At 40.8% G+C, this 144,179-nt stretch overlaps 2 protein-coding genes across 2 annotated transcripts; both read right to left on the bottom strand.

Annotated features, from left to right (window-relative positions):
- Positions 1 to 57,721: 57,721 nt before the first annotated feature.
- LOC137503210 (uncharacterized) lies at positions 57,722 to 136,505 on the bottom strand. The gene is made up of 5 exons (XM_068230730.1): positions 136,468 to 136,505; positions 129,120 to 129,250; positions 126,959 to 127,054; positions 109,103 to 109,185; positions 57,722 to 57,953 (listed from the first exon to the last, which is right to left on the bottom strand). Exons 2-5 carry the CDS (start codon positions 129,183 to 129,185, stop codon positions 57,896 to 57,898), a joined length of 303 nt encoding a protein of 100 aa, XP_068086831.1. The 5' UTR covers positions 129,186 to 129,250; positions 136,468 to 136,505; the 3' UTR covers positions 57,722 to 57,895.
- LOC137503194 (zinc finger protein 248-like) lies at positions 94,871 to 95,341 on the bottom strand (the record flags this gene model as incomplete). The annotated part of the gene is made up of 1 exon (XM_068230704.1): positions 94,871 to 95,341. A coding segment is annotated over exon 1 (471 nt), but the record flags the coding sequence as incomplete, so codon positions are not given.
- Positions 136,506 to 144,179: the final 7,674 nt, after the last annotated feature.

Raw genomic sequence — 144,179 nt, 5'->3', positions numbered from 1 at the left:
AGTAGCGAGACAAGCAGTAGCAACTAAAGTGAAGTATAACGGGAGCCAAATGAAAACTAAGATCAAATGAAAATGGGTGAATAAACGTATATAGGCCTACCAGTGAAATATGTAATTAAAGGACCAAAAGCATGGAATGATTAGAGGGTCAAATGAGCATCGTCAATAAATTGATTAAGAACTGCAATGATATCAGATGAGAGATCAACTAATAGACAAGTAAGACTTGTAGGAAAGGGAATTTTCATTCGTGTCAGGCTAGCGAGTAACTTACGCCGGGGTGCAGAATAGAGAGGACATTGAAAAATGAGATGGTTACTATCCCCTTCTAATTCACCACATACACAGTTAGGATGATTAACTAAATGAAAACGAAACTTGTATTGCGGCGTAAGGGAATGATTGAAACGTAATCGAATTATGTTAGTGATATGTCGACGTGTGTATGAACCCTTGGCAAACCAGGGTTTTGTGGTAATATGTGGTTGTAGTTGATAATAATACGTGCCTCTAGAACGTGCAGTTTGATTCCAGTCATCTTGCCAGGAGCAGCAGGCCATGTCCTTAAGACTGGGATAGAAATCAAGAGGGGTATAGCTACTGTAAGAGGGGGCGTGGGGAGTCGACTAGCTTCTTTAGCGGCAGTGTCCGCTAGATCATTACCAAGAATATTGGAATGTCCCGGTATCCATACGAGTGTAATATATATGCCATTTTGTTCAAGGTGATAAAGTAGGGATTTAACAGTATAAATATATAAATTTAAGGATGGAGTAACAGAGGATAATGCCTGTAATACACTTTTAGCGTCGGTATAAATAGTAGCTTTTGGCAAGGAATATTGATGTATGTAAATTAATGCTTTTTGAATGGCAAATAACTCTGCAGAAAAGATGGAGAAAGTAGTCGGATGATGAAAACTTTCAATGGTGTTGGAATCTCTAATAACAAAAGCAGCACCGACTCCTTGGGGGTGTTTTGCCCCATCTGTGTAAAAGTCTACACCGATAACAGAGGGAGATATGCGCATTCTTTTTGACATGGGGTAGGCGCAATCAGCGATAGCTGACGATCCTGTTAATAAAGATGTATGAGAGAAAATTATTGTGGATGTGTAGTGTAAGCTTGCAAATGGAGTAGAATACATGGGTATGGAAGGAGTTCTAAGGATCGAAGTGCAGAATCTGTTTATAATGGTATATGCAGTATATATAGCTGGCACGCGTCCCGATCTAGGCGGACATTGTTGATAGTAGTCATGTAAGAGCTGTAGCTTTGGAATTAAAGGGGAAGATGAAAAAGCAAGCCTTTTAATCAGATATTTTTGTGAGAGCAGTAAACGCCTTATCACAAGTGGGACTTCACTCGTTTCCACTAATAATGCATTGGTTGGGGTAGTCTTAAGTGCTCCAATACAAAGGCGTAAAGCTTGAAATTGGAGGGTATTGAGTGGAATAAGCGAGGTAACTGAAGCGATGTCTATTATGTGAGCTGAATAATCAAAAATGGAGCATATAAATGCTTGTATAAGGAAAGAGCAGTATTGAGGTCGGCGCCCCAGTTACGACGAACTACAGTTTTAAGAATTTTGATAAATCCATCAACTTTTTGACGTATCAAAGTAATATGACGTTGCCAGGTGAGTTTGTGATCAAAGATTATGCCAAGGTATTTATGATGAGTAGTGAGAGGGATACTATATCCCTCAAAAGTAAAGGGAGAGTGATCATATGAACGCTTATGTGTAAATATCATTGCCGCACATTTTTCGATGGATAGTTCGATGGATGGATCTTCAAACCATATATACACGTGACTCATGACCTGGTTCATCAGCTGTCAGGCAACATCAATGTTGTCTTGCGATGTGTAAAGAACTATATCATCTGCATAAATAAGTGCTCGGGCATATTGTGAAATGAGATGTTCCAATTCACTGATATAAAAGGCAAATAAAATTCCTCTTCATATATCACCCTGAGGCAAACCATTACAAGCAGAGCGGCTGGGTACGTGATGATACGATTATTTAAAATTTAATGAGCGATATGTATATAATTTTTGCGGGATAACAATAAAGGCGGGAGGTATGCCTTTTACCGCTAATTTTTCCCAAAGACAGTGGAGTCATATGCACCTTTGATATCTAAAAATATAGAAAGAGTACTTTGCTTTCGATGTTTGGCTAGGAGCAGGTCAATAGTCAAAATATTCATATGATCTTGGGTGATTTTGCCTTTAAGGAAAGCATATTGATATTTAGGTATTAACTGATAATACTCAATAGTCCATAACAGTCTTTGTAATAATACTTTTAAGAATGTCTTACGAATACAAGATCCAAGTACAATACCACGATAACTGTTTGGATCTGTTGGGGATTTTTGTGGTTTGAGGATCGGTAGCAGAAAAAATTCAGTCCAATGCGGTGGAATATGCTTATACAGTAAAATATCATTATAAGAATTTAGAAGTGCATTTTGTGCTCGTAAGGGTAAGAGCCGGAGCATAGTGTATGAAATATAGTCCGGGCCTGGGGTGGTTTTAGAGGCGGAATGAAGGACAGCTGATATTTCACTTAATTGAATGGGTTGAATTAGAGTGGAGTACTGTGAGCGAACATTATACGAGGGAAGTTCAAAATTAGGTATCACATAGTCGGGGGTCAGAGAATGCAGAAACTTATTGATGATATCACGTGGGATGATTCGATGTACTTGATGTTGAGAGGCACGCGACAACATACGAATAGCGTTCCATAAATGCAGAGCTGACATATGAGAATTGAGAGAGGAGATGAACGACTTCCACGCAGCACGTCTTTTCTGATTAAGGATAAGTTTAGTTTTGCAATATGATTCTTTAAACGTAAATAATTATCTCGCGTTAGAGAACGACGATATGTGCGGAATAAAGCCTTGCGGGTTAATATTAATTGGTGACATTCCTTATCCCACCAATGGATATAATGGAACGGGCGAGGAGTAGAAGAGGCGAATGGTTTGGGAGGATGATAGATATCAAGATACTGATGAAGAAGTGACATAAGGGAAGAGTACGTGTTGATGCGCTCGGAGCTATGACGAAGATGATATTGCCTATAAGATATATGTGTCTGTTCATCAAATGATCGTATTGAACGTACATTGCTGGATGACATTGAAGTGGGCTGGTCTTGTATGGGTCTACCAACTCCATACGTAATCCATATGGGATAATGGTCGCTGGTGTAGGTATCTGAGAGTCTTGACCACGTAATTATAGGGGTCAAGATTGATCGACAGAATGTTAAATCAACCGCACTAGGTGGAGATCCAGGTACAGTGAGGCGAGTGGGGGATCCATCATTAAGAAGAGTTAGGTCATGTTGCTGAGACGCTATGGGGAGATATGAGCCTCGTGGGGTATCACTAATGCCACCCCATGCTGTATGGTGTAGATTGAAGTCCCCAAAGATGATAATATGAGACAAATGATGAAATTGATGGAAAAAGCGAGACCAACTCGAACTCGAAATATAAATATCAGGGGGGCAATACAGGTTAATAAGTTGTAGTTGCCGATAAGAAATGGCGACAAGAAAAGTATGTGGAATGTAATACTGTATAGGTAATGATTGATATGAGATCGTATAATGAATAAGAAATGCAGCCCCTCAATACCCCGGGCCATCATGCCGCACAAGATCACATCCGGGAAGTAGAAAATTTGTTTGTTCGGAAAACCATGTTTCCTGTAAAGCAATAACATGTGCATGAGTTTCATTAATTATTAACTGAATATCACTCTTCTTATGTAGGACACTCCTAGAATTCCATCGGACGACATTGATCATACAACGAAAAAATATCACTTAACCTGTCACGTAATTGGTAAATAACATGCTGTAAAGAAGGGTGACCGCCTACCGCCTGCAGTAGGATAAGAATTTTATGTATGTCCTGTTGTATGTCGTCTTTTTGGCGATAAACGGGACTTTGTGGCTGGTCAGAAGATGGAAGGGGGAAATTACACTTGCCAAAGGAGCCGGGAATTGCGGCTGTGAAAGGGGTGGGGGGAGCATTATATTCATAGGCACAGTAAGTGGATTAGGGGTATCCCGAAGGATAGCCATGTGTGCAGCTCGATCATACCCCTGAGCGGGTTGCGGTCTGGGTGATTGAGTAATAATCTGAGTAAACTTTCGTTTTCTCGGATTTGAAATAGGAGGAGGGGAGTGTTCAGCAACAAGAGGGGGAAATTGTTGGGGGTGTTGCGCTGGGCAGTAGCTAGGTGGTGAAATCTTGGACTTGGTCTCAAGAAGAGATACATGCTCGGTGCTCATTATTTTCTTAATAAGCTGTTGTTGTTTGTGCTCGGGGCATGACTCATGTCCTGTGGGATGGTCCCCATTATAATGAGCACATTTGGTATACTGCTCCGTACACTTATCCGTAGCATGCGACAAGGTGCATTTGCCGCATCGGAACGTTTGCGAACGACACTGACGTATTGTATGGCCGTATCGCTGGCATTTTTTACAAATTATGGGATTAAAGATAAATGGTTCCACCTCCAGAAAGACACTATATAGAGAGACATATCGTGGCAACTGCTGGGATCGGAAAACTACTTTTACTGATCCAGTAGGAAGGTATTCGATAGCCTCATTAACAACCGCTTTACGTTTTAATCTCTGGACAGATTTAACAATGTAGTCAGATTTGAGATGTTGGAGTATAGATTCCTCAGTCAAATTTTTATCAACCCCTCTTATGATACCAACACGGAATATGCTTGTGCTTGGAATATATGCCCGTGCACAAATAGATTCTAATAACGGGTGACTCAAAAATTTATTTGCTTGGGTAGCATGCTCAAATTGCACCTGAAGACGATTTCTGCCCTTACGTATGATGGATTATACTGGTAAATTTCGATCACAAAATAAACGACCTAAGGTCATAGGATGCAGCTCACCAACATTTTTGTCCGTTACAGATTCTACTAGAACAATGTAAGAACCACAATGTTCTCGAGTGTATTCGTCCGAACTAATCAAAGATGTCGACTTTTGAGTATTCTGAGTGGTTTGTTTGTTAGGTATTGGATCTTGAGAACTTTGATTATATAAGGTTAATACCTTATGTTTAATCTCCTTCAAACATGTCCTCCTTAAATTGTTAGCAGAGGTATACATATCTTTGTCTGTGTACCTCTGTATCATGCTGCTCTCGTTGTGGGTATTTTCCTCCTTCCCCCCCCCCCCCTCGCTCCCTATTACTAGCGATAACGGCGGGGCCTTGACTAGTGTTGTGGAAGCCATTTTGCATTTTGTTTCCTGTCCTTGTACGAGACAGACGTGCCATGTGAGGGTTTATATTAATCCAGGGTTTTCCCTGGTTTTTTCCCCTTTTGGGGTGTAATTTTGGTAGGTTCTGACCATTTTTAACTATTCTTATTTTGTTTACGTAAATTCAACTTGTGTTATATTATTCTGTTCTGATTCTCCTTCGGAGCCGTCATTCTCGCTAGTCCATAACTGACCCCTTTCCAAAAACTCATTTTCTTCTGGTTCTCGGATTTATTTTTCAGTGGTCAGCTATGCCTATTTAACTTTCCCTTTATGCAAGGTATCAAAGTTGTTCTATTGTATGAATGTAATTCTGTATAGGGTTATACCCATTTCAAACTTGGCAAGCTAAATATGCCTAACAGATCTATTAGCTTAAACCTTTGTCACCAACCACCCTGGGTGGTAAATTGTTATTCCTTAACGGGGCTGAGAAAAATGAATTCCAATCCGTTCAACGGTGTTTTGTTACTCGTTGACCGTCTAATTGAGATTGATTGACATTGTTCGATGGAATGAGATGACTGATGTTTTTGCTGGTGACTGACACGGCTACGTTTACTGTTGGTTCTTGTGAACTTGACTTGGAATTTTGGGGAATTATTATTATTGATTTCTTTATTTCTCCCCGGTAACTGATTTCTTATGGTGAGATCCGTGCGATCTCTGTGGTGATTTGGTACGTGAAGTGTTGTATTTTGGAGTAACTTCTCCGTTTCCTGTTAGGCTCTGGTTGAGTCGGTGTGGGATTTTATTGTAATTACTCCTCTGCGCTTGTGATGCCCTTCTGATTATGGGCATATGATCTAACCTATGAAATATTGTTTGTTTGTCCAACCCTTGTCCCGTTTCCCTACGGGGTCGGGTATGAGGTGAGATGAATTTGTCGTGGCGGTTTTTTTTATGACCGGATGCCCTTCCTGACGTCAACCTCATCAGAGGAGTTAATGAGAGATGAAATGAATGACGTGATATATGATAGTAGGGAGAGGGTGAAACCCGGTGCCGGCACATAGCCTACTCCTGTCGAATAGCACCAAGGGGTCTGCTCAAGGCTTAACGTCCCCATCCGACGGACGAATCACCATCAACAGCGTCATATGCCCTCACTCCATATGAGCACTGCGGAGAGGTTTGGAATTTAATCCAGGCTTTTGGCACGCAATCTAGTGATTAGAAATTGTATACCACCACCTCCCCTACCCTGCCGGCCAACATTCTGATGGTGAAAATTTTTTCGACCAACGGGACTCGAACCGGCTAACCTCGGTGTTAGACCGTTTTTAGACTTCAGCGCCTTAACGATCATGGCCACCTATGAAATATTGTATCGAGCGGTTATTCCTGCTCACGCCGATATGCTCCTGAAGTATTGGTAAATGTATTACCGTGTTTCTCCTTTTCTGGTCTCCACTGGCCCTGTGGTGTCACACATTGAATTTATTTCTTAAAAATGTATTCTGCTTATTCTCGAGTTAACCAATTTGTATTGTGCTCGCGCTGTACCTCTGGTTCGTGAGGTTTCACATATTTCGCGTTTTTTGGGTTTTCCCTGTTTTCTGTGTCCTGTTAATTTATGCAGTTATTTACAGATTAACATCGTGGTAAGGATAGAATTCATTTCTCTCCTTGTGATTGTGAATTCATGTAAATTATTATTAGCTCCACCCTTTGAAACTTTAATTTCGCAAACCTCTTGGTTAATCTTCGTTTAGTTCAACCTGGTGTAGTATTTCATTTTGTGTTTAAATTAAATTTATATATTCCTAAAACCTCGGCTTATCCTTTCGTGTTTATGAAAGTGCACTAATTGTTAAATTACTATGATACTGTAATACTATTGGTCACGGTTGCAAAGATCCAAAAGCATCTTCTACATACCATCCTCGAGGTAAGTTGTTTTTTTTTAAAAAAACTGGCATTTAATTATTGCTTTAGCTGTTTCTATGTGGTGACTCTGTGAGATAAGTTACTTGGAATTTCTGGGTGCATTATCTTCGGTAATTGCTGTGCACCGGAGTACTTACTGCCATTGAACTGTCACTTGACTATCGCCTACTACGTCACTGTGTCTCGAGATTTACCATATACCTTGGTACCAAAGGATTATTAACTAGTGAGTCGCTCTGAGCTTCTAGTGTTATGTTTGGTGACCTAGCTCCTTATTGTGCTAAAAGTGTTTTCATGTCGTTGTACCAAACTCTTTCTAGTTTATGTACTGCCCTAACCCGTCCATCACTGCGTGTCTATAGTCAGCCTTAGTGTAGCAGTGCTACGGATACTGTCTGAGTTTCTAATTGGTCCTCACCGTGTGCTTGTAAGTAACCTAACTGTAAATGAGTATATCTCTTGGTATTTTAACTAATTATCGAGACATCTCTAAGTGTAACACCAACCTAACATTTAAATAATTGCATCGTCACCGTTCTTATTATCGCACGTTACAATTATTAGATTGACTATTTAGAGAAACATCGTCCATTTCCACCTCAATCTCCTTTTCAACTGGTAACTTGGAGATATCCAGAAGGGACCTCCCATCACTGGCGGCAGCCATCACACGCTAACTTCACAAGACACAAAGCACGAACAAACTCCTCGCGACCACCAAGTAAATACCGTGCACACTGTACAACCGAACTGATTCGCAGCACAGCGTAGACTGTATTACTTAAAACAACTACAGAGTATGAGACACTTCTTCCGCTACTTGAAATGTGAATGGGCTTGTTATATCACCCAGTTCCATACTTGTAATAAATCACACTGTAACACTCATATATACTAAAATACACAACTGTGGAGAGAGTTGTAGTTGAACACATCCGTAATGACTACAATTGTAGTATGAGGCACTTACTGAAAAGTGCACTGGCGGCACTGAGTGAAGTGAGTAGTGTTTAAGAACCTTGTGTCCCGCTATGTCTAGCTCGAAGAGGATATATAAGGGAGAAGGAACCTCTCGGGGTGAAAGAGAATACAAATGCAGGTCCGTAAGTCTAAACGAATGTGGACAGCCATGGAAGGAGGAATCAACTGCCTGATTTTTACGATCCAATTCTTCGTACACTAAGGGAAATAAAATCATACGGTTTTAATACATATATACATTCATTTTCATTAAAGTCTGTTATGCCATTCAGCGTACAGTCTGCAAGCCTCCGTGAATTTACCAAAACGGCCACCATAATAGAGACTATTATTTTTCTAGGTAACCTATCCTCCTGCATTCGTCGCACATGTGCCCACCACCGAAGACGGTTTACGCGTGCAGCTTCATCCATCGAGTTCATTCCTAACATAGCCTTTATCTGCTAGTTCCGAGTAGGGCTACTCTCCTGCCATTATTCCCTCCTGTTTTAAAAGCAACAATTATCGCTACTTTCATGTCTGTTACTTCAATTTTATCTATATAAATAAAATTGTTTCTGTTTGTCTGTTTGTCTGTCTGTTTGTCTGTTCCACCATCACGTCGAAACGGCTGGATAGATCTCAACCAAACTTCATATTTAGAGTATACTGACCCCGGGGAAGGTTTCGATATGCATATCATTTTAAAATCTTTGAAAAGACGGGGGTTTTATAGGAAAAACGGTTTTCCTCCATTTTCTCTTATACTATTATAGGCAAAATATCGAATTTGTGGTATAAGGACGAGACAAAGCTCAATTTAATCCTCTTGACGCAAAGAACAAAACTCGGTAAGCCCTACGGGCCCGAAAACCATGTTTTAAGGCCCTAAAACCAACCGTTACGGAGATATTGGCGCCACACTACCCCTGCTCTAGGAATCGGATAAAGAAATGAACTGCCGTAACCATGGCAACGTCAGCTCCAGGATTCTAGAGCAGTGAGATTATGCATGTACGTTTGGGCATAGCTGTCAACCAAAATAGGTACAAATAAGACTTAATATCTGGGAAAAAAATATACTGTTGTGTAAGGCACTCATAGGACTCCTTTGGGCGGGGATGGAAAGGGGGTGAAGAACGAGTGTAAAAATCTATATAAATAAAATTGTTTCTGTTTGTCTGTCTGTTTGTCTGTTCCACCATCACGTCGAAACGGCTGGATAGATCTCAACCAAACTTCATATTTAGGGTATACTCATCCCGGAGAAGGTTTTGATATGCATATCATTTTAAAATCCTTGAATAGACAGGGGGTTTATAGGAAAACCAGAATGGTTTTTCCACCATCACGTCGAAACGGCTGGATAGATCTCAACCAAACTTCATATTTAGAGGATACTCATCGCGGGGAAGTTTTCCATATGCATATCATTTTAAAATATTTGAATATATGGGGGGTTTATAGGAAAATCAGAATGGTTTTTCCACCATCACGTCGAAACGGCTGGATGGATCTCAACCAAACATTGTATTTAGAGTATACTAATCCCGGGGAAGGTTTAGATATGCATATCATTTTAAAATCCTTGAATAGACGGGGGGTTTATAGGAAAACCAGAGTGGTTTTCCCACCATCACGTCGAAACGGCTGGATAGATCTCAGCCAAACTTCATATTTAGAGTATACTCATCCCAGGAAAGGTTCCGATATGCATATAATTTTAAAATCTTTGAATAGACGGGGTGTTTATAGGAAAACCACAGTGGTTTTCCTCTATTTTCTCTTATACTATTGATTTTCTGTAAACTTCGTTTACCGTACGTGAAACGTCTCTTCATTATAAACAACTTTCGTTATGTTCATAATTTACCTTACTCTTCACATGACGGAGAAATTTACAATTTTCTGCTGGTATCATGCTCTGCATTTAGTGACCGACAGACCGACAACGAACCTACAGGTTACCATGGCAACGTCTCTGACTGCATGCCAGTAGGGAAGTAACGTATTGCCATTTTCCTCATCATGCTTTTAAATTCGTGGTTGTTCCTTGGGTAGATGGCAAGAGAGGCATCAATCGGCTCATCTGCGGGATATTGGCGGAATATCGTTGGAGGTTATAACCGCCCTCGAATAGATTAAGTAATAACACCATTAGTCATCTTCATATTTGTTTACCTAAGAATCACTGAACCTAAATTTCTCCTCTGTTAGCGCTTTATTATATCCATAACTCACGGCATTTATTTATTTGTCGTTATCCGGCTGTCCTCAGTTATAATCCATTTTCTATTAGTTTCAACATTCTTAACTGTATTATTTTCTTCCTTAATTACGCCGTATGTACGTGAATGCTAGAAACTACTGGATGCATTTCCACCAAGATTCGTATTTAGAATACACCTGTCCTTGATAGGTTTCAGGGCAAATATTGTTTCTAAATCCCTGAACTAACTGGGGGTTTATACGAAACCGAAACAGTGATTTTGCACTTCCAAAAAATATACACAACAAAAGTTTATGGAAGTCTACCTACCTTGGTAGAAATTAATGTCTAAACCTTTTTTTCTCATGTGCATCATTTCGATACGAGGATCAATAAGGGAGATATCATTAAAGGACCGTTTTTCTGTACAAGTCCCATCGGACTTAACTCACGAGCGGGTGCGTGTAAAGCGTATTCCTTACAACTTGAAAACTACTGAAGACATTCGAAACAAAATTTATATTTAGCATCCACCTGTCCAAAGGTAGGTTTTAAACGTAAATAACATTTCATGTTCCGGAATGGACTGGCGGTTTATAAGGAACCGAAATGGTGATTTTACTCTTCCACAATATATACAGAACAAGACCAACCTGACTGGAAATCGACCAAACCTGATGGAATTCCACCTCTAAACCTTTTTTTTCATGTGCATTTTTTCGTCAGGAGGATTAATAAGGGAGATATCATGAATGGTCACTTTTGCAGGTTAAGTCCAGCGGACATAGCCCAAAAGGTGTTCTACATGGAGCAGATTCCTTATCTATATAAATCAAATCGTAACGACTGTGTACCTCTACACTGACTATTTTGGCGAAATTTTCGTACAGCTTTCCGTTTAAGGGGTAATAATAACAATCTCCATAATTTTTGATTTCCTGAAAGTCCTAATTTTTACCCGCCTCGCCCAAAATCCACATTGTGGCATAATCTGCCAGAAGAATAAGAAGATAATTGAAATTTGACAAAATTATACGTTTTAGCCTGTAACGAATGAAAAATCCTATATCATTAAATTTTTCATTTTTTATCCCCGAAGAATATCGAAATATGCAGGCAATTTTAATGATGGTGCAGACCTTCGGAAATTCCTATCACGTAACGGATTGCACAATCTCCGTTCAATTTGGAATGATCTACAACCTTGGTCTTATGACTTTATGCTGTATCTGTATCCCTTTTACGTTTGATTTTTCTCTATTAATCGATGTTAAGTCAATTTGGAATTTTCACATGCATTATTCATACTTTCAATTACTTATATGAAATACAGAATCATCAAACTCTTCACGAAAATTGGCCCACTCAGTAGCCATATGTGAGCCAAATGCTACGTATGTAGCTGTCACATTATTATCCGAAAAGTAATGTAATGTGAGATGATCTTACAAAACCTTTACCCTGTTCCACGTTTCTAAATCTGACCCAAGAATAGATGACATATCATTGGACCAGCCATTTAGGCCACTAAATCCGGCGTGTCTTATGGTATAATCCTTTGTCGATATGACGTACGTTTAGTAGCAGTTAATCTGTAAATGAAGGTCTTCAATATTGTAAACACGCATATACTTTCGTATGTCGATCTATATATATTCACTGATGTCGATTTAGCGATCGAGAAAGGGTCGGTCTGCTATTGTAATTAGTACTCCCCACACCGACTTTGACTGGCAGTAGGAAAGGGTTCCTTCTCCAACTCCTGTGTAACTGTCATTAGTAAGGAAGGCCTACAATTGTAATGAATAGTTCCCTTCTCGATTTGACTTGCAGAAGGTAAGTGAGCATGCAGTTTTGTTTAAAACTCCCCTACCCGATTGTGTTTGGCAGTAGGCAAGGGTGCCCGCCATTATAAAGAAATGTACTCATCTAAAATGTGACTGGCATTAGGCATAGTGGCCTGCTATTTTGATGGAAACTCACCAACTTGGTGTGACTGGCAGTACGCTGGCTGGCAGTAGGAAAAGGGGCCTGTCATTATAATGATAACTGCACAACTCAATTTCGAGTGATAGTAGGGTAATTGCCTGCCATTATAATAAAAACTGTAATCTGTCTGGAGGTAGGAAAGGGGGGCTGCCATTTTAACGAAAACTCCCCAAATCGATTCTGTCCGCATAGTAGGCAATGGGGCCTGCAATTATAATGTAAACTTCCCAACCTGATTGTGAATGCCAGTAGGCAAGTGAGCCTGCCGTTATATCACAAATCCGTAACAAACACTTTACATTGGAAACGTACGGGGACCTCCCCATGCTCTTTCTCGGATAACGCTAAGAGACATGCAATTTTAAAACTATCTTATTTACTGCATGTACACTATTTACTTCGATATTCGAATACAATGTAGAATACCGTAGCGAAGCACGGGTACATTCGCTAGTGAATAATATATCCTGAGTCCACCCAGCTTTCGTTCTCGTAAAGCAAAGATGGTCTGGAAACACACCGATGTAAATACAGTTTCGTCCGGGAGATGACTTCCTTCTTACAGAACAATGTTGATCGCAACTGCCAACTCACTACATTGGCTTTACTAGACCATGATTTAATCTCACTTACTATATTACCATCCTGGGGGAACAACCAACAAAAATATTTAAAATTATCTACCTGTTCCATGTTTGTATCACCAATCTGACATTCACTTCTGTTGACTTTCTTACCTACTGACATCAGTTTAGTCTTGGAGAGGCTAATTGTTATTCCATACTCACTGCACCTAATTTCAAGTTCCAGGAAATTAGACTGCAGGCTTTCGGCACAATCTGCCATTAAGACGAAGTCGTCAGCAGAGGCCAGACGGCATACTAAATTTCCACCCGCCTGAATCATTCCTTGCCAATTTATACCTTTCAGCAGATGATCCACGTAAACTACGAAGAGCAAATGTGGAAGATTACAGCCTTGTCTAACCCTGTAAGTATCCTGAACCAAGAACCCGTTCTACCATCAAATCTTACTGGAGCCCAATTGTCATCACGAATGCCTTTGATTGATTTTAATAATCTACCCTTAACGTCATCCCCCCCGCAGTATTGTGAACATCATTTCGCTCGGTACCCTGTCATATGCTTTCTCTAGATATACTAAACCAATACACAGCTGTCTATTCATTTCCTAACATTTTACATTCACCTGATGCGTACTGAAAATTGGATCTTGACAGACCCTCCGTGCTCTGTAACCACACTGGATTTCATGCAACTTCCTCTCTGATCGCACCCTTTCTTCCGAGATGCCAGTGAATACTTTGCTTGGTATAGTAATCATACAGGGAACGGATTTATATGTACTAATATTTTTTTGAAATATGTACATATATATTTAGTTATTTTTATTCAAATATGGAATTATATATGGACTTAAATTGCACATATAACATTCATTTCTATTTTTATCAAAGTTCAAAGAAGCTAAACAAAGTAGATCTACATGCAACATAATGTTGCACTTCACATTTTAATATATTTGAAGAACACACAATATTTTATTCTCTGTTACCAAAAGAATGGATTACAAAATGTTCTTTTAAGTGCTGCAAAGTGAATCTCCATCTATTATCTGTAAGGACAGTTTTATATTGACTAAAACTGCGTTCAACATCGGAAGACGTAATGGGGGCATAATTCAACTACACAATACCTACTGGCGTTAAATCCAGTGTTAATTTTACAGTTAAATCTCCACACAGCAATGCAGCAACCTTTTGTCCGGGGTTATTTGAAAGCACAGTTTGCTTCATTTGCAGGATTTACTTGTTCCACAGTTTTATTCACAATTTCGCAACTTTCAGAAAGTGGGAGATGCGAGTTTTGGAGCCTTTTCAGTGTTTTTTGATGCATAAAAAATTATGCTGAATGTAACATAAGTCATTTTTCACATATATGTCGCAAACAACTGTTTTCGCGGCTTCAATTGAGGCTGCATCTTCAGAGTCCATGGTATGCAGAACGTTCTTAATACAGCCTATATATATTCAACATAATATTCAATCGCTTGCAGCCACGTACCCCACCTGGTTAGAATCGGCTTACTGGAATCTCTGGGTACATTTCTTTCAAAAGATGAACTCTTCTGTGGGCTTTGAGAAAAACTGTTTTCACCGAGGAAATCAATAAATTTACCTTGGGGTAACTGCCTTTTACCACTTCAGCCACACGATGAAAGGCATGTGCTACACATGGATATACATCACATAATGCTTCTCCGGCGTTCATCATATAAGGTGCAGAATCGCTAATAAAAAGTAACACTTTATTATACTTAACGCCCTGTGGCCAGAGGTTACTCATAGCCTCACTGAACAGTTTTGCTATAGTTTTGTTATCGCACTTTTCTAGAACATCACAGTGTAAGAGAATCCGTTTACAATAATCTTCGCTTAAAAAGCCAACGATTACGTTGCCAATTAGCCTGCCTTCTTTGTCTGTTGTCTCATCAATGGAAACCGAAATTGGACCGTCTTAAATCTCTTGCCTTATCTTCCGAACTGCTTCATCGTATATCTCTGAACAGTACGTTTTTCTGAACGTTGACTCATCCGGGATGGATCGTTTGGTATATTTCTCGAGGAATTCCATGAAGCGCTGATTATAAGAGAGGTATGTCAGCAGAGATGAGAGCACGGCAGAGATCGGTGTTGAACTCGAACGTTGCACTGGAAGTTGCTGGTTGTGTCAGAAACAACTGTCTCTGCTTGGAATCTCCTTGTTTGTTAGCCTGGTGTTTACTGGTTGAAACGTGCTGTTGCACTAGGAACATTTGAGTAGATGTCACTGCACAATGACACAAATTACACAATAATATCTTACTGTCAGTTGATAAACCATCTTCTTTAAATTCTGATACGTAACTTTTCAATTTTAAACCGGTTGACTGGGCTACTTTAGGCACATTGTAACAATGTTAATGTCTTCAATGAATATCAATATACAACTGCACACACTGAACGTACTAGAACACTATGATCCGTCTCACTGCTAATTCAAACTGTGAAGACTGGTAGTGAACTAGATGGAGTTATGAAGCAATCGACGGGAATGCCCGAATTAACTAATCCGGAAACCACTAGCACATCGTCGTTGAATGAGATTTCCCTAGTTACGAAAGCATGGCACAGACACAGTCGATGTTATGTAATGCAGCTTATCAGTGCTGTAAGTGTGATTCAGATAGTCACAGTACTGACCATCTGATCTCCAACAATTCCGGGCTCAACCTCTCTCTTTCTTCGCACCGCTTTTCAGCTTACTTTATCAGCCCAGACCTGGACAGGCGTGATAATGACCTGCACACCACTTAAAATATTAATTTTAATATTGATTTTTAATTTATTTCTTCATTATTGGGATGACTGCTAATTTAATATAATTTAATACTTTTTAACCGAAATATGGACTATATTGATTTTAATGACGAAGAATATGGAACATATGTACCAAACTCCGAAATATGGAAAAATATGGAAAATGAATACTCCATTTTTCAACTCCACGCGTCATGATTCGTACAGATAATGAAAAATATAATTAATTTTATCTACATAAAGAGATATGCATTTACATATAAATCCGTTCCCTGCTAATCAATGAGATACCTCGATAGTTGTTGGAATCCTTCCTGTTCCATTGCTTATAGATAGGTGCAATTACTGCTTTTGTCCAATCTGAAGGTACTTGACCAACACTCCATTCTAATCCTACTACTGTATAAAGCCATTTCATTCCTGCCTTAGCAGTATTCTTCACCATTTTGGGTCTAAGTTCATCTATTCCTGAGCCTTATGACAATGGAGTTTATTTACCATCCTTTCCACTTCATCAAGCGTAATTTCACCAAGATCACTTTCTTCCTGCCCATTAGCTAGGTTGTTCGCGACACCACCAGGAAGATTTCCTTTTACATTAAGATGATGTTCAAAATATCCCCTCCACCTCTCCAGTGATTCCCTGGGATCTATTATGAGTTCACCTGAATTACCGAAAACACTGCTCATTTCCTTTTTACTTTACTTCCTAAGATTCTTTATTACTGTCCGGAAAGGTTTCGCTGCTGCTTGGCATAGTCTTTCCAGGTTATTACCAAATTCCTCCCACGGTTTCTTTTTGGATTCAACAAATATTTGTTTCACTCTGTTTCATTCAACTACGTGCAATTCCCTGTCTGCATCAGCCCTTGTGTGGAGCCATTTCTGATAAGCCTTCTTTTTACGTTTACAAGCTGCCGTCACTTCATCAATCCACCAAGATGTTCGCTTTTCCCCACCTTTACACATACGCGTTCCTAGGCATTCCCTTACTGTTCCTGCTACAGCATCCCTGTATGCCACCTATTCTCTTTCTATATCCTGAACCTACTTACCGTCCACTGTTCGAAGCTTCTCACTAATCATATCCATGTACTTCTGTCTAATCTCCTCGTCCTGGAGATTTTCTACTCTTGTTCGTTTGCAGATAGATTTCATTTTCTGTATTCTAGGCTTAGAGATACTTAGTTCACTACAGAGCGGATAGTGGTCTGTACAACCGAAAAATCCCCGTGAAACTCATACTTTCCTACCAGACTTCCAGAATTTAAAATCGGTTAAGATATAATATATTTTGTGGATCTGTTGCCCTTAGCTCCCCAACTGAATAGCCTTATGCTTGAAGAATATATTCGTAACAGCTAAACAAAAACTAGCATAGAAGTCGAACAAACGCTTCCCGTTCCCATTAGCTTCCATGTATTCCCCACATTTACCAATTACCCTTTCGAATACTTCAGTTCTGTTTCCAACTCTCGCATTGATATCGCCCAATCGACTAACGTATGCGGCTGTTGAAACCAACTCGCCGTTTCGTCTCGGCGCATCACAGTGTAATGGAAGGAGCCAGTATTCCTAAGTTACACCCTTCCCCATTAGGCGGCACGGTTTCCAGAAGTCTCCACGACAAGGAGGCGCCCAGTGTGTCTTCTAAGTTCATAGGTGTCAGATCGGCGGCTGTCTGCCGCACGTTAGCTCTTGGTCACAATGTAAGTGTATGTTATTATTATTTTGTTTTGTGGATTGCTTTGTAAATAGGTGTTTTCAACGACATTAACTATAAAATTATTAATCTCTAATACAAATAAGTTCATACTATAAAACTTTTGTCATAATATAAAGTATACGCATCCTTACGTAGAAACTTGACCAGCTACTACTACTTCTGTAGCTAACCGCTCGCTGAGCATTTTCTGAAGAATAGCATTACATTCCTTGGGATTCTGCGTGAAGTCTTTGCAGTGTGATTTTCGAAAGTTCCAGAAATTACTTAGTGCCTTTACTTTCTTTTGTACGAGCGTCAATCAATCAATCAATCAATCAATCAATCAATCAATCAATCAATCAATCAATCAATCAACCAATCAATCAATCAATCAATCAATCATACAATCAATCAATCAATCAACCAATCATTAAACCAATCAGTCAATCAATCAATACTGATCTGCATTTACAACAGTCGGCCAGGTTGCAAATTCCCTATCTGTTGTTCTCCTAGCGTTTTCTTAAATGATTATTAAGAAGTTGGAAATTTATTGAACGTTTCCCTTGGTAAGTTGTTCCAATCCCTAACTCCACATCCTATGAACGAACATTTGCCTCAATTTTTCCTCTTGAATTCCAGCCTTTCCTACTTTTAAAGAAACCACTCAAACTTATTCGTCTACTGATGTCATTCCGCGCTATCTCTCCACTGACAGCTCGGAACATACCAGTTAGTCGAGCAGCTCGTCTCCTTTATTCTAATTCTTCCCAGCCCAAACTTTGCAACATTTTTGTAAAGCTATTCTTTTGTCACATATCACCCAGAACAAATCAAGCTGCTTTCTTTTCGATTTTCTCAGTTTCTTTCTCTCATCAATAACCTGTAAGAGAGATTATTCGTCATATTTTCAGTTTACAGGCTGGTTATATCTTCAAGCTTATCCAGGAAACATAGAGTAGAACTAATGTGCTAAGCTATGTGAACGGAAATTAGGTCAGCTTTCAAGCTCATTTCTGAATTGAGAATAATAATGTTAATATTTCTACTAACTAAATCTATGGTTTTTATAAAGGACAAGGAGCCAGAATTTCGTCCCACAAGAATTCTTTTACGTACCGGTATGTCTGCAGACATGAGACTGGCGTATTTGAACACCCTCAAATACTGCCGGACTCGAACCTGCCAACCCGAGCTAGTCATACGTTCCCTCCTTCATCAGCTTAAATTAAATGTAAGTTAAATATTTCCCGCCTTTATTATGATTTAGGCATTAGTATAACCGTATTGTCAACGGGAGGGGGGAGCGAGACGGAAAAGGAGAGAGATATAGATTGTATATTTTATTGCAATTTCCATAAGTTCAAGGACTTACCACGTAGGACTTACACATCCTTCCTTTGGCTTGGATGTTTTTTATTCTTCTACTCTCTTCAATAAGCAGTAGGGGACAGGAGGGTCATTTTAAACATATTTTGAACATATGCTTTGGTGTATCTCAAGCTTACCACATTAGGGAAGCCCAGGAATTCTCCAGGGGCACTAATGAGTCAAACAAAATTACCAGATTTTTTAAATATATTGGCCTAAGTCACACTGATAGAGGACATGTTGTAAGGCAAGAATGGCATAGGAAAGAGGGCGAATAAAAAAATGAAAGGAAGCGGTCTTTGCCTTAATAAAGGGACAGCCACAGAATGAGCCTAAAGTGGAAACGAGGGAACCAAGGAAAAAACAAATATAACTTCAGATCTACCGACTGAGGGGTTGGAATCCACCACCTCCTGAAAGCAAGTCACAGCAGTGTAATCGAACTGCACAGCCAATTCACTCAGTTTCTTGTGACGCGCAATACCACATGGGCTTACTCTCTCCCAAATTACACAGTTTCGATTTATACCAGTTATAACCGTATATGGATCTTCAGATCTTTAATTATACAAATAAGTAAGAACGTTATGTACTGCAATAAAAGGCATTTCCCTAGCCTGTAGTCTAACTGGTGCGGGTATAATTAACCTAGTGATGATGATGGTGGTGCTATTTGCTTGAAGGGGCCTAACATCTAGGTCATCAGTCCCTAATTGTATGAAATGAGACGAAAGAGAATGACAATTTAAAAATTCAAAATCGTCCACAGAGCAGAATAAAAACGTGATGAAGAATTAAGGGTGGATATGAATTTAAAACAATCGGTGGATCCGACCCAGAAACTGTCATAAACGATAGTATTACTGACCAAGGGACTGCTTCTAAAGCATAATCCTGAATCGAGGATGCTTGTTGTCTAAAGGGGTCCAAAATGCTGGTCAATAGCCCGTCATAATGACACGTATCGCTAGTAAAGTAAAATCATAGTATTTGTCATGTTGCTGTACTAATAAAAAATAGTGTAGACTCATAGTGTTCCACACATTATGGTATGACTCAAAAGTATTTTACTTCGCACATGTAACGGAGACCAATGGTGTTTCTCACATTATGACGCTACTTATAGGCAACGCAAACCCATAGTGTTCCTCACCTAGGTGTACTAATCACGGATTCCACTATTCTCTTGGTCTTCTTCATATAGTGGGTACTAATTACAGGCAACGCAGACCCACGGTGTCGCTGATATAGTGGTGCTAATCGCAGACAACGCCCAGACCCGTGGTGTTTCGCACAATGGCACCAATCACGGGTACTGGAAAACCCATACAGACTCATCTTATGTTGCTACTAATCACCAACCTATTGTGTACATAACATAGTGGTACCACTCGCAAGTAAAGGTGACCCATGGAGTTCCCCGCATGATGCTACTAATCACAATTATATTCATGGCTCTAACACTATCATCCCTCGGTCGTCCCTTATAATCGCCTCCTATAACAGACAGAGTACATCGTGGGTGTATTCTTCATCTTCGTCCCTCGCCCACACGGGGTGTATAACAAATCTATTTGGGAAGAAATACTTTTGTACTGTGTCTACATCATAAAGAAGTCATCTTGCCATAGCGATAATAATATGCAATAAATTAAATGAATCCAAAGGGATAAGCATAATTTACTATATTAAATATTAGTTTATTTACATTTAAAGAGATACCGTATGTAATAATAATAATAATAATAATAATAATAATAATAACAACAAAAGTATGCAATACAAAATAAATGAACGGTAATTTTCTAAATCAAGAGCCATTCCATGGACACTGAATTACCTACAGAGCAGGGAGTGTGAATAAACAAACATAATAAACATGAGTATTTGTATTTAAAAAGGAAAAAACAAAATCATCTCCGTACAAGCAATGGGGGCCATTGGAATGGTGAAAGGTAAAGGCTTCCACTGTTCATAACTTTGGCACTTGGTGGGGTAGAGTGTTAGCTCTACATTCAGCATTAACATTGGAACTTGCACACTGACCGCAAGTTCTTCCCGCCAAGTGACATTGATTTGTTAATGGGTACAGAACATTTCTTTTCATTATTGAACTTGGTCACAGAACTCGATCACCAGATTATCCTCTTCCTCAAGACACAGAACTAGGATGGATTATTGCTGGACACTACCATCAGGGGGAAGAGAATAATGTCTTACATTAATAACATGTTTCTCGAAGTCAGAGGACAGGTTAGACACGCAGCTACAGCAGTCCAGGGAAATAGAAGAGATTACGTCCCCAGTCATGACAAGAGAAGAGAGAGCAACAGAAAGGCACTTTACAGTACCACTAGGGAAGCTACAGGTAGATTTATAGTTTAGTTACCCCTCAAGCTCAAACCTGAGATTCTGGGAAACTCCTTCAGTCATGCCATGTCAAGACTGGCACAACTAGAACTGCATTTCAGTAGGCAGCCCTCACTTGAGCACGAGTTCTGTAACCTTCTGCACTAGTATGAGGCCATGTGGTATATGGATAAGGTCAGGGAATGAAGGTGGAAACTATTATCTACCCCATCATCCAGTTTTTAAGCTTAGTAGCTCAATTACAAAAACGAGGGTTGTATTTGATTTACCTGCTAAAACTTCTAACAATATTTCATTTAATGATATATTAATGGCTGGAAAGACAATACAAGATGATCATTACTCCATTATTCTAAGATTTAGAATTCATATCTTTGCCTTCACTGCAGTTGTTGCTGAAATGTATCGGCAAGTCATGGTTCATGCAGATGATAGGAACGCTCAGCGTATTATCTGGAGTGAATCTCCTAGGGACCCATCCTGTCATTATGGACTGACAACTGTAGCATATGGTTCAGCAGCAGCAGCCTTCCTAGCTACCAGACCACAGAAGCAACTTGCTGAAGATGAAGAATCAAGGTTTCCCCAGAGACGCACAAGTTGTTCGCAGAGATTTTTATGCTGATGACCAAGTAAGCGGCTGTGAAAATAGAGTGGATGCTCTTCAGTTGCAGTCGGAAACTATTAATTTACTAGTGAGTGGAGGATTTCACCTCTAGAAATGGTGTGCAAACCACCCAGTATTACTGGAAGCATTTAGGACAGTCGCCCAGGCGGCAGATGTTACCCAGTAAACAGAATAGAAATCTAAATGAAACCTCGCTGTAATAATACACATGAGCTAGTATACTGCATACGCATATGCCGTAAGTCAATAAGAATACACAAAGGCTAGGTCTGCAAACCGCATTAAAATTCGAGACAAGACATGTTTAGGTTAGGTTTGGTTAGGATAGGTTCATAACGAAGTATTTTTCCATTTCAACTGATTCTCATTGTCAGAAACTTATCACAGGAATAAAGATAAAATTAACACTTGCCCTAATTAATTGTGAAACTCTTGCCATAAAGTCCATATCACTAAGAGTGACAACTCATCGCCTTCCTCTTTCAATACCCCGTAGCACGGTCTGAAGTGTTCTGTGAACGAGGTAACGTTGCTTTCATTTCGTAGGAGTCCTTGATGACATTTCGTGCTCCTTAGACATCCTAACTGATTTCTGTACGTAAGTATTGGACGAAATAAAACCAAATTAATAAACCAAAATTAATAAAATGCTGCGTTCGTCATTTGTCATAAACTACGTTATCAAATGCCACCTGGTATTAGCCAAACAGATTTACAATGACACCCGCAAACGTAAGACTAGTGACTGCAGTGGCAATACGTAATTCAGGCAATTCACGAGATAAATCCTGACTGTATAGTGCCGGACGTCGTATCGGAAAGTAGGGTCCCTAAACTGTATGGTTAGCGACACTGAATAGAAACCCAACAGTTAGAAAGGTAACTATAAATCACTATCTTTACATTACAGGGGAGAAAGAGTACGGTTGCACCCTTAGTGCACGGGCTTACGTGCTCAGGAGTACAACAATGGTCATTTGAGTGTTGCAGCCAATGGCCAGAGATGAAAGTGAAGAAGTGAATGACAACAGGGAAACGATCCAGATTCTCTGCCTGTGTAAGTTGAAAGCTCAAGTGGAGAAGATGTTAATGTTTTCCATCAGGTTTCTCGCAAGAAGAATGCTGTTCGCAGGTTAAAAACAGCGGAAAGGGAAAATCTTACACCACTTTAGAGCCATAGTAATGGAACCACTTAGCGACTATCGATCAAAGTGTAAAGAGAGACTTCGTGAAGACGTACGAGAAACATTATTGAAAGAATATTGGTCTCTTGGCAGCAGAGGTAAGAGAACACCACATGTTGATACTGACAAGGAGACATTTAGAATTGTGTCATGTGTTTCATATCTTAAGACAGATGTAGTATGAGTAAAAGTGCGCAGGGGAGAACACCACATGTTGATACAGAACAGGAGATCCTGATGAGGGGACATTTAGAATTGTGTCATATCTTTTATATCTTAAGACAGATGCAGTATGAGTAAAAGTGCGCAGGGGAGAACACCATATGTTGATACAGAACAGGAGATCCTGATGAGAGGACATTTAGAATTGTGTCATATGTTTCATATCTTAAGACAGATGGGGTATGAGTAAACGTGTGCGGAGGATGTTTTATAAACACATCGGCAGTAATTAACAAAAATGTTTCCACATGGCATAACGCAAGAAGAAAAGAGAGGAAAATCCAAAGTACTAGGCCTGTGGCAAGCAACTCAATGCTGAAAATATCCTAGCGATATGAGCGATATAATAAACTATGAGAATATATTCTATATTGATTCCTAAAAACTGCAACCATTTGTTTAATCATCGTTACCGGTCGATTAGTTTAGCAGTTTGCCTTTGTCTACCAGTACGAGCGCTAGTGTGAGCCAGTGCATTGTGTCACTTAAGCACCACTACGAGCGCTAATGTGAGTCTATGCAGAGTTTCACTTAAGCCTTCGTCCATATGGCCCCACATGGATCCCGATCTCCCGCGACACCCGACAACGCTAACGGTATACTCTACCGCGGGGTTCGGTATCGCTGGACCCGCCTGCCGTTGGGTCATAGCCTGGTCCCATCCGTCATGCAACGCTGGGTCGTTGCAGTGCAGCAACTTCTGTCCCTTGAGTTCGGTGTTCAGATGATCCCTGGCTCATCCATAGCCCCGATCTCACGGACGCTCTCATGCGCGAGATCGATGTCTATCTTACCCAGATTCTCGGTGTCACCCTCAACTATTCCAAGTCGGTGCTGCACCCGACTCCCATACTGACGTATCTTGGCGTCACCATCGACATCCCCAGCCAAGAGGTGACCATGCATCATGTCACCCAGCAACGCGCCCTCTCCCTTGTGCGCGAACTGCCCGACCTGTCCCCACATCAACTCCAACAGGCTGCCGGCTAATTTTCTTGGCTCTGCTGGGTCATGGGGTGGCCGGCATTCCCTGCTAAACACATCCTTCCAGGCGAGGTCTTCTGGGTACGAGGACTCTTCACCCCTCAGTTCCTGTCGACGCCCCGCCAGATGTCCGGTGGCTCTCTACAGCGACGCCACCCCACAAAGCGTTGCAGCAGTCTGCCCTACAGTGAACCAGGCCTGGGCACAGGCATTCCACCAGCCTCATCGGATCAACGTGGCCGAGACCGCAGCAGTGGTCGTGGCAGTACATCACTTCGTACAGGACTTTGCCCACTTGTTCTTGTGTATACGGAGAGTTCCGTGGCCCGATACACTTTGTAGTCGGGCCGCGGACCTGCCCTCCATTCTAATGTATTTCTTCTTGATTTGTATGTACAAGTTCTCAATAAAGCAGCACAGAGAGGCGTTAGCCTCTCGTGGCGGCCCATCGCGACGGCCGATAATCCTGTTGACGCTCCCTCCCGGGAAGTGCTGTCCTCAGTACACGCGAGCCTCAATTCTATATAAGGAGGCTCTCCCCGGGAGGGACGTCAGTCGGCTGTCGGTTCGGGGCGATGGGGCGTCACCTTCCCACCACCGGGAAGCATTCGGCGCAGCCGCGGGCGTCCGGGCGACGGTGGCGAGAGGCTCCGCTGGAGACATACAATCGGGCGTCCGACCAGAGGGTACTCCCCAAACTCGCTTAGTCGGCACGTCGATTGTGGCGTCAAGCTGGAACCTTCGAGTGCTTTATTAACATGAAAGAATACAGGAGGGCGGTTCGAAGACCTAGTACAAACAAATTATGCATGAGAATACCATTAACAAAAGAATAAGATCAAGGCTGCATAGGCTGTAATGAACAAAACAATACACAGAATCACTCCACAAGTCCATGACACAACTGGTGATGGCTGATGTACGGCGTGCTGGGCGGCAGGCACTTCCCAGACGTCGTCACTAGGTTGTCCCTCCGGATGGCGCCCCACGGGCCCCGCGAGCGCCGCGACCCTGCCGCGACTGACCGCGGGTAGCCTGGTGGGGTTCTGAAACTGGAAACCGGGCGGTAAGTTGACCAGGTCATCAGCGGTGGCGTTGTCCACCTGGACAGCCATCCTCCACCCCTTGGTTAGTGCGTAGTACAGGATCGATGGCCCGGTATAGAAAAACCTGCGTTGGACGTGATCCATTTTTCAAAAACTCAAAGATCCCTGAGAGTGCTGAACCAAGGAACACATTACAGAAAGAATATCTGGGCTAGGATTTGAACAAGGAGGAAAACGAGTAATGAAAAAGCGATTTTAGGCTCGAAGTGATTTTCGAAATTTGCTTTTTTAGTTTGATAGAGCTCTCCAGTGCTCACAACATAACACGTTAGCCCCTCAACTCTCGGCACAATTGAGGATATTCCCTACTTTTATCGTTTTCGCAGTATGGGGACCCTACATTGTCAGATGAGAAATGTTTTCTATATTAAAGTCACCTGGTGATGCGATGTGTGGCTGAGGTTCGTTCGTTTGAATCTCACTATGTACTCCGTGTCGGTCGCACTCTATATTCTGGGGAATATCTTTCAAACTTGTCGCAAGTGTGGAACTCTACAAATGAAATTGAAGCTAGCCAAGGATTAAGGAGAACAAGAGATCAAAAATGAAATTTCTCTTCATCAGGTGAATCCTTCAGTTCGGCTGAAATCAGAATACACACTGAATGATGACACAAACCTGTTTGTATCGAATAAACTACAGCCGAATATGTTTACAACACTGCACTTCCTATTTCCAAGAAAAATAACAAGGATCTGTTAGTCCTTTACCGGTGATTGACACAGTCTTCGAAGCTGAAGTCCACTGCGGAAGCTGAAAATACACTTCCTGAAATAGATGAATTTACTGAATGTAAGTGTGCCCTGTCAGAAGATGTAATTGTGCAAAATACACTTGCATTCTTATGAAAAGTACGACATACTTGGTGTTGTCAAAACAGTTGTCAAGTTTGAAACTTAATTTTCTTATAATACTTCAATTATTTTACGTTATTCTCCGTTCGTTCTCTCAGTATACGATATACTAAGTCCCATTAATATTAAGAAGGTCAACGACATAAGGAAACTTATACGGTATATTGGTGGTAAGATGCCAGTTTCTACCATGACACTGTCAACAACTGTCCAATTACTGAGCAGGAAGCTCTGCCTGAAGAAGAATTCTGATCCCCTCAAAGAGAAGCTACTTGCAGCTCTTGTTTTATATTCTTAACCTACGGTCAGGGACTGCAATATGTTCATTACAATGGTTACAAGGCCAGTTCTCGATGAGAGAACATGAACCGTATTGAAGAATGTAATGTCCTATAAGACGGAATGAATATGTTCGCTGATTTTTTTGTGAAAACTATAATATGTCCGTTGTTTAGGATCACTTCATAATTCTCTGATTTCTAAATGTTATAGGTTGATTGAAAAGCGACATTGTAACGGAAACTCAAATTAAAATCATAAATAAAGGACAGGGATGAAAATTTCGTTTATATTTTCTAGGAAAATTCTGTTCACTTAGAAAACTGTAAACATCCAGAAAACAAAATTTGTTTTTTCTTACCTTCAGGGATGGGATCTGGAATCCGTATTATAGGAATAAAGGGCCTTTTACTAGTTATATGCAAATTCAAAAATTTCGTTTGTTAATTCCTTTTTGTATCTCTCCTGTTAAATGCAATATTTTGGACGTGTCCCCTTTTCCACATGACCGACTCAGTCAGTGCCAATCGCTCAGCTTGACTTACGTCAGGAGAAAGTTTCGGTTCACCACAGGAGCTGACTCCAGAGATGAGAGAACTCAGTTCTTTTTGATAACTACTAACAGTAGAACTTTGTTATGCACCACAGAAACAGGCTCCAGAGATGAGAGAACTCAGTTCTTTCTGATACCTACTAGCAGTAGAACTTTGCTGTGTATCACAAGAACTGACTCCAGACATGAGAGAAGTCAGTTCTTTCTGATACCTACTAGCAGTAGAACTTTGCTGTGTATCACAAGAACTGACTCCAGACATGAGAGAAGTCAGTTCTTTCTGATACCTACTAGCAGTAGAACTTTGCTGTACACAACAGAAACAGGCTCCAGAGATGAGAGAACTCAGTTCGTTCTGATAACTACTAGCCGTAGAACGAGGGACTCTCTGTAACGTTACCAGTTCTAGCCGTTACTAGGAACGTACAACTTACCGGAAGTTCCATGGAAAGGTAAACATAGTCGCGCTAAGAAATGAACAATGCCAATTACAACGCCTCAATTCTCTTTGAATGAGAATCCAATTGCTTTTAGATGTTTCCTGTTCGTTGAGATACGAGTGTAAATGTCCTCCATCACCAGTGAGAGAAATTTGGCTACAGGTGAACAAAACGCATGCTGCATTCCCTAGTACAGCTACGAGGAAGAACGAAATCACTTTGGGCCCATGAATTAACCTGGTACTCATTTCTGGAGCAGGCTGAGTGAACCTCTGGGTCATGTGCTGCTCCATAAAATGAAATCTATTTTCTCACGTTTCTCGAACTCACACCCTTCCAGGAGAATGATGGACGTGTTGGCAACCTCGACTATGCAGCCCTTGTTAAATAGAGGTCTTACTGTAAGGGTGAGAATCAATTCTGTGAAGACAGGTGACTGGTGTAAATTCAGGATATTTCTCCCTCTCTCGGACGACCAATGAGTTACATCCAAGTGTTAAGCGATTTAATATGCGTGCCTAACGGCAACACAAGTGTTCATAGACAATAAAACAGCATTTTATTCGTCGTAATTTGACATTGAAAGAATGTTTAACTTTACTCTGCGCGTTCAGCAGTTACAAGAACAAACAGGTGTTTTAGAAAATAACCTCAGATTGGTCGTAAGAAAGGCGTTGGTAATAAACAATTGTGCATCGCGGGTGTGATTGTACTTCTTAAAGTAGCTGACATTACGGTATCTGTAATGAGAAAATGTGTAGATCTGTTTTTATCGTGAGAGGAATGAGAACTACAAAGTATATCCAGATATATTCATCTAACAAACGTTGAAGAAACTGCAACTCAGGTACGTTTTACCGCACGAGCTACTCATCTCTTGAAAGTAGCAGTAATACATCACAATGAAAACAATAACAAGATATTCATAGCACAGCGGACATTGAGCAGGTACGACAATTGCTTGTTTTAACCACTTAGAATATAATTAACCACTTCTAAATCCCGTAATGGTCCACATTGTTTATTTTCATGTTATATTAGTTATATTACTCGATTGTAAGCACTTCTGATACGAATAATAGAAACACTCACTCGGATCATGAACTTAGTAGTGGGCACTAGGAAAGTTTTGCAATACGCAGAACCAGTTGACTGGACACCGCATTTATGGTGAGGGATGAAAAGTGGGGTGAAAACCGGTCGAGAAGACAGCAAGGCGCGACCTTCACACCAGTTGTTTCCAGGTAGTGGGATTGACAGCATGTTAATATGTCGGTGTGGTCTAAGGGTAAATATCACGCAAATATCCGCTAAAAATTTGCTCGTGTATTAACTCTTGACCAGTGCCTGGAGGAAATGACTCCGGTGCTGGGGAAAGACTGTCCACATCGGACACCAATTTTCCGCTGGTATAAGGAGTTCCAGAGGTGAAATTTTGGGGTTCAAGACGATCGTCGTTCTGGGCGACCCTTTGAATCAATGACTGAGGAAAACATTGAAGCTCTGAGGAAAACGTTGCAGCAAGAGGGGCGGATGACATATCGGCAGGTTGGTGAGACCTTCCACATCCCTGCACCAGATACTCATTCAATTCTACACGACCATCTCCATGTTAGAAAGGTTTGTTCCCTTTGGGTGCCCCATTCACTTTCAGAGCAAAGGGCACATCGAGTGAAATGGTACCGAAAAATGCTAAAACAGTTTGAAAATGAGACTTCGCGTAACGCCAATAGCATCGCTACAGGTGACTAAACTTGACTCTATTATTACGATGCCCCAACAAAATCCCAGAACAAGGTGTGCCTGTTTGAAGATGAGGGTACTCCTGTGACTGAGCGAAAGTCAAGGTCAGTGAAGAAAAGGATGTCGCAGTATTCTTCACTAAAGGGGTCATCCTGACTCAGGTTGTGCTAGAAACACAAAGGACAGTTACTGCGAAGTGGTACAGTGAGACTTGTCTGCCTCAGGTCACCCAGGCTCTGAAGCAGCTCCGTCCAAGGTCACGGCTCAACACTTGGCTCTTGCATCACGACAATGCTCCAGCACATACAATTTTCCGCTGGTATAAGGAGTTCCAGTGGGGAAATTTTGGGGTTGAAGACGATCCTCATTCTGGACGAATGTCTGAATCAGTGACTGAGGAAAACATTGAAGCTGTGAGGAAAATGTTGCAGTAAGAGGGACATCGTGCTAATGCAACAATGGATTTTCTTGCCAGATCAGGGTTGACTGTGCTTGATCGCCCTCCATAGAGTCTTGATCTTACCCTTGTGACTTCGCACTCTTCCCAGAAATGAAGATGAAGCTGAAAGGGCGGCGTTTTGCAGCCGACCAGGAGCTTCTGGCAGCATGGGAGCAAGAGTGTGAAAATGTAATCGAAGAAAAGTGGCAGAGTTGGTTCAGTGACTGGTTTCGACGTATGTGGAAGTAAATTGAGTGGGGTGGAAATTATTTTGAAAAAGTCTAAAGCGTTCATTCACATTGCAAAACTTTCCTAGTGCCCTTTGTATTGGGCATTTGGAAAGAGATCCTCTAGCGAACACCAATCCATGAGCAAGGAAGATGGAGGAAAGATATTTCGCTGATCAGTCACAGGCAGTGTGTGGGCTGAGAGCACAAGATTGTCAGTATCAGTCAAGTAATTGAACGATAGGAAGAGATAGTTATGCTCATGGCAGAGGACCAGGAGACCGTGAACAGATTGTTACAGAACTGATGACAACCTTCCTCTGTTAACACCAATCAGAGGACAATGAAGCTATCGATAAAAGGAAGGGAAGACACAAACCTAATAGCGTCAGAGTCGGAAAAGATTAGGAGTTGACTAAGGAAGATCGGACAGTGAATACGAAAGTTAGGAGGCTCACAAAAATAACTAGATAGTGTGTTAGACTCAGCTACGAGTTTCGTGGTCACCAAGCGTAGAGTCAAGGAGAGGTTACCTCTTCATTCTCCTACTTAGGATTATGTGATTCAGAGACGGACGATCTTTTCTACAGCTGTCCCCTATCAGTTCAACATGTCGCATCACTAATCAGATAACTTGGTGGTTACATAAAGTTAGGCACCCCTTTAAGTCCTTTCTTACGACCGCGCTCAGGGTGATTCTGTTCAGTCTGGTTGTTTGTATACTACATTTAAAAATGATGAGCTTCGTATTGTAGCCAGACAAGGGGTGTTAGGTCAGAATGGCGACCGTGGGATCACGAGCTGGGTAAGACAATGTTTCCCCTCTCCCTGTCCGATATCTCTTGGTAAAGTCCTGGTCTCTTCTGACGCACAGTGAATCCCTCATTTTATGTGGATATGTCTTCATTCCATTCTATTTTCTCTTTTGTTTTACCTGCGCGCTGTACCGTCCTGGTCACAATCCATACTTTGTAAGGAGCACGAACACTACATTTATGAGAGCTCGCTTCCAAAATTGGCAAGTTATTGAATTACATATGAAATGTACTTTATTTGTAATTTTTACTCGTAATTCACTTCTGATATTAAAATTGCAATCGTTACATTGTAGTAATCGAGATACATCGCAACAAGAGCTTGGTAACTTTGGAGCCCCAGCACTCGCAGCTTGTTGAGATTTAGGTAATCGTGTACTACATTGTTCAGACGGTGGTGGTGATTATTGTTTTACTGGACAACCATCCTCTATTAACACTAAGCAGAGGGAAAATGGAGGAGATATGACATTTAAAGGTATCGGCAAAAGAAAGAATGGACTCCATAGGACTCGAGCACCTCAAAAAACCGTGGGGGAGACTCACACAAGACTCAGCTAGCGGAATCGTGGAGGAGCCTTACACAAGAGCCAGCTAGCGGAACATTGGAGGATCTCACACAAGACTGAGGTAGCGGAGCCGTGGAGGAGCCTCATACAAGAGCCAGCTAGCGGAATCGTGGCGGAGCATCACACAAGAGCCAGCTAGCGGAATCGTGGATGAGCCTCACACAAGAGCCAGCTAGCGGAACATGGGAGGAGCCTCACACAAGAGCCAGCTAGCGGAACCGTGGAGGAGCCTCACACAACAGCCAGCTAGCGGAACATGGGAGGAGCATCACACAAGAGCCAGCTAGCGGAATCGTGGATGAGCCTCACACAAGAGCCAGCTAGCGGAATCATGGATGAGCCTCACACAAGAGCCAGCTAGCGGAACCGTGGAGGAGCCTCACACAAGAGCCAGCTAGCGGAACATGGCAGGAGCCTCACACAAGAGCCAGCTAGCGGAATCGTGGCGGAGCCTCACACAAGAGCCAGCTAGCGGAATCGTGGAGGAGCATCACACAAGAGCCAGCTAGCGGAATCGTGGATGAGCCTCACACAAGAGCCAGCTAGCGGAACATGGGAGGAGCCTCACACAAGAGCCAGCTAGCGGAACCGTGGAGGAGCCTCACACAACAGCCAGCTAGCGGAACATGGGAGGAGCATCACACAAGAGCCAGCTAGCGGAACATGGGAGGAGCATCACACAAGAGCCAGCTAGCGGAACCGTGGAGGAGCCTCACACAAGAGCCAGATAGCGGAACATGGGAGGAGCCTCACACAAGAGCCAGTTAGTGGAACATGGGAGGAGCCTCACACAAGAGCCAGTTAGCGGAACATGGGAGGAGCCTCACACAAGAGCCAGTTAGCGGAACATGGGAGGAGCCTCACACAAGAGCCAGTTAGTGGAACCTGGGAGGAGCCTCACACAAGGCTGAGCTAGCGGAACCGTGGAGGAGCCTCACACAAGAGCCAGCTAGCGGAATCGTGGATGAGCCTCACACAAGAGCCAGTTAGCGGAACCTGGGAGGAGCCTCACACAAGGCTGAGCTAGCGGAACAGAGGAGGAGCCTCACACAAGACTCAGCTAGCAGAACCGTGCAGGAGCCTCACACAAGAGCCAGCTAGCGGAATCGTGGATGAGCCTCACACAAGACTCAGCTAGCGGAACCGTGGAGGAGCCTCACACAAGAGCCAGTTAGTGGAACCTGGGAGGAGCCTCACACAAGGCTGAGCTAGCGGAACAGAGGAGGAGCCTCACACAAGACTCAGATAGCGGAACAGAGGAGGAGCCTCACACAAGACTGAGCTAGCCGAATCGTGGAGGAACCTCACACAAGACTCAGATAGCGGAATCGTGGAGGAGCCTCACACAAGAGCCAGCTAGCGGAACAGGGGAGGAGCCTCACACAAGACTCAGCTAACGGAACCGTGGAGGAGCCTCACACAAGAGCCAGCTAGCGGAATCGTGGAGGAGCCTCACACAAGACTCAGCTAGCGGAACATGGAAGGAGCCTCACACAAGGCTGAGCTAGCGGAACCGTGGAGGAGCCTCACACAAGAGCCAGCTAGCGGAATCGTGGATGAGCCTCACACAAGACTCAGATAGCGGAATCGTGGAGGAGCCTCACACAAGAGCCAGCTAGCGGAACATGGGAGGAGCCTCACACAAGAGCCAGCTAGCGGAATCGTGGAGGAGCCTCACACAAGACTTAGCTAGCGGAACATGGAAGGAGCCTCACACAAGGCTGAGCTAGCGGAACAGGGGAGGAGCCTCACACAAGGGCCAGCTAACGGAATCTCGGAGGTACCTCACACAAGACTCAGCTAGCGGAACCGTGGAGGAGCCTCACACAAGAGCCAGCTAGCGTGATCGTGGATGAGCCTCACACAAGACTCAGCTAGCGGAACAGTGGAGGAGCCTCACACAAGAGCCAGCTAGCGGAACAGTGGAGGAGCCTCACACGAGAGCCAGTTAGCGGAACCGTGGAGGAGCCTCACACAAGACTCAGCTAGCGGAACCGTGGAGGAGCCTCACACAAGAGCCAGCTAGTGGAACCGTGGACTAGCCTCACACAAGAGCCAGCTAGTGGAACCGTGGAAGAGCTTCACACAAGAGCTAGCTAGCGGAATCGTGGAAGAGCCTCACACAAGACTCAGCTAGCGGAACATGGAAGGAGCCTCACACAAGAGCCAGCTAGTGGAACCGCGGAAGAGCCTCACACAAGACTCAGCTAGCGGAACATGGAAGGAGCCTCACACAAGACTCAGCTAGCGGAACAGTGGAGGAGCCTCACACAGGACTCAGCTAGCGGAACAGTGGAGGAGCCTCACACAAGAGCCAGCTAGCGGAACAGGGGAGGAGCCTCACACAAGACTCAGCTAACGGAACCGTGGAGGAGACTCACACAAGAGCCAGCTAGCGGAACACTGGAGGAGCCTCACACAAGAGCCAGCTAGCGGAACAGTGAAGGAGCCTCACACAAGGGCCAGCTAACGGAATCTCGGAGGTACCTCACACAAGACTCAACTAGCGGAACCGTGGAAGAGCTTCACACAAGAGCCAGCTAGCGGAATCGTGGAAGAGCCTCACACAAGGCTCAGCTAGAGGAACAGTGGAGGAGCCTCACACAAGACTCAGCTAGCGGAACCGTGGAGGAGCCTCACACAAGAGCCAGCTAGCGGAACACTGGAGGAGCCTCACACAAGACTCAGCTAGCGGAACAGTGAAGGAGCCTCAAACAAGAGCCAGTTAGCGGAACATGGGAGGTACCTCACACAAGACTCAACTAGCGGAACCGTGGAGGAGACTCACACAAGAGCCAGTTAGCGGAACTTGGGAGGTACCTCACACAAGACTCAACTAGCGGAACCGTGGAGGAGCCTCACACAAGAGCCAGCTAGCGGAACACTGGAGGAGCCTCACACAAGACTCAGCTAGCGGAACACTGGAGGAGCCTCACACAAGACTCAGCTAGCGGAACAGTGGACTAGCCTCAAACAAGAGCCAGCTAGCGGAACATGGGAGGTACCTCACACAAGACTCAACTAGCGGAACCGTGGAGGAGACTCACACAAGAGCCAGTTAGCGGAACTTGGGAGGTACCTCACACAAGACTCAACTAGCGGAACCGTGGAGGAGTCTCACACAAGAGCCAGCTAGCGGAACAGTGGAGGAGCCTCACACAAGAGCCAGCTAGCGGAACCGTGGAGGAGCCTCACACGAGAGCCAGTTAGCGGAACCGTGGAGGAGCCCCACAGAAGACTCAGCTAGCGGAACAGTGGAGGAGCCTCACACAAGAGCCAGCTAGCGGAACAGTGGAGGAGCCTCACACGAGAGCCAGTTAGCGGAACCGTGGAGGAGCCTCACACAAGACTCAGCTAGCGGAACCGTGGAGGAGCCTCACACAAGAGCCAGCTAGCGGAACACTGGATGAGCCTCACACAAGACTCAGCTAGCGGAACAGTGAAGGAGCCTCAAACAAGAGCCAGCTAGCGGAACATGGGAGGTACCTCACACAAGACTCAACTAGCGGAACCGTGGAGGAGCCTCACACAAGAGCCAGTTACCGGAACATGGGAGGTACCTCACACAAGACTCAACTAGTGGAACCGTGGAGGAGCCTCACACAAGAGCCAGGTAGCGGAACACTGGAGGAGCCTCACACAAGACTCAGCTAGCGGAACACTGGAGGAGCCTCACACAAGACTCAGCTAGCGGAACAGTGGACTAGCCTCAAACAAGAGCCAGCGGAACATGGGAGGTACCTCACACAAGACTCAACTAGCGGAACCGTGGAGGAGACTCACACAAGAGCCAGTTAGCGGAACTTGGGAGGTACCTCACACAAGACTCAACTAGCGGAACCGTGGAGGAGTCTCACACAAGAGCCAGCTAGCGGAACAGTGGAGGAGCCTCACACAAGAGCCAGCTAGCGGAACAGTGGAGGAGCCTCACACGAGAGCCAGTTAGCGGAACCGTGGAGGAGTCTCACACAAGACTCAGCTAGCGGAACCGTGGAGGAGCCTCACACAAGACTCAGCTAGCGGAACCGTGGAGGAGCCTCACACAAGAGCCAGCTAGCGGAACACTGGAGGAGCCTCACACAAGACTCAGCTAGCGGAACAGTGAAGGAGCCTCAAACAAGAGCCAGTTAGCGGAACATGGGAGGTACCTCACACAAGACTCAACTAGCGGAACCGTGGAGGAGCCTCACACAAGAGCCAGTTAGCGGAACATGGGAGGTACCTCACACCAGACTCAACTAGTGGAACCGTGGAGGAGCCTCACACAAGAGCCAGCTAGCGGAACACTGGAGGAGCCTCACACAAGACTCAGCTAGCGGAACACTGGAGGAGCCTCACACAAGACTCAGCTAGCGGAACAGTGGACTAGCCTCAAACAAGAGCCAGCTAGCGGAACATGGGAGGTACCTCACTTAAGACTCAACTAGCGGAACCGTGGAGGAGACTCACACAAGAGCCAGCTAGCGGAACAGTGGAGGAGCCTCACACAAGAGCCAGCTAGCGGAACCGTGGAGGAGCCTCACACGAGAGCCAGTTAGCGGAACCGTGGAGGAGCCCCACAGAAGACTCAGCTAGCGGAACAGTGGAGGAGCCTCACACAAGAGCCAGCTAGCCGAACAGTGGAGGAGCCTCACACGAGAGCCAGTTAGCGGAACCGTGGAGGAGCCTCACACAAGACTCAGCTAGCGGAACCGTGGAGGAGCCTCACACAAGAGCCAGCTAGCGGAACACTGGAGGAGCCTCACACAAGACTCAGCTAGCGGAACAGTGAAGGAGCCTCAAACAAGAGCCAGCTAGCGGAACTTGGGAGGTACCTCACACAAGACTCAACTAGCGGAACCGTGGAGGAGCCTCACACAAGAGCCAGTTAGCGGAACATGGGAGGTACCTCACACAAGACTCAACTAGTGGAACCGTGGAGGAGCCTCACACAAGAGCCAGCTAGCGGAACACTGGAGGAGCCTCACACAAGACTCAGCTAGCGGAACACTGGAGGAGCCTCACACAAGACTCAGCTAGCGGAACAGTGGACTAGCCTCAAACAAGGGATAGCTAGCGGAACATGGGAGGTACCTCACACAAGACTCAACTAGCGGAACCGTGGAGGAGACTCACACAAGAGCCAGTTAGCGGAACTTGGGAGGTACCTCACACAAGACTCAACTAGCGGAACCGTGGAGGAGTCTCACACAAGAGCCAGCTAGCGGAACAGTGGAGGAGCCTCACACGAGAGCCAGTTAGCGGAACAGTGGAGGAGCCTCACACAAGAGCCAGCTAGCGGAACCGTGGAGGAGCCTCACACGAGAGCCAGTTAGCGGAACCGTGGAGGAGCCCCACAGAAGACTCAGCTAGCGGAACAGTGGAGGAGCCTCACACAAGAGCCAGCTAGCGGAACAGGGGAGGAGCCTCACACGAGAGCCAGTTAGCGGAACCGTGGAGGAGCCTCACACAAGACTCAGCTAGCGGAACCGTGGAGGAGCCTCACACAAGAGCCAGCTAGCGGAACACTGGATGAGCCTCACACAAGACTCAGCTAGCGGAACAGTGAAGGAGCCTCAAACAAGAGCCAGCTAGCGGAACATGGGAGGTACCTCACACAAGACTCAACTAGCGGAACCGTGGAGGAGCCTCACACAAGAGCCAGTTAGCGGAACATGGGAGGTACCTCACACAAGACTCAACTAGTGGAACCGTGGAGGAGCCTCACACAAGAGCCAGCTAGCGGAACACTGGAGGAGCCTCACACAAGACTCAGCTAGCGGAACACTGGAGGAGCCTCACACAAGACTCAGCTAGCGGAACAGTGGACTAGCCTCAAACAAGAGCCAGCTAGCGGAACATGGGAGGTACCTCACACAAGACTCAACTAGCGGAACCGTGGAAGAGCTTCACACGAGAGCCAGTTAGCGGAACCGTGGAGGTACCTCACACAAGACTCAGCTAGCGGAAAAGTGGAGGAGCCTCACACAAGTCTCAGCTAGCGGAACCGTGGAGGAGCCTCACACAAGAGCCAGCTAGCGGAACACTGGAGGAGCCTCACACAAGACTCAGCTAGCGGAACCGTGGAGGAGCCTCACACAAGAGCCAGCTAGCGGAACATGGGAGGTACCTCACACAAGACTCAACTAGCGGAACCGTGGAGGAGCCTCAAACAAGAGCCAGCTAGCGGAACATGGGAGGTACCTCACACAAGACTCAACTAGTGGAACCGTGGAGGAGCCTCACACAAGAGCCAGCTAGCGGAACTTGGGAGGTAACTCACACAAGACTCAACTAGTGGAACCGTGGAGGAGCCTCACACAAGAGCCAGTTAGCGGAACTTGGGAGGTAACTCACACAAGACTCAACTAGTGGAACCGTGGAGGAGCCTCACACAAGAGCCAGCTAGCGGAACACTGGAGGAGCCTCACACAAGACTCAGCTAGCGGAACACTGGAGGAGCCCCACACAAGACTCAGCTAGCGGAACAGTGGACTAGCCTCAAACAAGAGCCAGCTAGCGGAACATGGGAGGTACCTCACACAAGACTCAACTAGCGGAACCGTGGAGGAGTCTCACACAAGAGCCAGCTAGCGGAACAGTGGAGGAGCCTCACACAAGAGCCTGCTAGCGGAACCGTGGAGGAGCCTCACACGAGAGCCAGTTAGCGGAACCGTGGAGGAGCCTCACACAAGACTCAGCTAGCGGAACCGTGGAGGAGCCTCACACAAGAGCCAGCTAGCGGAACAGTGGAGGAACCTCACCCAAGACTCAGCTAGCGGAACCGTGGAGGAGACTCACACAAGAGCCAGCTAGTGGAACCGTGGACTAGCCTCACACAAGAGCCAGCTAGCGGAACCGTGGAGGAGCCTCACACGAGAGCCAGTTAGCGGAACCGTGGAGGAGCCCCACAGAAGACTCAGCTAGCGGAACAGTGGAGGAGCCTCACACAAGACTCACCTAGCGGAACCGTGGAGGAGCCTCACACAAGACTCAGCTAGCGGAACATTGGAGGAGACTCACACAAGACTCAGCTAGCGGAACCATAGAGGGGCTCACACAAGACTCAGCTAGCGGAACCGTGGAGGAGCCTCACACAAGAGCCAGCTAGCGGAATCTGGGAGGTATCTCACACAAGACTCAACTAGCGGAACCTTTGAAGAGCTTCACACAGGAGCCAGCTAGCGGAATCGTGGAAGAGCCTCACACAAGGCTCGGCTAGCGGAACAGTGGAGGAGCCTCACACAAGACTCAGCTAGCGGAACCGTGGAGGAGCCTCACACAAGAGCCAATTAGCGGAACTGTGGAGGAGACTCACACAAGACTCAGCTACCGGAACAGTGGACTAGCCTCAAACCAGAGCCACCTAGCGGAACATGGGAGGTACCTCACACAAGACTCAAGTAGCGGAACCGTGGAGGAGACTCACACAAAAGCCAGTTAGCGGAACTTGGGAGGTACCTCACACAAGACTCAACCAGCGGAACCGTGGAGGAGCCTCACACAAGAGCCAACTAGCGGAACCTGGGAGTAGCCTCACACAAGACTCAACTAGCGGAACCGTGGAGGAGCCTCACACAAGAGCCAACTAGCGGAACCGTGGAGGAGCCTCACACAAGAGCCAACTAGCGGAATAGTGGAGGATCCTCACACAAGACTCAGCTAGCGGAACAGTTGAGGAGCCTCACACAAGACTCATCTGGCGGAACCGTGGAGGAGCCTCACACAAGAGCCAGTTAGCGGAACAGTGAAGGAGCCTCACACAAGACTGAGCTGGCGGAAACGTGGAGGAGCCTCACACAAGAGCCAGTTAGCGGAACCTGGGAGGAGCCTCACACAAGACTGAGCTGGCGGAAACGTGGATGAGCCTCACACAAGACTCAGCTAGCGGAACCGTGGAGGAGTCTCACACAAGAGCCAGCTAGCGGAACAGTGGAGGAGTCTCACACAAGAGCCAGCTAGCGGAATCGAGGAGGAGTCTCACACAAGAGCCAGCTAGCGGAACCGTGAAGTATCCTCACACAAGATCGAGCTAGCGGATTCGTGGAAGAGCCTCACACAACACTCAGTTAGCGGAACCGTGGAGATGCCTCACACAAGACTGAGCTAGCAGAACCGTGGAGGTGTCTCACACTGTTACCGAGGTAACTTTTTTAGCCTTCCCCATTTATGTTTTGGACTGGCTATCGCTGTAGAAATTAGTGTCACATCATGCTCATCTTTCAAACTGGTTTTCTACGACTACTTCTAAGTTACTGGAGGCCATACTCCTAACTTATTATTTCTACTTTCCTAAAACACTCTGTTCTGTTTTAATTCAAGAACTGTCTGTTTGTGTTTCGCGTTATTCTTTGCCAGGTATGGACCATTGATGGACTAATTAATATAAGAATAGGATCAAATAAGTATAAAGTGTGCATTATGGAACAGTTAAATGAACTAAAGTGATATGCGGGAGAAATGGTCACAACCTTTTTTTAACTTTCTATTGTAGTTTAATTTTAGAGTTATCCTTGTAGTATATCGTAATTTTTAACTTTAACTCCTTATTAGAATGTAATTAGTAATATAGTTTACTTTTGCTTGCCGTAGTGGTAGATTGGTGTTAGTAGCAGCAGACTTAGTTCAGTGCCTTAATTTTGTCGTGTTTATTTCCAATTGCATTAATGACACATTGCCATTATCGTATTGATCGCTGTAAATTTTTATTCCCATTCCCATTATTGTCATAATCATCTCCAACGTAACTGAGAACAACGTAAGTTACAGTCCCCCTGATGAACTTGAGACAAACGAACAGGCTCCCCTCTTACTTGCAAACATTCCTCAAAACCTTTCATTTACTCCACCCTCCCCCACTGTCGCTGGAACCAGCTATGCAGGCAACACACATATATTGTCATCTGAGCTTTCTTGCCATTCCCAGTCGACAAGGGACATCATTAACCACCAGCTTTCTGCGTACAGTAATGCTTTAAATATTTGCAATATAAACGCTCAAAGCTTCCTTACGGAGGCGCGAATGGATGAAATAAAAGCCCTACTTATGCCTCCCAGTTTCCACGCAATATTAATCACTGAATCTTGGTTAAAACCACACCACGCAATAGAAAGACTGCAGCTGGCTTTTTATACATTTCTTAGATCCAACAGATTAAGTAATCCCACCGGGGGTACTGCCAGCTTACGCCCTAAAATAATCTGTAGAGGTCTCCAGGTCCGTACGAGCGAAAACCTGAGTTCATGTTCCTGGAAATAACTGTGAGTGAAGTAAAATGTCTTCTGGATGTAGTATATAAACCACCGGAAGCGGGTTTTTTATGCGATCTAGAGACTCAAATACAAGATTAAGTCCCTGATTACTCAAATATAATTATAACGGGTCCTTGTACAAGCCATGCCCGATTTCTCTAAGAAATTCATTGTCCAAAGTGATGCCTGTTCATCTGCTGTGGCTGCTGTCCTTTTTCAGGAAACGGAACTCGGAAGGCAGCATACCTTCTATGCGTCTAGGACCTATCGGCTCGAGAAGTTAAGTATTCTAGCTATGAATTAGAGGCTTTGGCAGTCTTGCTTGCCCTGCAGAAGTTACGCCTTTATCTGGAACATGTCAAATTTGAATTGGAAATACACAAGCAGCCTTAATGTGGCCTCGTAGCAACGGACGTAACGCCCGTTGGGCTATCAGGATCTCAGATTTCCTATGTGATGTACGACACATTAGGGGATCAGAAAATGTTGTTGCTGATGGACTAAGTCACATGTTTTCTAGTGATATTGAGACCAGTGAACAGGAAGTTAGTTCTTCTCTTTCTATGCCCACACCTCCTAGTATTAATGCTATTTTGACTCTGTTTCGTGACACTGAGAATTATCAACCAGAAGATCCCGTGCTGGATCCGATAATGGAAACCCTTTCTTCTGGGGAACGTGTTGTTCCTTATGTATTGAGTAACGGGGTTTTGTGTTGTCCTTCGAGGCATGATCAGAAAGTTATGGTTCCAACCTTTCTTGTGCCAATGATCTTCAAATATTATAATGAGACCCCATTAGGGATCAAAGAGGAACGGGAATAAATTTATTATTGTATGTGTAGACGGCTTCACTAGATTTTCATGGTAGTTTCCCACTAAGCTGACTACCGCTCAGTCTACTATTTCTTGTCTTAATACTATCTGCTTCTTTTGGACCCTGTCAATATATAGTTTCAGATAATGCAAAGGCTTTCACTTCTAACTTATTCGGGAAATTCATTTTCAATCTGTCCATATCCCATGTAACAACTTCCGCTTATAACCCTCAACTATCTCTGGCAGAGGGGATCATTCCAAGTGGGATACTTCTCTGCATTGGTTATGTTTTACTTTAAAATCGGCTGTTCATGAGTCCCACAAGTTCACTCCCGCCTCTCTCATGTTTAAATTTTTTCCCAACACGCCGCTGTCTAATCTTTGGTCACTCAATGACATATTACCAGAGACAATAGGTCCTGATAATATCAGAGACCTATGGAAGAAGGCTGAAAGTAATCTGAAGGCTTCTCATGAAAAGGTTAGAGAGAGATATTATCGTAGACGTAGGCCCACCAATTTAAAGGTTTTTGATCAAGTTATGGTTAAGAATTTCGTACCTGCAGGAAAATTTGCCCCCAGATTTCATGGGCCTTATATTTTTTGGACTTCTTAACTCCCGTCACTCTCTTGGTCAGTTACTCAGCCACTGAGAGGTTTTTTAGAGCCCACTTTCGCAGATTAAACCGGTATAATCTTTTGTTTTGCAGTATAGGCCACTAAGTCATGGCAGTAAGAAAACTGTTATCTTTCTTCGGCGTCAGTTCTGTAACAAAATTTTTTAAATATCACTTTGTAGGGTATATGGGGAGGCCTTCTACCTAGTTGTACTTCCTCTTAAAACAATAATCACCACCACCACCACCATCCCATATCCACCTAAGGGCAGTATCCTATGCATATACTTAATGCTATACATCGTTCCCCTCTAGTGAGGTTTATTTTATCCCGTTGCCCGCCTCTAAGCCCAAGCCTGCTAGTCACACATGCAGCCCGCCTGATCTGAAACTCCAACTTAGAAAAATACACAACTCTCGCTCCCCACAAAGACAATTTCTGTCGCCAAATAAATGACAGCTTCATCTGGCGATGGATGCTGGCGTGTGGTAAGGGCCCACTCTGCTCTGGCCCAGTCTCCTGCACAACGGCGTACTGGAACACCATCCTTTCCGGCGAGGGCTGTGGTGCGGTAACTCAACCGCCTGCCCATCTTGGAGCATTATCACTATATCTGGTCTGTGGCGACGATCACCTAGGCTACCCCTCTCAAAGTAGCGGGAGAGATGTATCTGAGAGTACTTGGGGATCCGGGCGACCCCACCAGGCAACAGGCTGCGGCGGCTGCTCTTGCCGTCAAAACTTCAACTGTACATCTTGTACTGGTACGGTTGAAAGAAGACTTAAAGACTGGTTTTTAACGTAGTTTCTTAAAAATGAACTTTTTCAAGAAAATTTCTGTCTGTAAAATACAACTTGGTATATTTTCTTCTAACAAGTAAAATGTCAAACCTTAACTGTGAGGAGAGACTTTAAGGGAGGGAAGGTCTATACTGCACGGTACACCCGCCCCGTTCATTTAAATGAAGCGCCTTGAAGAATGCCATCTGATATATGAATGTCGCAACTACTAGCGCAAGAAGTTTGGACTTTTATCTACAGATGTCTTTACCCAAAAACTTATGTTATGCCCTCTAGTGTGACTAGGAACTATTCAAATCTTAAAGTAATTTTTTTATTTTGAGGTTTCCTAAACTGAGTTGATTATGCTTTGTTTTTGGTGTATTCCAGTTTTCAACACTTCTATCTCTGTCCACTAACTTCAAATATCGACCAATATAAGATTTCGTATATTTTCCTTTTAGCCAATAGGATCAATCTTTTACCATTTTGATTATCCAATAAACTTTGGAGATGTGTTGAGCCTTAGCCCAGAGCTCTCTAGAACCTTTCTCTCGGATATACAATCTGGTACCTTTTCGAGCTACCTTGCCTTATTGATCGTCCAGTCTACTGAGTGTGTGTTAATAGAGGAGGCGGCGGCGTCTCGCCCTTCATCGAGTATTCCAGCAGATTAAGGTAATGGCAGCCCTTTAATAACTATGTGACAGCCTCTGAAAGCTAACTCGAGGGGAGAGTTTCCTATATTTAATAATGTAACATTAAATTTTCAGTCTTCTAAAATGTAAATATCTACGTATAATGTAAATTTTAAACGAGCCGAAAAGCACTTGGTTAAAATTCGGGACTAGAGAGAGTGACACCTCTTGAGTTCCCTATCAACTTGACTTAGAGGTGACTATGACTTTGTAACCGTTTTCTGTCTGCAGCTTTCGTAACTTTAATTTTCTCCATCTAGTCGCCTCAGTAGTGTAGGCTTAGCCTCTGTAACTTCGGGCCAAAGCTCAAACAGGGTTTTGATGTTTTGAGTGCTAATTTCAAGGAGTGCAAGTGTCCGCCTTCGCATCATTTTGATTTTTGGGCCACTGACTGTAATCTGCCTTTTTTCTCCCACCGAGTTCCGGTAGAATGGGTATTTTAAACTTCTGTAAAATAGATTATTTATGTTAAGATGTTAGACTGTTGAGTATTTAAGACAGTGAATACGGTTTGAATTGCAAAATGTAGGTTGTGCCTCGAGAGGCCTGGAAAGTGTTAATTTTATTGGGCAAAGATGCTCTGGTTGTAAATGTAAAAGTTGAAGGTTGCCTTGGGAAGGCAGTAAGGGTATAAGGTTCGGAGCGCAGCCTCCTAGATATATTCATAGAGCATAGATGCTCTTTCTATTCTTGTAGAGGTGTTAGTGTAAATATTGAATGGTGCCTTTTGGAAGGCGGTAACGTTGTAGAGCAAAAGGTGCTCTCGGCAGATTGTACGTTGTGAGTACTCTGTAAATGAAATTGGGAGACCTGTCTCCTTGACTACTGAGTGGATGGAGCAACAGTGCTCAAGTAGCATTTGTAAAATTGGGAGACCTGTCTCCTTGACCACTGAGTGGATGGAGCAATAGTGCTCAAGTAACATTTGTAAAATTGGGAGACCTGTCTCCTTGATGGAGCAATAGTGCTCAAGTAACATTTGTAAAATTGGAAGCTTTAAGCTCGTATTGTTAATTAGCAATTTTGGTTGATTTTCTGATTTCTCCTACCTTGTATCTAAGCTAACGAGCTAGTTCTGTCCCCGAAATCTTGTTCTGTTGCTGAGCGACATGTTTTGTTAAAACATAGCATAAAAACAGCCAAAAAATTAATATACCTCTAATTTCTAAGCTTTTAATTAATCTTTTGATTGTTGTGGATAGACCCATTCATGTCCGAACTTTCTCTGTCCACCACGGTCTCCCCGTAACAGAAATAAATAATGAAAAATTTACATTTTCTATGATGCCCCTCACTTGATTAAATCACTCAAATACAATCTAAAGAAGTTTGATTTAAATGTAGGAGGTAAAATTTGTAGCTAGTCTCATACTGAAGAATTTTATAATAAATATTCAACCATTGTTCCCAGACTAGCCCCAAAATTAATAAAACAATGTATTTAACTTCCCTCCGTTTAGCAATGAGAGTGTGTTTAGCTGTTCGGACTGTGAGTCATTCTGTTGCTTGTGGCATAAAGGTGCATGTTCTATTTAATTCACTACCACCCTCTGCAGCTATTAGAGCTGATTTGATTGATATATGTGACATACTATTTGACATCTTGGATTCCTCAAAATGTAGTATCACAGGTCCTAAGCAGTATAGACAACACCTTTGCAGTAATTCTAATCATTTAGAAAAATTGGTAGAAATTGAAAATATCTAAGACAGATCATTGTGTTAAACAGAGGTGGTAATAGTAAACTCAACCCAACATGTATTCAATGTTGGGTAGATAATGTCACTGCTCTTAAGATTTTGTGGTCAGAATTCATGGAGCAACGGATTTTCAATTTCTCTTCACTAGAAGACCGACACAAGATTTTCTGGAAAATTCATTTGCCATTGTCAGAGGTAAAGAGGGCAATAATACAGCTCCAGATGCATCTGATATTCACAGTGCATTAAGAACTGTTAGATAAATAACTTACTATCCCCATCACAAGGTAGCAATTGTGAGGCTGATGCTGCAGTATTCCTAAACAAATACAATTACCGGTATTTTAAAATGAGTTACGCTGTGAACGAAAGATTAAATATTAGTGATGAGAGACCTAATAGTAATGAAAAAATGAGATCATCGAAAGTAATGTGCAAACTACACAGACAAATGCAGACAATTATGTTATTGGTTGGGCAATCCCATACAATGAATGTAAAGATATTTTGATGTCCCTTGAACTTAATTGTCATGACCCTGAAAACTTCCTCTTACTAGTGAAGAAATATGAATCAAGTAATATGATATTCCCCATTGAATGTTCTCACATGTTGTACTTGAAAAGCTATTCCATAATTCGTCTAAAACTTAAAATCAATACAATACAATACAATACAATTTCGAGATCTCTGGTTCAGGTATTATGTCATAGCAGCCGCAAGGGGCAGTCGACTCCGTGCCGCTAGATAGTGGTAGAGGCTGCACCTTCGAGAGTGTTTCTGCTATTATCTTTATATCCTACTTGGTATGACCATGTAATGCGTAGAGGAGGCACTTCGCATCACACCATCTGAAAACAGGTCGCGTGGTCGGTCCTAGAAACACTGGCTTGATCGCCTTCAAGAAGACATGAGGGGTGTTCATCTTGTTCCAAATGATGCTCTTATAGAACCGAGTGAAGATTGGCTTACAAGAGACACCAGACCCTGCTCCATTGCGGGACAAGCGCTAACAGGTATTACTTGCCTATGAAGTGCTCTGTAACAATCAGGATGTAACAATACAGTAAACCGTACTCTGGTCCGACATCAGTAACTTAACAGGTAGTAACACGAGCTTGTGTCATGAGCACGAATATCTTACTTGTACAGTTGGCAAGTAATTGAATTGTAACGGCTACCTTCTTAGTAACTTTTACTCGTGATTTACTTCTGAAAATAAAATTGTAATCGATACATTGTAGTAATCGATGTACATCGTATCTAGAGATTGGTAACTCTGGAGCATCAGCACCCGTTCATTTACTCACAACTTGTTGAGATTTAGGTAATCGTGAGACGGTGGTGGTGATTATTGTTCTAAGAGGAAGTACAACTGGGCAACCATCCTCTATTAACACAAATCAGAGGGAAAATGGAGAAGAAGTGAAGGTATCGGCAAAATAGAGGGAGGACTCGCAAACCGTGGAGGAGCCTCATACCAGACTCAGCGGAACCGTGGTCACCAAACGACACACCCAAGTTGACAGTCCTTGGTCTCCCTTAAAGTCGCCTCATACTACAGGCAGGGAATACCGCCCCCACGTCATAGAGAATGGAGCCGGTATACACTCGTGACGGTGAACGGGTTAAGGCATATTCGCTCCCCTATTTGAATAAGTTACCCTGAAAACTCGAAAGTGACATTCTAATTTTGCTCGGGAGCTATCATTTTGAATGTCTATTTAGTCTCACGCAGCGATGATAGCCACTTAATATCCTTGTACTAAAAGGTACAAAACAGACTAATGCACTTCCTTCTGGCATACCCATGTGAAAAAAGTCAGTGGTTCTCTGAAGACTCGCGTCCTACGATTATTGTAGCTTTACTGATTACATTCAGAAATTAATTTCTGCTCGGGTAATTAATTGAACCCAATCACTTTTATTTTGCACACAGCTTAGTTACAGCATAACTAAAATGTTTCCACAGAGCTAGTGACCACATCACTGTCGGCAGAAAGTGGGATCGAACCTCACCTCAGCACACTTCAATATTGATTTCTGTGGTTTCCAAATTGCACACCAGGCAAACTAAGGCCAGTGTAACTTCCTTCCCTGTATCATTGTCACCGTAAGACCTGTCCACATCTAATAGTGAACCTGCCACCTGGTGACTGCCCTAAATGCAGATCAGTGGCGACTGACTGAAGGTTGCACCCTCCTGTTCCAATACCATGGTTATTCCTAAATGCATCAAGGAATCATATGAGGTACTTCTTGTGGGAAGATTCGCAAAGAATTTGTTGGAAGTAAGAGTTAAAATGTTTAGATTGAAGTGCAACTAGTGACCCACTCAAGCTTCCTATGGGATCAATAGTTTCTTTGTAGCGACATGCCTCTTATGTCATTGGGCGTTATCCCCCTGTGCATAGCTCAGTATGACAGCCGTCAGCTCCCTCCTTTAAACCTGTGTTATGTTCAAACCCATTCTGCCATTTCAATGAAACTACGGCAGCATAATATTTAGCTTGGGTTTTATTCCAGTTAAGTGGTTAAAAAGTTATATGCGGCTCCATTGGGGGGTGCACATGAAATTAGCTGCACTAATTCAGGGTGAGGACGCGAGTTTACTGAGCCAACAGCTTTTCAAACCAAATATTCAATGCAAAATATATTTTTATCGTCATAAGTTAATTGAGATCATTCATTATTATTTTGATAAATACTATGTAATTATCAAAATATGGTTTCTAATTTCAAGCCTGATTTTATACCCTAGTAAAATCACATTTCAAGCACTGGGATAAGTGGATCATTAGTCTGCCTTATTCACCGCTGACACAGTCACTTGCATCGATTCTCACTTTCACCCCTGTTTAAAAAGTAATTCAAATACTTCTGCAGGGATCAATGCAGGAACTACTGAAAGCGTAAATGTAGTGGTGAAGAGTGACATCATGAACATTTTAAGATGACTGATGTCCTTGTCATTTGTGTGATGGGAAAATTACGTACATTACTTCAAGTTTCCCATCTGTGCCACATCTGAAGGCCACCTACCTATGTGAGATCAAGCTACATATTTCATTGCCAGCGTCTTCAACGGTAACGTTCCTCGAGGTCACATACCTGGATGATCTATGGTGCTGACTATCCACACTGTCCTCAGCCTGTAGAGCGGCTTCAACCACTTAATTCGACGATACTGTTTATTACTCTACTCAACTCCCAATTAGAGAGCGGCATATGGTCTGCACCCCTCGGGAACAAAGGAGGCAGAGAGCTGCTAATTTAATCACAAAGAAGATGGGGCTGAGGCCAGCACTAACTCATATTTAACAGTTTTATTACCTTGAAACAATTTATTTACATTGATACAAACCTTAGCACAGAATACCATTCGCTTCTAGGCAACGACACAACACAGAGTTCTTTGTTACCGGCAGAATCCCTCACTGTTGTAGCACTGAACCTCCTGAGAGGAGGAAGGGCTCCTCCTCACCTCCAACGCGCAGGTAAGGATCGTACTACGGATAGAGGGAGACACACTAGATTACTGTTGTGTGTCCAAGTAACTTACTTATTCAATGAGCACTGCTCTAGGAAGCGTACCACCTCATGGTGCCTTCCCCCCTCCGTTTGGCAAGGGTCAGAGCTGTGCAACTATTGACCCGCACAAACACCCATCCCCGCAGTGTCCGCACAGGTAGCAACAAGACAAGAAATATAGGTTTAAAAAAAAACCAAACAAGGTGGAAGCAAAATTATCCAAAAGTAAACCATCACAAAAGGTACTTACCACGAATAAGACAAGCGACCAGAGGCCATGGAAAGAATGAAAATAACTATCACTGTATGGTTTCAAATACTACAATAATAACACGTCCAGGTTCTTTTGAAGTAAATAAATATATTTAATCAGAGAAGGAAATAATATTAAGATAACTCTGGACTCAGAACATCAACAGGAAATTTAAAAAAAAAAATTTTCAAAGAGAAATAATACCAAAACCTACGGTTCGAACCGGCCTAACTTTTGGGACCCAATATAAAATTTCAGTACTAGCCTAACCTACCTTCTTATTTATAAATTACCAATAAATCATGATACGTTTTAAAGTCTTTTGGTTTAGATTAATTATTTTCGCACCATTAACTTAGTTAATTTGCATGAAATAAATTTGTTAAGTTAACTTTTCTTCTCTTAGAAAATTCACTAAGCGAATACAGAAATTCTTTGAGGTACTAAGCGAGGAGGTGGTACAAAGTTCATTGTACCCACACCCAAATAGAGGAAAACAAGGAAAAACCCGAAATAAAATTGAGAATAAATCAGGAAAATCATATCACGCGGGTAAACGGGGATACCAAGAGATAAAACAATAACCAAAGATAAGCGAGCCAAAAATTAAGGACAAATATTAGCTTTCAACATTACAGCATCCCACAGGAGCATAAAACCTTTTGTCAACAACCCCAAATCCGGCTCCATAGCAACAACAACGATTAACATTCACTTCAAAGAGAGTGAACCAATCCCAACGAGAAACGCAACAATGGCAAAACAGACCGCTTTAAAAGAAAACCGCAATTTCCCAAAGGGAAAAGAAAAGTCTAAAAAGAAAGGCAGAAATAAGCAGAAAATTCGCACAGAGATACCTTATACAACTTCCTCGCTTAGCATCTTTCGTTACCCAAGAGTAGGCCCTCTAACAAGGGTTTAAGACATCACCTTTTTGAAAATGAAATAACCGAAAGGTGACCAGAATAAATTTTACAATATTAGTAACACATTTTTAAGGTTTCCAATTTTGAACAGTTCCTAGTTTGGAAAACGATACAAAGCATGGGAACTGATTTCTAATCACAGCACACCGCCGAAAAAGTTATTATTATTATTATTATTATTAAATTCAAGTTCAGGTAAATTTCGATTTGTAATTCCAGTAGAGGCATTCCATGTATCACAACCCAACTAGCACAATCACTTCGACGAAATTGTAGATGAAGTTAGAGGAAAAGTTATAACTTACAGTCTTGGCGGTGACGTAGAGGAAAGGCCCCGTACTTACATTAGGCCGAAGTTCAAACAAATAAAACTAGTAGAAAATACAACATCTGCGATGCTCCAAAAGTTCGTCCAGAGTACAGGAACTCATAAATCGGGGAATGTGACCCCGAAAATGCACTGGATCAACCAGGCATCATCTTGAAGTTGAACATCATAGCGGAGCTATACATGCACGTCTGTTCGGCTTCCATGTTCTCGGCAGACCCCACTCTCTCTTCCTCTTACAACGGTAAGCAGAAGTTGGCTTTCGTTACTCCAGGATCGGGATGCGCCAGAGGTTGCGCAGTAGGTTACAGTCCACGGAAATTAAACGACTCCCGGTAGAGCATATTAACCAACAGAGTTTACAGACCCGATGCAACTTCGAGTAGTTGCGTATAATCAAGTTTCAAATAAATAGTAACTCACCCACAGTCGTAGGAGAAGGAAGCAGTTCATTAATTTAAGTTACTATGAGGATTAAGTCCATATCTCGCAGGAAGATAAAGTGAAATAATTTCCACGGAGATAGACTCCAATTCGAAAATGTCAAACAAGGAGACAGTGTATTAATACTGTCTCAGCCTGCCGCCCAGAAACCACACGTACACTCGTACTTTATGTTACACATACTGCGGTGGTCCAGAAGTATACTAAATTTTGGTGAAGGAGTCCATATGAGTAAACGACACACCGAGATAAGTTCACTTCCATGCACTCCCTTAACATGATTGCATTATGCCTCAGGAACGCCAACATACCAATGTATATGCCTTCCAATTGTAGTTAGTACCTTTAAACCCAATGCTTGTTTAGTTCAGATATCACAAGAATAATAAGACTGTTGTACTACACCAGCCACATAACCAAAATGTTGATTCATAGTTCACATACAGTAGATATGTATTACGATGAATACCCGGAATTATCTTCTTCAAAAGAAAATTAATTTGCAAGATCTTGGTGATTTTCTTTTACCATAATTATATCACCTCTGTACCAGAACATGTTCCAGTTAACGAATGGAAAATTCCCAAACATCAATTTTAAACCTTGAGATAGTAATAGAGATATTCTCAATCTTAATATCAGTTTTATATATCGAGTTCCCATTTACCTACTAAGAAATGCAATCTTCTTGTTTCAATATCAAGATAAACGAAAATTACCACCCGAAAAGGAAGGAACCCAAGGGAGCAAGGAACAGCGAACAAGAAAGGATCATAAATTGGTGTATGCAGAACTACATGATACCCAAGATCCAAGTATTAGCTTTAATTTAAATTTTTAACTTGCGCTCGATTGAACTAGGACCCGAGTATACCACAAAATACCCCAAATAATGCATAACACAGGCAGAACCAAGGTAACCAGAACTAACTCCAACAAGTAGAACAGAACAGAGGCTGACCTTCAACACAGCGAGCTCGCAAAATTCCAAATTTCACAAATACACCAGAAAAGATGCAAATGAATATCCAACAAATGAGGTTCAACATACCATATACACCATGCATAACCAAGATGAACAAGAACAATGAGAGGGAACCAATACACAGTCAATTAGCAAAGTTTCGGGTAAGCGAAAATAGAACATAAAATATGGAAAAATCCAAGGCTAAAAAGGTAAACAAATTCATAGCAAGGGAAGAGCAGGCAGGATCGGTTGGAGACCTCTAAAGATCATTTAGATGGAGGGTGCGCGTTTCAGTTTGTCATCACCAACAGACCAACCAACAAACACCAAGCTACCAAAACTTACAGATCAAAATTAAGTACAACACAGGACCATAATTAGCTCCATGGAAGCAACGGGACAGAAATAGGGACAAGAGAAACTCAGGAGGGAACAAATCTGGAATCAGGTAACTAACCTACTGCATGGAAACATAATCACAATTCATTCCACAAAGGGACACCCAATCAAATTAAAAGGAAATTTAAAACCTCAGATCAGAGGACCCCAAAAGGAAAATAACGAGCACTGACCAACACAGCGTACACTACCGGTTACCCAATAGGGTCTCAGCATTACCTGGTCTATAAATATGTGACTTTCCGATCACACTGTCGCTCTACAGCCAACAGGTGCCTCCCCCTATCTCCCAGGGGAGCAGGCAAATAAAACATAAGTGGCGGCATACGAGGCAAGTCCATGGAAAATGCTCACAGAAGCATGAAGAAGGCAGTTCTCAACTAATAGACCCCATAATCTATTAGCAGGAAGATTCCAGTACCGACTAAGAGAATCCTAATCCGTCCCATACCAGAGCAGCAAACTCAAAGCACGGTAAGATGGTCAACACCAATGTCAACAGACACCAAAGAACCACTGAGAGAAGAACACCATAGAGTGGCAGATAAAATTTAAAATGAGCATTACAGAAGAACCAAAAACAGATACGATGACATCAGATCAACCAGAAATGCAGGGCGACAGGAAATGAAGGAACCAGGAAACACGAAACCAGCAAGTTACAACAAGGCAAGATAGTTCCAAACGAGAAATAAATCCATGTGAGGGGTTATTCCCAAATCTACAGAGGCACAAGGTACAACATCAAGGCAACACATCGCCCATACCTGACATGCCATAACCACAATTACACACACTACAATAATAATAGTAAAACCATAATGACTACCCCAAGCCACGTGTTAGCCCTTAAAGGGATCAAAGGAATATACCATCCTCGACAACATGCTCAGTAATCAATATGCAAATCCCAAAATCAAACTTACGGTACCGTACACTTTCCTCCAAACACAGGATCACGACCAAACCATTACAGGTTAAAAGGAACTCAGTCCTCAGGTGTTATGACCCTACTGCATCACTCAACTCCAAAACAATAAGTAGATAAGGTAAAGGGTTTCACAGAACTCACAACTCGAAATGGAACTAGGCAAATAAGGATAGGTTAAATGAATTTTGCAGAAGAAGTATACCTAGACACATAATGACTTCAACATGGTATCAAGTCAGGTATGCCGAGAACTACCAAATACAAGAACCTCCATATATGATCAAAATTTACATCAGAATGACGACAAGGTCACCAATTTCAGACAGAACGGGCTAGTTTAACAATTCCACCATAGACAATTCATCAGCAGGAACACTTGAGGCAGACCGCACCGTACAAATACTTCCAACCAGGTAACAAATACAACCGATAATACGGTACCAAACACAATGAAACAGAGAACCACATGCAATCAATAGTTGGGAAAAGGGTAAACAAGCAAAGACACTAAAATGTCCAGGCACGTGGCCAACAAGTCACCAACCCAATCACCGATTAACAGAGTTCAACTATAGCCCATAACTACCCAATAACAGATGACATAAGGTAACATGCCTCCGTCCACCACCTAACCACACACCAAACGGACACCAACAGCAAGACAGGGTAAAAATGGAAACCACTCATGCAAAAGCACAGCCAAGTCTCGCAGCTAGCTCTGATCAGCAATCGCACAGCAAACATGGAAACACATCACCACCGACTGGTTGTATAAAACATAAATGATGACTTCCAAGTAGATATAAGGCTCTACACTTTAGTCGAGTTCCGCTCGGGACTAATGGTAACAAAACAAGGTTAGGAAACATTTACCAGACAAAGTAAAGGTAAAGAATTTCGAGGAAACAACCGGCCCAATGTAAAGAAACATCACAGGCAGGATTAATTTTAAAGTTCAACAATAATGAAGAATGAAATACTCGAAAGAAACAGTTACCGGAATGCACACAATCCCATTTAGGCCAAAGTAGGTAGCAAGGCATAATTTCAATAGCACAGAGCAAATAACAGTAACACTTACACGCCAACCACATAAACCAGGAAAAGTTTAAAACGGGTTCATAGACACTAACGATGGGAGGATACGATGAAATGCCAAACAGTTCAGCAGTAAATCACACCCATACTGACCAGGCGCAAGGTAGTCATGCCAGAAGATTAAGTACATGCAAGGTTCACACGCTGTTAGCAACGCAGTAGGTAAAATCAACAACGATAGTTTCTCGCAGAATGATTTTAGCACAGTCGAAGCATCATGTCAGGAAAAATAATTAAAACATTAACAAACCTGGGAAGCAATATAAAAGGTCAGGACAGATAAAGTAATAAGTTCCCAGAGTACAGGCCAACGATCATAATCCAGTAAAGCAAATAACGTCACACGCAACATATCCGAGCAAAACCAATAACTCGATTAAACACAATTAATTCCATAACCACAGATTAAATCATTTTCGCAGGTAGACCATGAAAATACTGAACAAATAACCACCAAGAAAATCACAGAGTACACGGCAAACTGTGGTACACTCGTAGCCCAAAGCCAATCGATTCGTGCTCAAGTGTCGGTCATTTCACAATTTTTTAAGATAAATGATGATAAATTCAGAATTTAGAGTAATTGATAAACTTCAAACTCACCAATTTACGAAGAAACAAAGAAGGGAATGATACAAGGCACCTGAAAGCAGTAAGGCAGGCAGGCGGGAAACACACGAACAGCAGCTGGTAGGGCAATACCAACATCACGTACACAATCCAAGAAGGTAGCACACAGCTCGACAGGGAACCGGACAAAACACCCCGAAGATATTAACATGAAACAAATTTTTGTACAGTTAAACAAGATGAATGCATTTCCTTTACATTTTTTAATAGATATCTTAACATGCCTTTCATTACCCAGACACACCTTTTAAAACCATACAGTGACAACGTTAAGGGGATGCCAAGAGGATCAGCTACAAGCCGACGAAACACAATAACACAAGGGTCAACAAACAGGCGAGCAATTCTGAAGGAACAGCTCGCATACCGCCCAGAGCGAAGTGAAAACAAAAGACAACCACGCTCTGGAGCTACCACTGACTGACCCGCACAAACACCCATCCCCGCAGTGTCCGCACAGGTAGCAACAAGACAAGAAATATAGGTTTAAAAAAAAACCAAACAAGGTGGAAGCAAAATTATCCAAAAGTAAACCATCACAAAAGGTACTTACCACGAATAAGACAAGCGACCAGAGGCCATGGAAAGAATGAAAATAACTATCACTGTATGGTTTCAAATACTACAATAATAACACGTCCAGGTTCTTTTGAAGTAAATAAATATATTTAATCAGAGAAGGAAATAATATTAAGATAACTCTGGACTCAGAACATCAACAGGAAATTTAAAAAAAAAAATTTTCAAAGAGAAATAATACCAAAACCTACGGTTCGAACCGGCCTAACTTTTGGGACCCAATATAAAATTTCAGTACTAGCCTAACCTACCTTCTTATTTATAAATTACCAATAAATCATGATACGTTTTAAAGTCTTTTGGTTTAGATTAATTATTTTCGCACCATTAACTTAGTTAATTTGCATGAAATAAATTTGTTAAGTTAACTTTTCTTCTCTTAGAAAATTCACTAAGCGAATACAGAAATTCTTTGAGGTACTAAGCGAGGAGGTGGTACAAAGTTCATTGTACCCACACCCAAATAGAGGAAAACAAGGAAAAACCCGAAATAAAATTGAGAATAAATCAGGAAAATCATATCACGCGGGTAAACGGGGATACCAAGAGATAAAACAATAACCAAAGATAAGCGAGCCAAAAATTAAGGACAAATATTAGCTTTCAACATTACAGCATCCCACAGGAGCATAAAACCTTTTGTCAACAACCCCAAATCCGGCTCCATAGCAACAACAACGATTAACATTCACTTCAAAGAGAGTGAACCAATCCCAACGAGAAACGCAACAATGGCAAAACAGACCGCTTTAAAAGAAAACCGCAATTTCCCAAAGGGAAAAGAAAAGTCTAAAAAGAAAGGCAGAAATAAGCAGAAAATTCGCACAGAGATACCTTATACAACTTCCTCGCTTAGCATCTTTCGTTACCCAAGAGTAGGCCCTCTAACAAGGGTTTAAGACATCACCTTTTTGAAAATGAAATAACCGAAAGGTGACCAGAATAAATTTTACAATATTAGTAACACATTTTTAAGGTTTCCAATTTTGAACAGTTCCTAGTTTGGAAAACGATACAAAGCATGGGAACTGATTTCTAATCACAGCACACCGCCGAAAAAGTTATTATTATTATTATTATTATTAAATTCAAGTTCAGGTAAATTTCGATTTGTAATTCCAGTAGAGGCATTCCATGTATCACAACCCAACTAGCACAATCACTTCGACGAAATTGTAGATGAAGTTAGAGGAAAAGTTATAACTTACAGTCTTGGCGGTGACGTAGAGGAAAGGCCCCGTACTTACATTAGGCCGAAGTTCAAACAAATAAAACTAGTAGAAAATACAACATCTGCGATGCTCCAAAAGTTCGTCCAGAGTACAGGAACTCATAAATCGGGGAATGTGACCCCGAAAATGCACTGGATCAACCAGGCATCATCTTGAAGTTGAACATCATAGCGGAGCTATACATGCACGTCTGTTCGGCTTCCATGTTCTCGGCAGACCCCACTCTCTCTTCCTCTTACAACGGTAAGCAGAAGTTGGCTTTCGTTACTCCAGGATCGGGATGCGCCAGAGGTTGCGCAGTAGGTTACAGTCCACGGAAATTAAACGACTCCCGGTAGAGCATATTAACCAACAGAGTTTACAGACCCGATGCAACTTCGAGTAGTTGCGTATAATCAAGTTTCAAATAAATAGTAACTCACCCACAGTCGTAGGAGAAGGAAGCAGTTCATTAATTTAAGTTACTATGAGGATTAAGTCCATATCTCGCAGGAAGATAAAGTGAAATAATTTCCACGGAGATAGACTCCAATTCGAAAATGTCAAACAAGGAGACAGTGTATTAATACTGTCTCACTATTAGTCTTAGCATTGAGACTAGTGGGGTCTAATGTGTGAGGTACTTCACTACTTCAAAGTGACCTCCACGTGCAGCCCAGTGTAATGGCGTGTAACCACCACTAGTCTTAACATTGAGACTAGTGGGGTCTAGTGTGGTGAGGTACCTCACTATATCGAGGTGACCCCACTGAGCAGCTTGTACACGAGTAGTACCTAGCAACTCCTCAGTAATACCTGCCTCCTCCAGCAGGTACATTACCACCTCCACGTGGCCATGTATGGCTGACAAGGAAAGTGCAGGCACTCCTTGTCTGTGGGTACCAATGTTCACACCAATGTCACTCCTTCCAAAGGACAGTCCTCTCGACCTCGATTTTCTCCTTTCCTACCAGTGCCTCCACAGCATGCAGCTGTCCCCTTCTTCAGCATGGTTCAAATCGGTACGTTTCCAGTCCACACAGGGATTTCTTGCAAGAAGGAAATTCACCGCATTGATATATCCCTGATCAGCGGACCAATATAGAATTTGCTGAAGGATTTCGTGACCTGGTTCGTACTGGACGAGCAGTTCCCGCCACCGTGGACCTTCCTCTCTTTTCCGCCAATCCTCTCTCTCTGGAGAGAAGGTTTCTCTTTCATCTCGCAAGCCAGCTCTCTCTTCTCAACAACCTTCTCTCTGTCCTTATATGCTCTTTCCTTTTCCTCCTCTCTCTTCTTACATGTTCTCCCCAACTCCTCTTCTCTCTCCTTACGTGCTTTCTTCACATCCTTTGCTTTCTTCTCAAATGCCTCCTCCCTCTGTTCTATCACCATCTCCCTCTTTTTCAGAACATCTTCCCATGAACTCGCGCTGTTCTCTGTCTCCTTAAGGGTTCTCACCAATTCTTCCACCACTCTGGTGTCATCTTCCAGCTGCAATTCCCTAATCTCCACATGTTCCGCCAGTGACCCAAGGAGTGCCGCACACAGTCGCACCGAGTCTGGAACACACAATAACACCACAAATTAACAGACAGTCCTCCTTAGAGCCGGTTTACATGGGATCATGTTAATGAAACTGGCCACCATGAGAATTACCTGAAAGGAAATTGATTCAGTTACGAAGTGCTGCAGACACGGCAAACGTATTATAACGTTATAGAAACTTACTTCGTCAGATGAGTGGCACTGTAGTCAGGTTGCCAACAAAGAAAGAAAGAAAAAATTGCACGCTAAAAGGATGATTTAAACACTGAATTTATTTGCAATGTAGAACCCTCACCTGTCATTTTGAATGCCACACGTTTTATATTGAACTACCTGTATTTCTCAATGTTCACGGTTGAATGTTTACTTCTAGGATTGTTACGACCTGTCAATTATCTGTGATGTGAATTTTTGGAGATTTATTTACTGTGAGAGAAATTTATATTCTTCACTTTTTAATTTTAGTTATAAAGTTAATATATTTTTAATTAAAATTCTAATATTCTGTCTTAGGTTTTTTGGCAGCTCAGTTTGTCTACGGAATAGTTCATCCTTTCAAAGTAATAGCAACCCTCGATTCCCGATTCAAAGTAATTTAAACAACTATAATTAATGCCAGACTCAGATTGAGGTCCTCTAGCCGCTAATACCACGCTCGGAAGCTAAGAGCTCATAACACCCCTTTGTAGTCGTTTCTTACAGAAGTATCCATCACACTCCTGCCTATGTTACATCACTCCACCGAGAGTCGCAAGTTAGGAAGGGCATCCGGTTAGAAGGATAGAACCTAGAATTGGGGTAATACGTGAAAAAAGCCCTAGCACAGCCTCCACCGGGTTAGTGCCATAAGAGTACATGTATACGTGCTTGTAGATAAAACGAACTTTGTATTCCATGTGTCAACAAATACATCCAAACTAGTCAAATTGCACGAGCAGTTTTTTTTTTTGCTGATATGTGCATCCCAGGTTCACCGTTTCTAGAATTTCCAAGATGCTTCCCAATATTACGCCCCGTATGAATAATCCTATCCTACCTTCCTCGGTTCTCTTTTGTTCTTTTCCGACCCCCCATGCTATTACGTTTACGAGGGCTAAGGAGTCTTTAATTTCCACGCCTTTCGTAGCTCTTGTCTTTCTTTGGCTGATACCTTGCGAGGTCTCTCCACTCCCCAAGACCTAAAGTCGCTTTACAGCGTTAAGCCTCAATGAATAATGCACATCGTGTATTAAGACTTACACCATCTGCCTGGTACCGTGTCAAGTCCTACGAGGTTAATGCGTGGTCAACGCAACGTTAGGCCTTCAGGAGTATCGAATGTGTAGTGTAGGTAGGGATTTCATTCCATATTCGAGAATTCTGATAATACGCGAAATCGTGCAGAGCTAAATTCCGGCACTACATTAATTTTTACCTATTATATTGGGTATTCAGTACAAAGATAGTTTAGGTCTTCCTGCGTGATTGTACCTAAGTTGCGAATTTGTAGATAAAACGAACTTTGTATTCCATGTGTCAACAAATACATCCAAACTAGTCAAATTGCACGAGCAGTTTTTTTTTTTTTTTTTGCTGATATGTGCATCCCAGGTTCACCGTTTCTAGAATTTCCAAGATGCTTCCCAATATTACGCCCCGTATGAATAAAACATTTGTATTACACCATATCCCTAGTACTATGTGTAGCCATCAGCTTCCACAAATCTCAGCATCAAAGTCGAATCTCATACTTGAGACTGTAACGCCCTTGTAAAGTTAAGCCTGGCGTCAAACGCATGGGTTAACCTAGCACTTTTGACCATAATCACGTCAGCAATTAGGTCTTGAGATGTTAACGCGTAGGTGAGGCGGGCTGACGTACTGGTCATCCTCCTCAGTTGTATCCCCCGCCCCCCAGAGTCTGTAGCACTGCCCTTGAGGCGTTAGAGGTAGGATCCCTCGGTAAGTCCAATGGAAAAACCGACACTGGAGGGTAAAGAGATAAAGAAGCAGAATAAAAAGAAGAAGTAGTAGTAGAAGAAGAAGAAGAAGAAGGAATTAAGGAATTACCTCTATAAGGCTCTGTGTATGCCTATTTACCACTGTGTCCTAGCAGAGCTCTCCCCTGAGTTATCCCTCCCTATTAGTCACCCTTACGACTGGCAGTACACCACTGATGCAATTCTACCCCTCCACCTCACCTCATAAAAATGAGGATCTGAGTGGAGTGACGTCATCATAGTAGCAAAGGCTGTGATGACGTCACCGCGAACAAGCTTTGACCTGTAGCTGAAGACTACAAGTTCTCCCAAGTTAGGTGTCTTGGGTCATAACACACTGTCGCATTCCTTTACAACGCCAGATAGAAAAAATACAACTTAGCTCGCAAAGTCATTCTTTTTTTTCTGCTGAAATGTACACGTCTCCATATTTACTGTAGTCAGTACATCTTCATCGTACACATATTTCAATCAGGGTGAGGATATTTGAAATGCACTTAAGCTCCTTTTTTTTTAAGTTTATGTGAACTCCACGTTCGAATCCTTAGGAGTGGCATTTACTCTGCTCACCTAGGGTTGAAGTGGCCCCTACAAGAGTTAGCCAAGGAGGTTAGATAGACGACAGTTTAGCACACAACAGGTCTAGACTCAAATAAATACTCCTAGTTCACCAATGCAGACACAACAACAGCACACGTTGCTCGGCTCTAACTTAAGGCAAGGGTGCCCCTGGAGGAGCTTTACTCTTATAGAACCCCACCACATCAGAATAAAGTGTCCTACAAGAGTTGGCTCAGGAGATTAGATAGACAACAGCTTAGCACACATCATGTCTAGACTCAACTAAATACCCCTGGTTCACCAATGCAGACACAACAACAGCACAGGTTGCTCGGCTCTTTCTTAAGGCAAGGGTGCCCCTAGAGTAGGTTTACTCTTTTAGAACCCCACCACATCAGAATAAAGTGTCCTACAAGAGTTGGCCAAGGGGGTTAGATAGACAACAACTTAAAATACATCATGCCTAGACTGAGCTAAAGCCCCCAGTTCGCCAACTCATGCTCTCTCGAGTCACGCACCTCTTTTAGGAGCCTCTTTCGACAGTATTCCATAAGATAACGGCATCCTATTGTTTGAAAGTGTCAGAGGACGTAACGCGTGTCTAGTATCATAATCTCCAGAAATCCCTTCTACAGCTGTAGTATTGTATCTAAGGGACGAGCTAAACCATGGTATAAAAACTCCTACTTTCAGCTGGAAATATATCACAGGCAATGTGCTTCAATGTGGTAGCAAACACTTGTACTGAATTGTGGATTTGTGACAATTAGGCCTATATTCTACAGAGTCCTTGCGGTTACCCCGCTAAGTCTTAAACTTATTACATCATTATAAGTTCAATATTAATAGTTCATGGTGTAGGTTACTGTAGTCACGTACTTCAACAGATGAGTTCGGGATACAAGTTACTACAGAATAGGTGTGGCCATCTCAAGAACATTCTGAGTTGTAGCCCTCCCTGTGAAAAGCCACTGCAGTGGGCTCAGAGTTTGATCAACGGCATTCTGTGAGAAATAATTCCCAGACCACACTATCTTTTCATCGGTCTGTTTTCACATCAACTTTGCTGCATGGGAGTGAAAGCTGGGTGGATGTGGGGGTACATTATTTATGATATATAAGTAACAGACCTGAAAGTAGTGAGAATGATTGCTGGTACAATCAGGTGGAAACAATGGCAGGAGCATATTCGGAATGAGGGTACTTCAATCCCAATTCGTACAGTACAGCTGCTGATTTAATTTGGCTTTGGTGGTGGGGTCATGTTTGGCGAGTGGCGAAGAATAATGTACATTGCAATAGAGTGTAAGAGAAGTACAGGGAGGACCAATACGACGATGGTTAGACTCAGTTCTTAACGAGATAAAGATTAAAGCTATGAAACTAAATGAACCACAGAGGGTTGCAGACTGAACGCAAAATACGTGACAGTTGGAAATTAAGAAGTACTTATAAGACACACTTCCCGAGTCTTTGACAGTAATTTGTGTTTGTATCAAGCCTGTCCTTATTCCTCCTTCCAAGATGCGCAGTGATGAAATGACGCCAGATGCCGCTAGTTGCAGGAAAAGATGGCCGATACACAGCTTGGTCACGTGTCACAGCTTATCTCTTCTCTCAGCGATACCTGATGAATTGAAACATGTGGAAAATAACAACTTCAGGAGAAAAGAACTAACAAATATATTTAGGGGTAAAACCAACAACACTGAAATTACAAACAACTTGTTAACTATTCATTATAACACGAAACTCTCAATATTTCACAAATTACTATTACTTCGCCGCCTGCATTGCTGCTAACCTCACTTCGCTTGCTACTACGCTGCTAACTTTATACTGCCTCGCCTTACAACTGCTACCTTCGCTGATTTTCCTCACTTCTGCAACCTGGGAACCTCTATGTCACTACAACATCAGCCGTCTGGAATCATCCTATGATAAATGTGTTTTTGAACTTTCTACACTCACCCTATAACAGATCAGCCCTCCGCTTCTACAAATCAGTTCAATTCTGACAGCGGTGTGGTTCTGCTTTCGGTGTATTTAAGTTGATTTAACATCTTTGCTATCTGGACTCTTGCTCAGCACGGCATGGGTGAGAAAAGGCTTGACATTTATATTTTGTTGTGAGCATTAAGTCCTTCATTTCAGCAGCTCTGTTAGCCAATCATCTACGAGTGTTTATTATGCTGTCTCGAAATTTATGAAGTTCCCAGAGAAGCACAGTGATTACAGGTGGTTAACGATCCTTTGCATTATTTTGGTTACGTAACTGCGCGTGGCCATGTGAAATATTTTTCTTTACTTATGCCATTTTCAACTACGCGGGACGGTTGCTTCGATTCATGTACCTTCCCCGAGTTCCCCTTTTCCTTTTTCCAATGATGGGGTTCTTCCTTTTTAATGTTTGCCACTTCTTGTTATTGTCTATCTGAGATTTGGTGTCAGGATTATTTTCTTAAGGTAACTTTCACTGTTGTTATTTTTGCGACCATTCAAGTAATATGCGGCCGGTACACTGCACCTTGGTCAATGATTCGTTTTATGAATGTTATTCCGTGTTGCTCTCTTAACTTGGTCCTCTGAATTGTATATTTAATTCTTAGCATTAATACGTGTTGTACGTTGAGTTGTTTGAAATATTTTTCTACTATCTTTTGTCAATAATGTACTTTCCTGCGAAAATCTCTGGTTGCCGAAATGCTTCCACGAACCAAGTTAATTCCTATTTTCATTGCTCTTTGTCGGTTGGACATTAGTTTCTGTATTGATGTTCGTGAGTATTATTATCATTATAGCCAACTCGCTTGAGTCTATTAAACATTTGATACCTAATCTAACGCATAACAACCAGAACACATATCTGCGTGCTCTGGTACAGCGCATGTTCACTTCACAACGGTCCTTTGGAGATTGTTCAGTTCCCCGGATGTCACACCTGTAGATGGCCACATATGGGCATACTGAAAGAATTTGTTTTCCAGTCAAGACGACTCTATCTAGAAATGAACATGAATGAACATGAATTACAAGAAAAAACTCTCTGCTGCAACCAGTTTTTACAAATATGTTCGACGATCTACAGGGATCTTATGATCAATGCATGACGCATTAGGCCACACTTTTGACAGACTTGCACAGCAAAGTGCATACCAGTTCGTGCTAGTGCTTCAAAATTAACACATTGCGCACGGCCTACGCAAACATATGAGGAAACGGAATAAGCGAAGGAGACATCGGCCATTTATCCAACGAACATTTACGAGTGTTTTTACAATTCTCTACATGTCTTTAATGGGAAGCTCTCATAGCAAGGATCTTAACTCCATTTTGCTAATTATCATGCTTCTCAGCGTTGCTGTTAATCTTCATACAGCAACAGCGATTGCACTCAGACCGGCTACTTCATGCCAGGGAAAGGCTGAGCATTGTAAGCTTCAATTTGTACCAATGAAATCATATGATTCCTACGGGAGAATTTGAGGCATGTAGAGACAATTGCCCATGGATATCTATGATCCAAAGAGCTCCCTATGTTTTCCCATGTAAGCTGTCTTGTATATGGCAACTATTTCCAGGTATCGGGGAGACTCACTTCACTTCACAACAAGCGTAATATCTTATTAAAATCTCTACAATTATCATTATGAGGGATGCAGGCTGGTACCAGTCATGCTTAGGAAGAGTGTTTGCATATAAAACTGAACTTAAGGGTACAAGTCTGTGAAGGACCATAATTTTAACTACAAATCACACACAAGATATCACCAGTAGTTTGCTTCATATACACCCGAAATTCACCGTACAAGTGGAATTAATCTTTTAGAACCATAAAACAACAAAGAAAAATTAGTTAGTCAAGTATTTTAACAATTAGCGTACTTTATCCTTTGTATGTAATTTACTTTTTGGGAGTGTAGACAGTTTTTAGGTACCTTTATCTCTGAAACTTATCAATAAAAACCACCATTTTTAACTGTATACAGAGAATGTGTGTGTGCATAAAGTAGACTACTACGGAGAACATGCAGAAAGAAATGAATTAGCAGCATTAATTAAAACTTGGTACATAAAAATACAGCAATTTTTTGTTGGGTGTAGCTGAAGTCAAGTCCTAACTTTTTAAGATAGGTCCATGATTGTAGTCTACTTTTCTTCAATTATCGTACTGATTCTATGCAAGAAGTTTCAGCCTTATAGCTTGAGTAGTTTTTGGTTTATTAAATTAAATATGTCAGAAAACTAAACTTTCGGGAAATTGGACTTAAAGTTAACTTTGTTTTTAATGAAAGTTGTGGCGTAACCTGATGTGTTTGATGTATTGCAGCCCCATAATCATCTTGTTTCAGAAGTTCTTCATCCTCTTTCTTCCTCCTTGTATTCCTTTTTCTGGTTCTTGCCTCCTTGGAAGTCCCCTTGAACATTCTCTCTGCCTCGGCAACTATTCTGTCAATAGCAGTGAGGAGGTAGAGGAAGATACATAATTGCACAGAAAGTTTGTGTTGCTTTATACCCTTTGCCTATACAGCGCATACCATAGGCTAGTCTTGTGTTCATATTATAAAGCCTCTTGTTATTTACCCCTGAAACCATGACCACAGACACTGCACATAATGATAAGTTTTGAGACTAAACTCTTTCTACTATTTACATCTTCAAGCAGTTCAATACTACTTTCACTCTCACAATATTTACACTTTAAACATTTGTTCAGTAAACTGCACACAACACTCAGTTCAATTATCACAGACCCAGGATTAATGTTTGGAATCTTTTCTTCACTAAAGTTAATGCTGTATGAATCGTCCAAATACTTCAGTTTATTTTTTGAAGCACTTGATTGCACCTTAACCTCACTCTCACCAGAACCATTACTGGTATTGATTTGTGTTTCTTGCTCCTTAGATGTAAATCTATTTCCGTAGAACTTGCGCCTGCCAGCACCAAATTTCCTCGTCCTCGGCATATCTATGGAAATATTTGCCACTTATATTTTAAGAAAAACTGTTGTGATCAACACTGTAGTTTATTTATTACTGATGTGGAGAAAGATGAACATCGTGCAGGTTAGCCAAATTTTGGAAGTTAAATTTACTATTTTTGCACAGAAATTACCTTTACTGCCCCAAAGTGACTTGTTCAGGAAATATTATGAAGTTTAAATACATTTGAAATATAAAGGGGCGTGGCAGAGTTCTGCTGATATTTAAGATTAGGGCTTAAAAGGTCGTAAAACATTAATAATATGTACTTATTGTATATGGTTGTATTCAGGAAAGACTAGGGGATATTATAAGAGCACTTTTTTATTCTATAAGAAATTTTCGTACATGTTCCCTTAAAATACTAACTATGATTACAAGTAAATAATTCATAACATTAGTACGATATGGACAAGGAGAATATTTCAGTGATATATGTAACATAAATATTACATACTTTCGTGATTTGTCTTGGTTGTGGCAGTGAGTTTACAGACGAGGAGGTGACAAGAGTAAGTTAATAAAACTAATGAATTATTTTATATTTCATACGAGTTTATTGATTTGAGTTCTAAAAACTGACCATGTACGTCACAAAAATTACTGTAAATTTATTTATACCTATTCCCTTATTTCAATTGCATATGTGATACTTCAGGAAGGGTGATATTTAATAGTTACAGTAAATTAAGTGAAAATTATAATCAATTCATTACATGAATTAGAACAAAAGGTAAGTCATACTTCCTGCAGACTTTTACCTTAATTACTGTGTCTTAATCTCCCTCATTGAGGCAACTGACAACAGCCCCACAACGCCGACATCCATATATCATATACGACTCCTTTTCTATACACGCTACCGACCTCCATACGAGGTATAGACACCTGCAGGACCAACAGCATTTTGTTCTTGCACCTAAAATAATGAATGTTGTAGAGATGGACATGGTATACCATTGACAGTAAAGACCTCTACCTTCCTTGTATGTATGAATCATCCCAAATCAGTGTTTCTGTCTTTCTATCTGAAGTGTTTAGTCTGATCCCTATCCGCTTGAGAGCACGAAGTCGAATATAGCAGATGTACGTTTCATTACGGGATGTTTCCTCATGTAGATTGATAGTAGAAATCGCAATCTCTTCAATGATATGAATGTTGACATCACCTGGTGAATTCATATACCGTAATTCTTTCAGTGCCTTGAAATCTGATTTGAATCCTTATTAGTTGAGAAAAAGGATATTGAGATAAACCACCCAATCAATTACAAAGTCAATACGGCCAATATGAGCTGATTATCATAATTAATTGACCCGCTGTCAATTTGAAATGACATTTCGTGGAGCAGAAGGATGGCGCGGAGCAGTTTGAATGAAAGGGAAGTAATACAGGTTTAATAAATCAGACGATATCAGCACTACACCAGACTAAACTGAGCGAAGAGAGAATGCACGTATTAACAAAAGAAATGGGAGTGCATAGTGCGCGCAGCAAAGTAACGGACGACGAAACACGCCAAAGTATACGCCCTCTTTCTTATGAACTATTCGACCCATTAGCCTGGGATTGGTGCCAAATAAATCTTCGAACTATTGTTCTCAGTTCTTCCACTCAGTTACTGAGACAACGATTACCGTAGTTTCACTGCATTGCGAAACATCCCAGGCAAATACAAGAACGTCACTTTCATTGTGTACAAATGCGGAAGGTCCCTTCTCCATTACTAAACTATCAAGGTAAATACAAAGTTAATGTAAACTACATTATTTTCAGTCCCTTCTGTAAAAGTCTGAAAATAATCTGGACTAAACTGTATAAACTTCATGATCTGTATTGTCAGTGCTGAACTGTGCAAAGTATAAGGCTTTGTTTTTTTCCCTCCTATTCAAAACCTTATTCAACCTCCGGAGGGGGTTAAAAATTCATGTCAAGGTTACTTAGAAGAACAGGCATGTTGTATTTTACTGAATTTGGAATAATCTAGATATACGGTACGGTAGTATAAAAATTCACAATTATGGTACACTACACATAAACATTCACAAGTTGTGGACCTAAATTTTTTGATAAAACAAAAATTGCGTTTGGATAACAATCGTCTGATGTTGCTAAACTAATTATATATTGAGTCTGATACCCATGAACAGATCACACACAACCTTAGCCACACATTAATACTTTGCTTACAGGCGGAATCATTATCATTGACAGTGCTCTATTCTTTGATGAAACCTTCTCCATTATTCTGAGGCTTTTAACAACAGGCAGCCATGAAATAGTTTCACAGCTTCTACGGTCATTAGACAAGAATAGGAGAGAAAAGTGGGAAGCAACAGTGAAAGATATGGACTTTGCAAAATCGAACAGAAAAGCTTGGAGAGTCTTAAATCGACTTACTGGAAAACATTATTCTAAAGAGCAGTGCACTAACTTGAGTCCAGATGCCATTGCAAATAGAATGGTTGAAGTCACCCGAGCCAAGAGAGATAAATGCCATACGAAAACTGTGAAACGTAAGCTCACCGAGTTCAAACATGGAACAAAGAAGAGTGAGGAACTGTGTAGACCAGTCTCTATTCAGGAAGTTGAAGCTGCTATAAAAATGCTCAAAACCGGTAAGGCTGCGGCCCTGATAATATCTTCAACGAATTCCTTCGAAATATGGGTCCACATAGCATAAAATGGATCACTTCTCTTTTTACTTACATCCTTCACACTAATAACCTGCCGAAGCAGTTCAAACGGTCAAAGGTGATCGCCCTTCCTAAACCTGGAATGTCGGAGCAGAGACCTGAAAACTACCGCCCAATAGCACTTCTCAGTTGCACTTATAAACTCTTGGAGCGAGTCCTCCTCACTGGGATAGCACCACTCATTGACGCTGCAATTCCCCCAGAGCAAACTGGTTTCAGAGGAAATCGTAGCTGCACTGATCAAGTTTTGTCTCTTACCACTCACATCGAGGCAGGCTTCCAAAAGAAGTTAAAATCAACAGCTGTCTTTATTGATATGACAAGTGCATATGATAATGTCAGGCGACATGGACTAATTCTTAACGTGCTGGGAGTAATTCCCTGCTTGGAAATTGCAAACCTAATTTCCAACATGCTCTGTGAGAGAGAGTTTGTAGTATTCCTATGTGATTCTAAAAGTCGCAAAAGAAAATTAAATAACGGTTTGCCACAGGGATCAGTATTGGCCCCAGTTCTCTTCTACCTATACATCCATGACTTACCACCAATCACAGCTACTAAGTTCATCTATGCAGACGATATTGCATTGGTAGCTCAAAGCAGAAATTTAGAGGATGGAAAAGGGATTCTTTCAGCACAGTTGGTCAAAATGGCAACTTTGTTCAAGTCTTGGCATTTGATCCCAAGTACTTCTAAGACCGAGGTTTCAAGTTTTCATCTCAGCAACCGACTCGCAAACTATGAGCCATCTGTCTTATTCCTTGGTGAAAACCTAAAGTACAACCCGTTCCCGAAATATCTAGGAACTCTGAGCTACAAAGAACATCTCACCAAGCTCTCTCACAAATTCGCTACAAGGAATAACATCCTACACAAGCTTTGTGGCAGTTACTGGGGAGCCTGGGCTGACTGCTTACGATTAACGGGTATCAGTCTTGTCTACTCTGCAGCGGAATACTGTGCCCCAGTATGGCTGGAAAGTGCATATGTGCATAAAGTGGATACTAAGTTGAATGATACCATGTGCTGCATAACTGGTAGTGTAAAGTCAACACCTCGCCACCGGTTACCCGTACTTAATTATATCCCACCACCCCACCTGAGGAGAAAGAAAGCTCTGCTGAGAGAAGCAAAGAAGATCTGGTCATCTCCCTCATTACCAGTTCACCAGAAATTTTGTTACCCATCGCCACGACGACTTCGATCTAGGAGACCAGCAATTATACTCGCTGGCCGACTCTTGAGGGATAATTTTAATCTAAACGAGACCTGGCGGGATGAGTGGTCAATTTCTACATCTGGAACAAATGCTCATGACCTAAATCCAACCCCGAAAATGAAGCGATTCGACCTTCCAAGAAAACTACGGTGTCGCCTCAACAGACTGAGGACTGGGAATGGACGCTGCAATTTCTTACACCATGAGTGGGATTGGATGGTTTCTCCAATATGTGAATGCAATGAAGAGGAGCAGACCATGGACCATGTCATCCCGCGCTGCCCTCTTCATGCCTACTCCGGAAGCCCCAGCGACGTGTTTCATCTATCAGAAAGTGCTGTGAAGTGGCTGAAACACTTGGACCTGGACTTATAAATTTGTAGTTATAATCACCATACGATTAAATAAATAAATAAACCTTCAGAACGAGTATCGAGAATTATCTACAGACACTCAAAAATTTGTTTATCAATAAAATCAAGTATACACGCAAGAGAAGAGAATACTTCTCCTCAAACAACCGTTCTGAACAAACTGAATTTACTCTGAGAATACACAACAATATATATAAATTCTGGCATGATGATCATATGATTTCAATATTTTTAATGGGAACGGATACTCAGTATGTTAACAACCACTTTTACTGAATTGTGGGCTTGTGAAAATTAGGCCTACTTTCTACAGAGTCCTTGCAGTTATCCTACTAAGTCTTAAACCTGTTACTATGGTATAAAATTTATATGAATAATAATAGTTCGTGGTGTAGGTTACTGTAGTCAGTTTGTGAATCAGGGACAACAGATGAATGACGTGGTAAACGGAACTGAGACTCGGGATACCAGTTGCTAGAGAATAGGAGTGGACATCTGGAGAAAACTGTGAGTCACGGCCCTGCTTGTGAAAAGTTACTGCAAGTAGCCTGCAGTTGTGAGACAGTATCACTACATCGGTCTGTTTTCAGAGGAACATTGCTGCAAGGGAGTAAAGTTGGTGGAAGTGGGATATCTTATTCATGAGTTTTAAGTAACATACTTGAAATGAGTGAGAATGATTGCTGGTACAAACAGGTGGGGACAATGGCAGGAGATTATTCAGAATGAAGGGAGATAAAGGCCAAGTTATGAATGAACTCATTCGATAAATGTGCAAACCTGCGTATTTTTGGGATTATGTAAGGCGGACGTAGGATGATGTGTTATCGAGGGGAATAATGGACTCAGCCATAGAGGGTACGTGAAGTAGCAGACTAAGACGACGATGGTTAGACTCAGTTTCTAATGAGGTAAACATTAAAGGTATGGAATTTAATGAGGCCACGAAGCCTTACAGACTTACCTTTTCACTCCTTCCATGTTATACGGAGAAGAGAGAGTGTGACAAGCTGCAGGAAGTGATGGCCGATACACAGCTAGGTCACTGTTACAGAGCTAATTGCTTCTCTCGCAATAACTGTTACATTCACAAGTACGTAGAGTTGTGTAAAAAAAACCTATAAGATGAACGTGTGGATCAGTCTCAATCACTTGGTAGACAACTTTAGGCATAAAAGAACTAACAAATACATTTTGAGGTAAAAGAAACAAACAATGCTGAAATTACAAACAAGCTATGAACATCAGGTTTGTCATTGTAACATGAAAGGTGTCCACTAGGTCACATGTCTATGTGCCTTGTTACAGCACGTGTTACCTCACAATGGTCCTTTGTTCGGCACTCCGGATCTCACACCTGTAGACACCTACATATAGGACGTGCTGAAAGAATTTGTTTACCAGTCAGACGACTCAGAGTGCATATGAATTACGAGAGAAGACTGTCTGCAGCAACCAGTGTTCAAACATATGTTCCACAATCCACAGCAATCTTAGGAACAAGGCGTGTTGCATTGCGCCGCACATTTTGACGGACTTGCACAGCGAAGTGTATATCAGCCCGTGCCAGTGCTTTAAAATGAAGTAACAGCTGTTCAGAGCCTATCCAAACATATGAGGAGATGGAATTAGCGAAGGAGACATTTCGGATACATCAGCGAGTTGTCCAACGAACTGTTAAGGGAGTTTTTACACTTCTCTATAAGCCTTTATTAGAAAGCTGCCATAACCAGGGTCTCATCTCTACTTTGCTAATTAACATGTCTCTCAGCATTGCTGTCCATTTTGATACAGCAACAGCAACTGCGCTCAGACCAGCTACACCATGCCATGGAAACTTCGAGCTTTGTATGTTTCAATTTGTACCAATGAAATCAAGTGATCGCTATCAGACGAGCAGAGACACAGAGAGACAAAAGCCCGTGGATAGCTCTGATCCACCATGATCCTTCTGTTTATCAGTGTAAGCTGTCATGTATAGGGGAACTATTTCCAGCGGATATAGGTTTCATTAAATAACGAGCTTCACCTCTTCTCAAAATCTCTATGAAGCATATACACTGGCACGAGTTTGCCGAAGGGAGAGTTTTTACTGATAAAAATGTTAAGTATTGTTTCATGTAAATAACATATAATATTGGTATGATATGGAAAAGGAGGACATTTGAGTGATACATGTTACATATATATTACATACCTTCATGATTTGTCTTGTTTGTGGCACTGAACCCATAGACGAGGATATGGAAATGTAAGTTAAGACAATAAACTTCATGATTGATTGTATTCTACCATACGAGATTATTGAGTAGACTTTTAAAAACTCGCAATGCATGTCATATTAATTTAAGTTAATTTGTTTATACAGATTTCTTTTTTCCAAACACATTTTTGATACTGCGGGAAAGGTTATATTCATTAATTAAACTGAGTTAACGTAGAAATTATAATCAATTCATTTTGAAAATTACAACAAAAGTTGAATCACATCTAATGTACCCACTTCCTGCCGTCTTGTTTTCTAAAACAGGATAATTCACAGTTAACTTTCAGGATTCCAAGAGAATAATATGGGGGAAATACAAAGAGTAAGGAGCCAAGCTCAGACAGCCTATGAACAAATGAGCCCTTAACGCAGCGTTATTCAGTATAACAAACGTAAATTATAAGCCGTGGTTTAGCTTCTTACTGTGTTGCAAACTTACTAAAGGACAACACTCATTCTGCGCCAACTGCATACCATTCATACAAGAACTGAGATGATATGCCATCCGGAGAAACACAATTTATGAAGCAACTTGTGCAAAATTCAATACAGCCAATATTTACTGGTAGGCTGAATGGCATCCTCGATCAATGTTGTGTGAAGAACACTTAAGGAGATCCCGATCATCTTCCTTCCGACGAAGGGCACAGGATAATTTACAGGCAACAAGATGAATGGGTTTATTTTATACAGCCCAATGAATATATTAAGATGGTTATGTTTAAACACATCTCCATCTCCACCATTCGCGAACGTGTCCAATATGGCGTGGCTTGAACAGTGGCAAAACAAGGCTGCATTTCTCTTTGTGGAATGACGAAGCTGAAATCCTTTCTTAATCTGTCAAAGCCCAATGTCACCTACAGGTGAGACCTAATATTAATCAAATTTCCTGTTTCAACTTCTCTGACTGTTGGAAGTACTCAAAGAAAGGTCTTGGGATTTGAAATGGAACATTTTAAATTCGCAACCTGCACTGGTCAGTCAGCTCACGCTCAAGTACAAGAGGTAACAGACTGGATTGAAGAGGAGAAGCAACTGCGCGTTATTATGGCATGGAAAGCGTGTGATAAAATGTAATTATATTTTGCAGTTTATGCTTGTATATTGCTTAAAGGGTCAGAAATGAAATGATATTCACTTCATGTTCTCTCTCCCTTTTAAGTCTGACATTGAATGAGGTACTAGAAATGTTGGAAGATCTATAGATATATAGATGATATTACTATGTCTCTACAAAATGAGAGAATTGGCGATGAGGCAACTAATTCTGTCGATCTCAATCCCCTTCCCGGTAGACTATTGAGGTTGACAGTGGAAATAAATATATCAGCAGATGATGGTACGCCGGTACCTTCTAATGAAATGAAGCAGGCGCCTGGTTTTTCTGGAGCAAGTAAACGAGCACCTTCTAAGGAAAAATACAATAAGTTGTGGGCAGCTACGGAGGAGAATTTTATTGTCCGACTGGGTGAAGGACGGGCATGAGGAACCTTCAGAATATGACGGACTGCAACTGTCTCCAGCTCAGAGTTTTGATTACCGTTCATTGCAGAAGAAGAATCTCATTGTGAAAATATCAAAATTATACGTTGTGCACAGGAACCATATGTCAGACATAAATTCAGATGACATAAGAGTTTATATCACTGTACTATTTTTGACTGGCAAAATGCATCTGGAAAACATATGAATGTTTTTGGAAATAAAATCAGATGTTACAATAACTTACTTTCCAAAGCATGAGAAGAAATACACTTCCAAAAATTAATCAGTACTTGTACCCTTCAGAAAATATGAATCTTCCCCTCAAAAAACGAACTTAGGAAAGTACAAAGATACTTCAAATTTCTTAATCAAAACTTTGGGCAGCAATTTGAGGGAATCGGTTCAAGTAATCTTGCAGTGGATGAAGCTGTGGTTTGCTATTACAGCCGTCACAGCAACAAGCAAGGAGAAACCTCTAAGGTTCGGACTTAAACTGTGATCAATTCCTACGCGATTTGCTTACCTCGTAGCTTTTGAGCCTTACCAAGGATCAAAACCGGCTCAGATGCCGCGACAGTCCAATATGCGTTAGGAGCAGCAGCTGTCTTAAGTAGGCTACAAACTGTAACTATACTGACCAATGTAATCTACAGGTGGCATCCCTGTATTTTTTTTGTGTGGAACACTTTTCCTCTAGATTTTTGGTTTTGATTTGTTTTTCGTAATGCAGCTAACATAATCTAAAATGAAATACATAGATCAATTTCGTACATTGTGTGGGCATTGGCAGTTTAAACTGGTGTGTGTGTGTGTGTGTGTGCGTGTGTGTGTGTGTGTGTGTGTGGTAACCATCGCAGACATGCTTAGTAGATGAAGATAAAGAAATCTCATCCGTAATCAACCTTCTTGGACTATTTCAATTCAACTACATGCCGTATGGTCTTAAAAGAAATCACATTTAATGTAATGTTTTGAGAAGATTGAGAACGAATATCGTTGGGATGATGTAACAATAAGGGAGTGTTTTGGTTTAAAATATTACTTCAGCAATTGAGAATATTTCTTTCTGGAATTCTTCTTTGAGGCTATAAAATATATTTATTTTGTATAACACGATTGCGATGCAGAGTACCAAAGCAGTTACCATACCCAATGCACTACAACATTCTGAATCAGCTGTATCAGAAATAAGTGAAAATAATGAAAGTTATCGGATAGATGATGATGAATGTTCTACTCCAGCAACAAAAATCTCTAAACACAGTTCTGGTTTAAATCTGATTGTAGATGTCAACTAGTGATCAACCAAGTGATAGACCGATTACCACAGTCTCATACATTAAGTAGTTTCGAAATTTTGTTCCGAAAAGTTTGCTACGTTCAGAGAAATTTTCCCAACGAATTTAGTCAATACTTTTTCATTAAGTTTCAGTCCATTTATCTACCAAGATAAATTGAGAAATGAACTTTCAGTGATTTATCGCAATTATAATTTAAGGATATTTCCTTCTGCCTGTGATTTGTTCACATTCTTCATGAAGCATTCATCCGAAGAATCGTTCTCTGAGGAACACAAAACTCTACAAATTCCACTAACTACGCTAGTTTCAGCAGCGAAATCAGAGCGAAGTTTCAAAGCAGACTGAATTCGCTCACTGTTTGTTGAATTCATAACGAGGACACTGGTGAAATGCCCAACTTCAACAACAGAGTCATAGAAATGTTTGCCAGTGCTCAACCACTGTATAAGTAATGTGCCATTTGGTGAGTTCACTTCTATGTCTTCCTTATTAACTACTTAGTGTATATATTTAGGCCGATATATTTCGCTATACGTACTCTCCTTTGGAGTTTTTGTGGTACGGTATAGATACCCGCAATCCCATTTCCATGGCCAAAAACTCTATATCGGGCCCCACTGGCGGAACTGATCCCGAGGCGCTACTGTATGCATTCAGGTCTTATAATATCGTAATTGGTCTTGGTTCACGCTCGGTGACTGGGTGTTTGTGTTTGTCGCAGAATTTTCCTCTTCATATTTACGCAACACTACCAACACGCAATAGGGATTACCGGTACATTCCATCGCGTAGCCTTGTCCTCAGGAAGAGCATCAGATCGCAAACAAGAGTCAAATCCACATGTACGACACATCTCGCACCCACTGCTGTGGTAGAACATAACAGATCCATGCCATGGTTACTGTACCAGAGGTATGCCCGACTCGTGCATTTAAAACTAGTGACTTGTAGAAGTCCATGAAGATCATGAAGTCTGAAACCCATTTTGGAAATAGTGTGAACGTTTCTCGACATATGTCACTACTATCGACTTATGTTGTGCCCTCTGGGGTGAAGATGAACTATTAAAATTCAGGATAAATTTTGTGCGTTAAGGTTTCCTAAACTGGAATACTTAGTGTTTGTTTTAGATGTTCAAAGGTTATCAACACTGCTATCTCTTCCCACACGCTTAAAGCGTTGGCCGCTGAAAAATGTTGTATATTTATTTATCGACCAATCAAAAATTTTCTGATATTTATTAAATTAACCAATAAGAATTCGGAGTGTGTCAGGGCCTGGATTTTCCTCTCCGCTATAAAAGCCGAGGGCTGATGAGCCATGATGTCCTTTGTGACCGCTCCAGTCTAGAGCGTGTACCTAACGGAGGCTCCCTCGTCCATCTTCTGGAGGTCCACAAGCTCGAGATAATGGCAGTTTCGTCTTAACTATGTGATAGTTTTGAGAGCTAGCTTGAGAGGAAAGTTTCAAACGTCTAGTAATGTAACCTTTATTTTGTCAAATGTATATTTCAAACTTTAATTGTAAAATTCAAACAAGTCAAAAGAACTGAACCATAATCAGGGAATAGAGAGTGAGTAACTCTCATGTATTCCCTCTCAAGTTGACATTGAGGTGACCATGATTTTGTAACCGTTAAAATCCACCTAGCATTTCTGTAACTTAAATATTTTCTCCATGTAGTCACCTCTCTAACGTCGGGCCATAAGCCCAAATAGGGTCTTAAGAATTTCATGTAAGTATCGAGTAGTGAATGTGTTCGCCTCCTCACCATTTTGATTTTCGGCCAGTAACTTTACCTTTTGCTTTTATTAAAAGCCAGGTAGAATGGGCACTTGTTACCCCTGTTACAGTTAACAGCATTCACTTCATTTTTAGGCAATTAGACTGTTGAGCAGTTAGGGCAGTGAGTACTGTTTCATTTTGTTAAATGTAGGTTGTGCCTGGATAGGCCAGGAACTTGTAAATTTCGAGAATAGCCTACAAAAAAGTGAATTTGTAGAACAAACAGCTCTTCCCCTGATGTAGAAACTAGAAGATCCGTCTCCTTGACAATTGATTGAAAGGATCAGTAGCGCTGATTTAAAAATTGCAATTAGGGAGCCGAGACTCTTTGTATTCCGAATCGCGAGTCAAGTGATTAAATTAACAATGCACTCCACAATGTAAGGTCTTTCACACGGAAACATTACATTATTGTTCTCAAAGCAGGGTCACATTATAAGAGAAAGTCGCAAATTTTTCTAAAATTATTTTTTAAAACTTAAATTTGAAGTAAAATTTTAAACTGGAATAGACCATGTCTGTTACTATGCACATAATACCGATCTTGGCCTCTTCTGAGATTTTATTACTCATTTTATAATTATTCAAGTTGGTCCAGTTACTTAGACTACTTTTGCAACTGGATTACGTATACATAGAATAACTATTTTGAACTGTTTTTAAATTTCGTTAATCATTTTATAAATATTCACATTAGTTACTGTTTTAATGTGCATTTAACGGAAAAATTGATTGCTTTTAGTACCATTGTAAGCGCGTAATGAGGAAGGAAACGCTGTATATTACCGGTACTACAATACTGTGCATCATATATTTATCATACTGTATGTTGTACATTTGCACATTAAATACTTCATGATCGTCATATTTTATCTCTATTAGAACGTCGAACAATTTAGACCGTGAATTAGACTTAGCTATGAAAGGTGGTTCATGTTCCACCACGCCATCGCGAAGCACTGTTTCTCTTGGATTCCGAGACGGAAGTGCGCCGTGTGTCGCTGTGCCGTATGAAACATTCAGCTGTGACAGTTAGGCCATTTATATTATTAAAACAGTATTTAAGCCCCACGAGGCGGAATAATTCAGGCTTATTGCATTCTACGTTGTGCAGATATATTCACAATATAAATCTAGCAATGATTCATCTTCTTGTTCTTCTTCTAAAATATCCTTATCATACGTCGGCTGTCATCGGGGCGATCTGACCCTTGTCCTCAGCAAGTTGGGGTACCGAGTCCATACCATTCTCGTACAGTCCGTAGCCAAGATTTTCTCCTTCTTCTCCTACACCTCTTTCCTTAAAGTATATCTTTGAGATGAACTGAAGGAGGTCATTTCTTTATTTGTGTCAGTCGCATAATACAGTAAAATTACAAGAGAGATTATACATATTACAGTGGTGCTGCCTAGTGCCAGGTATGAGCACTAGTATCAGGTGGATGTTATTCTTTACGTTGTCGCAATTCGCACTCTCTTTGAAGACTTCCACGTCGTCCAGGGCTCTCCGTAGTTACGGAGCAACTTCTACTCAAGTTTCGCAAGTTTCAGGCGAGCTGGGTGAGCAGCCCTGCCTGATCATGTCAAAGCATCGTGAGAGAGAAGTTTTGCCTCGTAGTTGGCGCAGTGATACCTGCAAGTAGGGCCACAGGTACATAGGTGTATCACTGTGTTCCAGTAGCTCTCCCATCTACTTGACCTGCAAGTTTCAAGATGCTTCTTCATTCCTCACGTGAAAAGCATGGATCTGAGTTTTGATGGATTTGGTTTTAACTTATAATTCTCTAAACGTATAAACCACTGCACTACCTCATAATTTCGAATGATATTGTACGTGACCTCCAGCTCGGAGTACTGTAGCCCCACATCTCAAAGGATGGTGTTCAGGCCTCAACAACATTAAGTAAGGCAGGAGATACACAACACCGAAGTAAACATGGACGGAGATAATGAAGTCCCTGTTACAAAGGATTTAAATAATTCTCTTGAAGGCAGTTTTTGGGACCCAGTTTCAACAGGACTGCTCAAGCTGTGATCAAGTACGCAGGTGAGAGACCTAAAGTACTGGACTTGCTTTAGTGATGTGCCAGCTACTGTGTGGAGATGAGAAGAATGCACGAATGAGGAATGTGGTCTGCAAGCACGAACTTCCTGTTCTGCCCAGACAGATCGGCTCTTATCTGCTCTTATCTGCTACACGAAAACATTGACTCACACATTGCAGTTTGCTGGATTACAACTAACAAGAGCGAAGAGCTACTAGTAGAAGATAATGTAAAGTCGCCTGGGTAGTAGCGGAGTTACTATGGTAACCATTGCGTCACGGGCTCTGCTGGTGAAAACCCCTTCGCCCGTGCCTCACCGGGCATGTGCATTCTTCTGATCTCCCAATAATACTCTCAACTTTATAGGTTGAATGACATGTTTTCTTATGATCATTAAGTTAGTATTTTTCGTGTTTAAAAGCACAACTCTGTTTGACCACACAGTTCGCTAATATATGTGGACCTTCAGCACTTATTGCAAACCGAAGGGTATCATCCGCATATGGCAGATTATTTTTCACGATTCCTTCTACAATACTGATATCAGAAAAGCACCCTTTCATAGAAGTTATTGAAGAGGACTGGAGTTATAACAGAGCCTTGCCTCATCCCTTGCTTTATTTCAATAGCACAGGCGTTGGTGTTATCAACCTTAAGAGATGCGAACTGATGTTAATACAGGTTGGCAACGTTTCGTATATCTTTTCCATCCAGACCAATATCATATAGTATAGTCAATTTACCATGTAACCAAAGAAGTCTCTGGACAACTGGGAATAAAGCAACACCAAGATGAATTAGTCTCTTCTGCAAGGAAACTTCCTGTCTTTCATGAACTTATATACCTTGATCATGACCAAGGGTTTCTAGTGTAATGTGGAATCCGAACCAGAGGATGTCTTCATTTTACGAGGCACGCCCAGAAAGTAAGTTCCGTTTCAATTTATCTCCGCTGCAGCGCTGTGATCGCAGGTCCGCACATGCACGGTAGACGCTCTGTATCAAGGAGAAGAAGCGTGTGCCATTTTGAGATCGCTGTCAGCCACGTACGCTTTGTTGTGCTTGTTCACAATTTCGGTGTTGATTGAACATCCCGCCGCTTGTGAAATCAGATCTGTGATTCGTTTTCTGAATGCTAGGAAAGTGAAACCAATTGAAATTTATCGGCAAATTTGCGACGTTTACGGACAAAATGCGATGAGTGATTCAATGGTGAGAGGCTGGGTCCGACAGTTCAATGAAGGACGTAGTGACGTGCACGATGAAGAACGAAGTGGGCGTCCATCTTTGGTTACAGAAGAACTGGTTCACAAGATCCGGGAAAACCGCAGGTTTACAATTAGTGCTGTTTCCAACTGGTTGAAGACACAGGCGGCAAACTTCTATGAAGAAGGTATACAAAAACGTGTGCCCCGCTATGACAAATGCCTGCAAAACGGCAGTTATATAGAAAAGTAGTTTAAGAGTTGTAGAGTTTTGTGCAATAAATAATTTTTCTGTATCTGTACACAATTTAGTTTTATTACCAAACGGAACTTACTTTCTGGACGTACTTCGTATAACTCCCGAATTCCTTGGCCAGAACTCCAACCGCAGCCAGCTCAGCGACATTGATAATAGGCTATCAAGCCCCCTGATCTTTATCGTCAAATTAAGTCAGCAATACCCTTATGATAGGAACATCGGTCCTGGTTGAAATGGGCCTCTACTTTGTGTCAAAATTGGATGTCTTCATTTAAGGCACCATTTGGATGGATTCCGTTCCCGGACCACGCCTGGCTGAGGGTCGGTTGCTAAAACTGAACGCGACATTGCGTTCGAAGGGTGGGAGGGTCGCGGTTCGTGCGGCCACGGCCGCCGCCGCGTCTCCTGAAAAGAGCTTCACCCCGGTGGAGCTGGACCGGTCGACACCACCACTGAGAGTGTGTGAGACGGGAGGGTAGGTCCGCGCAGCGTCTTTGTGTCTACTGGCGCCGGTTCGCCACCCTTGCTCCGCGACCCTTGTTAGGGAACAGGGAAGAGCCCAGCACCGAATCTCACAGGTTCACCCTGCCGGGTAATGTGGTGTTTGGGAGGGTCCACTTGACCGGGAATGGGGCCACGCTCCGCAGAGGGTGCCAGGCCCGTAGAGACCGCTGCGGCTTCCGGGAGGATCTCTCCTTAGAGTCGGGTTGCTTGAGAGTGCAGCCCTAAGTGGGTGGTATACTCCATCTAAGGCTAAATATGACCACGAGACCGATAGCGAACAAGTACCGTGAGGGACATTTGAAAAGAACTTTAAGGAGAGAGTTCAAGAGTACGTGAAACCGTTCGGGGGTAAACGTGAGAAACCCGAAAATACCTCAACCGGGGAGATTCAAGCGTTATCCGCGCCTCTTTCCCTGCTTTGGCCAGATGGGTCCGTCCCCCTGCACGGAGCAATCCGGCGTCAGGGTGGTAACGGGTTTCTACTCGGCCGGGTAGTGGTGGGGAGGTCGGTGGGCCGCACTTCTCCCCTCGTTGGACGTCGCGACCCGTTGGGTATCGGTCTAAGGCCTGGGTGTGTAGCCTGTTCGTCCGCGTCGCAAGGCGTGTTCATCGGACCCCCGGTGTTCCGGCCGACGGCTCGACGGTGTGTGTGCGCGGAGTTGATTCGCCGCCCTTCGGGGCAGGCGTCCGGCCCCTGACAAGCGAGGGCGCGTGGCATGGACGACGGACCTCCGGCCCGGCTCCGGCCCCGCTCAGCTGTTGGTTTGGGGATGCCTCGGACAGAAGAATCTTGTAGACTCCCGTCAGCGGCGCAAAAGCTTCGGGTAATTTCACGACCCGTCTTGAAACACGGACCAAGGAGTCTAACATGTGCGCGAGTCATTGGGTTGACACTAAACCTAAAGGCACAATGAAAGTGAAGGTCCCGCCTCGTGCGGACCGAGGGAAGATGGGCCGCGCTGCTGTGCGGCTCCGCATTCCCGGGGCGTCTCGTTCTCATTGCGAGTTGAGGCGCACCCAGAGCGTACACGTTGGGACCCGAAAGATGGTGAACTATGCCTGGCCAGGACACTAGCAAGTGAGATGTGGAGCTACAGGCAAGAAACCAAGAGAATTTAGAGTTTTGTGTAAATATGTTGAAAGAAAGATATTTTAAGATGTCCTTGGTGAAGCGGGCAGTCACTTCACCACTGCCTGCTCCTTAGGCTCGAGAGCTTCCTGAACTCTCTGAGACTCTCGGTTTAGTTTTTCAGGGCCGGTGTCTTCGCTGTATGCCGTGGTCGAATTGCGTTAGTAGTTGCCAATGTCCCACCGGAAACTGAGTGGGGCATTCCCAGGAATCCGGTCCGTATGAAGGTCAGTAGAGTACTAAAGGTGTGGCATCCAGTAAATGGAAGAGCAATCCGAAGCGGCAAGAAATTTATCTGAAAGGAAACATAAAACACTTTGTCGGTGTAGCTCTGAAGATGTAGCAAAATTAAACTGCCGTGAAAGTGGGAATCTGGCAAAGCTTGTGGCCGTCGAGTGGAATGACGTGTTCCTACAAGCTGTGGCTCAGCTTACCTCGTCTTTCCGTTATGTATAACAGAGGAAGGACTGTTTACTACTCGGCCGTGTGTACATATTTCAATCTGTACTCAACATACAACGGCCACACCCATAAATCTCCTGAGCTGTATAGTGATTACCTTCCTCATGACGGAACTGCAACGTGAGTAACAATTAGCCAAGTATACTCCATATCTTCGTGATGTGATGATGATTATTGTTTAAAGAGGCCTAGCATCTAGCTCCTTGGCCCCTAATGATACGAAATGTAAAAACAATTTAAAAGTCCAAATATTCAACCTCTGACCGGAATTCATATCTTGATTGTGAATAATGAATGGACTAATACGAAAGCAAGATAATCAGCGGATCCAACTCGAATATTAAACATTAAGAAGAATTCCAATAATCAATCCTACGAATACAAATATAAACACGACGATGAACAATTATTATGAACTTAAAACAATCAGCGGATCCGCTCCGAAATGGCGCACCTATCCAGAAGCTAACTTATAACAATGGTATATACTGACCAAGGAGCTGCTTCCAAAGCACATCCTTGAATCGATTATGCTTTGTGTCTAAAGAGGTCGAAAATCTAGGTGAATGGCCCCTCATAAAGGTACCTATCGCTAGTAAAGAAGAATCACGGTGTAATGGATTTAAAATTAATCTTCGCGATGATACGATGCATATTGATTATGTGTCCATTTTCTTGTCTGGCCCACCGTGTATTCAAACTTCAGGATTCCATGGACTTTCTCTAATTGGTGATGGTGTGCTATCTAGCAGTCGACTTGGAATTTAAGCAGCGAGGTAGCTAAGTTGTGCTGCTATCTGGGCGCTAGAAGTCAAGCTTTCTCAGTCGTAGTCAGTCGACAATGCAGATAGCAATTGTTCTGATTTTTGCTTCTTAACCTGAAGACGCTGGAACCTATTCTCTGCTGATTGTGCCTTAAGAAGAGTAGAAAATTATGATGCAAGAAGAGGAGATTGTCGCGAAATTAGACCCTGGATGATGGATTGTCCACCTAGGCGATAGGCCTGAACATTTGGTTATCCTTTTAGAATATTTAATATATCTTGTTTCCTTCGACCTCGTAAGTAAGTTGCATCCATCTTCTGTACTGAACTAAGCTACCAAGGAATGGATTAGTTAATAGTGTTAATACGCGGAGATATTTAACCTCAAAATTGAAATTCTGCATGTGGTTTTAAAAGAAATTGACTTCCTAAAACAGGTCCTCATAATAATCTTGTAATATGGTAATATTTTCGGGCTTCAAGTTGTAATGGTCATTATGGCATTTGTTTATCTTCTTGACTTTAGTTAATTAAGGTTTTGTGCACAAAACAAGTTATGTTTATTATAATAATATTTTCAATCAAATGTCGGGCTACTAATAGAGAAACATTGTTCCTTTAATGTAGGGCTTCTAATGACTTCCTCGGTACTTCAAGTGCTTGTTTTGATTTCGGTGCTCGTCATCCGTCACACTCTGTGTAACAGAATGAAAACATACCGTGGCTATGCTGTGTTGAATTTGACATTTGAGTATCGAATTATTGTTGGTAACTTGATTTTCAGCTGATTTTTGGTGTGGATCTTCGTGCATATGGAAGGTTTTTCTGATGAGTTTGATTAACTCATTTGGTTTAAGCTACCGTACCTTGGAGAATATTAGGGTTATTTATCCTATTTATGGATTTATGTCCATGTTTCGAATGATTTCATGGTGTTAACTGAAGTTATGCTTTTTGGTGGATTTAATTTAATTTTAATGCAGCCCTGGAGTAGGTAACCGATAAATTCATTAGGGAAATTTCAGCTTTCTTTCAGTAATAGTTGTCTTAAGATTTTAATCTTCTATTGATCTACGTTTGTTTATTGTTCAAAAAGATTTTCTGCCTCCTGGCAATTTGAGTTAGTGTTAAAATAATTTATTTTCAATTGATATCCTTGATTAATTTTTCTGAAAGGTGTTCACGTTCATTGTGCAGTGGTTATTGATTTTTTTAAACAAATTAGTTTTGAGGTCGAAAATTCTTAAATTATTTACCTAATTAAATTTTGTTTGATCAATTTAATTTGAGTTATTATTTCAGCCAATTAGTTAATTAAGCTTATTTTAGTTGATTCGCTAGGCATCTTGTGTCCAGAGCTTCCTCAATCAGCGACGGCCTTCTGTTGGGATAATTCGTAAGTCGTCCTTTTGCTTATTTTTATCCCTGCTCGTGCTAACACTCTTGACATTTACCTTATGTTGTGAGAACGGTATTTCTAGAAAATAACGTAAACATTCGGTGTTCCACACAAAAGAGCGCAACCCATAGGCAACTCAAACCCATAGTGTTCCCCACATAGTGGGTACTATTCACAGGGACCCGTTCTACCCCGCGGTATTCCTTGACATATTGAATAGTAATCACAGTGACCCGTACTATACCGTGGTGTTACCCACATAGTTGGTACTAATCACCGGGACCCGTATTATCCCGCGGTGTTCCTCACACGGTGGTACTAATGAGAGGTAAAACCCACACACGTGGTGTTCCTCACATAATGGGCATTAATGAGAAGTAAAACCCAGACCCGTAGTGTTCCTCGGAGGCAAACCCAAAATGTACCTCACACAGTTGTACAAATCTCAGGGAACAGTACTATCCGTCGTGTTGTTCACATAGTTGTACGAATGACAGGTAAACCCCAGATCCGTGGTGTTCCTCGAAACACAAACCGATTGTGTTCATCACATAGTGGTACTAATCACAGGACCCCGTACAATCCCGTGGTGTTCCTCATATAGTGGGTACTAATGACAGGTGACCCCCAGACCCATGGTGTTCCTGGGAACGCGAACCCACGGTGATCGTCACATAGTTGTACAAATATCAGGGACTCGTACTATCGCGTAGTGTTCGTCACATAGTGGGTACTAATGCCAGGTAAATCCCAGACCCGTGATTCTCCATGGTGTTCCTCACATTGTGGTACTAATGACAGGTGAACACGAGACCCGTGGTTTTCCTAGGAACGCAAACCCATGGTATTCATCACATAGTTGTACAAATCTCAGTGGCACGAACTATACAGGGGTTTTCCGCACAAAGTGGGTACTAATCACAGGGACGCGTTCTATCCCGGGGTTTTCCTCGGAATGAAAACCCATGGTGTTCCTCACATAGTTGTACAAATCTCAGTGACACGAACTATACAGGGGTGTTCCTCACAAAGTGAGTACTAATCACAGGTAAATCCTAGACCTGTGGTGTTACATGCAACGCGGACCCATGATGTTCCTCACAAAACGTAACTAATCACAGGGACTATACCGTCGTGCTCCTCGGAACGAAGCACATGGTGTCCCTCACATAGTGGGTACTAAATTCAGGTAAATCCTAGACCAGTGGTGTTATATTCAACGCGGACCCATGGTGTTCCTCATATTGTGGTACTAATAACAGGTAAACGGCAGACCTGTGGTTTTCCTCAAAACGCAAACCCCTGGAATTCATCACATAGTGGTACTAATCACATGGACCCGTATTATCCGGTGGTGTTCCTCACATAGTGAGTACTAATTTCAGGTGAATCCTAGACCAGTGGTGTTCCATGCAACGCGGACCCATGATGTTCATCACATAGCGTAACTAATCACAGGAACCCGTACTATTCCGTGGTGCTCCTCGGAACGAAGCACATGGTCTTCCTCACATAGTTGTTCAAATCTCAGGGACCCGTACTATCCCGTGGTGTTCCTCTCATAGTGATACTAATCACAGGGACCCGCACTATACCCTGGTGTTCCTCATATAGCGGTACTAATAATAGGGAGCCGTATTATACCGTGGTGCTCCTCACACATTTGTACTATTCAGAGGGATCCGTAGTATCCCGTAATGTTCATCACAGAGTGCGAACTAATTACGGGGACCCGTACCATCCCATGGTATTCCTCACATTGTGTTACTAATCAGAGGGACCCGTACTATCCCATGGTGTTCATCACATATTGGTACTAATCACAGGGACCTGTACTGGTGTTCCTCATATAGTGCGTACTAATGACAAGTAAAACACCGACCAGTGGTCATCCTGAGAACGCGAGCCCATGGTGTTCGTCACATAGTTGTACAAGTGTCAGGGACCCGTACTATCCCGTGGTGTTCCTCACAGAGTGGGAACTAATCACACGGACCCGTCCTATCCCATGGTGTTCCTCACAGAGTGAGAACTAATCACAGGGAGCCGTACTATACTGTGGTGTTCTTGACAGTGCGTACTTATCACAGGTACATCCCAGACCCATGCTGTTCGTCACATAGTTTCAGAAGTCTCAGGGATCCGTTCTATCCCGTGGTCTTCCCCACATAGTGGGTAAGAATGTCAGGAAAATCCCAGACCCGTGCTGTTCCTCGGAACGCAATCCCATGGTGTTCGTCATAGTTGTGCAAATCTGAGGGACCCGTACATTCCCGTTGTTTTCCTCACATAGTGGGTACTAATGAGAGAAAAAACCTAGACTTCAGATGTTCCTTGGAACGCAACCCATGGTGTTCGTCATATAGTTGTACAAATCTCTGGGACTCGTACTATCCGGTGGAGTTCCTCGGAACGCACACCCATGTTTCCACAACCAGATGCTGAAACACCCGAGCGACGTTAGCTTCTTTTATCTCCCTGGGATCCTCTAACCGAATCTAGGCAAAGGGTTAGCCTCCGTCATAGTGATGGGTACTATACATGGGTACTATAAATACGCAGTGATCCTCTAACAGACCCGTGGTATTCCTCAGTTTGTGGTAATAATCACAAGGATAGTGGAACTAAGCGCAAATAATTTGGTTCAAAATTCAGCATCCCTTGGTCTCGTCTTCCACGCACAGAGATCTGTGTGTTTGGTCGGCGAGAGCTATATTATTTCGCTCACGTCGACTGGAAAGCCAGGTAAGAACCCCCTACACGCCACCTGGGACGCAGCACGTGGGAGTAACACCTCTCCCCATGCTACGGCAGCGTAGTATGTTCGTGGATAATCTGCTGTTAGTTGATGTCGTGTGTCCCCTCTCTCTTACCGCTCTTACAACTGCCAATGGCTGCCATACAGAAAAGCCGCATAAGATGACTAGACTCTAATTCTTCTGACCGTAACATTTTGAAGTCTGTTGGTGAGGTTTACCATTTTCCACGAGCTGATGGGCAATCTGTTTAGCTGTAATATTCGCATGACCCTCTGTAACTGGTTGGTTACAACTCAGACGTTTAAGAAACCTCCAGCCTTTCTGGCTATCCTTCCTTAGATCAGTGTCCCCATCGCTCCTGTTATTAGATATCGCTTTTAAGAAATCTTCCCCAGCTTGGACGGTATCGGATCTCAAATGATCGTTGTCAAAGAGATCACGATAGTTTCTCAATATTTCAATAGTTTTTGTATATAGTGTTCACCGTCAGCGAATTGAGATACGAGAAAAATTTCACGATATTTACATAATCATCACATTAAGGAAAATGCTCCATATTCAGAATGTTCTCGTGCAGTGAAATAATACATTTCCACCAATCAGCCTTCTTAAAATGACATCATCTTCGAAAAGGCACTCAGATTCTAACGATTTAAAGGTAAGATGTTTTGAACTAAGACGAGGCTACAGAACTAGTTGCAAACAGAATTTTGTGGTGGCGTTTTGTAAATTAACAGAGAGTCGCAGACTGAACGATGAAAGGCATAAAAGTCTGTAATGAAGATGTATGTATGAAAAGGAACTGTCTGCGGTCAGATTGCAGCATATATCTGGCATATAACAGGACGATGAGGGATTGTTTGCCCCACTGATTTCGCTGAAAACCGAGATATGTGTTTGCTTACGCAGATACTGTAATTTAATATCTGGATAATATCCATCCTCCATCTCGCACTGTTGAATGATACTGGAAGTTTGTTATCATGCTGTAGAAATAGATTGCACGAATCTGTCCATTCTACGCCAGCTTCTCCTCTTTCTTCGGTACTTGGGTAGCCCCATGTTGTATTATGACTCTTGATGTCACCAACCAAAAAATTCACATGTTGATGCTGGAAGGCTCCACAAATCTAAATACAGTACCTGGTGGCTTATTGATTGAGCTCTAATGTGAGAGTCTGAATGTCATCACGGGAGATGATCTGGATGTTGGATAGCACTGAGGGTGTTCAACCACTAAACACATCACCTTGATTTTTGGACGACGAAGATTCTAGTCTCGGCGACTTTCCTGAATGCATATTATTAGAGTGTCCAGTAAATTGCAAGGCTATATATTTTGTGTTGTCTTTCAGATTCTTAAAATTAAGTGAATAATAGAAATAAAATAATCAAAGTGCAAAATATTATTATGAAAACTTGCGTAACATAAACCAGTAAACCTGTACATACAGAGGACGAAGTTGAGCAGAAAATGGGAGCTGATAAGAGTTAAATATAGTCTGTGTATTCCAGTAAATTCTACAGTCCGACTCGTTGGCTGCATGGTCGGCGTACTGGCCTTCGGTTCAGAGGCCCCCAGTTCGATTCCCGGCCGGGTCGGGGATTTTAACCTTCATTAGTTAATTCCAATGGCCCGGGGGCTGGGTGTCTGTGCTGTCCCCAATATCCCTGCATCTCACACACCACACATAACACAATAACACGCAGTTCCCTACACGTGGCAGATGCCGCCCACCCTCATCGGAGGGTCTGCCTTACAAGGGCTGCACTCGGCTAGAAATAGCCACACGAAATTATTTTTATAGTAACTTCTACAACGTAGCATGGTGTATTTTGCTATGTGTAGGTCTGATTTGACCTTGTAATATTTTAGTGGAAGTTTATCATAGTTTCAGCTATTAATTTTTGTGCTGAAAAGACACAAGTAGAAATTTACGATACTTGCGTATGGTAGAAGTGTCACTGTGTTATAACCGACATTTATTCATATTTTTTTAAGGATGGGACGTTAGATTGAGTGCATTTCTCATAAAATTTGTTCAAACGTAATGAGGAACATGTTTGCAGTATAGCAGTGAAATTTAGAGGAATTTTAAGTATGTTAATTTGTGAGATTTTATGTCCACAGACGTAGGATCAGTTGAGTATGCAAATTGGAAAGTTCTGGTCAACTTCTAATTTGTAAATGTCATTAATTACAATATTTATTTATTTATTTATTTATTTATTTATTTATTTATTTGGCGTGTGGCTACATCACTAAAACAAATAATATTTACAAATATTATCTCATACTAATAACAATAATTGATTTCATAACGCTAATAAGTTGAAGACAGGGGAGAGTTCGATTTTAATCTATCTCAGCAGTATAACTAAGATATTTAGCATCTGAGTTTGCCTCAAGACACTTTCCGTGAAGCTAGTTAATCATAAATTCATATCAAATGTTCGGCCTTCACAAAAGTTCTCATTATTTTATCCAACAATAGGCAGGAACGAATTCAGTCCCTGGAAAACTTCGTGCAATTGCATCTAAAACGAATCTAAAACTCATATAAGAAAACCCAATACATGGGAGGATCTACTCGATAATTACACAAACAAAATCTGGTAACTCATTATCGCAAAATTACTCAGGTAAATAATTTCAAATACTTGGGGAAATCATCCAACAATCTGCATTAAATCATGAGGAAAACAGAGAGAGATTTCTATATTACAAGTAGGCCATAGAACCACATGGAAACATACGACAAAATATCAGTATCAAGCAACGCTATATTAAAGCATTATAACACCGTAATTAAGCCTCAAACATTACACACGTCAGAAACCTTGATCAGTCGAGAAAGATCATTATCTAAAATGATCGAAAAACAAGATAGGGAAGTCCTCAGGGAAACCATGGCCCAGTATGCATAGGAGTGAGGATGAACAGGAGGTCTCTGGAATTATATCAACATATTGAGGAAATATCAGATACAATCTTTGGAAAAGGTGATTGAAGTTTGATTGCCATATTCAAAGAATAGATGATGAAAGACTCACTAAAAATTTAATAATGCCTCCTCGCTTAAAGTCAGAATAACTGGATAATCGAAATTGAAAAGGATCTTCAAGAAATCAACATACCAGATGAAATTATATGGGACACGCCTAGCTTTAGAACGTTGGTGAACAAACATCATTTTGCTGAGAACCCAAGATGAGAACACAGTTACACAGAAGGAAGAACAGATGATAAACACAAAGAGGGAAGAAACTCTGGCAGGTGAAGAAAGCACAACCATCTGCAAAATAAGTACAATCGCGCTCCTTAGTGGGGCAAAAAATTTTGAAGTAATAATAATAATAAGTAATGGAATGAGTAATAGTTACCATCCATGTGGTATGCTTTTTTGTGAAGTGTCAGTCTGCGATACATTTGTCAGGAGGTGATAGCTCGGGGTTCGGTGTATTGAGGTTTGGGGTCTATGTTGAAGTCAGTGTCATATGTGTCTGGAGTATTGTATTTCCTAATGAAGTGAGACACTTCGTAACGGTCCATAACTGTCGGTGGTAGATAAGTTCTATTTGTCCATGTAGTTATGAAACCATGCGACTCAGTTTGTGAGACATGCTCCTAGTAGATACTCCAGAGGTAATGGTGTAGATAATGCCGAGGTTTCTTTGTAAAAATGCTCGAGGGAAAAAATCAGGACAGTGTTTTGAAATATGGTAAGGTCCATGGTTTGAACACAGAACAGGTTCGTATATCCAGAGGGATTCTTTGTTCATCCAATTACTCCATTAGTACCAGTGAAATGCATATCAAATTCTACAGATCCCATTAGACTTGAAATAATTCGTGATGGCAATAATGTTGACCGATATATTGTGATAATACAAGGATTTGGACGAAGATTTGTGCTGTAGTAAAAGGCCATCCGTGGCGAGATCTGTTTGCTCACTTGTGTAAGCCAGTGGAGAGCGGCAGGTATAAACCTGTTTGACGAGATAACAGGTGTTCACATTTATATGCGGCGGAACCTCTTAGGAAATAGAGGCCCGTGGTATAACATTATTGATGTTACAATAAATGGGGAGTAATTTGAATTTCAATTCTACTGCATAGGCAAATGACAAGAGTGGATTCTCAGTAATATTCCCGAACACTTGACTATGTATTCTAGTTTCGATGTTTCCATAACACAGTCATATTTCGTATTGCCACTGAGCGTTTAAATAATTACTTTGGTGTCAGAAGGTTGTCCTTAGATATTAAGATTTCCATTTCTTGATATATTCATAGTGCAGCTAGGTGTTAAGGACTGCCGATGGCGTGTCCTTCAGTGGAAAGCAGGATGGTGGTTGAAGTGCATGGGATTGGGATTGCTCGCCCATGCTAGGATCGTGAAATTACGTAGCTAGCCAACTGCTCCTAGATGACAGGTGAGTATTCTTGTTTGACACAATGAGTCAGTACCACATAGTATTCCATAGGGTGTAGTAGCACCCTGCCATTAGTCCATGGGATACCCATGATTTTTTGCCATGTTGTTCATAAAGGAGTTGTAATATTTTGTGTGTTTATATTTCAGCAGGACTATAAGTGGATGCAGTTGAACTCCGTGACCTAAAATATGTAAGGGTTACACATGAGTCGAGTTTATTTTGGGGTTTGACTGAAGGTTATAACTAAATGTTAACAGAATTTATTTTCACAGGTTTTCATGAATTTATTCTAATCACTGACTTCAACCTGTTATTTCGGTTCATGAAACATCATTCAGTCAATACAAATAACACTATTTTATGTTGTATAATTTTACGCTATTATTCACTGGCACTTGAAGTCCACTTGTTTTGGAGGGTCACTGTGGTCATCACGCACATTCAATTAACTTCAACGATAGGTCACTTTGGTCCTCAACCTTAAACATTAATATAGTGGGTGACCATGATAGCTCAGTGATGTACATTTCGACGTTTCTCAGATTCCATTGAGGGTCCAGGTATCTCGTCCTATGCTGATGGACAGTCCGTGGACGGCCTAAATTAAAAAGGTATCGAAAACACTTCCTCATATTTAGACGATCGAGAAATCGGAAGCATAACGCACAGTTGTTTATGGAGCTGAGCAGATTGAATCTCATGTTGTTTTCTAGTTAACCATAAACTGGTTTTCTGTGAATAGCCCTTCAGACTTTTTTGTGGTGGATATTAATTTCAACTCGAAATCGTCCAGCCGCAGCGGTATATTAATATCACTGACCGCAGAACACTGTTTATGGCCATATTTGTTAACAAACCCGCCGTCATTATTCATTGTCTTTTATTGAATAAAATAGTTAGATTATGTAGGCTTTTAATTTATGTAGGCCTTCCTTGATACCCCAATAGTCATGTCTGGAAGTGACGAAGAGCCATTAACACCCCCTGAGATACAAGAGTTAACAATTCATGCTGAAGACCTGGAACAGGCAAACACCAGTTTGACATGACGAAAGGGTTCATTACTCACTATGTCTCTTCAACACTTGCAACGTTGAGATATAAGAGATGTTTAGTAACTTCCTTGTGGCCCCGTTAGAGAAAAGAGAGAGGCCAATTAACTGCCCCCAGGAAAACTAAAATGGAGAAAAGTATACTGCAGCTGTCGACATACGAGTCCCTACTTAAAGACGCCCATCGAGAATTACGTGACATTCATGAGTAGCTATGGGCACTGAAGTAGAACTTTCAATTTGCATTCAGAACCGGCTAACAGACACAATATTATCGTACAAGTGCCGAGGGAGCATGTACAGTTTTGAGCTACTGGTCTACTCATAATTAAAAGAAAACACGTTATGTAGGAAACGGGAGCACAGATATGCTCAGGTTTCAGCAACAATTTCTTAAATTGCGTCGTATTATGACTTGATTCGGCACTTGCTAATTCCCTTGAATTGTTTATTCATAAGTCTGAATACTTCTTTCATGCGCTTCTAGTCTTTTACCAGTTTTCTTTGTCATAGGATCCTTCTGTGTTCATCCGAATTAATTCTTATCCTCGTCCTGGACGGCTCCCAAACGATTGTTGATGAGCACACTTCTACTTTGGTCCGAGAACATAAAAAGGGTCGTCCATGGTTGAGAACAAGCGGTTGTATATATCTGTGGTTGATGAGGAGATAATTCATGAAATGACCTTTGCTCTTTTCGTACACGGACCTAGCATTATGTTACCTGAAGATTTTCTCTCAGAGAAAATGGTACAAAAGGATGGACCGATGCATGTTATGAGGTCGCAGAAAAGGTGCTGTCCTAGCTGAAGAGCTTACTACTTCTCTGTTGTGTGCGATCGCATGCGCATTGCTACATCTCCGGAATTGGAGGTCTTGTGGAACTCCGGACACTTGTGTAGTAGTTAGTGGGACGTTAAGCAAAATAACATTGTTATTAAATCACGTGCGGCTTAATCACGACGTGACGTGACGCTCGTGCGCCGTATCGCCCGTGTGAACCGACAGCGTGGTGCTGCGTGCGAACGATTTGCCAAGAAACACGGTGGAGTGCGGCATCTCACCAGTGTGGTTTACATGTGCGTGGTTAACTTAAATGATTCTCTTAACATTTTATCGCAAGACAGAGTAATCGTGTGTGTTCTGATCTGAAATGTTAAAGGGACCTTCTTCGCTGTATATTTGTCACAGACATAACAGCAGTATAGCTTCTGGCCTGTGTGAGTCCGCATGTGAACTGGTAGGTCGGTTTTCTGGATGAGGGATTTGCAACAGATATTGCGGCAGTGCGCCTTACACCCGTGTGAGTCCGCATACGACGTGCTAGGTGGGATCTCCTTCTGAATACCCTGATTCAAACATTGCATGAGATTGGCTTCTTGCCAGTGCCAGTCAGCATATGAACTACTAGGCTGACTTTGATGCTGAAGAATATGCCACAGATATTGCAGCAATATGGCTTCTCGCCTAAGTGTGTCCGCATGTGATCTACTAACTCGCGTTTCTGGATGAATGATTTGCCGAACACATTGCAGCAGTGTGGTATATCGCCTGTGAGGGTACGCATATGACCTGCATAGATGGACTTTCTGGCTGAAGGAATTCCCACAGACGTTGCAGGAGTATGGCCTCACAACTGTGTGTGTCCGTCTGTGACTTGCTTGGACGGATTTACTGCCGAATAACTTGCCACAGACATTGCATGAGTAAGGCTTTTCGTCCGTGTGAGAACGCATGTGACTAGAATGGTTGTCTTCCCTGCTAAAGGATTCACCACAGAAAATCTCGTCTGTAAGGGTCCACATATGATGAGACAGAGTGTCTTTCCGGCTGAATGATTTGCCACAGACTTTGCAACAGTATGACTTCCTGTCTGTGTGTGTCCGCATATGAACAGTTAGTGTGCTGTTCAGGATGAATGATTTGCCACAAACATTGCGGCTGTTTGGCTTCACGCCTGTATGGGTCCGCATATGATCGGTCAGAATGCCTTTCTTTATGTATGATTTGCCACAGTTATTGCAGCTTTAAGGCTTTTCGCCTGTATGGGTACGCATATGATCGGTCAGACTGCCTTTCATCATGAATGATTTGCCACAGATATTGCAACTGTATGGCTTAACACCTCTATGGGTGCGCATATGACCGGTTAGTTTGCATCTCAATATGAATGATTTGGCACAGACATTGCATCTGAATGGCTTATCGCCTGTATGATTCCGCATATGATCGGTTAGATTGCCTCTCTTTATGAATGATTTGCCACAGACACGGCAGCTGTATGGCTTCTCACCTGTATGGGTCCGCATATGTTCGGTCAGACTGCCTTTCTTCCTGAATGATTTGCCACATACATTGCAACTGTATGGCTTCTCAACTGTATGGGTCCGCATATGACCGGTTAGAATGCCTTTCAGAATGAATGATCTGCTACAGACATTGCAGCTGTAAGGCTTCTCGCCTGTATGAGTCCGCATATGATCGGTTAGTTTGCCTCTCTTTATGAATGATTTGCCACAGACACGGCAGCTGTATGGCTTCTCACCTGTATGGATCCGCATATGTTCGGTTAGATTGCCTTTCTTCCTGAATGATTTGCCACAGACATTGCACCTGTATGGCTTCTCACCTGTATGAGTCCGCATATGACCGGTTAGAATGCCTTTCAGAATGAATGATCTGCTACAGACATTGCAACTGTAAGGCTTCTCGCCTGTATGGGTCCGCATGTGATCGGTTAGTTTGCATCTCTGTATGAATGATTTGCTACAGACATGGCAGCTGTATGGCTTCTCGCCTGTATGGGTCTGCATATGAACGGTCAAACTGCCTTTCTGAATGAATGACTTGCTGCAGACACCGCAATTGAATGGCCTCTCACCTGTATGAATCCGCACATGATAGGTTAGACTGCCTTTCTGTATGAATGATTTGCCACAGACACCGCAGCTGTATGGCTTCTCACCTGTATGGGTCCGCATATGTTTGGTCAGATTGCCTTTCTGTATGTATGATTTGCTACAGATATTGCAACGGTATGACTTCTCGCCCGTGTCAGACCGCATAACGTCCGGCCTTTTCCTGAAATTTTTATGAGATACTGAGCATTCGTTTATAATCGCACCTGTATGCAATCGCGCGTCCCCTGTCAGCATTTTCCTCTTTGTAAAGCATTTATCAGAAAATACGCACACTTGGAGCGGGTGGATCCTGAGGTGTTCCGACAAGCTGCTTCGGCTACATAACACCTTTCCGCAGTGATCGCACTTGAAGGGTCGATCTTCCTTGTGTCTCTTCAGATGTCGCAAGAGGTCCAACTTCCCAGCCAGGATGTCACTGCACACACTACACCTAAAACTAGCTGATCCGCCGTCCGGAGGTTGATGATCTCTATAGCTCACCTCGGGTCTCGATCTACAGTGACAAATTAAAACCATGTGACCAATAGTTCAACAGCCAACTCCACTACAACTCCCACACAGGGGATTTGCTACTGGACATTCCAATCACTGATATCCAGTGCAGAGAGCTCGTTACTCATAAACATTACATTCCTGAGAGTAAACATTATCTGAGGTGAAATTCAAAACCTCTCACTTGTAACGAGAATGTGTTGCGTCCTTTCATAATCACGATATAGGCACAAGAAACTTGTCACGGTTTAGAAATGTACGAGTTAATAGACCTCATTTGAAGAAAGCATGAGAAGTGGTCCAGCCTAAAAGGGTAAATACTCATACAAGCTCTTTAATCCAGCACATATTATTCTACCGAAATCCGTAGTCTGTTCTCCTACATAAAGAATGGCATATGCTTTGGAGTTTTGATCTTGTTGAACCACTCTGCGCTTTGTCGCAGGCAAGTAATAATTTTTGTAAAGGACCTTGTTCTTGAGGTTGTTTGAGAGAATGTCTGTGTTGTAGATAATAATGTTGAGAACGTTTGCCGACATTCACCAAGATCTGTTGAAACATGGCTAATCTTTTATGAGTGTTATTTTGTCACACAAATATACATATTGTATTTATACATTATCATATCACTATAGCATTTTATTATGTCACTGTGTCGCTTTTCCGAAATATGTATCTTTGATATGCAATCAAACATAGCCAACCTATATATAGGACGCTAGGTTTATACAAGGACGTTCATAATTACTCTCATGTACTACATCAGTCTACGTCTTAATTGCTGTATTTAACACGGAAACCACTAATACTGATGAAATCCTGGAAAAGCTGAAATATAACAAATATACAACGGCTCTCTCCCTAGCATTGATACAGTCTTTTCTCCTCAAGACACTGCTGTTATAGACATTATGAAGGCAACACAGAATATGGCTTTGGTGGTAGCGTTTTATTACAATGTTCTAATATCCTGATTTTGAAACCAAACGCAACCTATCATGCCCTTGAATATTTTTACAAGTATTACTTTAAAAATACGGATAGAAGGAGCATGAAAATCAAGGCTTGAGCCAAAATTCGAGATGACAAGACGTTGAATTGCACTGAAGTGGATATTGCTGCTATGTAAAGGAAGGAATGTTATTATATTTATTTCAAAAGATGACGGGCAACGTGATTATTTTTAGTGGATTGATAACATAGTTGGATAGCATCCAATTCTGTGCCTGTCTCCCCACAACAGAGTAGTTCTACATATTCTACGGAAGAAGGGTTAAAGGTGAGATCCGCTTACAACTGCCACATGGGAAAATCGATCACGCAGGCTAAAGTATATCGTAACATGAACAGGTACTTTCCAATTCATACTGTATGAAATGAAATCACATGGCCCAGTCGAATGCATGACTGGCTCACAAGCAAAGTAATGGGAGGCTCGATCATGTATTGTTACTGCACTCTTTGGAGAAAATAAGTGGACAAATGAAAGGGGGACATTGATTCCAGATATGACAGACTAAACCTCTTGATCATCAAACAAGATATTGATGTTGACACCACTAGACAACAGGGGGCAGAAAATACGACACTGGATTGTATGTCATGCGTTCTGTGGCATATCACGCCAAGCAAAGGTGCGAACGTCTGTAACCCTTCTTCTTTACGTGAATACGTGATTCTTGTGACAAGTAATTTATCAGGTTCACAATTTATTTTTCAGTAAAATAATGTTTCATTTTGCATTGATAAAAATTCTATACGTACCAGCTATATTGCCGTAACTCGTGGCGCGTCCCAGGTGACGGATACGGGTTCCCCGCTGGCCTGCCGATGAACTTGAGCAAAATATAAAAGCACTCGCGTACCAAACATGTACAAAGTCTTTAATGGCAACTTTGGCGGAGATGGAGACGTTAAGTAGGTACCAGGTGGCGGAAGAGGTACACTATATTTCTGGAAGTTAATGCAGAAAAGAGGGTAGCGTTTCTTCTCTAGAGGAGTGGCTGCAAAAGGCATCTGTTCTCCATGTCCGGAGCTGCGTTACTCCCTTCTGTCATGAGCTCTAAAATGGTCAAGACAAGCCGGCCGTAAAATAATACAGTTATATCATTACAGAAATATTTCTCATGGTATCGGAGCCAAGGTTAGTGCAGCCCCTGGAAGGGACGCGCATTGGCAGGGCCCAGTCAGCATGAAAAGTATGCTAGGGTTACCGTCGCACGGGCTGTGACGGCTAACCATGCTAGTACCCCCATTTTGTATTCCATCATTGAATTATGCCTGGAAGAAGTAGCGAATAAGCCTCTGCACTTGAGAGAGGGCTTGTAGGCATCTGAGAGGTGCGCAAAAAAGATGGAATGGAGAAAAGTTATGGGAAAAGAGGTGTGGTTACTAACTGGTGTAAAACAGAAACCGAAGGACAGTTCATGGTGTTGACGTCATATCAGCTAAATTTGACGGTTTAGTCTCCGAGGTGCAAAAGTTTGACAATCGCTTGATGTAACTCGTCCGCACTGGAGAAAGAAGGAAATTCCAATTTTTCACAGCAACGCTCCACAAACTGACGTGCTCATGGAAACCAAAGATGCGTTCTGGGCACCGCCTGACAAGAAGACCGCTGACTATCTTATCGCTGCCGCTGATCTGAATGGACGTGTCGGACCGAGGAAAGAACAAACTGTCCATGCCGTTCATGGACTAGTGAAAAGAACCACGAAGCCCAACAAATTCGCGATTATGCAGAAACTGATCATCGCAAACACACGGTTCAAAAAGAGTGATATTCATCTACTCAGTACTACAGTGGCTCCCATCCAATTCGCATTGACTACATCCTTGTGAGAGAGTGAAATCTCGAAGATGTTCTAGAGATAACAGTTGTCCCTTATTAAATCCTTGCGATGCAACAAAGACCAGTCATCTAAGCTGCGGATAAAGTCACCTAGAGCCCAATACTTCGCAGGAAATAGACAAATTGGGATCAAACGGTTGCCCCTGAAGAAGGAGACTAACGTCGTTGCAAAAGTTACAGAGTCACAAATCACCATAGTTGAAGTGAGCCGGACTAAACTGAAAGACGCCTTTCGCTCTATTCCTGGAACAATTAAGTCAGGGCGACGACAACGAAGGATTAAACATGATATGTGGCCAAGGAATGAAGATGTTAAATATGCAGTACGGTTGAAGAAGCAGCTGTACCACACGTTTCTTGCTCATTGGAATGCCTACGAGGCTGCCACTCGTAAAATGAAGGAGGTATTTGCCGTAACATAATCAAACCGGTAGGCAGGACTATATGTGAAACATGACATGCGCGAATTCGAGCGGAATTTTTAACGGCTAGTCAATCGAGCCATCGCCAAACGTCAGAAGTCAAACGTTTTTACTGCATCAATGAGGAAACAGAAGATTTGCTACTGGACAGGCGGGAAGCGCGAGTACACTGGCGGAACTATTTTGACAACATTTCAATCATGGAATTTCCGTATCTACCAATCCTAATCACCTCCGCTGTTGAAGATCCAACGTAGGAAAATGACGTCACTAAAGTCCAGGCTATGCTGAAGGAAATGAAACCAGGGAAAGCCATCTGCCCCGATTATCCTCCAGCAGAGTTTTGTTTCTCTCAATGGGGGGATGCAGCAGTGTGGCTAAAGCAAGCTTTTCAACCATATCATCAAAGAAGGTCAAAAACAAACAGACTGGCGACGGAGTATCAATTCAGAAATAAGGGAAGCCCTGGCGATTTTTCTAATCACGGCCCGAACATACTTCTGCGCCTCGCAACGAGAGACTTAGAACAAATCTTCGACAAAAGGATTAGCGATTTAACCAAACATACAACAAGCCAAGCTGGATTTGTGTAAAATTGTGGCGCAATAGGAGAAACCCATGCTGCCGGACTGTTACTTGAGAAACACTGTGAAAAGAATAAGAGGCTTCATTACAAATTTCTGGACCCTTAGAAGCCCTTCCATCGGGTAATTCATGACCTAATCAGTCAGCCTACAAGTACATGGCATTCCATAGCACCTTGCTGAGAGGGTATAATTGCTCTACAAAGAACAAATGAGTTGTGTTCAAGCTGCCGCAGGAGCGTCTGATGACTTCCGCATAACTGTAGGAGTCCATCAAGGCCACGGCTTATCACCACTGCAGCTCATTCTTGTGATGGACACAATTACCACAAACCTGCGCAGTCCAATACCATGGACACTTCTCCAAGCAAATGATATCATTTGGCTGAAGAGAATAAGCTAGACCTGCAGCGTCAAACAGAAGACTGGAACAATCGACTAGCGCAATAAGCCCCGCGCCTCAACAAGAACAAGACAGAATACATTGCATTAAATCGTCGAGAAGTTGGAACCATGCATGTTGACGTTGAAGATATAGCACGAGTAGAGATATTTAAGTATATTGGCTCCACAATCTATGATTATGGCCGACTTACTGATGAAGTCAACTTAAGGATATACAAAGCCTGACTGAAGTGGAGAATGACAACAGGCGCCCTTCCGAACTTTGGACGAAGGGCCATCTCTAAACTAAGTTCTACCGAACTGATATCTGTCCTATCGATATCCATCCTGTCGTTTTCTACGGCAACGAATGCTGCCCAGCTCTAGAGGTAGAACGCCAAATAAGCATCATGGATACGAAGTTGCTTAGGTGGAAGGCTGGCATAACGAGACTAGATCACATTTCAAATGATTTTATTAGAAAACGTTTTGGCATTGCACCGATCCAGAAGAAAATTGGGGAAAGGCTTGTGCGCTGGTTTGGGCACGTGTTGCGTGTAGAGGACGATACATTGGGAAAGTCAGAGTATTACACAGAAAGTCGGTGAAAAGAGGCGCTAGGGACGAACCAAACAGCATAGACTGATAGAGTGCACAACGGCCTGAAAGTTGGAAGACATGGCCCGAGACCGAACTAACTGGAGTCAATGAACCACAACACCGGACCCTGCCACCAGATGCAGACTGATGAATATTCTGTTACAAAAATGGAGTGCAAAGGATATTTTACACATAGTAACATTCAAATTAGTTTATTGTATGTTCAAATTTTCTCCCCTAAAGCCTATGTCCGATATCTATAAAAACTTATTTTCACAAAATAGTGTTTGAATGGCTGAACGCTTCTCGATTTCGTGTTTAAGTGACTGCTATAAATGCACTGTGAAGAAAAATTTATAACTCAACAAAATAAAAAATGGGTATATCTGTGTTAAATGGGAAGGACAGTTAGAATATCCGGTGAAATTCTATGAGTACTGTGCCGTTACATTGCCAAACACCACAACAACAACCATAACGGCCAGCCCAAGGTATGAACTAGCAGTTACACAACTGCACCAGTTCATAAGAAATAAGTGGAAGCTTAATCAGACACTATACACTCCTTCCAACAACAAGAGAACAAGAAAAACTTACCTTAACAAGTAGAGAAGTGTCACAACAAACCATGGATAATTTAAATTAACCTCTGTACTGGACATCAGAACACCAAAAAGTGAAAGAAAGAACAACAACATATCTTTAAGAAGGTAAAAAAATTTAATCTTGATACCCAAAGTAGAACAACCTTTTTTTTAATATCAAATAAAATTAAATAAAACCCTCCATAGCAGAGAAAAACAAACAATAATATAAGGTAATTAACAACCGAGGAAAACTCCTGAAAAACTGAGGTCGGCCAACCAGAAATAAGTGTAAAAGGTACATGACTACATGATAATTACTTTAAGTGAGTAGTGCCTTTGGGGTGCTTTACAAAGGGTGACCTTCAAAGTACAAGTTTTCTCTTCATTTACTCTTACTTTCATTTAACTTATTATATTCGTCCGGATAGTCTGATCATGGAGCTTTCGCAAGGGGATCAGGGTAATTACGTCTCGAGTGACATAAACACAAATAGAATAAACATATGTTAAGACAGCCGAACAAACACAAACCGGGAAAATATCAAGTCAAGAAAGTTTGGATAAAGTGTTAAAGTCACACAGACACCAAAATAAAATATTTACAAAAGCGACAGAATCCCAAAAACAACCACTACCATCACTACAGAGTAGCCATGGTAACCAACATTCGCCATCAAGAGTTGGCAATGACCAATCACAAAGCATAAGCATAACAATGGTCGAAACATAAGGAACCCGGAAATTCCAAAACTCATTCATTTACATTTTACAAGAAAAAATTAAAAGGAAAAGCAGGAATAAAATTAAAAGTGACCCAAACTAAATTTCTGATACCCTGGAGAAAACTCACATGGTCCTAAAACCTTTCCAAGAGGTAAAGTTTCTTTGAAGTACATATAGAGGAGATACACCTTATCTCCCAAAACTCCACATTAATAATAATCATAACTTTTCATAATTTCCCAAACTAGATGAAACGTAATACACCTTCATACCACACATATCCAGATCATTAGGATATGTATACTATATATATATATATATATATATATATATATATAAATTTTTACAGAGGAAACCCGAGAAACTTGAACAGTTACTGCCTTTTAAATTTTTGAACCAACAACTAGCACTATGGCTTTTTCAAACGTCTTAAACACACGAAAGTTCTAGAAGAGGGCATGTTTTCCAAAACATCATTCCGGTCTCCGGCGACTAAGTTCATTTTAAATGAAGAAGAAACTTACAGTTGCAGAATCAGGCTTGTAGTAACATCAAAGCGTCAGTTGCTCCATACTCACGTAATGATATCACAAAATATTGCATTTACTGCAGAAAGGAGGACGGTCTTCAAAATTTAAAAATTAAACCTTTAGAATGGCTGAAAGCCATCGCACTAATATATTATGTCGGATCCATAATGTGCGCTAAGGCCAAAAGCCGGAGCGAGTGAGTAGCATGTCTTTCCTCCATCATGGTCAAGCTTCTTCTCATTTCATAATGGCCGATTACTCCCGCTGGAAGAGAGCAGTTCAACAAGATGGCGAGGAGCTCCCTGATTGGTCGGAGGCGAGGTCACGTTTCGACCACACCATAACAGATGGCAGCACACAGCAGAATGAGAGTTAAGTATCGAGAGCAAGTCCCATAGAATAAATTAATTACTTAAGAAATATGATGGTTTACAAGTAGGAGAAATCCAAGTTGAGAATATAAACGTGACACTGTTTTCTACGGCTAATTGGCCAAATCAAAACCGTTCCTTGGGAAAACAGTTTTAAATCCGTAATAATGTCTCAGTACCTACAAGAGGGGAGTCCGTCAGTGTATTCTAGCCTGAATAGAATTTTGCAATTCATATTTCTGCTTACATACGTCATAGACAGCAGACGATCATATTAATCAGTTTGTTATTTTCACTCCGATCACGCCTATAAATATGAAGACCATGGAGGTGTGGCACAAAGTGGTCAGCTCAGGGCCATGTAACACTCAACGCTCTAAAGCTGGAAGGAAGCCACATAACTAAGTGGTTAGTTCAGGACCATGTGTCTCTACACAAACGGAAGTAAGCCTCATCACTAGTTAGCTCAGGACGATGTGTCTCTCCACAAATGGAAGGTAATCTGAACACTAATTGGTAACCTCAGAAATACGTGTATTTCCACAAGTCAGCAATTAGGAAATTTTATGAATCTTAAAATATTTTCTTATGTAATTCAATACCCAACTGGCATGGCAAATATTTTAGACATTTTAAAGGAAGTCATTTAAGTTGCGGCATGATATTAGTAGACTGCTGAAATGAGAGTGAGGAAACAATAGCGCCTGAGGTGAGATATAAAACAAAGTGTGAAGTAGCAGATAAGATCCGGTCGACTGAATCCTTCAGAAGCATCTAAAATCTATGATGTAAAATGGACTAAGCTACGTAGACAATGGACTGTCCTCTGACATATATGCCAAGAAAAAAGAAAACACATAAAATGCATGTCGCTTTGCTGGTCTCTGCACAAAATATGTTTAGAAAGTAGAAAGCTAATTTAGACTCCATCAAAAATAGAAATATGATTTTGTGTGTGAAAAGGATTCATAAGAAACATTTTTACTGGTGGTCATAATACAAGATTGTTCTCTAACATAGCCTATTGTGTACTGTTACATATGAATTACAAAGAAACAGAGAGTGTGAGCTGGTACTGGGTAGTTCTGAGGACCGACATGAATATTTCTTGCCACTAGTTGTGAAAGTACTGTAGGAACAAGTCAGTGCATCACATAAGAGCCGAGAAGACCCTAACCACTCACAAAATTAAAATAAACTATACAGAATTCGTAGTTTCCATCACAAATCTTGTTTGAAGTCAAACCTTAGGCTACGACTAGCCATCGCATGACCTGCTGATACAAGGGCTTGGTTAAGAGCACCAATCCGAGACTATAGAATCATTTCCCAGGGATTATCAAAGATCATTTCACAAAGTAACCAACAAAGGGTTGACAGCAAAAAATTAATTTACAATGTCACAACTACAGTTCAAAAACACTACTGCATTAAATGTTTTAAAACAGGATATACACTTGTGGTACTTTGTAAGGTCAGTGACAATAATTGCAATTTTGAAAGACTATTATATCACTACGTTATTTACCTATTATTATTATTATTATTATTATTATTATTATTATTAATATTATTATTAGCATAGGGCAACAGGTTAGACACATATATACAAATATATAGTATTTACAAATATACACAGACAAGAAACATGTTTTATAGCAGAATGTCCAGTTGAGTGATCCACTGTATGGCTTCCTCTGTTGGTTCCAAAAAGTCACTCGGGCTACCTGTGTAGGAACGTCGTGTACATTAACTTACAATATGGGGATCATCTGCCGAGATGCACCAAAGTCGCACTCCGGTGATGAGATATATTTTCACTTATAAAGGGCATCCCTGCATTGTCCATGATTTGTTCTCACCCGATTCAGAGTGGTCCAAATCTTACGCGGTAGATGATGTTCACCAGAAAAGATGTTGTGTAAGGAACTGTCTGTGGCAACTTTCCAGCGACTTCTCCATTCTTCTAAAGGGTGAAAATTCCCATCAGCCAATGCAACAGCATCATGCAAAGATGGATGTCGTGACTCGAGCCTCGTTACCTTGAGAACAGGAATATCATCCAAAACAGGTAGTTGAGGGTTCATTTCTATCTTCTTGAACTCTCGGATGGTAGCATTTCATCTTTTTAAAACAGGTGGCATTTTACCTGACTGAATTGGGAGCCAATAAAGGGATGTGGACTGGATAGTACCAGATATTAACCGCAAGCTAGCATTCAGTTGAGTATCAATTAGTCTTGTATATGGGCTATCCAGCCAAACTGGTGCACAGTACTCAGCACATGAGAAAACCAGTCCCAAAGCAGATCATGAAGTCTTTGCTGATGAACCCCACCTTGTGCCATACAATTCCTGAAGGATAATATAACGTGTTTTGAGCTTTCTGGACAGATTCATAAGATGTTGTTGGTAAGATAGTGTGCGATCAAGTGTAATCCCCAAATATTTGGGATAGCTGCTATGCCGAAGTTCTTGGTGACAAAAACGTATGTGAAGTTTAATGCCAGCTTGGCGATTATTCAGGTGAAAACATGACACTTCTGTTTTGTTAGGGTTAGGACACAGTTGCCATTTCTTGAAGTATGTTTCAAGTGAAATCAGGTCTCTTTGTAGCACTTCTTCTGTCACACTAAGGTCTCGAATTTGAGTAGCTAGTGTTATGATATCAGCATAACAAAATGTTTGTGATGATATTTCTGGGAGATCAGAGATATACAAATTGAACAGTAGGGGAGACAGTACCGATCCTTGGGGTAATCCATTTTTGAGCTTCCTTTCTCTACTTATACTATTTCCCATACACACTCGAAATCTTCTGTCATCGAGCATATTGCTTATAACCTGCACGATGGTCCTACAGGGTACAATTCTGAGAAGCTTGAAAATTAATCCTTCCCTCCAGACTGTGTCAAATGCTGCTGTAAGATCAATGAATACAGCTGAGGTCTTGAGTTGTTTCTGGAAACCTGCTTCCATGTGGAATGTCAGTGAAAGCACTTGATCGCAGCAGCTGCGATTTGGCCTGAATCCAGCTTGATCAACTGTAATACGCTGAAAAATAGTTGCGCTGATTCTGTTGTGGAATAGCCTCTCAAAAAGAAGGGCAACTGGTCTATAACTGCTTGGGTCATTGGCAGGCTTACCTGGTTTCAAGATGGAAATCACTTTAGTTCGTTTGAATTCTGCCGGGAGTTGTCTGTTCTGTGGAAGGTCCGTAAAAAACCTTAACAGCCAACTTCTTGCATTCTTCCCTAAATGAATGCGAAATTCTGGATGAATGTCGTCAAAATCTGGAGCTGTACTTGGTTTAACGTCTTTGAGAGCAGCATTGATGTCTTGCACCGTAAGCGGTTGTGAATACCTTGATGTGCGTGGTGTTCTTGATTCCAGAGTTTGGAGCTGGCGCCGTATGTATTTGGTATGTTTCTTATCTGATGGAGTTTGGGAAGTTAATAATAATGTTATTTGCTTTACGTCCCACTAACTACTCTTTTACGGTTTTCGGAGACGGCGAGGTGCCGGAACTTTGTCCCGCGGGAGTTCTTTTACGTGCCAGTAAATCTACCGACACGAGGCTGACGTATTTGAGCACCTTCAAATACCACCGGACTGAGCCAGGATCGAACATGCCAAGTTGGGGTCAGAAGGCCAGCGCCTCAACCGTCTGAGCCACTCACCCCGAAGGAGTTTGGGGAGTTGTGACGATGTGAGATGCTACTTCATCCGGAGTAACTCCAGGCTGTTCCTTCACCAAATGTGTCCTTCCTCCAAGTTTTCTGCGGTACCCCAAGATCTTCTACTGGAATGAGTTAGGTCAATATTCTCCACTGTTTCAATCCACCGTTCTCTCCGGGTAGTATCCATGCTGGAAAGAAGTTCATCAGCTATGTCTTCATCACCAGTATGCAGATATTCATTGTAGAGTGCATCAGTCTCTGCATTCCAACCAGGGATGTATTCTTTTCTATGGCATACTCTTCTTCTTAGCCTCCATCATAACTGCATCTACGAAACGCTTGTAATTGTGCTTGGGAGCAATCCACCGAACACATTTATCCAGTTCAGTGGTGTATGTTGACAAGTTTGTTTTTCTGAAGTTCCTCCGAGCATGTGGTATTGACCGTACAACAGGAATTTTGATGCCAATGTCCACTACAAGGGGGCAATGTTGACTGTGGGGAAAATGCCTTAACACTTTACGACTGGTATGTAAGGGCTGTCCTGCCTCATTGCAGCTAACAAATCACAAGTCAGGATTGAAATCCCTATTTCATGCAGCTCATTGGAAAGTACCAAGATCTTTTGGGTAAAAAATCAGACGGAGATTGTTCATTTCTGTCTATTCTACGAGTTTCTTTCCACATTCATTGTCATCCGAGTACTTCCATAGTTCGTGATGGCTGTTGAAGTCGCCTATATAAACTGCAGGGTGTTGAGCAGTTGGGAGTACGGTACCTGACCACTGTGCGTTTGGGGGTTTATAAATGTTAAAAATAGTAATATGTGCCACACGCACAGCAACACAATGGATGTCTTCGTCTTTGTCTTCGTTTTGAAAGAGCAGTGAGGCATCTTGGATATTATTACGAACATAAGTAGCTATACCATGTGCACTGTGATATGTTGCACCAAGAGCTGTGAAACCATTAATGAGGCCCCTTTTCGGAAACTCTTCTTTATCGGCTGTATGGATTTCATGTATAACCACAACATCTATATTATTATTCAGGATAACTTTGGACAGGTAGTCATATTTTGCTCTGCTGATGCTTTCTACGTTAAGCTCGAAAACATGGATGAAAGGTCCGATGTTTCTTGTCTGGTAGCTCTGAGAAGAGCCATTTCCATGAAATACTTCTGCCATTGCTGGAGTATCTTTAAAAAGATAGGTCCAGCAGCCACAGTTATTGCTTTCTTAGCACCACCCGGGGGTCACGTGTAGGGCACTTTGAGGGTAAACCTACGGACGTGAAGCAATAATGTACCGCCTATTTATCTACTTTTATGAGATAATAAATTCACTTACTTGAAGAATTCTGAATTTTTTTAGGCAACCTGAACAAATTTAAAATTCCACTTGTACCTGTCCATTTTATTAGTTAATACTAATTGTGTAAGTATGTTTGCAATCAAAACACTAGAAGCACCTGACTGACAATGAACACTAAAATGAATCAGAAAGTGTGACCACATCACTGGAATGAACATAAATCAGTAGCACAATTTTTAATGCTTACAACAATGCACAAGTTTTATTTGAAAACTATGATACCGAAGATGTAGCATAACTGACCTCAAAGTTTCATTTCTACAACACATTATCTGCTTTGGCGTCCACAAATGGAGGAATCTGACTTAACACACAAGAGAACAGAAATGATCAGAAAAAAGGAATCTAACCAAATAATTTCAAAATGACATTCTTCGAGTTATCACATTATTGAACTGAGCCATCATTATATTGATTAATGAAACTGATTAGGTTAGTTTGAAATATTTATTGTTTACAATGTACATAAAACTTAACAATTTCGAATTAGAAGATTTAATTTCTAATCTACAAGTATAGCTTTTTCTGTGTCACTGTTGGCATGACGTATAAAAATATGACTCAGAATATCTGGAAGCAATAGTTTCAGATAGCATTTCAGATGATAAGAATGTGATGAACAAATGATGCAGAGAAAGTGAAAGAAAGAACACTTTTTCATGGTTGCTTAAAGGTATTGTAAACAAATACACTTCAAAAATATCTAGCTTTACCAGAGATTCTTTTTGTAGATATATATTGAATAAAACTACAAGTACATGATGGAACATTAAATATGACCTTAAAGTTCCTGAATATTTTAGATAATTTTAACCAATAGAATTTTCAGATATTAGTGTTTAAATATAACCTTGTAAAGACAGGGTTGAACTGATGAACATGGCCACTTTTGGAGATAAACCAACCACTACTGAACACAACTGTGAATAGGTACAACATATTCCATATTGTATAAAACTTGTAGTGTACGTACTTTGTTTCTTCTTTGATGTATGGCAACAGCTTTTCATCAGTTTGTTCCTCTATGAATATTTCCTCCTTAGTATCTTCAGAAGGCTGTCAGTAAGAAATAAGACAAGTAGAATAAAGAAGTAAGGAATAAAAATATATAGGCCTGAAATAAAAACAGCTGAGAAAAAAATTTCATAGTGGCACAAGAAGAGTATAATTAATTTATCCCCCATTTAAAAAATATATAATGGAAAGGAACAATCAAATGAAAATCCCATTAAATGCAAGAGAGGTGTCTACCTTGGTGGCAAATGGTACACAAAAATACATTATTATCAAGCACTAAATTTTAAAAGGATAGAGAAGAAGACAATTTCCTAAAAACAGTATTCTACAATTTTTGCTATTTTTTTTCTATTAAGCATACAGCTCATCCTTAATAAATGTATAGAATTTACAAACTCTTACTCATAATGTTTTCTGTTTTACAAACATAATCAACACACATACCACTTGTGCAACTACTTCAAATAATACTATACAAATTCTATTAGGTTAAAATTTACATTGCATTTACTTATTTAATTTTTTACCCTTTTTGGAACCTAACTTGCACAATGACCTGCTGTGTTTTAACCTGAGTCCCTTTGGCACTGCTTTTCAAACAATTGATGAGATATAAGAACATGAAAAGGAACACACTGTTGGACAGCAGTAAACACAGTAGCATAGAAAGGGAGGAACATTGCAAATTTGTAAATTTAAAATCACCTACATATTTGTGAATATTCAGCAGAGTATATGTACACATACATGTATGGGTGGAGGTACTTCCATGTATGTGAACATGTACAATTTTAGGAAAATAAATAATAGTAAGAAGTATCTCCGAATCACTACCCAATACCATTCCTTGCTTCTGTTTCTCTTTCTGTTGATCCCTAATTCCACAATGACTAGCCATTTTCTTCATCCTCTTATATTCATACTGCCCTGTTCCCATCTTCCTACATATGAGTTGACTTGTCACCTCTTTGTTCATTTCCATGTTCCTATATACTTTCTTTCCAAAAACACTTCACTGTAATATCAAATAATCCCACAGTACTCCTACCACTTTCCCAACAAGTGGACAATGCTTAAATCATAAGCATAGAAATATCCATCATCCCCCCTCTGTACATCGCATTAAGACCAAAAGCATAAATCAGTTAATTTCCCAATCAATTAATGAATCAATCAATGAAACAATCAAACAACAGCAATTAGGGCTGTTGGTTGTTTATATAGAAAAAAGATTGTGGAAATATATGAAACATATTATTTCAATCACTAAATCATTTTCCTATAAGTGAACATTTGCCAAAATTTGTCCCCTTGAATTCAAACTTATCTTCATGTTGTGACCTTTCCTACGGTTAAAGAACATGACTTAAATGTATTCATCAACTAATGTCATTCCAAGCCATCTCTCCAATGACATCTCAGAATATACTGCTTAATCAAACAACTTGTCTCCTTTCTCCAAGTCTCCCCAGCTGAAACTTTGCAACATCTCTGTAACACAACTCTTTTGTTAGAAATCACCCGCAAGAAATGGAGATATTTCTGTGGATAATTTCCTGTTCTCTACTCAAGTAATACTGGTGATGGTCTCACACTCTCATTGTGGCTTTGCTGGAGATTTATATGCCCTCTCCTTTACAACCCCTAAATAACCTCATAATCATATTAAGAGATCTGTAAATTTTATTTTCAATATGTTTAAATGATTACCATAATGAAGCTATATCCTTATTATGAATAGCTAGGTACTTACAGAGATCCCCATGAAGAAATTTCACCCATCAATACAATAATAAAACCGGAGAGGACTCTTTCTATATGTGAAACAAAGAAACTGACTTTTAACCATGTTTACAAATATAGCATTGCCCGATGTCCATCTTACAATATTGTCACGGTCCTTTTCAGTTACTCATAATCCTGAAACTTATTTATTACACAGAGCCTCATCACATTTTTCAGTTCATTATTCATATTGTTTAATATATCAGAAAATAAAGGTCTCATAATAATGCCCTGTGGGACCCAATCCCATAATTGTTACAGGATCAAATAAAGCTTCACCTACTCTAATGCTCTGAGTCCTATTTTGTAGAAATACACCAGACGTGGCCAAATTTTAATGGTAAAAGTTATATTTCTACCTTTATGAAAACTATCGACCTTTATAGCCTAATCCTTGAACTTGTTTGGAGGCAAAGTTTCCACTTGCGATATCCTGGTCCACACTATTGTATTTTTTTCATACAGTGGCTACAGTGAGAACCACAATGTAATTTCATTATTCATATGGTTTTGTGTCATTTTTGTTAGTGAGCATGTTCTGTTGTTTATCTTTATTACCTGCATATTGTTGCTGTTTGGAAGTAAATAATGTGACCTATTGTTAAGACTGTGCATTCTGTAAATTACATGTATTATTGATACTATTCAGGAGTTCAGTTGATATTTCTTAAGAGTGGTTCTAGAGAACTGTAAAATTTTGAGGTTATGGGGAGACGAAGAGACCTTTCGCCAAGAAAGGCATTGTCAGAGAGCTACATCTTGAGAAACATCATTCACAACAAGAAATATATTCTAGATTGCAAATACCACAGCAATCTGTAAGTAGAATTTGAAATGTGAAGATAACGGGAAGACAAAATATGATAATGATGATGCTTGTTGTTTTAAGGGGCCTAACATCGAAAATCATCGGCCCAAGACAAAATGTCAACGTGTTGGAAACTGTGTGCAGAAGAAGAAACCAACCCCAAGGAGGAAGCAAAACTGATTAATTTGTCAGTAAACAACCGCAAGGTTACTAGTTTGGATTTACGTAAGAAATTAGAAGAGTATGGGTCATTTGTATTAGCCAGGACTCTGAGGCGAGAGCTGTTTAATGCTGGAATGAAAGCAAGATGACCTCAAGGCAAAGCGAAGTTTACTCCTGCTATGGCTGTAAAGAGGTTCCAGTGTGCCACGACTCTCCAGAATTGGTCATCTGATGAATGGAAACAGGCAAGTCCATGACAATTACTGTAATTCCTAAATTACCATTCATTATTCCATTATAACCCAATCTATGTGATGTAACCGTACAGCACAGTAAATGTATGAAATTATTCTTTTAAACCATACAGCTTATTGCATTTAATGCTAGGCTTATTTGTTTTATTTATTTCAGGTTTGCTTTAGTGACGAATCGGTATTTCCTGTCATAGAAGAGACAAGTCAATATGTCAGAAGATAAGGAGAAGCATTCCATCCAGATTGAGTGAAGCATCCACCTTTAGTGATGGTCTGCAGTGTGTTTTCTTGGTATGGCTGTGGACGATTATATATTGTAGAAGAACTATGAGACGTGAACAGTATAGTATTAAGAACCCGTTTGGTAGCTCAGGTGCAAGAGTAATTCGGCCAAAGTGAATTTATTTTTATGCAAGAACAAAGCCTAGAAACAGTCCAGACATGAACCCCATAGAATATCCTTAGAAAATAGCAAAGAAAAGTCCAAAAAATTATAACGACAAAAATTGGCTTGATTGAGAAGCTCGGTCAGATCTGGTGTCATGATGACGATTTAAAGAGTCAGTGTAAAATACTGTTTGAGGGTATGCCCAGTCTAATCAAGTCGCTCATGAAAGCTAAGGGGGTGCATAAAAAGTATTAATGTCATCAACTTTAAAATTGGTAACATCTTATCTGTTCAATTCTTGAATTTTTAATGTTTAATAATTAGGCCATATCTTTATAGTCACCCATTTAGCCACTGTTTTATCTATCCCGAACGCACTACTTTTTTGTCAGTAGTTTCCCGAGATCTACCCTAAGAAAATCCTTGGATATGTCAATCGTGATACATTTGACTTCCTGAATCTAATATATCTGCTATATCCTGCTGGAATCCACAAGATGAGCTTCAGTGGAATGATATTTCCTAAACCTGAACTACCTTCTGTCGAGCCAGTTGGTAATTTCTTAAATGTGTATAACATAATCAGAAAGAATGCATTCCAAGAGCTTGCATGCAACACAAGTCAAGACGACTATTGTGTACTTACTAGCCCTAAGTTTAGCACATTTTCTCTATACACAGAGTGCTACTATACTAAGTATTCATTCATCTGGTATAGCTGTTTCATACATACTCTAATCAATATCTCAAAGAACTGACTTTCGTGTATGCCCAGAAATTTTACCCATCTCAGCAGCATTTCTAGTTTAAAATTTTTGTATATTACCTTCAATGTTCCTTATAGTATATATTGTAAAGTAATTTCAAAGGATTAGGTGAAATTGTCAACTGCGTCAGGTACTGCAAAAGGACATGACCAAACCATTGGTGACATATCCTATGCGTCACGAGTGACGGCTGCGATGCCCATTGACTAATGAAGTATACACATTCCCATGTTGTGTAATTGCTACTTCATACCTTTCTAAATCTGTCAACATTCAACACCGTACACAGCAACAAGCCGTAGTAACACGGCTGAAAGTAATTCCAGTATCAAGGAAGACAATGTACACTGCCGGCTGGTGCTCTCAGTGCTTTTCAATTAGCATTCTGGCAGTGAAAATTGCATGAGTTGTTCCAACACCCTTAATGAAGATGCATTGGATAGCAATAATGTCGGCGATTTCACCCAGTCAATAATGAAGGCTACTCTAAAAGATCTTCTCATGTACAATTGGGTGCAATTTGGATGGTAATTTGCACATTCTGCTGAATCGTCATTTTGCTCAAAAATAGGCACAAGGATGTTTACAGTCCAATGACTGGGAACAGAGCCAGAGTCAACTCTGGCACTGAATAAGCTTGTCAGTCAGTTGATAATGAGTTCTTTAAACTGCCTCATCTTCCAGAAGTTTGCTGGATGGTCATCCGGTCCTGGCGCTTTTTGGTCCTTCATACTCCTAATGGCACTCTCCACTTCCTTTGATGTGATGCATAAGATGGGACTTACCATCAGGAATAGGGTGATGTGGTAATTCAATGCAGGAAATATCTACAAATGTTGTTGCCAATGATTGAGGATTTATTGTTTGTCCTCTAATCACTGGTCATCTTTGTCTCTAATGCAGACAGTGTGCTCAATACTTGTGTCAATTTTCGTCAGATGGAAAACAGTTCTCTTCTTCTTCCCTTGAACTCAGTGATGTACAGAGTTTATCAGGACTACACCGACAAAAATCAAGGATGCCCTTCGTATTATGTTAAGAATAATGGTTCAATCAGACTGGCGGGAAAAATAACATTTTTGAGAAAATGAGGTTAAATTGTTACTTCCTGGTGCGCGATTGAAATTGAAGAGCTGCTGCCACCTTTCAGGGAAGATAAGGGTAAGGAGGCGTTGTGGAGTGTATGAGCAGACAGAGATAATGCTTCCTCATACGACTTCAATATTATTGTCTCTAACAGGCAATATCCACAGTCCATTTATCTAATAGCTGTAACTGCACACACAGTTAAAGAACACACTGTATTTAAGACACACATGTTAGTCAAGGAAAGCATCAGATTGTTTCTCCTCTCGTCTGTTTGTCGCAGTAATATTCTATATTAATTAACATGCTCGAAGATTGTGTATTCCTTCCCTCATAATATTGTAAATTCAATGAAATACTGAATGAAGGAATCAACACGCCGAGTGATTTGATTACAGTGTACGTTCAATAAGGCCCCCTCCTACTTTGGTGTATAGTTCGCTATGGCGTAGTAGTGAGTGACTTTAGACTATATCCAGGATGTGTAGTGTGTGGCGAACGGTTTGGAAAGCTGCCTGTATTCTTGTTACAAGATGACTTCTCTTTCTATAGGGTTCACATAGTAGTCAATTCGTGTAGAACAAACTGTACAGTGCCTACCGGAGTGTGGAAGCGACTATGCGAAAAGAACGAGAAACTTGTGCATTTGCATCGAGAATTACCTATTTCTCCAAATTTCACTTCCCCTGCCTTCTCTTTTCTGACGCACAGCGGCTGACTCTCTGACATAGCAAATAGAGCAAGTTCATCAATCTGAACTGCATGACCGGAAGTAACAAGGTCACTTTAATTTCCTCAAAAGGAAACATTTCCCCGAGAATGTGACTGCACCATCATTCTCAACATTCCACGAAGAGCATCCCTGATTTCTCTGTCAGTATAGTTCTCAGACACCTTGTACACAGGTCATTACAGTGAGTGCGTCTCGATTGAGCGACAGATTTCTTAACCACAGGTTCCTCAAAGACAATTTTTTCCCTGTATTCTGTGGAGTCTTTTGTGAAAGCCAATTTATATACAGGGAAAGAATTGTCTTTGAGGAACCTGTGGCTAAGAAATCTCAATCTGAACTGCATGACCGGAAGTAACAAGGTCACTTTAATTTCCTCAAAAGGAAACATTTCCCCGAGAATCTGACTGCACCATCATTCTCAACATTCCACGAAGAGCATCCCTGATTTCTCTGTCAGTATAGTTCTGATACACCTTGTACACAGGTCATTACAGTGAGTGCGTCTCGATTGAGATTTATATACAGTATGCCTTCGTCTTATCCTACAACTCTTCTTGGACTGCAATCATCCATAGGAATGTTACATATTCAATACAAGAGGAACTAGGTTATATCGTACCCAAGTTTACTGTGACGGTTGCAGAGAAAGATCTGTAGAATGTGTCTACATGTTGTCAAATGCATTAAGATCAACAAGAGGAAAAGTTATGTTGTTGCTAGAGTCTCCTTCTAGTCTTTAAGCTTCCACCACTTGATGTTCTCAGGGGCATAGAGGTCCTTAAATCCGCTATGCCTACCTTATGCAGAGGTGGAATACAGTCAGATGATATGACATTCACATCCTTTCTTCTTCGTAGATCACGGTGCTGAACAACGATAAGGTCAATTTGCTTGCTTCAGTCCCCACAAGTGAAACCTCAAATATGAGCTCCATCATCATATCAGGCACCGAAAGTATTACCACTTTGGCAGCTATAAAAATTCTTAGTGACCATCATGCGCATTAAGGTCATCACAGAGAAGTGGAAACTCATCTTCAGGATACGTTGCAACATGACCTCGTAGTTCCTGCCAATGCACTTCCTTATCCAAGTCATCACAGCCAGATTGTGACATAGAAAACACAAGTTCGAGAGGATGCAACGTCAAATGTAATTCACATAAGGCTGTCGGAATAGCACTGAACCTCAGCAACTCAATCTTGCATGCTTGCGCACACAATGAAATCAACACCATTCCTGCTGGATGTAACCTGGCAGATAAGTTCACAGACATGTTTGATGTCATGAGATTTCTGGCCTTTCCAAAGCGAGCAACATAAAATCTAATTACATAGCTACACTTCAATTCTAAACCGGACTTACATTATCCAAATTGCAACAGGTTAACAGGAACAATAGAATGAAAAGATTAAGTAATAATAAAGCAAGAATGATATTTACTAATAAAATAATTATTCTACAATAATTCTAAGCCACATTTAGACGTATCCTAACTACAATAGTTTAACTGAAGCAACAAATATTCCTAAAGTATGAATTTATGGAACTTATGAGAATGTAAATATTCATTGACTATGTACATAAAATTTAGTTTCCTTGATTCATCAAAGAGACAAAAAGGTGAATAGTTTGAATGTAATTATCAGTCAAAGAACAGTGGCCAGTTATAATCATAAATTTAAGCCATATTAATGAAAGTCAATTGAACATAACCTACAGCATATTGTTTATTTGATGGTTTCTACCTTTTCTCTTTCACACCGACACATATAGGTCATATGGCGATGATGAGCTAAAAATGGCTAGGAATGAGAAGGAAGCAATTGTGGCCTTAATTAAGGTACATTCGCATCATTTGTTTGCTGTGAAAATGTGAAACATGCACTTCAGGGCTGTCGACAGTGGGTTCGAGCCCAGCATCTTATAAATGCAGGCCAAGAGCTACATGGCCAGTTATTCAGTACAACAAGGAAGCAATTGCTTGAATTCCTTCTCTTCCAATACTTACTGTGAGAGTATATTAAATGTAATTTCAAACAATACGTTAAAAAGTAAGTTTTTATTTTAGAAATTCAGCTTTCACAGTTCCCCAGATGTACATGCACATTTGGACATAAGTTTTCATATACATGTCCAAAATTTTACGATTTGGAAAAGTAAAGAGTAAAGTAGATTCCCAAAATTCTATGCAGAGCATGCCTTCCTCCCTTAAAGTCAAGATGGGCTGCTTACGTATGCTCGTCGGATCTAGGATCGAGGTGGCCCTTACTTCTTCGCAGCTTCTCTGTATGCCCTTCACCAAGAATCCCTTTAAGAGACTTATCAAGCTTATCGGCATTGTAATTATGTTGGACAATGCTTCCAAATGTATGCTTATATTCTTGCAACACATTCCAAAGTAACCCCATGAAAGAACCTTACTCAGAAGAACAGCCAAAGACATGATTCTTGAGGTGATCCAGCTAATGCAAGTTGAACCTAACAGCACTTCAGTTAGAGTAAAACAATTCACTTCAACTAACATTTCTTGACAATGTGAACATTTGATACCACACGATACAACAAGCAACGTCTCTCACTGAGGGACAAAGAAAAAGAGACAACAATCAAGAAAAAGGTTTATCACAATAGTTCCATGAATTTTGACTGTCCTACATCAACACAGATCTATCCATATTAAGAAACAAAGTACACATATATGTGAAGATAAACTGACGTCCAGAATTATTGCTTGGAATATTTGCAAGAGAAGTGTACGAAAATACTAATAAATTGCAGGGTATATGCTGTAAACGGGAATCATGGATCAAAGGTATCTGGGCATAGAGAAATACTCACAGGTCAATTTATCTCCAAAAGTGAGGAGACAGGGTGGGATCAAACACATTTCATTGACACTTGGGTGAAATATCAATTAAGAAATAGTAAATGTTATGATTATCATTATTTTATTGTAAAACCAATTATAGTATTAACATTAACAGCTAAAAGATAGCTGGGCATCTCAGAGAAGTTAACTGTTAACAATGTAGAATGACACTACATAAGCAGTGTACAAGTCTATAGAGAGTTTCACCTTAAAGTTCTACACAACACTTTATAGTGCAAATGCACTTTTCACACCACACACAGGATTTCTACACACCAATTTTACTAATTCCGCATGAATATATCGAAATAATACACTTTTAATACTTCTGCATCATTTATACAGCAGTGTATACTGTGGAAAGAAATCCTTCACCTACAACATATTGTAACCGAAAATGGCATAACTGGAGATAAAATTGAGATTGCCGCAAAAGCCTAATTTAATTCGGTCAGTGGGTCATTTACAACAGCTGTGGTGATGGCCAGGATCTGATAACATTGGAGAAATTCGCCTTTAGGCTCATTGCTGCATGGCCGTGTGGCGATCCACTCCTTTTCTCTTATTGGTCAGGAGGTTAGCATGCAACAGATATGAACAGTTAACATTTTCAAGGCTAACACCACCCGGCAAGTTTTCAGAACTCTTCACAAGAACAGTTTTGAATCAAGATACTTTAAGAAGACGTGAATAAAATTATGATTGGTTTTCAACTAATCACACTTTCTAGGCCGAGAACTGATAAAAGCAGTGTGTAATCGACGCTCAACTTACTCAGCTCCTACACTGCTGATTTCATACTGCTCTACTTTAGAGCACAACTTCACTTCGCTTTCCCACGACAATTCTACAAGATATTCTTCTCCAAGAGACGTTTATTAGTCGTGATGTCTCATAAAGGGAACACTTTATTTCGTCTTCTACAAGACATAACCACGACTATATTAATTCCAGAACACGAGTGGTATGCGTAAATCATCTGAACCCGCAAGTTAAGTGCCGACTGACATTTAAATACGCATGATTGGAACACATATCAATGTGCCGCTTCAGTTACACACACAGATAGAGAGAGAGAGAGAGAGAGAGAGAGTGTTTGTGTGAGTGTGAGTGTGTGTGTGTGTGTTTGTGAGAGAGATAGAGAGAGGGGAAGCCTACTGTTACGAGAAGCCTGCAAGACAAGGAACAAGGGGAATCATCACGCTGCTTGCAAGAGGAATCTTTACTTTCATCATGGTGCACCTTGCAAGGGATATTCCTTCCGGAATGTCTAACTTAAAGGGGAGATCCCACCAAATCCTAAAGGGTGGTAAAGGGACCAATCGTGAGACGTTGCCAGCCAGGAATAAATCTACTTCAATCATAAAATTTTAAGTAACTTTTTAAAATATTAATTTCATTTCCAGAGGGTCTTCATTCTTGAAATAATATTTTCTATTCCTTTCTGCTGTTGCAGATTCTTATTGCTTCTGATCTACTTATTGATGTTGGTAAATTTTGTGAATGATTGAAATACACTCATGTCCATAAAATCCAGAACACCTCGAAAGACTAGAGATAGGAAGTCTATATTCATAGGATATGTGCATTAGTATGTTCTGAAGAAAGGTCCACATCGATGTCTCTGCGCAACACCGACTGGTAAATGTGCTTGCTGTGTTTTTAGTCTTAAGGTCTATAAAATGTGCTTAAATGTAGCTGCGTATGCTTTTATAATATACTTTATATTATGCTTATACCTTGTCAAATTAAGCAATATAGACCTTAAGACTAAAAACAACGCAATATGACAAAGTCATTCTAGGAACTTGTTTTACTCGTAAAACTTGAACGTTAATGATATAATTCAAGGTCATATGTACATAGTAAAGTTTTATCATACGTTGTGATCCTTTTAATGTGTTCAAAAAGTGGTAACTTTTTAATATATAATAGTTTTCTAAACTTAGACATAAAAAACAGTATTATTCACTCTGAAACATATTACCTAATGTCAAATATGAAATGTTTATGGGCAAGGCACAACTATTAAAAAAATGTATTATAATGTGAATGTACATGACAGCTGAGGATGACGTGTGAAGAGTCGAAACAGGTCCTGTTGTTAAGAAGAAAATTTTAATAAATTAGTATTGATTAGGTGGATCTCTTTCTTTCTATGACATATTTAGTTCATCTATATGAGTTGAGAAACTAAACTCTTGGCACTAAGGTGACATAAGTGAAGTGTGCTTTTATGTCTATTTAGGGCTGACTGGACAATGTGAGTTGTAACTTCAAGGAGGGGGAGATTAGGGTGAATGGACTAGCAGGTAGACAGGTTGATGGGATAGGTGGGGAATGGGAAGTGTGGCAAGGGAAAATATTGCTATGGTCAGAGGGATTATGGCTGTTTGTGGTATGCACTGCCAATTGCTAAAATGAAACTAAAACACAGCATGTGACTACACCCTATTAGTGGTCAGCAATTAACATATTTTAGGTAATTAAATTGTCAGTAATAATAATAGTGATAATGTGCAACAGCAGATTAGGCATACAGAATACTCAAGTAGGAGCTTTTTCTACGTAGTGTTGACGTTAGAACTATGTACACGTAATATGGAGGCCTGACTTAAAAGAGAACGAGTTAGGAAAACTTTATTAAAGAGCATGTAGATTGACAGGGGGTAGGATAAGAAGACAGATTAAGTGAATAGATATTTAGACAGATAGATAAATACAGTAAATGGATAGATAGATAGACAAATTTACTTGAAAAAATAAAAAAGCTAGCTCCTCAGCTGTGACTTACGGTAAACGATGGGTTTGGACTCACATAGTCAAGTGATCAAATAGCACTGCAAGAGAAGCTTATGCCATAGGAAGTTCCTTTAACTGACACACTTTTAATTTCATCCCATCAGCCTTCTTGATTATGATGTCTCCTGAGTCAGTCCAAGTGTTTTTAAAACCAAAACACTGGATTGCTGTCGTTATGATGGACATTCTGGTAGCTGTAAGATCTTCACAGATTGTTGTGGATGAGCCTTTCAGTTTCCCTTTCCTAGTGAAGACATTCTGCCATGAGTGATAAGACACAAATTTGAATAGGATAGGTCTTGTTTTCCATGGTGATCAAGGAGCTAGTCTGTGACAACTCTCAATATCATTAAGTGTAACATACGCACCTACTGCTTTGCACACGCTGAGCACTAGTTCATCTCAGTTTTCGTTCAAACATTTGGGGAAGCCGAAAATCTTACATTATGCCTCCTGTTGTATTGCTCCAATGAATAACATTTGGAGTCCATATCCTCCTTCATTTTGTGGATTTCCACCTCCTTTTTATCAAGATTTTCAGTTTACTCTGAAAATGCTTCGACATTAAATATTAAACTTTTTTCAATTTCTCTTATACCATTTCTGTTATGCAGGTCAAAATGGCCTGCACAATTTTTTTAAGGAAGCTGTCCGAGTTAATAAAGTCGTCCAGCGTGCACTTCATGAGGTGGTCTTCGTTGGCATCGATGGTAGTGGCTGGGCCTTTAAGTCTGTTGTTTTGGCGGCCCATTTTGTTTAAAATGCAAATTTGGAAGAAAAAAAAAGAACAATACCTAAAAAATGTGTTGGTATGATTCATAAATACAAACGTAACACTGCCACAAGTTTTTATCACTTCCACTGCTGTATAACACCTTCAATCACTTGATTACTGAGGAGCCTCACTCACCCACGTCCGTGACGAACCATTTCATCAGATAGGTTAGAAACTCAACATGGTGCGGCCCGAATAATGTCACGATGCATTACGCATTTACACAAGGTTTACCTACATCAGCACATTTAATAATTGTAATAATAATAATAATAATAATAATAATAATAATAATAATAATAATAATAATAATAATAATAATCGCAATAGCAATGAGCACTTGAATGAGTATTAAGTTCAAGTGATTTTCACACTTACCTGCATTCAGTCAGTGTTTTTTGTCTCTTTTTACATTTTACGAGGTAGTGACTATCGCACACGTCATTACATAGTAAACAAACAGTGTCATCTGTTGTCTATGTGCATATTTCGCTGTGGAAGCCATATATTTAAGCTATTAGAAAGCTGAAAACGCAATATAGGCCTCTCCATTCAGCAACAACACAGAATATACAATAGTAAGCAAATCAAAACATTGAAAATTGGATCAACCGATCAGAGCGCTATAGGCTACCCATATAGCTACTGAAGCTATTGGTTACTTCACATTCAATATCACACTTGGTTTTGTTTGAATGTTTATTCAGTTTCCTTTACAATTTATTCCTGGCATAAAAGACATAAGCCTACCCAAGATTAGTGTTATAAAAATTAAAAAATGTGCTTCTATTAAGGGATAAATAAGGTATGTCCATTTTATCTGGCCGAAGAACGAATTTCCAGATATTTTCTGAATTCCCTGACATTTCCTGGTTTTCCCGCTATTAATCGAATTCTCTGACATTCCCCGATTTGCGGTTTTCCATGCAGGTGGACACCCTGTTAAACCCTTATTTGGGCCGATGACCTTCGATGTTAGGCCCCTTAAAACAACAAGCAGCATCAAACCCATATTTGTATGGGGAGGCCACTCACTTTTTATTTTCATTGAAGTGAAAAAAGGTTCATGACCGTGTGTTGCTGTGTATGCTTTTACTAGTTGATGTGGTAAACTCCTTTTGTCGAATTAGTCAAGTGGAGACACTCATGCTTGAAGTTGGCTACAGCTTCAATGTTGAAACCGACTACTGAGGGATGTGTAATGGAGAATCAGTAATGAGAGGAGGGTAGAACGATATTTAAGGTCAGAGAAAAAAGGGTTAAATTTTGTGAAAAACACTGTGTATACATTTACCTACACCGTCAACCTTTCTGGTATGAACTAGTTGCCTTTGTAGCGTCAGAACAAATGACATTGTATCTGTGTGGTATTGAGGGAAGGGGGTGTGGCGAAGGAGAGGAGATGGGCAGAGCATTGAGCTTATGCGCTGTTGGCTGTAGGCTGAACATTTACAGCGATAATGGCACAAACTTCTTCAGAGTAGCTAAATAAATCAAGACCTATCTGTAAAACAACCTTCAGAAAACCAACTCTTCACACAACTGCAGGCATGGGACTATGTTTCCTCCTTTTTATAACACACGGTCCTCTATGTAACACTTTGACTAGAGTAATCAGAATCGTGATTTTAATCCCTTAGGCATGAGATCACGGCTGATGATGCACATGCAATGGGCAAAACATGTCCCCTTAAATTAGTATGACAAGATGAAATTCTTAATTTTAAGAACCCAATGTGTATTGAATACGAGGATTTCAATAAACGTTTGTAACCTCGTTGAATTAATGTACATTTCAATATGGACCAGTCATGAGATTTGTAACATATAATTATCTGAGATTGTTGTAAACAACCCACGGAGTGAAATTAAAGTCCACTGTTTGTATCGGAGTTGAACCCTTCACACAAATATTATATTAATGTTGTGCAGGAAACTAACAACTCATATAAAGACTATTAATCCAATCATAGATCAAGAAGGCCATCTTCTTGTCAGTGGATGACTGCACAATACTCCAATACTAGCGGACTGGAAATATTAGAAATTCTGTATCACCTCACAAATATAATTATGATGGCAGAACACCTTGGACAACTATATCCAGGCACTCAACACACTGAGAGATAAGTTTAGGATATCTTCAGAAAGGGGAACAGAAAGACGCCATACACAACTCAGGTGTTACATCGTGTCATACTAATTTATGTTGCCCACTGCATACGCATCATCAGCCGTGATCTCACGCCTGGGGGAATAAAAATCAGGATCCTGATTACTCTATGCAAAGTGTTACATAGAGGAATAATTAATGAGAAATACCAAAATGGTGCCTTTAACCCTGACATACCCCTTCCCTAAAACTAGAACAGACTATGCTGGCCCAAATCTAATAAAAAAATTGTGTGAATTCAAACAAGACCAGACTGCTAGCTAATAAGGCTCTCTACTTAGACATGATACCCGATCTCACCACAACAACATTTCTCTCCGCACTTTATCAACTTAGTTCTCATAGAGGTCAACCCCTAAACATTTACAGCAATAATGGCACAAACTTCAACGGAGCAACTACAGAAATCAAGGCCTTCCTGCAAAATAACCCTCAGAAAACCTACTCTTCGCACAACTGCAGGCATGGGACTGATGTGGCATTTCATCCCTCCTGCAATACCACACTTTGGTGGAATCTAGGAAGCAGCTGTCATGAGTCTGATTTAACGCCCCAGACAAGTGATGGATTCTTATCGCTTCACCAACAAAGAATGTACCATTCTTGAAACACATACATCCACTCACCAAAGCTAAATGATGAACCTTTTGACACTTCTTACCTAACTACAACCAATTTCCTTATAGGAGAGCCAATTACTACACCCTCTGGTCATGATTATACTCCCTCTCTCATCACAACCTTGCCCACATGGCTATATTTTCAGCAGCTAACCCAGATCTCCTGGATGAGATGGTGAAATGACTATCTCAATAAATGGGCAATGAAATACCCCATAGCAACATAGTGATAGTAAAAGAAGATGACACGCATGCTATGAAGTGGACGATGACAGTGATCAAATGTGCATCCTGGTAGTGATGAATTATTCATGTAACAAATGTTCAGGTGAGTAATGGTGAACTTACGAGGTCTATTCACAAACACTATCCCTTACGAAGTATGAAACACAAAGGCAAGATAACTCTTCAATGGCTTATTTATTCATTGCATGTTTAAGTAATATTGTTCCGAGATTATCTGTGGAACGCAGAGAGGTGAAAGAAGGTAGATGGGTCTATCTACGATATCAGATTAATTTAAACTTTAAAACAAAGGTTATATTTCTTTTCAGATCTCAAATTTAACAAAATTCTTCACAAGGTCAAGGAACAAAATATCAGGTACAAAATAGCAAACAAGAATAGAAATCCAAGTGTTGTAAATTACACGTTTTGAGCTTCCAGCTCCAATTTACAAGTTTACAACGTCACAAATGTTGCGTTTGGTTAGATAACGAGAGATATCTCCCAAGACACAGTTCCAGAGCACCTTGCACCAAACGTTACACATACGGCCTTCCAAAGGCCCGACTGAAAATTGCACCAATATCAGACAAGAGTTTACATGCTCTTTAAATTCAACCAAGGATGCTGTGCTCCCAATTCCTTACAGCCTACTCAAGGAAAATTACACAAAACTATACAATTTCTGGCATCTCAAGGCACAACCTACAATTCCTTTACACAGCGGTATCTAGTACCCATACTACTGGGCCTTCATGGAAGAGAACAACATGTTATATTACTGGTCCAAACTCAAAATGTATACAGTCGTAAACTTACACTCCTTGAAAACCAACTTTTGAAACCCTACTTGGGTTTGTGGCCCAATGATGCAGAGGCTAATTCTACACAACTGAGGTGACTCGAATAATGAGTGATTTACAGAAGAAAAAGGTTACAAAATCGTAGTCACCTCAAGATAAAATGAAGGGAAATTCGAGAGGGTAACACACTCTCTATCCCCAATTTACAGTTTAGGTCTGTATGAAATTTTACATTAGCAGAATGAAAGCTTACATTTTTGAAAACAGATGGTTACATAGTTAAACATTAGAAGCTTCCCCTCCTGTGAGTTTAAGGAGATAGCTACAGATATAGAAAACTGGTGGCCATTACCTGGGCTGAAGTTCTGCCTGCCAAAGAATTAGGCCTCCTGTCTTAACAAACACTCAGAAATTTGACGAGAATAAGACAAGGTAACTAGAAAAAGTCGCGGTTTTTATACCCGACGGGAGAGTTCGAAAAGGCTCTGGGCAAAATCTGACCACACCCTCTCATTTTATTTGATACTCACAAAGTTACAAGAAGCTTATGATTGGCTGAAAAATAAATACAGAAAATTTGTGATTGGCCAGACTTCAAAGCTGGCAGGATGAGAAGGAAGTGTTGCAAAACATTGAATTATCAAAATAAATGAAAGTAAATTTAGTTGAAAAAACTTATAAACCCAAAACTTTTTTAAATCAGTAATTAATCCACCTTGCACCAGAGTGCATGACCGTAGCTTTGTGTGGGGACATCTACGGAGAAAAAATCAAACTTTTTGATGTACACCAAAACAAAACAAAGAAATCCAGTCAGTTTAGGAAACGTTAAAATAACATACTCAGTTATTCAGTAGTGACATCTTCTGATCAATGTCCCAAATTTATGCATTAGTGGTTTCAAGTTTTGTTCGATAGATAGTGTTCCCTAAGGCGTTTCTTGTCTATGTGCGGGGTTGAGGTGCACCTCCCAGTACAAATATTATAAGTCACAATGGACTAGTACCATCACAGACCACATTAGGGAGAAAAAGAATATTTTTCACTTGCCAAGAGATGGCTACAATGTGTGTAGTATACAGGCGAACAATCACAGTAAACAAGCATATCACCTGCAACTTGTATCAATAAATTACTGTATTATTTAGAAAACAATTATTAATATAATCAATAAGATAACAAAGGCGTTTCATTTGGAAACGACTAGTAAAATATTCTGTAACAGTAACAAAAGAATGTACCTTTCAGCTACTTTGTGTTCAAAACTAATTAACAAATTCAAAAGTATTAGTAGGAATGATACCAGCTACCAAATGACATAGAGTAGAGTTCTTTGGAATAATCCTAACTGCTACACAATTCATAACGCAAGATCGTGGAACAACTTGAAGGAAAAGTGAAAACTAGATATGTAAACAGTCAATCTCATAACAAAAGTATATTATCGGTAGGACTATCAATCATGTGCACTAAAAAGATGGATCAAACCCTGGTATCTGTTGAGCTATTTTCTATCCATTTACATTATCTGACGATGGATTATCAAATTATATACATTACCTCAAGAGAGTCTTCCTGCGATGACTCTGGCTCGGTTAACTCTGATTTAACTTCTTCTTTCAGAGCTATCACTTCTGATACATGTTCAAAATTTTCCTGTGGAAAATAAGAAATATTAGGTATGCTCATAACACACATCTACAAATACAGTCACCAACAAATGAGCATCTAAATTCATTAATTTCCAGTATTACAGTTACTTTCACAATTTCACTAATGTTTAAGGAAGATTTCTACCAGCAGAGGATTGTTATAACCAAAGGCTGTACTGAGAATGGTGTTACTATTCTTGCACACTCCTTATGTCAGAGAAAGGTTGAGACTGAGAACAAAATATAAAATGCCAAACGTCTTCTAGCCATACCAGAAGATATAATACCAGAGATGGAATGAGGGCTATCTCACACAGAATTTGGAAGGACGCAGCCATAGGCATAAACACTAAATTGTATGAACTGTTTTCATATGATCAATCATATCAATCAAATGATAAAAGTTGTCTGAACCAGTTAGAAGTGTTACATTTCTAAATGATTTTTTGTTCTCAGCATAGAGTTTGTTTATAGACAGATTAAAATTACTTGAAATAATGGAATCACATTCTCTACTATGGTTTTGATGAGATCACAGGGGCTACATAAAACATTAATACAGTTCTGTTTGAAACAGGAAATTTCAATGCTTCCAAGTGTAAAATAAAAAACATAAACATGAAAGAAGCAGACTTATCACAGTCATATAACAGTGAAAGATGTGATGTAACCTAAAGTCAAAGCAGCTAGAAATGAAATATTGCACTACTATAAGCATGTTATCTAGTGTTCTGTGAGGAGCTGAGGGGATGAGGACACCGTCAGTGGAGAATCAGCAGTGTTGGAGTTAATATCTGCAGTTTCAGAAGATCTTTTATGATCTAAAACGGGATATTTAAATTTCACTCTTTGATTCATAAAACCTTGTCAGCATTACAGGGGGGACTGTGATTAAAAGCTTATGTTCTCATGTAAATTAAGTAACTAATAAAAGTGAATTAAAGTAACAAGTTCTAGAATATGCCAACTTAACACATTCAATACAGAAGAGAAGAGTAGCTGAACTAAGGAATGGATGAAAAGGATGCACAAAAAGGACAGGGAAATAATGACAAAGAGGAAAGAAAAAATCTGTTTAATATGCCTTAAGTCCTAAAAGTGTCAGAGCCCACTAAGAAGGGGCAGATAAAAGAAATCATTCTCAGAAATCATACATTCTAGAGCCCTTAGACATGGTTCTCTATATAACATAAAATCTGACCTGTATTTGAGGAATTTTTTTTTGTTAGGTGCTTTATGTCGCACCGACACAGATAGGTCTTATGGCGACGATAGGATAGGAAAGGCCTAGGAGTTGGAAGGAAGCAGCCGTGGCCTTAATTAAGGTACAGCCCCAGCATTTGCCTGGTGTGAAAATGGGAAACCACGATAAAATGAACGATTAATTTTCTGTCTTTCTAGAAGAATTCAACATTGAGCAAAATACTTATTTTGAGAGAACGTACATTCAGATTTTGAGCTATTTCATCCCTCGTATGTCATAGGCAAATCTGCTCGTTCCTTAAAACACATAATAATATCTTCCAGCACATTGTGGATGTGAGGGTAACCCAGAATAATCACACCTGTGTTGACATTTCGTTTAGCAGACTGGTGTATCCAGGCTCAAAAACACTAATGAAAGATTTGTGATTTAACTTCTTCTACACTAATTATGGTAGGAGTAATAATTTTTTACATGTAGTGCTAATACTGGTGCAGTAGTTTAGGAGGATATTAGTTTTTTAAAGTACAATTGGCCAACCATCCTCTATTTTAATCAGACAGGAAATATAAAAAAGTGCAACCCCTAAACCAAAGTAATTTCTATACTGACAGTAAAAAGTACAGACTAATCCAAGCCCAACCTTAAGTTCCTAAGAGTTGGCAGCTTTGTGTAGTGCGTTGTGGTGTATTCCCAGACAAATAAGCAAAACAGGGTTGTACTACGCATAGATGCTCATTCAGCAATTGGTGACTGCTGGTGTTAATACTGAGGAAGCACATAGAAAATTATGCCCCTGCCAAACTTATTCAGCTATTAAGGGTTAATTTCTGACCTCTATAAAGTTATCTGGAATGAGACATACAAGTGATGCAGTTGTTTTTCCTTCAAGGCAGGCTGGTTCCTCTTCGATTTTTGCTTCCAGGTCCATTTTGCACTGCAAACTGAAGTAGTTAGAAGGTACTGGTATGGTTGATTACTTCCACTGACCATACACTGAAACATAAGCCAGAAAAATATATTACCTTATTGATGTCATTGATACTTATGGTGTTTGTCAACAAACTAAGCAACAATTGTGTCATTTTATATGAACATCAATATTATGATCATACCAAAAAACCCAAAATTTTACATGACAGTTGATATTATGATCATACCTATAGGACCTCAAGTTTTCTATGACTGATACTTCAATCAAAGCTAAGGACCTGCAGTTTTATATCATTTCTAAAACAGTGATCACTTCCATAGGAAATATAATTTAACTTATCTGTCGATATCAAGATCATAGTCAAAGGACCACTGGTATTACATGACCGAGCTTGATAGCTGCACTATAAAGATAATTTAAAAGTCACCACCTTATCAATACAAGATTTATTTACTTCAAAATTGGTAAATTAGGTCAAGACCGGTTTCGACCCCTAAGGGATCATCTTCAGTTGACACATATATAAAAAAAGATATTTACAAAAACATCACGTGTAAAATATTAATCTTTCAGTTAATTCAATGTTGGTGGGTACATCTTAGTTTTGAAAGTATATGTGTGAGATTTATAGGCTCACTATGTCTAAATTATTGCATTTATAGGTCCTATACTTCTTTACATACAGTGTCAAAATTATTACATTCAATATAATTTATCTATTTGATGAAAACAATAGCAAATTGCTTTCTAAAATGGTAAAGTGTGTACATTTTTAGTTTAAAAGTACATGTTGTTTTTTACATGTTGTCATGTTACAATTTATATTACAAAGTATAAAATAAAATAATTCTTGCATTTGTGCACATTGATAATAGTGAGACTATTGTAGGGTCTTCAAAAATATACCGTTGTTTGAGGTATGTCACTGTATATCTGCTTTTTGAAATGTCAAAGCCTGATTACATTCTTATATATATGTTATGAAGTTTCACATTTTATAGTTCGGTCTAATGGAAGAAACATAGAATAACCTTTTTAATGTAGATTCTTCATGACTAAAATGGTATATAGTACCTTATTAAAATAGATCCTTAATACTAAAATACAAGTATGTGGTACCTTCTGTCCTTGTTTTATATATTAAAATAGGGTTTACATTTATTGACATTAGTTCTATGGTTTGTTACCATTTGTAAATTTAAGGTCTAATATGAAGGCCAGTTGGAAATATTTGAAGTTAGTCTGATGGGAATAGTTCAATCCCTTGTTTACATTGTTCATTTTTGCCGCTTGTTAGGTACAAGCATGGGATAATCTTGTTAAAATGAACTCTTCATAACTAAAATATTGGTATATGGTAGCTTATTAAAATAAATTTTTGCATTAAAAGTGCTAATTTGTAGTGCTATATCTGCACATTTTTGAAACGTAAGAAAGGGTTAACATAGGTTAACAACAGTACTATGGGTTGTTACCGTTTGTGAGATTGTAATCTGATATAACTGGTCAGTTAGAATGTATGAAATGTTTACATAAATAGGACCGGATACATATTTATACTATACTGCTTTGCCTCTTTTTACAAGTGAATTACGTAGTGTAATATAGTATTTGTTGCAATTTTGTAAGCTGCTGCTGTTGTTGGAGTTATCTTGAGATTCTGTATGTCATTAAGAAAACATTTTTCTTCTTTTCGCGTGTCGTTGCCAGTTAAATGGGTGACTCGTGAAATGGAGTACGTTTGAAATGTCGTGCGTCTTGATAGAGTTGCACGTTTGTTGTGCCATGGAGGCTTCTATGTGTTATAAAATAATGTATGTTAAATGTTGAGACCGTGTACTCTGCGTGGCTGCCTGGGTCTCAACATTTAACATACATTATTTTACAACACATAGAAGCCTCCACGCCACAACAAACGTGCAACTCTATCAAGACGCACGACATTTCAAACGTACTCCATTTCACGATAGTCACCCATTTAACTGGTAACGACACGTGAAAAGAAGAAAAATGTTTTCTTAATGACATACAGAATCTCAAGATAACTCCAACAACAGCAGCAGCTTACAAAATTGCAACAAATAGTATACTACACTACGTAATTCACTTGTAAAAAGAGGCAAAGCAATATAGTATAAATATGTATCCGGTCCTATTTATGTAAACATTTCATACACTCTAACTGACCAGTTATATCAGATTACAATCTCACAAACGGTAACAACCCATAGAACTGTTGTTAACCTATGTTAACCCTTTCTTACGTTTGAAAAATGTTCACATATAGCACTACAAATTAGCACTTTTAATGCAAAAATTTATTTTAATAAGCTACCATATACCAATATTTTAGTTATGAAGAGTTCATTTTAACAAGATTATCCCATGCTTGTACCTAACAAGCTGCAAAAATAAACAATATAAACAAGGGATTGAACTATTCCCATCAGACTAACTTCAAATATTTCCAACTGGCCTTCATATTAGACCATAAATTTACAAATGGTAACAAACTATAGAACTAATGTGAATAAATGTAAACCCTATTTTAATATATAAAACAAGCACAGAAGGTACCACATACTTGTATTTTAGTATTAAAGATCTATTTTAATAAGGTACTATATACCATTTTAGTCATGAAGAATCTACATTAACAAGGTTATTCTATGTTACTTCCATTAGACCGAACTATAAAAAGTGAAATTTCATAACTTATATATAAGAATGTAATCAGGCTATTGACATTTCAAAAAGCAGATATACAGTGACATACCTCAAACAACGGTATATTTTTGAAGACCCTACAATAGTCTCACTATTATCAATGTGCACAAATGCAAGAATTATTTTATTTTATACTTTGTAATATAAATTGTAACATGACAACATGTAAAAAACAACATGTACTTTTAAACTAAAAATGTACACACTTTACCATTTTAGAAAGCAATTTGCTATTGTTTTCATCAAATAGATAAATTATATTGAATGTAATAATTTTGACACTGTATGTAAAGAAGTATAGGACCTATATACGCAATAATTTAGACATAGTGAGCCTATAAATCTCACACACATACTTTCAAAACTAAGATGTACCCACCAACATTGAATTAACTGAAAGATTAATATTTTACATGTGATGTTTTTGTAAATATCTTTTTTATATACGTGTCAACTGAAGATGATCCCTTAGGGGTCGAAACCGGTCTTGACCTAATTTACCAATTTTGAAGTAAATAAATCTTGTATTGATAAGGTGGTGACTTTTAAATTATCTTTATAGTGTGATACCAATCAATACAGAAATGAAGCTTATAGATTATAACTTGATAGCTGCAGTCGCTTAAGTGCGGACAGTATCCAGTATTCGGGAGATAGTGGGTTCGAACCCCACTGTCGGCAGTCCTGAAGATGGTTTTCCGTGGGTTCCCATTTTCACACCAGGCAAATGCTGGGGCTGTACCTTTATTAAGGCCACGGCCGCTTCCTTCCCACTCCCAACCCTTTTCTGTGCCATCGTCGCCATAAGACATATCTGTGTCGGTGCAATGTAAAGCCAATAGCAAAAAAAAGTATTACATGACACCTTATATCGTATTAATAGCTATCTAACATACAGTTTTATATGCAACTGAAACCGCAACAAGATGACCTTTCTTGAAAATTCAGTGACTGTACGGTTTGCATATCACTCTGATCACCGGGGTCCATATACTGGAATCTTCCTACCATTTTTATCCTTTGCAATCGGCTTCAAAACTAACTGAACAAGTTCACAGTTCTTTGAGATGTGTTCTATCAAAATTTTCCTTCCCAGGATCAAATTCTGTCAAACCATTCTCCTCTCATTAAACATATTCACTATCTATTTATTTGAGACATGTTCTATCAAAATGATCTTCAAGAACTTCTGATAACACGGCATTTAAAAGGCTTCAAACTCTGTTTTTCTTGGCACCAGTCATTATCTGTGTTTCACTTACATATGGTGTCATACTCCATATTCAGTGTAAACATAATTTTAAAAGTTTTTAATCTGTTCAACCTAAAGAACGTGACGGAGAACAGATGGGAATTTAGGCTGGATTCAGTGATGATATTTATCGATATTGAGAAGGCATATGTCAGTGTACCATGGCAAGTGGTCTCGGATGCATTGATAAAAAAGAAGGCAGGGAGAGGTGAAGAACATATTATAAAAGCCATGAACGAAAAGTGAGTAAGTAGTATGAATACTAAGATAGGACAAACAAACTGGTTCAAAGTAGAAACAGAACTTCAAAATGGATGTGTTTTATCCCCTCCAATCTTAATTACAATCATTGATGAAATCCATAAGAGTATACAACAACAAAAATGGGAACCAAGGAGGCAAAGGCCTCACTCTTTACAGATAAGACAGTAATATGTGGAGAAGATGAAATGGAAGGACAAGAACAAGATAATGTAAGGAATCAGGAGATGGAGGAATATGGAACGAAAATCAGTGTGGAAAAGAGTACGATAGTAGTGGTGACGAGAGGTAATAGAGAAGGAATTGGGAATATTGAAGTAAATGGAAGACCATTAGAAGTTGTGGAAAGCTTCAAGTATTCAGGGAGAATAATTGAAGAAGATGGAAAAATAAATTAAGAAACTGGATAGAGACTTGAACAAGCCAATGAGTTTTACCAATGTGTGAGATGTATAGTCTGTAACTGGGACATCCAACGGAATGCAAGAAAATTTTGCACCCAATGTATTACACACCATGGACAACAAAAATACATGATGAACGCAGAATGCAAGAGGTCAAGATGAAATTCTTTAGAGAAATAATAGGGAGGGCATAAAGGGATAAAGTCAGAAACATAGAAATGAGGGAGTGAATTGGATTCCCTGAACTGAAAGGCAAGATAGAGACACATAAGCTGAAATGGTATGGACACATGATGAGAATGGAAGAGGGTAGAGTTCCACAGTAAGTATTTACAGAGAAAGTCATAGGAGAATGACATCGGAGAATGCCCAGAAAGGGGTGAATGGATACGGTAAGGAGAGTACAGAGAAGAGTGGAGTAAAATTAGAAAAAAATATTCGAGGAAAGAAAGGAGTGGTGGAGAGAGAAAAACTGAGGAGGTTCTTGATTCACATTTCTTCCCAGAAGACTGGAAATGGAAAATGAAGAAAATTCTGTTGAAATGAAGACAAAAGTTTATACAATACTGCTATCAGCTCATTTCATCGAACAATGCCAGCAAACTTTACTTAAGTGCCTTTTCTTTATTTTTCTATGCATGCCATGTCTAATGACACAACCAAGTGGTGTTTAACAGAGAGCCCCTTGTAGGGAGTTCCATGTCAAACGAGTGGTTTAAATGTTAAGCAGTTTTTATTGTTTCGCAAGTGGTACAAAAATTGTCTATGTTGAATACACACAATATTAAACACAAGGAAGGTCCACCTTTCAATACTCCGTTTTAAGTTGAACCAAATAGAGGTTACAACTTGTTCGTTTGGGACCGGTTTCTACACATTTGAAGTGTCATCATCAGCCAATTGGCAAAGCAGTGCAAGAATTAAGTCATAAATGTCTAAAAACAATGAACAAAGTGATCACAACTTAACAACGGAGTATTGAAAGGTGGATCTTTCCTTCTGTTTAATATTGTGTGTTTCTCTATTCAATACGGGAAAATCAAGAATTTTTTTTACCTTATATGTTGAATACCTTGAGTAGTGCCCCAGAGAATTCATTTCACCCAATTGCAGTGTTCATTAGTCACTTTGTGATATTTTTCTGTAAATGTAAACATACTGCACAAACAATGAATACTACAATTTCTCCTACAGGTAATACAAGCTTCGTTCCTGTGGCTAATTTTGTCGATTCTTACACATTGCCAGGGAACAGATTTCTATGTAGGCTATACAGGAAACTATGCTCAAGTGTATTTTGTATATTTTACTATAGGGGACAATACTGAAATGTGCCGTGTTTACTTGTTCTGACTACCGTTTACAGTTTCCACAGCCAGAATGTATTCCTGAAGATTGTTCTTCCATTCCTGCCAGCAGTTTATTGTTGCACTAACAACTCCAAGGTAAAGGGTTAAGATTAGGTATGCAGTGGCATTAATTAAGGTTAATTAATGATAAAATGGGGAAAGCACGGAAACGTTTTTCAGGGCTGCAGATACTAGTATTCGATCCCATGCAATCTCACCACCACTCACTCCTGAAAATCATTTACACAGCAATAAATCAGAGAGACAGCCTACTGTAACCTAAATCATACCAGAAATAGCTGCTGTGGGGTATTGATGTGATACAGAAGAATCTCCATAACAACACTGATAAAACAAGATACAGATATCCTAAATGGAAACCTCTCAAGAATTTGAACCCTACTTCCATATGTCACATCATACAGAGTAATGAACAACTCAACATACACAGCCTCACTATAAAATTGCACACAGAGGTAAATAACACAGCAAAACAATACCGGTAATTAAAATTACACACTAAATATTGCAATTTTTTGTCTAACTACCATCCGCATCTCTTCATCTGCGTTGCTCTTCAGAAAAAAAATCCTCATTCCACCAAATTTAGATACATGATAGATTGCTACTACACACAACTTGCAGGCACTTGCAACGCAAAGGCTGGGAGTTTTCTAAAGCAAGCTAGTTATATGCCTATTCATTTTTAATGCTTAATTAAAAATAAAATTTAAGAAAATTAATAACTTTAAATATTAAAAATATGTAGAATGCTGAAACTGAGAAGAATTAATATTAACTTCTAATATTCTCACTTAAGATCTATGCATTTAGCAAATGTACATTATTGAACTTGAACATTACCGACAATATGTTAGAGGTTGTGGACGCAGTGTAAAAAGACATAAATCACAATTCCTCAATGAAGAAAATCCGTAGCTTCCGTAGCGGAATAAGCTGTAGAATTGGCCTTATACAACAACATGCCAGCCACTTAGAAACAAAACCCGATATTTGAATGTTGTTTAATCACTTAAGACAAACTCTTGAAGAACAAATTTGATTTGTAACAGTCAGTAGAACAGGCTGAATTTAGGAAAGGATGTATTACTTGTGACAACTACAGAGTGTGAGACACTTCTTCCGCTACTTGAAATGTGAATGGGCTTGTTATATCACACAGTTCCAATACTTGTAATAAATCACACTGTAACACTCATATATACTAAAATACACAACTGTGAGGAGAGTTGTAGTTGAACACATTCGTAGTATGAGACACTTACTGAAAAGGGCACTGGCGGCACTGAGTGCAATATCCCGCTCACGGGTGGCCCAGATTGGTTGTGCAGTAGATGTTAGTTTTCCCTCGTCCTGCTCGTGACGTCATCACAGGAGCACCGTGACTGTGTAGCATACAACCGCATGTGTATCTCATTTCATTGTTTATGTATGTCTGTCTTATAAAGAAAGGATTTCCACGTAATAACTATACGTAATTTCTTTCCGTATATTGCTGTTGGTTTATACAGTGGCCTACTGTATTATGCGTAGTGTGTGTGTGTCTTTGTTCGTTTCTGTGAGATCTCGTTAAGTTGCTGTGTTTCGTGCAGTGAGGTACACATATTTTCTTTTCGTTAGTTGCGTGAACAGTGTAATAGTAGCTGGAGTGAAATTTATGTGTTCATTGTACAGAATCATTGCGATAGAAAACTGTGCCGTTAATGATTCACCGACCGAGCTCGATAGGTGCAGTCGCTTAAGTGCGGCCAGTATCCAGTGATTTGGAGATAGTGGGTTCGAACCCCACTGTCGGCAGCCCTGAAGACGGTTTGTCGTGGTTTCCCATTTTCACACCAGGCAAATGCTGGGACTGTACCTTAATTAAGGCCACGGACGCTTCCTTCCCATTCCTAGGCCTTTCCTGTCTCATCGTCGCCATAAGACCTATCTGTGTCGGTGCGACGTAAAGCAAATAGCAAAAAAATAATAAAAATAAAATTTTTTTAGATTCACCGCTATCTACAGCGACACCTGATTGTTCAGCAAAGGGATTTCGGTACCTCGCCGGCTACATCGCCAACCGTGAAAGAAAATATGACAGGTCAATGTGAAGTCCCACTGGGGAAATGCTTTCCATTTCTTCTGGTACAGCTCCTGTGGGATGGATACAAATGTTATCTCGGGGAGGTCTACTCGTTCCATCGTTAGAATGGTAAACCAAATAAAGGAATTTGAGTTAATTTTCAGGGACACTCACGGACGTGCTGAACTATGACACATACCTAATATTATACGCAAAGTGTGTCAAATAATTAGCAGTGAATTCCCCGCTGTACCACCAGAAATATCTATTAAAAATGTAAGTTAGAACGAGAATATTTATACGCATACGACAAATGAACATTCGGACAAGAACTGAAAAATCCATAGCAGCTCACCGGCGAAAGGCACGACAGTGGATTTCATCTTCAAAAGCAACCACTTCATGACATCTAATCTCACAGGTAGGACTGTGTTCTAATGAAGTGCTATCTATGCGGAGCCTCCGTGGCTCAGACGGCAGCGCGTCGGCTTCTCACCAATGGATACCGTGGTTCAAATCCCTGTCACTCCATGTGAGATTTGTGCTGGTCAAAGTGGAGGCGGGACAGGTTTTTCTCCGGGTACTCCGGTTTTCCCTGTCATCCTTCATTCCAGCAACACTTTCCATTATCATTTCATAGCATTGATCAGTCATTAATAAATCACTTTGGGAGTGGCGACCCCATTGTAATAATAGCCTATATGTGGTTCATTCATTACATCCCTGACCCGGTCAAAGACTAGAAAACAGGCTGTAGGTTTTCCAGGACTATCTATGCATGGTTTCGAATATAAACTTACTTCTGCTGCTGTTACAGTATGTGTTAAGCTTTAAACTCCATACCTGCGGAAGTGAGTCAGTATATCGTATGTTAACATACGGTAGTTCATCACGGAATTTCTGCTGTAAAGATTTAATATGACAAAGATTTCATATCTCTAAATATTTATGTTTACAGACTTGAAAGCGCGTAACCTTCCTCAAACTAAGTAGAGGAACTTTGAAATGTTACTAAATTTCAAGCGTTGGTTAGAGTGCCGTCACGTTTACGCCTTATTCGTAATGGAAATCATTAAAAGTTACTATGGTGTACTCGTTTTCTATCTTATAACTGCAGTAATCTTTATGTCTGGTCTGCAATTAGTTCTGAGAAACTGTAATATTAGCTGATATTATGAGATTCTTACTGATTTGCGCGCTCCGGGCTCGGCTGTTCTGCTCCTACTGTGACGTCATTTCGTTAACCAATAGCAGCTCGGTTCGCGTTGGGCCCAACCTTTAGCAGTGTTTAAGAACCTTGTGTCCCGCTAGGTCTGGCTCAAAGAGGATATATAAGTGAGAAGGAACCTCTCCGGGTGAAAGAAAGAGAATACGAAAGCAGGTCCGTAAGTCTAAACGAATGTGGACAGCCATGGAAGGAGGAATCAACTGCCTGAACTTTACGATCCAATTCTTCGTACACTAACGGAAATAAAATCGTACGGCTTTTTATACATATATACATGCATTATCATTATAGTCCGTTATGCCATTCAGCGTTCAGTCTGCAAGCCTCTGTGAATTTACAAAAACGGCACGTCGCGACAATCCTCTATTTGCAATCAGTGCCGTGGCCTCATTTAATTCTATACCTCTTATCATTAAATCGTTAGAAACTGAATCAAACCATTGTCATCTTGGTCTCCCTCTACTCCTCTTACCCACCATAATAAAGACTACTATTTTTCTAGGTAACCTATCCTCCTCCATTCGTCGCACATGTCCCAACCACCGAAGACGGTTTACGCGTGCAGCTTCATCCATCGAGTTCATTCCTAACTTAGACTTTATCTGCTAGTTCCGAGTAGGCCTACCCTCCTGCTATTGTTCCCACCTGTTTTAAAAGCAACAATTTTCGCTACTTTCATGTCTGTTACTTCAAACTTATGAATAATATATCCTGAGCCCACCCAGCTTTCGTTCTCGTAAAGCAAAGATGGTCTGGAAACACACCGATGTAAATACAGTTTCGTCCGGGAGATGACTTCCTTCTTACAGAACAATGTTGATCGCAACTGCCAACTCACTACATTGGTTTTACTAGACCATGATTTAATCTCACTTACTATATTACTATCCTGGGGGACCAACCAACAAAAATACTTAAAATTATCTACCTGTTCCATGTTTGTATCACCAATCTGACATTCACTTCTGTTGACTTTCTTACCTACTGACATCAATTTAGTCTTGGAGAGGCTAATTGTTATTCCATACTCACTGCACCTATTTTCAAGTTCCTGGACATTAGACTGCAGGCTTTCGGCACAATCTGCCATTAAGACGAAGTCGTCAGCAGACGCCAGACTGCATACTAAATTTCCACCCGCCTGAATCATTCCTTGCCAATTTATACCTTTCAGCAGATGATCCTCGTAAATTACGAAGAGCAAATGAGAAAGATTACAGCCTTGTCTAACCCCTGTAAGTATCCTGAACCAAGAACCCGTTCTACCATCAATTCTTACTGGAGCCCAATTGTCATCACGAATGCCTTTGATTGATTTTAATAATCTACCCTTAATGTCATTCCCCCCGCAGTATTGTGAACATCATTTCCCTCGGTACCCTGTCAAATGCTTTCTCTGGATATATTAAACCAATACACAGCTGTCTATTCATTTCCTAACATTTTACATTCACCTGGTGCGTACTGAAAATTGGATCTTGACAGACCCTCCGTGCTCTGTAACCACACTGGATTTCATGCAACTTCCTCTCTGATCGCACCCTCTCTTCCGAGATGCCGGTGAATACTTTGCTTGGTATAGTAATCATACAGGGAACGGATTTATATGTACTAATATTTTTTGAAATATGTACATATATATTTAGTTATTTTTATTCAAATATGGAATTATATATGGACTTAAAATTGCACATATAACATTCATTTCTATTTTTATCAAAGTTCAAAGAAGCTAAACAAAGTAGATCTACATGCAACATAATGTTGCACTTCACATTTTAATATATTTGAAGAACACACAATATTTTATTCTCTGTTACCAAAAGAATGGATTACAAAATGTTCTTTTAAGTGCTGCAAAGTGAATCTCCATCTATTATCTGTAAGGACAGTTTTATATTGACTGAAACTGCGTTCAACATCGGAAGACGTAATGGGGGCATAATTCAACTTCACAATATCTGCGGGCGTTCAATCCAGTGTTAATTTTACAGTTAAATCTCCACACAGCATTGCAGCAACCTTTGCCCGGGGTTATTTGAAAGCACAGTTTGCTTCATTTGCAGGATTTAGTTGTTCCACAGTTTTATTCACAATTTCACAACTTTCAGAAAGTGGGAGATGCGAGTTTTGGAGCCTTTTCAGTGTTTTTTAATGCATAAAAAATTATGCTGAATGTAACACAAGTCATTTTTCACATATATGTCGCAAACAACTGTTTTCGCGGCTTCAATTGAGGCTGCATCTTCCGAGTCCATGGTATGCATATCGTTCTTAATACAGCCTATATATATTCAACATAATATTCAATCGCTTGCAGCCACGTACCCCGCCTAGTTAGAATCGGCTTAGGCGGCACTGGAATCTCTGTGTACATTTCTTTCAAAAGATGAACTCTTCTGTGGGCTTTGAGAAAAACTGTTTTCACTGAGGACATCAATAAATTTACCTTGGGGTAACTGCCTTTTACCACTTCAGCCACACGATGAAAGGCATGTGCTACACATGTTAAATGAGTCATCCTTGGATATACAGCACATAATGCTTCTCCGGCGTTCATCATATAAGGTGCAGAATCGCTAAAAAAAAAAGTAACACTTTATTATACTTAACGCCCTGTGGCCAGAGGTTACTCATAGCCTCACTGAACAGTTTTGCTATAGTTTTGTTATCGCACTTTTCTAGAACATCACAGTGTAAGAGAATCCGTTTACAATAATCTTCGCTTAACAAGCCAATGATTACGTTGCCAATTAGCCTGCCTTCTTTGTCTGTTGTTTCATCAATGGAAACCGAAATTGGACCGTCTTTAATCTCTTGCCTTATCTTCCGAACTATTTCATCGTATATGGCTGAACAGTACGTTTTTCTGAACGTTGACTCATCCGGGATGGATCGTTTGGTATATTTCTCGAGGAATTCCATGAAGCGCTGATTATAAGAGAGGTATGTCAGCAGAGATGAGAGCACGGCAGAAATCGGTGTTGAACTCGAACGTTGCACTGGAAGTTGCTGGTTGTGTCAGAAACAACTGTCTCTGCTTGGAATCTCCTTGTTTGTTAGCCTGGTGTTTATTGGTTGAAACGTGCTGTTGCACTTGGAACATTTGAGTAGATGTCACTGCACAATTACACAAATTACAAAATAATATCTTACTGTCAGTCGATAAACCATCTTCTTTAAATTCTGATACGTAACTTTTCTATTTTAAACTGGTTGACTGAGCTACTTTAGGCATATTGTAACAACGTTAATGTCTTCAATGAATATCAATATACAACTGCACACACTGAACGTACTAGAACACTATGAGCCGTCTCACTGCTAATTCAAACTGTGAAGACTGGTAGTGAACTAGATGGAGTTATGAAGCAATCAAAGGGAATGCCCGAATTACGAACTAATCCGGAAACAACTAGCACATCGTCGATGAATGAGATTTCCCTAGTTACGATTTTTTTTGCTAGGTGCTTTACGTCGCACCGACACAGATAGGTCTTATGGCGACGATGGGATAGGAAAGGCCTAGGAGTTGGAAGGAAGCGGCCGTGGCCTTAATTAAGGTACAGCCCCATCATTTGCCTGGTGTGAAAATGGGAAACCACGGAAAACCATTTTCAGGGCTGCCGGTAGTGGGATTCGAACCTACTATCTCGTGGGTGCAAGTTCACAGCCGCGCGCCTCTACGCGCACGGCCAACTCGCCCGGTCCTAGTTACGAAATGATGGCACAGACACAGTCGATCTTATGTAATGCAGCTTATCAGTGCTGTAAGTGTGATCCAGACCTCTCTCTTTCTTCGCACCGCTTATCAGCTTATTTTATCAGCCCAGACCTGGGCAGGCGTGATAATGACCTGCACACCACTTAAAATATTAATTTTTCGAATATTGATTTTTAATTTATTTCTTCATTATTGAGATGACTGCTAATTTAATATGATTTAATACTTTTTAACCGAAATATGGACTATATTGATTTTAATGACGAAGAATATAGAACATATGTACTAAACTCAAAAATATGGAAAAATATGGAAAATAAATACTCCATTTTTCAACTCCACGCGTTATGATTCGTAAAGATAATGAAAAATATAATTAATATTATCTGCCTAAAGAGATATGCAATTACATATAAATCCGTTCCCTGCGTAATCAATGAGATACCTCGATAGTTGTTGGAATCCTTCCTGTTCCATTGCTTATAGATAGGTGCAATTACTGCTTTTGTCCAATCTTAAGGTACCTTACCAACACTCCATTGTAATCCTACTACTCTACAAAGCCATTTCATGCCTGCCTTCCCAGTATACTTCACCATTTTGGGTCTAATTTCATTTATTCCTGCTGCTTTATGACAACGGAGTTTATTTACCATCCTTTCCACTTCATCAAGCGTAATTTCACCAACATAACTTTCTTCCTGCCCATTAGCTAGGTTGTTCGCGACACCACCAGGAAGATTTCCTTTTACATTGAGAAGATGTTCAAAATATTCCCTCCACCTCTCCAGTGATTCCCTGGGATCTATTATGAGTTCACCTGAATTACCCAAAACACTGCTCATTTCCTTTTTCCTTTAATTCCTAAGATTGTTTATTACTGTCCAGAAAGGTTTCACTGCTGCTTGACATAGTCTTTCCAGGTTATTACCAAAATCTTCCCACGACTTCTTTTCGGATTCAACAACTACTTGTTTCGCTCTGTTTCATTCATTTACGTACAATTCCTTGTATGGAGCCATTTCTGATAAGCCTTCTTTTCATGTTTACAAGCTACCGTCACTTCATCAATCCACCAAGATGTTCGCTTTTCCCCGCCTTTACAAATACGCGTTCCTAGTCATTCCCTTACTGTTCCTCCTACAGCATCCCTGTATGCCACCTATTCTCTTTCTATATTCTGAACCTGCTTACTGTCCACTGTTCGAAGCTTCTCACTAATCATATCCATGTACTTCTGTCTAATCTCCTCGTCCTGGAGATTTTCTACTCTTGTTCGTTTGCAGATAGATTTCATTTTCTGTATCCTAGGCTTAGAGATACTCAGTTCACTACAGATCGGATAGTGGTCTGTATCACCGAAAAATCCACGTAAAACTCATACATTCCTACCAGACTTCCAGAATTTAAAATCGGTTAAGATATAGTATATTTTGTGGATCTGTTACCCTTAGCTCCCCATCTGAATAGCCTTATGCTTGAAGAATATATTCGTAACAGCTAAACACAAACTAGCATAGAAGTCCAACAAACGTTTCCCGTTCCCATTAGCTTCCATGTATTCCCCACATTTACCAATTACCCTTTCGAATACTTCAGTTCTGTTTCCAACTCTCGCATTGATATCGCCCATCCTTCATCGGCTAACGTATGCGGCTGTTGGCCGCAAAATGTGAAACCAACTCGCCGTTTCGTCTCGGCGCATCACTGTGTAATCGAAGGAGCCAGTATTCCTAAGTTACACCCTTCCCCATTAGGCGGCACGGTTTCCAAGTAGGCGCCCTGTGTGTCTTCTAAGTTCATAGGTGTCAGATCGGCGGCTGTCTGCTCAGCTCTTGGTCACAATGTAAGTGTATATTATTATTATTTTGTTTTGTGGATTGCTTTGTAAATAGGTGTTTTCAACGACATTAACCATAAAATTATTACTGTCTAATACAAATAAGTACATATTATAAAA

The sequence above is a fragment of the Anabrus simplex genome, chromosome X, assembly GCF_040414725.1.
Source record: "Anabrus simplex isolate iqAnaSimp1 chromosome X, ASM4041472v1, whole genome shotgun sequence".
In the NCBI taxonomy this organism is placed as follows: domain Eukaryota; kingdom Metazoa; phylum Arthropoda; class Insecta; order Orthoptera; family Tettigoniidae; genus Anabrus; species Anabrus simplex.
The sequence above is the reverse complement of the archived record's forward strand: the minus strand, read 5'-3'. Positions and strand labels throughout refer to the sequence as shown.

What these genes read in the sequence shown, in the direction of transcription:
- LOC137503210 (XM_068230730.1), bottom strand. Translation starts at nt 129,185, where the DNA reads ATGGACCTGGAAGCAAAAATCGAAGAGGAACCAGCCTGCCTTGAAGGA. An exon ending in CGCAGGAAGACTCTCTTGAG is followed by an intron (nt 109,186 to 126,958) that starts GTAATGTATATA and finishes TCTTACTGACAG; the next exon opens with CCTTCTGAAGATACTAAGGA. An exon ending in TACATCAAAGAAGAAACAAA is followed by an intron (nt 57,954 to 109,102) that starts GTACGTACACTA and finishes TGTGTGTTCCAG; the next exon opens with ACTCGGTGCGACTGTGTGCG.